At 38.1% G+C, this 117,145-nt stretch overlaps 5 protein-coding genes across 14 annotated transcripts; 3 read left to right on the top strand and 2 right to left on the bottom strand.

The window, feature by feature from the left end:
- Positions 1–4,327: 4,327 nt before the first annotated feature.
- LOC126368011 (cell surface glycoprotein 1-like) lies at positions 4,328–25,819 on the top strand. 4 transcript variants are annotated; one of them, XM_050011853.1, is made up of 7 exons: positions 4,331–4,489; positions 10,805–10,988; positions 12,909–13,106; positions 13,402–13,524; positions 21,181–22,677; positions 23,485–23,562; positions 23,644–25,819. In XM_050011853.1, the coding sequence occupies exons 2-7, from the start codon at positions 10,818–10,820 to the stop codon at positions 23,674–23,676; spliced, it is 2,100 nt and encodes a 699-aa protein (XP_049867810.1). In that variant the 5' UTR covers positions 4,331–4,489; positions 10,805–10,817; the 3' UTR covers positions 23,677–25,819. The 4 variants fall into 4 exon arrangements, with proteins under 4 accessions (XP_049867813.1, XP_049867810.1, XP_049867812.1 ...); XM_050011855.1 differs by lacking the exon at positions 4,331–4,489 and adding an exon at positions 4,567–4,740; XM_050011854.1 differs by lacking the exon at positions 4,331–4,489 and adding an exon at positions 9,255–9,418.
- A 27-nt stretch (positions 25,820–25,846) lies between these two features.
- Positions 25,847–30,987, top strand: LOC126368068 (uncharacterized). 2 transcript variants are annotated; one of them, XM_050011947.1, is made up of 3 exons: positions 25,847–25,909; positions 29,351–29,430; positions 29,943–30,987. In XM_050011947.1, exons 2-3 carry the CDS (start codon positions 29,382–29,384, stop codon positions 30,863–30,865), a joined length of 972 nt encoding a protein of 323 aa, XP_049867904.1. In that variant the 5' UTR covers positions 25,847–25,909; positions 29,351–29,381; the 3' UTR covers positions 30,866–30,987. The 2 variants fall into 2 exon arrangements, with proteins under 2 accessions (XP_049867904.1, XP_049867903.1); XM_050011946.1 differs by lacking the exon at positions 25,847–25,909 and adding an exon at positions 28,873–28,933.
- An 80-nt stretch (positions 30,988–31,067) lies between these two features.
- On the bottom strand, positions 31,068–70,841 carry LOC126367983 (multidrug resistance-associated protein 1). 4 transcript variants are annotated; one of them, XM_050011802.1, is made up of 26 exons: positions 70,465–70,841; positions 63,940–64,251; positions 60,821–61,087; positions 60,361–60,554; positions 58,592–58,777; positions 56,534–56,788; positions 55,249–55,489; positions 54,857–54,994; positions 52,272–52,418; positions 51,624–51,708; positions 50,665–50,862; positions 49,771–49,947; positions 48,241–48,374; positions 47,345–47,555; positions 46,932–47,048; positions 46,039–46,139; positions 45,597–45,740; positions 44,875–44,950; positions 40,854–41,074; positions 40,066–40,283; positions 39,433–39,631; positions 38,913–39,011; positions 37,998–38,200; positions 37,374–37,588; positions 36,795–36,961; positions 31,068–35,712 (listed from the first exon to the last, which is right to left on the bottom strand). In XM_050011802.1, exons 1-26 carry the CDS (start codon positions 70,510–70,512, stop codon positions 35,518–35,520), a joined length of 4,548 nt encoding a protein of 1,515 aa, XP_049867759.1. In that variant the 5' UTR covers positions 70,513–70,841; the 3' UTR covers positions 31,068–35,517. The 4 variants fall into 4 exon arrangements, with proteins under 4 accessions (XP_049867759.1, XP_049867758.1, XP_049867757.1 ...); XM_050011801.1 differs by lacking the exon at positions 52,272–52,418 and adding an exon at positions 52,881–53,030; XM_050011800.1 differs by lacking the exon at positions 40,854–41,074 and adding an exon at positions 42,208–42,431 and having other exon boundaries at positions 70,465–70,840.
- A 308-nt stretch (positions 70,842–71,149) lies between these two features.
- On the top strand, positions 71,150–75,174 carry LOC126368091 (splicing factor U2af 38 kDa subunit). The gene is made up of 5 exons (XM_050011976.1): positions 71,150–71,447; positions 71,584–71,738; positions 72,189–72,346; positions 73,216–73,415; positions 74,133–75,174. The coding sequence occupies exons 1-5, from the start codon at positions 71,404–71,406 to the stop codon at positions 74,257–74,259; spliced, it is 684 nt and encodes a 227-aa protein (XP_049867933.1). The 5' UTR covers positions 71,150–71,403; the 3' UTR covers positions 74,260–75,174.
- On the bottom strand, positions 74,928–82,295 carry LOC126368029 (juvenile hormone esterase-like). Of its 3 annotated transcripts, none has more exons than XM_050011879.1 (4): positions 82,160–82,295; positions 77,750–77,882; positions 76,045–77,339; positions 74,928–75,453 (listed from the first exon to the last, which is right to left on the bottom strand). In XM_050011879.1, the coding sequence occupies exons 2-4, from the start codon at positions 77,873–77,875 to the stop codon at positions 75,279–75,281; spliced, it is 1,596 nt and encodes a 531-aa protein (XP_049867836.1). In that variant the 5' UTR covers positions 77,876–77,882; positions 82,160–82,295; the 3' UTR covers positions 74,928–75,278. The 3 variants fall into 3 exon arrangements, with proteins under 3 accessions (XP_049867836.1, XP_049867837.1, XP_049867838.1); XM_050011880.1 differs by lacking the exon at positions 82,160–82,295 and adding an exon at positions 79,528–79,577; XM_050011881.1 differs by lacking the exon at positions 82,160–82,295 and adding an exon at positions 77,997–78,297.
- Positions 82,296–117,145: the final 34,850 nt, after the last annotated feature.

The following is a 117,145-nucleotide window of genomic DNA, read 5'->3' on the forward strand; positions in this document are numbered from 1 at the left end:
TCAAATTTACCTCGACTACTATCGGGAAATATAAGGGCTATTCTAAATGTTCCCGAAGAAGTTCCAGCAAGCGAACCCCCCGCCAAATTGCCAAAGCAAGCTCGATGTGCATTGTGTCCTCGAAAAAATGACGAAAAAGTAAAGATTTTTTGTTCCAAATGTAAAAGACCTGCGTGCCCCGAACATCGCTTGGAAATTTGTCTTAATTGTGTTTAAGTTAGCAAAAAATTTTTTTTTCTAATATAATTTCGTCTAGTTACTGATAGATCTCAAGAAAAGTGTTCCTTTAGTTTGTTTTAATAATAAAAAGTTTTATTTTTCATTATTTACTCATTTAATAACACGCGTAGTAGCAGGGGTGACGTGGCACCCCTGTTACTATGCGTGGTCATTTAAATTATGTTACCATCCTAGGGTTAAAATCTAATGAGGGACTTACCAGGATACGTTTCCCAAAAACAAAATAGATGGCGTTGTACAGATGTAACGTGATAATTAATTCTTTTGTCATAGCTCGGATACATAATTATAATTAGAGATGGGACGAGTACCCGGTTTGGATCCGGTACCCGGTGGATCCGGCACTTTTTTAAGGATCCGGCCGGGTACCGGATAGTGCCGGGTAATTTTTATAAAGCTAAAACTTAATAATAAGTTACTTCAAAACTAACTTTTATTGCACTTACAGATATTCTAAAGACTCATAAAACTATTATTATTAAGAAAATGTAGATTAGGGGGACAAAAAGCCGGTGTTTTTGCCGTTGAAAAACTTTTGTGTCCATACATCGTAACAGGTTGGGATTAGTTTACCAACTGCAAATAAGCTTGTAATCGGCAAAATAGTTTTTTTTGTGATGGTACAACAAGTTACGATTTTCGAATTTTTTCGAAGTCCTTCCTTTTTATCAGTTGGGCGAAAACCTCAACGCGGCGCGGCGTTCGAAAGGATTATATTTGACAATTTTAATCGACGCTAGTGGGTCGTTAGCGATAAACGCTGAAGGAGTGAAATCATCAACAACGCCGGCGGGGTCGGTATCCCCCGATACCGAAATATTTGATGTCATGAGCTGCTTGGCCGCCTCTATGGCTAAAGTAATCAGGTCATCGGGATCGTATAATACGTCCTTCGGGCGCCAATACTTTTCAGTATTGTCCCTAAGGGGACGCATTCGGAAGCCGTAACTACCAGGGGATTTGGGTGGTGAGGAGCAAAATCGAAAAAAACGTGTTGAAGCTAATTTGAGCCATTGGACAATGATCGGTAGACCTAGATCGATGTGCAGATTTTCATTGCAAAGGAACGATTTTGTATCACGTAAGGGGTGGTGCTCATTGCGAGACCCTTTACGATAGTCATAATACATATTTCACATCTACCTAACCTGAAGTTTCAGGTTTTAACAGAAACAACTGCTTGAATTTTGAACTCAAACCAGCCCAATTAAGTCACATTGGTACTTCCGAAAACACAATTTTTCTTTCTCGGGTATTTCTTTATAATATGGAAGTGGCTGTATTATCAACCTGCCCGCACACTGTGTCGCGACGACTCTTTTACACTTGTGTATATCTATAATTATGTATATAGATAATCAAAGAATTATGAATCTATTGTAGGGATGTGAATGCACACATACTAGACTGACGTCGCGAATACCAGTCAGTATGTGTAGATAGGATGTAACTCTTACTCACTCATAGGTTCCTATGTCAGTGATCAGATCCTCAATATGGCTTTCCTTACACCTTTCCTTTCACCTCATGGATACGGATTACTTCTCCATCTGTAAGTTTAAGAAACATAAATGAACTACTGATTGGTGATACAACTACCACCTACTTGGTGACACATCACCCTGCAGAATGTAAGCTTATCTCTCTTAATGACTCTGGCTGAACACCAGCGTATGTGATCTTATTAGTTACTCTTAGGTATTACTTTATGTCAGTTAATTGCCCTTTTATACATGACCCTTTCAATGGTGTGCTTATCAGCACTTAGGTAGCTAAGTAAGACTTATTCATTAGTGTGCATGCCAGCACTTGGGTGGCCAAGAAGGCCCTATTCATCAGTGTGCCCGCCAGCACTTGGGTGGCCAAGAAAGCCTCTTATAACAGTGTGCACGCCAGCACTTAGGTGGTCAAGGAAGACCTCTTCAACGGTGTGCACGCCAGCACTTAGGTGGCCAAGAAAGCCTCTTATAACAGTGTGCACGCCAGCACTTAGGTGGTCAAGGAAGACCTCTTCAACGGTGTGCACGCCAGCACTTACATGGCCAAGAAAGCCTCTCATAACAGTGTGCACGTCAGCACTTACATGGCCAAGAAAGCCTCTCATAACAGTGTGCACGCCAGCACTTACATGGCCAAGAAAGCCTCTCATAACAGTGTGCACGCCAGCACTAACGTGGCCAAGAAAGCCTCTCATAACAGTGTGCACGCCAGCACTTACGTGGCCAAGAAAGCCTCTCATAACAGTGTGCACGCCAGCACTTACATGGCCAAGAAAGCCTCTCATAAAAGTGTGCACGCCAGCACTAACGTGGCCAAGAAAGCCTCTCATAACAGTGTGCACGCCAGCACTAACATGGCCAAGAAAGCCTCTCATAACAGTGTGCACGCCAGCACTTACGTGGCCAAGAAAGCCTCTCATAACAGTGTGCACGCCAGCACTTACATGGCCAAGAAAGCCTCTCATAACAGTGTGCACGCCAGCACTTACATGGCCAAGAAAGCCTCTCATTTGGTGCACCATACTCTTAGATGCAACCTGGCCAGGAAATACTTCTTCGATTGCGGGCTACTCATTTGGACAACGGTAGCCAAGGAAGGCCTCTACAATTGCAAGCTATGCATACAGACAACGTCTTTAATTGTGGGCATTACTTATTGATACCTCTAAAGTGTACTCATCTATCTTTACAAGTCGCATTGCCGGCCGGCCATTTTAAACACAAGTTATCAAACAGAATTAGGCATCATCGTTAGTAAAATTATAGTCAAATTAATAAAAGGGAGTTATATCACCACTACGTAGCTTTGGTAACAGTATCAGCGGGACTTTCTGCACTTTTTCACTCATATAAAAGTTAAACTCACTTTAACTACTTTCTTAGAAAACTAGCTTGTCAAGACAAGATTTAAGACATAGACAAGATTCACTTACTGATAGAAAAATTAGCGGGCTTCCGTTTCGGTGTTGCTACTTGTGACATTCCATATTTAGAATCGTGACTCATCGTCACGACACTCCCGACGAACGAAGAATTTGAGGGACATCGTGACGGCGACAACCAGCCTTCGTCACGACACACTGCACTTAAAGATTCATAATTATATCCTTCCGAGCACTTTCTGAGTAGAGATAGTGGTCTAGTTCTTTCAAGGGACGGTTCTTCAGAAGGTTCCGCTCCGTAGTACTGACTTAATGCATGCCGGGTAATTTTGCCGGCATGGAGTAGCGCCGGGTATCCGGCTACCGGGTACCCGGCAAAAGTAGGATCCGGTGCATCACTAATTATAATGTAAAATGCAGAGGCATATATAAAAATAACAGTTGTGTGAAATTTGGATCAGTTTATGTATTTAAATATTTATATAAAGTACTGACACGTGGTTTACATTAAGTATTTACTTATTAAATTATGTATTGAATTTATTGTCACCTATATTGTTTCTCGGTATTTTGATCAGAATAATAATGGATGGAAGATATATTGGCCTAGGTGTAATAACAACGGTCATCATTTACACAAAAAACAAAGATGAATTATGCATATGTCGGCAAATCTGTACAACGCCATCTATATTTTTGGCGGACGTAGCCTAGACAGTCCTTTATTCAAATATCAAGCCGCATTTATAAATTATATATATGAGTCTGCCATTATATTGTGTTTTTGAATAATTGTGTACCCGAGAAATGAGAAAATAGGTAATTATCACGTACGAGTTGGACAGTGCCATCTAATTTTTTTTAGGGAATGTGACCTGGAAAGCCTCATTGGTATATTCATTCCTAAGGTAACAATTGTTGCCTCATTTTTCGTGTCGCGTCACACGCAGGCAGCAGGTAATATGAGTAACAAAAATAATAAAAAATACGGAAAATCTAAAATATTTTTAAGAGTATGTGTATATAGGGCTTTATGTGGGTTGCCCTGGGCATAGAGTTAAAGAATCTTGTTGTCATAATGTTGGTATAAGGTACTTTCCTTTTGCATCTAGCACTAGTTTTGCATACGTACTTTTTTGTTGTCTATGTTAACTTGTCTATAGTAGCTTTCGGTTCACAATGTTGGCTGTATTGAAGCGTCTTGAGCAAGTGGACCAATCAAAAACAAGTTTCAATTTTGAATTTGTTCGAGGTGGGGATTTTGTCCTGCCGCCATATTGTGTTGAGCTGTGAGTGCTGGAAGTGAATATTTTACTGGTTGAAGTGTAAATTCTTTGTCAATATAAATTTGGATTTAAAAACCTGAAGGTAAGTGTGAAATTAGTACAAGTTTTTGTCATAATTATCTTTACAGTTATTTAATTACACCGCCTTACACGCGAGTACCGGCTGCCTCAATCCATTTAGCGTCAAAAGTAGATACGGTTGAAATAGGACTTTCTTCAGAAAGCTCGTTAACGCCTAATACAAGAATATTTGTTAATTTATTATATTTAATTTGCTAGTGACGATCATCATGGCTTAGAGTGTTTCGATAACTTCGGGTTAATTTTATGCAGGTAGTAAATGATCTTATTTTAAAGTTTATCTATTCAAAATGTGCGTAGTTTAATCGTTTACTGTCTTATCGTTTTTGTTAGGACTGTTTGTTTTAAATGACAACGAGTAAATGTATATAATTCCGGGAAATCCATTCTTTGTGAATTACCTCGGAGCGATGAATCATCGCCAGTGACTGGGGGAGACAATAAGTAGGTCCTGCTAAACAAGGGTGTATGTACACGGCTTTCATTATTTCATTTGAGCTCTAATGGCGTAAATATATTCATATCTTGTTATTTGAAAACGTCCACACCCAAAACGACTTTTCTGATGTCTCGCTCGTGTGCACCAATGGAAGCTATTACTTATCCGCTTTCAAACCAGCACCTGCCTAATAATTACGACTCAAGTGTTATCATATAATTATAATTACGACTCATTGTTATCTCAGAATTTCTTATTTATAGTGTCAAGTTAGTACAATGCACACTATTGTGTATTTATTGTAGGCAGATTGTAGACCTAGGGTGGATTGAACGTCAAGTCAAACCCATGCTGGTGCATTATTCTTCAATTACATGTCTTGATCTGCCCATTGTGATCTTATCAACTGCCTGTTTGGGTAGAAGAACATGTGTTCTATTAGTATTATTCTGACCTTTTGGTAGGTAGGTACCTGCATTGCACCATGTTTAAAGATGATTCTAAAGTTACTTAATTGTAACTTCCTTAACATATACCTACTTTATTCTTAAGTTTAGAAATATTTAATCAATTGAATTACTAATCAAGTGACGCTAGTAGTCTTTGACCTAACTTGATGAGCACTGATATTTTAGGTGAGTATATTCAGTCTTTGTTCTTTCTTTGGATCTATAATATAACTACACATGAATATAAATTTGTTCCAACAATGGTCTTGTTTTCACTGCCTATTGTGTTGCATACCTACCTTTAATACTTATATTATGTTTTTAACATACCTACCTTTTTCGCTTCTGGCATCTTTATCATATCTGTACCACTAACTTATTTATGTGATGTGGCAAACCATTTAATACCTACCTATACAATCATTATTTGTAATGCTCATACCTACCTATTTGGAATATTTTTTTAACAAATTATTTTTCTGTGAAAAGTTCAATAAGGACTCCCTAGGTTAATGTCTATCATGAATGATTAGCACACCAATTCTTAGGGATGGTCACTCTAAGATATCTCTTAGAAATTGGTGTCACTTAAGTAACATGATAGTAGGTAGTTGTTCCATGCATGATAAGAGACACATGGTAGACCTAACATTAAAATAAACCATCCTGCTTATAAGACTACAACAAGTTGGACATGTTATCATGTTGAGCGATCATAGTCTGATTAACATTATGGGATTGGGTAATGGGCTGGTTACTATATAGACACATGTCATATTCAACTTACTAACATAGCAATATCAAAAGTTATTTTGACAACTTTTGGCTCTGCCCCTACCCCAACAGGGATTATGTACGTGATTTTATATACAAATATACATAATTGTGTAATTTCCTGTACCCATAGATAGATAGATAAAATACTTTATTGAACACAATGGAGACAAAATACAGAGTTTGCATGGAATAAATTGTAGCGTAGCAATAAAGCCACCTGTACAATTGTATACTTAGATTATGACATGTGATGTCTTTCTTCTGTACATTTTGTCTTTTGTGATCATTAAAATAATTGTATTGAAAGCTACTTCGGTATTTTTTGAGTGAAGTTTTCTTCAGTCCAGGTAACTTATGCTTATGCCTACCCCTGTAGGGGTTAAAGGCGTGGAGTTGTGCAGATCTGTTTGTTCTTGAGTAGTCTGTTGAATAGTGAGAATAACTGTTCCAAAGCTGTCCAAGATACTCAACTTAATTTCAAGTAAGGTAGCCACATACCTATGCAGTGACTAGTAGCTCCTACCATACAGAATAATTTACCCATAAAACATACGTCAGTTTCTAAGTACAAATTTATATTCGTCATGCGGTTGTTTATTTGTGTCATACTTAACTGTTCTAGTAAAGGAACTGACATAACCATTCATAGTCAAAACTTCCTGCTATTTTATTTAATACAAATCAATCTGGGAAATGACAGAAAGACAATTCATTACGTTGTACAGGAAACAATTAGGTTTATTTCATATTATCACATTGTGTGACAAGTATCCTGGTTCGGGTGGCTCGTATGACTGGTGCCGAGTTACTTGCGGTCGGGATCCGCAACAGTACGATATCGATTTTCCACTTACCGTGTTATAGCATGCCGTTTGATTGTCCATTGCATTGCACTGGCAACTAGCATCGTGTTGATGTTACCCTGACTTCATGTTTACGGTTTCCTTCCGATTCCAATGTTTCTACAATCTAAAACGCGTAATTGTAGTTGCGTTATATTACGCACAATGTGCCTAACATTGTTTCGCAAAGACGTCGGAGCTTGACTCATTTCACTGGGTTTAGTACAGTTTATATTATGCAGAACTTTATTACGTACATACATAAACTGGGCTGGATGGGCTGGGGTAAATAACTTGCAGCAACTTTGATTATTTGTTTATGATTGAATATCTTACTCTTATTTTGAATTTGTCAGAAAATAAACTTATAGCTCATGTGAATCTTACTTTATGTAAAAAAGCTTATTATAAGATTAATAATTACCTTAACGATAAAAATGCCTGGTACTAAATGTGTTCCTCTAGTTATTAAGTAACTTGTAATGTATAGGTACCTATATTGATTTAAAAGATGTGTTGCTGTTGCAGTTTCTTGTAGTTTCTTTTCCTAGCCATAACATCTTGCGAAATGACGTAGATTCAAAAATGTTAAATTGACCTTCAACAAGTTTATCTATGATAATTACGTTGAATAAATGATTCTTATTCTCGTTCCTATATAGGCTGCCTTTGTATTAGCTCAATAACTTAGCGCCCATTATATCAAAAGTAAATATACTAATTATAAAATAAACAAACTGTTTGTTAAGGACATTAAGGAAATTAGTAACGTTTTATAAACAATCATTCATAATGTCATAACACAACATCATTTCATAATTAGTAGACACGATTTAGTTAAATAAAATTATAGGTATAGATTTCTTTTCATAATTGAGTTTGCGTAAACATTAGGCGTTAATCATCTAGATCAGATAGACAGAATTATTTAAAAACATGTAGTTTCTTATTTTCATTAAAATCTCTGCTGAGTTGTTTATCATCCCAGGCATGTCGTAAAAACAGGAACTTGTAGGTTTATGTTCTATCCAATACTACTGTTGAACTATCTTCTTATATGGGCTGGTAACCTGTCATAAAACGGTTGTTCATTCATTAACTCTCTTAAGACTGTTACGATTTCAATACAAAGTGTTGCTACAAAAATCCTTAGGACTCGCGATCAGACCACCCCGGTAGATATTACGGATGTGAGATATGTCCATCGGTCAGTCTTTTTTAATTTTACGCTTTCTGGTTTATATAGCAACGACTTCCGAAAATAGATAATTAAAAACTATGCAACTTATGAAGACAATTTGCTATTGCGATCAATCAGGGGGGTTAAAAAGGCCACATCGAAGGAATTAATTTAAAGAGCAATATTGCTATTTGATATTTGTTAGCATTACGCATTTACTTTTTATATGTGTAAATGTCAAATTGCAATATTTCTCTTTTAGATGAATTGGCCTTTTTAATACCCTAGATCTTCTACGAGACACGGAGATCACGTATTGTGTTAATCGTACGACTCCACTTCTAGGCGTAGTGGTAGAATTCGGCCGTCGACCTTGAATAGTGAATACACCCAAGTCAAGGTCACTGATACTTCGGAACATATTTAAATCGGGCCCTCTCGAAGTGCCTCCCATTGTAGCACGACGACAATAAGTTCGGGTTGACTGCCTCAGCCAAAAAAACGTAGTGGGGGCTTAAAACAGGTCAATCACCCCGATGCGTGAACCAATTTGAAATAACTCCGCATGATGACTGACGCTCTCCGCACAACGCGTGTTCGTTACGATCGAACACAAAAGATATTATGATAATTTCCCACTAGATAACGGTACTGTGAAACAATAGCACCCCACTCAGGACCCCTTTATTTCACGCTCGGATGTTTGTAATTGTAACCAGTCAACATTTCCGAAATGTTAACTTGTAATTGTAACAAAGCACTTATCTGCTGATACTCATAAAACGTTTCGATCGATTTGGGCCAGTTTACTACTGGCAAAGCTTTCAAGTAGGTACAAGTTAAACGTTAACCTTCCGAGGCCTTGTACCTTTTTGCTTATTTGCAATGGCCTCGGGGTGCTGCGATGATATTTTTGTCTGGAGCGAATGTTTGCGTCCAGCGATAAGGCCGGCCCTGCGTGACTAATGTCACTGTTATTTGTGTTGTTGAGAGTAACGAGTGGGATAATGAACGATAAAATGCGCCGATGCGCTAGGAATTTGGTCTCTGCTAATGACCAATGTGTACGATAACCAGTCGCAGCCCCACACTCTCAGTTTCGCTTCCAGCGCCGTGGCAGTTACGTGCATAGTGTGTCCTTAACCACAATTGCCTCAAGTTATTCACCCAATATTTTAGTATCTCGTGTGAGTCGATAAAACAAAACAAAGAGTCATTTAGATCTCGAGGATTTTATACATAAGTAAGTTTATTTTATTACTGTTATTTATATTTAACGTGTATTGTTTTTACAATTTGTTTTATTTCAACTGAGTATTTTTGTTTACTTAGACATAACTTGAAGGGTTTTTCTGTTTCTTGGGTATTGATTTGAAATTGTGTTATTGCCTGTGCGACACGCATCGGCAATTTGACATTCTCGTGTGGCGTGTGTCGACGTGACACAGTGGCGATGCATCCCATGCATCTTGCACTTTCACTGAGAGAAGACTATTTTAGACGTAGACATTATTTCGAGCCGCTCGCAGCCCGTGACCCACTGACGCGCTTTGTATTCCAAATCGGTTCCTCCTCGTACCTGAATCTCTTATTTATATCTCACGCAACCAACTAATTAGCATTTTTGTATGAGACGAGATCAAACTAAACCAGTTTTTTAGTTCCTTTGGTTTATTTATCCATTCAGACGGAGAATACAAATGGGCGCATCGTTTATCCTTGCATACCTACGTACCTACAAGTTGTCAAGTTGTTAACGCAAATATTCCACAACATAAACTGGCTCTTTGACTGGTTAAAAAGTTAATATTTTGATGTAATTTTCTGCGCTGCTATTAGGTGTATGCCATATTTCACAGTTATAGTTCAATGATTTATTGTCATCCGGCGGTGGGTTTGCTATTTATACAATTTCTCTGGTTAGTTTACACAATAGACACTACGGTCGTTGATACTACATGAATAATTCAGTAACAAGTATTATAGTCACGTTTGAAGCTTAAACTGGAAAGTTAAGACCGGAAGTAGATAAATTTTAAAGTCGAGAATACTAAACAAAATACGGTTTACTATTTCAGTCAACGTTCTTGCAAAATTTTTGTTATTTTAGTTGTACTTTTTTAAAATACAAATACCTGTAATCATAACGTAAACAGGTAGAAAAATACGTTCTTAATTTGTTGTTCCGATATATTCATACATAAATTGTGGCCATCAATTCGCATGTATCGTAACGCTGGCTGTCCATTAGGTGTCAGTGGAACTAGGCCTGAGTGAAATGGCTACCATTGGTCATGGTTCGTCGGGCTGCATCAATGAGTCACTCGATGCATGTCAGATCAGGGTCATTGGCGATTTGCACTATGGCGTTGTGGCCTTGTAGGGGGATGTAGATGTACCTGCGTTAGATTTTGTATAAACGTACAGTACTAGTTTTACTATAATTTTTGCACTCTAGCATACCCACACAACAGGACAGAAAGATAGAGTGCCTATAGTCTAATGCGAAAGAAACAGACAAGATAATATACTATTCTAACTTCATACTATAACGCAAAAGGTACAGTCAAAAGAACAACGCAACATTAGAAATGAGAAGAGACTGTTGAATGAAGTGTGTTGTTACCAGGAGAGCAGCGAGCATGGGTGCGAAACAGAGCAAGCGGTCGGTGGACATAAGCGGCAAGGAGGCGGAGGGCGCCGGCGAGGTGGCGGCGGCGGGCGCGGGCGGCGAAGGCCGCGTGGAGGCGCTGGCCGACGCTGATGCACTCAAGCCCCAGATCAACGGCGACGCGCATATACACGAACAGACGGTAAGTACCTCCTTTTGTAGATGTACCTCCTCGATTAGGCCGGACCGGACGAATGGGGAGCGCTGAGGGTTGTCAAACGGTGCAAGACCACCAGACGCTACCACACACCACTGTTCACTAGGTGACCGGAAGACATTAGGTTATAATACATAAATATTGTTGTACTATAAATCGATGACGATTCTTTGACATTCTCATTATTATGAATCACACCTATCAGTCATCCTACCTTACCGATCAATTTCGTATGTGTCATAGAAGTATACATGTACGGTTTATTCGTACTAGAGAAAAATAATATTACTCAATAATATCGATAGCGTAGGCTGGATAGAGACTCCCAATGAATAGCAGTGATATTACAACCTACCAATAAGCAAAAATACAAAGCACCATATACACTTAAGCTACACGATAATATACTTGAAACATGCTTCACAAACAAAGAAATGAGTCAAAGAGAAACCATTTTAAATCTTGTGTGTAACACGTCATTAAAAGGGCATTGAGATGTCTTCATCTTCTTTTGTCTTTAAGTCATAAAGTAAATGTGTTGATATTAATGGCATCATTTATAAATATAATATCCAGAATATCGCTGTATTTAAGGAATCTTAACATTTTCTCTGCCTGTTTAAAGACCCAGGTTTAATACAAACTGAGTGTATGTATGTACTTATAGTTCCTAAGCACTCCTTTGGTCACTAATCCGGTTCTATATCTGCAAGCAGGTTGTAACTGAACTATATATAGTGTACGATAAGAATGTGATGAAGTAAGGAGAAATATGGATGTTTAGCTGACAAAAAAACACTACACAGGCGATAAACAAATAAAAAGCGTGAATCAGCGTATGAACACGTGGTTCGTTATGTTCCGTTATTCCGTTCCACTACTAGTAGATAACACGAATACTTTACGTTTAAATATTCGCAAATAATTTACATTTCTTCTAGCATTAGCGGAGTACGCGACGACAGTTTTTATCTTGAGACCGAAATAATAATTTACCTAATACTTCGTATGCATCTTTGTCAGGGAAAATCATACAAGTGGAGAACAAGGCTTTTGTACAAATGTTAGTCATTAGTTCCGTAGACAATGACGAAAAGTTGTGCTTTGTTTTTATTATTCCCTCTTACAAGCGTATCTGTCAGAGATAATGTTACGAATGTTTCAGTATTAGTACGCTTGATATTTGAGCTGGAATTTCTATTGAGTATTTAGTACGCAGACATGCGTCCCACGGCTTCCTGTCTAGATAATGAAACGGCTTAAGTACAAATAGAACCTTATGATAGCTATTGTTAAGAGCTAGGCTGGAATGATATCAGATTTTATATCTATCCTTTAGTCACTTTTAGAGTTAAGCTTGACTCACGTAATTGATAAAGTACAGAGCCTAGAACAATGTGATATTAGTAGCTCGGAAACACTAAGTTACTGAGTTATTATTATTATTATTTTTTAGTCGGTGAACTTTTCAACTAATTTAGTCAGTAGAATAATTTACTAAACTAGGACGAAAACGAAAAGAAAAATTAACAAGATGTAAAGTTTTATTAGTGCCGAGCGCTAATCGTGTTGAAATATTAATGAATGTCGGTCGAGAACGGATAACGGAATATTTATTGTTTTCTAATAGGTACATATAGCTCCTAATTGGAATCAGGTTAACGTACGGCTGGGTATAAAGCAAAAGTTATTAAGACTTTTTCTTCGTGAGGTCAATAATTGTCGACCTCAGTAACCCTGGTATCAGAGTTATTATAGAACCGTCAGAGGCCTAAGGACGTGGCTCATATGACGAATGCCTAAGTAGAAGTCAAGCTTAACGTGGTTTAAGAAGCGTGGAATCCTTTTACTTTTTGGGACAATCAGGTGGTTCAGCTTACAAAGTGGTTATTCTCATTGCTTTAGGAAAAAGAGAAACAGTTGGACAGCGGCACGCCGGAGAACGAGAAGGACGCCACGACAGAGAAGGAGGGTAAGGAGGCCGAGGAAGAGGGCGACAAGGATAAGGAGGTAGCCCCCGTGACCAACGGCGACACCGAGCCCAAGCCCGAGAATGGAGACTCGCCCGCGCCCGAAGACGGGAAGAAACCCAAGAAAGAAAAGGTAACCTACCCACTTATAAACACATCAGCACATTTCGTAACATAAAAATTGGCGAAACTAGCGCATCTGTTTTATTTAATCAACATCTTCTATTTATCAACTTGATATTTTATGTTTCATCAATTACTTCGAAAGGAATTTCTGTTAATTCAGCCTTCTACCATCTACATCTTATGAAAACAATTAATAAAGGCATCCAATGAATACGTAATATTTCAGAGTGTATAATTTTCCATACATTGCATGTGAGTGTGTGTGTAGGATTGATGTTAACCAAAAGCATGTGTGTGGACAGGTGAAGAAGAAATGGTCGCTAAGATCGATCAGTTTCAGCAGAAAAGATAAACCCAAGCAGGAGAAAAAGCAAAAAGATGAAGAGCCCAAGACGAACGGCGAGCCAGAGAAAGTACCCGAGGAGGTGAGTACTTATAAATGTGTTTCACTTCCACGGTAAAAAAACTACGAGCTTCCATTTTTTCCATACAAAAAATACCGCCGTCATCTTATAATTTTCGAGCGACCTGCAATACCATTCAGCTTTTAAGCAATAACTTTCTATCTTCTATTGCTTGAGTACTCGTAACCACTATCAATACGTTTGTCATCGGTATTCGTATTCACTCAACGCGCTTAATATGTACCTGAACGTACAATGGCTGGATTCCTCGCCGTAGTGGTCGGAACCATCCATCATCGTATTAACATGGCCCACTTTCGCAGCATTCGCATCATTGTCTGTTCACACGTCGACAGACGTTAGGAACACATGCGGGCATAACATTTTAAAGTATTAATTACTTTGTTCGGACTCGTAATCTGAAGTCATTGGCCTTCGTCGTGCGAAAATCGGAGGCGATGTGAAATCGCGTGCACGTGTGATCGAAACTGGTACGAGGGCGCTCGTTGGAGCCGCGGTGGGGTCGAGTACCGTTGTTCTAACGCCGAGCTGTCCCTTGCCGGCGCCGCGCTAGCAAATGTACACAGGTACAACATAAGTACTACACTTTTGTCCCATTCTTTGAGAAGGTTTTGCCATAAAAGTAGGTATTTTATCCAGAGAGACGTTATTTATCTAGATAGCTATTTAAATTAGCCGTGATATCATTTCAATTAACTGTAATTATTTATTATCAATTAACTTTTTAATTACGAGCGCAATAAGCGGTGATGCGACCTTGCGGCCTGGCTGGCTCGAAACAGAAACCGACGATTTCTATGACAAGAAACTGTTGCGACGTAGTGCATTGCACCCGAACCGACGCGGCGGCGCGAGGAACAATGCGCATTATAATTCAAAGTGGTGCTATATCCGCGCTCACCAAACGTGAGCCGCTGCCGAAGACGCTATCACGCCATTACCGGCACTCGGTTCACTGACGACGTCGCGGTGACGTCCACCGTCCGCCTCGCAGCTCGCAAAGCACACACTACGTGCTAAACGACGTCGTGTGTTTAATGCATCGTTAAATTTTAGTAATATTTATGATCGCGAACAGCGATACTTATGTTTAAACAAATAACGATTAAAAATTCATAAAAACTGTAATCGTATTGCACTAGTGAAGAACTTAATAACATTATAAACATCTCGTATATCACACAAAGCCGTTTCTCAGTTGCTTACTTTCTGCGGTTCACGTAGAGCCATGGCAGAAGCAACAAGTGATAGCGAGAAATAGTCCGCTCTCTCCAAGGAATTTGACAATGGGGTTTCGAATGGGGCAGCTATGTAAGTAACATCCTGTTTTTCTTGGTCTCAGTTTACGTGTTCGCGTAAAACCTCTATTACGGAGATCATATTTATCATTAAGGAGAGTCATAGAAGTTTGAGCACTAAGGTAGTAATAGTTTTCAATATAATTCTTTATATAAGTAATCATCAGTCAATACTGAAGAAAGATATGGGTGTTATTTGCAAGAAATGTGCCGCATTACCGCGTCGAATGGGCCATCAAAAATCAAAACAGAGGGGAGTGAATTCGCAGCCGGCCCAGTGCTTATCCCGATGTTTATCCCGATCGTCCTGACTCGCGGTCATTAGCACTTGACAGTCTTAGTGTTTTGCCTCCCACGTTGAAACTTTGCGTGTTTAAACAATAACGCAGTTAGCTTAGCGACCTTAAACCGTGACAATCAAACATGGCATACGTCGCCAAACGTTCCATCAATAGCCTGCGAGACCAGATGCGGCGTAGAAGCTAAATCGGTACATAATACATAATATCTATTGTACGCGGTAAATATATTACATAGGTATTATTATTCACTAGCGGTTGGTTCGGCCTCAAATCTACAGATCATGTTGTCGGTTATAAACGTGTAATAATAAGATTAACGTTTTGTGTTTCCGTTTATAATTGAATGATAACTATTCCATGATGGTGAATCCGTGGTTGTATCGCGTCGGGTGGCCTATCGCGCTCGGTGACGCAAAGACTGGGAGCATTAGGAAACGAGTTCGCGGTGCAAAATAAAATTAGTAGTCGTTGGCAGGTTTCGCGACGCTCCTCGTGGGCGGGTGGGTCCGCTCGGGACGGGTTGCGGTACGTAGGAGGTCGCTCGAGCGCCCCCCGCCGGCCTGGCGCGCCCGCCGCCCGCCGCATACACCCATAACATTGTTTGCGACACATAACAAACATGCCCAGTATAAAACTGTTAGCGTCTATCCACGACAACTTTCAAAGAATTGTCTCTTTCGAAAAGTCGCCCCTGTCTTCAGTCAAAACTTTCTTAAATATACTGCAGAACTTATCATTTCCGTTGATGTTGATCTTTCTAATTTCCGGAGAGTTCAAGATACCGTACTAACATATTAAAAATTATAGTTGAGACAGAAAAAAACAAGTTTTAAATTGAAATGAAACCTATTAAGGACAATTTTTCTAAATCTATTTTTAGTTTCTAAAAACTTGTGACTAAGAGGCGTTTACGTGTCAATTTGTCCCGAAACAGACAAAGGCGTTATAGTAGCATATGCCATTGAATAAGCTACATTATTTGTACTTTTCATAAAGCTTAATCTCGATTAGACAGTCATAGAGCGCGCTTTATATGACAATCTTCCTAACGATTTTAAGAATGCTTTCTTGAATTGAGCTCATCAAACTCGTATTACAAGCCGTAACAATTTCCGTGGGACATGTTGTGCGTCCGTTAATGTCGCATCGTATGAACAATGCCTGGTACTTGTATAGCACTGTATCAAAACTCGCTACCGGCTGGGTTACACGAAGAACGCACAGTTCGGGTTGCATGTTTAATAACTGATTGCAAGACGGCAACAGCCCACGACGCACCGGCTCAACTGTCGTATTTTCATAATACGCCCGTCCAATGTTGCATTGCCATAACAAGGACTATTGCTACTCTTTTGGCACCGTAATAGTTGTCTTTATTTTAAGAGTTGGTACATTTCAATCGAAAACACTTTCGTTTAAACAAAAAATATCTTCAAACACATGTCAAGCTACATTTAACGAGTGATTAAATCAATTAAAGCTAGCTTAATATCAATTAAAACAACTTTAACAGCAAAATTGCCGACTATACTTGCGAGTTCTTCTAAATGGGTTTAAGACTTTTAACAGACCCTTCATACAGTAGCATCTAACACCGGGTGTCTTTGTCCTAGTAACAGAAGTCTTTATCAAGCTAATTAGACAGGTAGCCGAGGTAAGTGCTGACGAAATGCTAGTACATTCAGTGCCCTGTTCATACCTCGGAACCTTTAAGCAAACATTTACACTAAGTTACTATGAATGATACATATTCATGATGTTAATATTGCTAATTAAACTCCTGTTTGCACCTCTTGTACTTACATGCACGGCTCTAAATTTGTTGGCATGTTCGAGAGTAGAGTTTATGCATCATCTTGTGCATTCGCTATCCGATATGGGATGGTTTTGGTTCGTGTAATCAGTGTCAAGTTGCAAGACAGTTCGTTCAACTGTTGATAGGGAGTAGTGCTAGGTATGAGTTATACGACAGCAGTGCGTCTGGCCGAGCGATGCTATCTCCTCCGTTATTTATTGCCCATGCAAATTACACTCGTCCGCCGGTCACTTCTCGTGGCTTATTTATGTCGTTGGAACAAACTCTGTATCCGTTCACAATATCCTGTTAAGATTTCCAAAAAGTAAACCTTACTAGTAAATTTTGTATTACGCATACGGATTATTAATATTGGAAGTGTCACATGTACCGTGCAACTTTTTAAGCAAAATAGGAGAGATATAAAAAATAATTGGCACATGAAACTTAAAAATTGATATCTAACTTTAAAACGCAATATTGTTTCTATTTGATGCGGTATTTTCGAGGGCACCAAACGTGGAACAAATTGGGGAAAGGTTCCGCTTCACAGTAGTTAGTGAGCGTAATTGTAGAGTCAAACATTGACACGTGCAACACTTTCAGAGCGGAAAATCATTTCCATAGAGTGACGGCTATGGTATTGTATGGCGTACGGTGAGTCACCGCACCGCGGCAGCCGCCGCCCGCCGCCGTCTGGTTACCGTTACCGATAGATTAACTGCTGCTCAGTTCGAGGGCTTTGCTGGTAAAATAAACCTATTCGAAGGTACTTTACTGTAAGTACTGCTTAGGCGTGCCCGGTTCGGCGTAATCAAAAGAAGAAAAAATACTCGCAATTAACTTGAAGCGATTTTTCAATATTGTTGATAACTTTAATATTCCTATACAATATGTAATGTAACGCTAATTTGCTTTATGGAATGGAAAAAACTTCTATAAATACAATTTCTATAGCAGCAGTTTTATGATCTGAACTACATTGCTACGATCGAAACTTTCGAGCGCCCGGTGCTAGACGGATAATGCAGTCGATATTCCTTTAGACTTTCTATTCTTGATCTTAGTTAAGCCTTATCTTACTTTCACTGCAGCTCAACTTAAAGCTCTTCACATATAGCGAGATCCAAGTAGGTTTTTATACTGTTATGCTCAAGTGAAGTGTTTGTTACCACAAGTAACTGTGTATACAACATCATCTGCGATACAAGAAACATATATGCAGAAAGTAGCTCGCTTGGTACAAAAATTTCAATATAACGATCCTTCTTGATCTATGAAATGATTAAGACGTATATATAGTGAGTATATATAAACGGTAGCTCGTATAAAAAGATTTGTACTTACACCATACCGGGATATTTTAATGGCCTAGTTTGTATACTGAGTGGACTTTAAATTAACAGTTGAACTTTGACTATCCAAACTAGCCTCAATCCTGTATCATGGAAATTCTTAGACCACACGATTCGTACATTATTATTATAAGCCTTATGAGTATAAATTACCAGTTTCTGTTGTTCATTGAGGCCGATCAACTTCGGTGTGTCTGTGGAACGTGCGACTGTTTAGAATCTAAGCTCTTTCGTGATCTGCGTCGGGGGCACTTGGGGCCACATAAAGTCAGTGCCGGCTATGATGACTAAACATTTTTATGCCAAGTACATCGAGCAATTCCAATTAACTGGGTTGGCAACGTGAGTCATGCATGTCACAAGTATTTTATATTAAATTAAAAAAATAATAATATTCCGTCGATCGAAACACAAGGACTGACATAGGGGGACGGACTACTCTAATAGCTCTGTTAGTGTCAAATATGTCAACTTATGGATGTTGTTCCGTTTTTCTTTAGTCCATTTAATACGTATCGGTTTAAAACGCGTTCTATAAAACGGTAACAAACAGCACCCGCATAACTTAGCTATAGTATAGGTATACCTTGTCCGACATAGACGCAAAGATAGAGACAGATAGCATTAGACCCAGAGCATTATATTATTTGTTAGAACAGTAATCTATGCCATTGTATGAGCTATGAGCCTATGACAGCTCGCACGACTGGGTCATTGCACTTCGTTTCTGACAATCACTTTACAATTAAATTATAATAATAATAAGGACTTGAATGTGTAATAACATAAACCTTTATAAATAATGATATACGTAAGCTTCGTATTCATCATCATCAGTCCATTAACGTCCCCGCTGCTGGGGCACGGGCCTTCCTTATGGATGGATAGGGAGATCGAACCTTAAACCATCACGCGGGCCAGTGCGGATTGATGGTTATTAACGACTGCTAATGCAGCCGGGACCAACGGCTTAACGTGCCTTCCGAAGCACGGAGGAGCTCGAGATGAAAACTTTTTTTTGTGGTCACCCATCCTATGACCGGCCTTTGCGAAAGTTGCTTAACTTCAACAATCGCAGACCGAGTGCGTTTACCGCTGCGCCACCGAGCTCCTCAGAGCTTCGTATTCAGATCTTGTTATTTAGTGAATCGAAAAGATGGATAAATATTGTAGATTATTTAAAATTCTACTTTATTTTCTCTTATTCCTGAAATCACGAGCTGAGTAGTTAAATCATAACAATAACATTTTTGAAGCTAGCACTTATCTAACGTTGCACTTCTCTCGCATGGGTTTTGAGATCAATGACCGATCTTCTCTTATTCCTGAAATCACGAGCTGAGTAGTTAAATCATAACAATAACATTTTTGAAGCTAGCACTTATTTAACGTTGCACTTCTCTCGCATGGGTTTTGAGATCAATGACCGATCTCATCAACCCTGGTGTCATCAATCCTGATGTTATTATTCAACTGTTAAAGGGACCGACTGCTCAACGTGACCTCCGGTCATCAGCGTGCAATCAGAAAGTGATTTTTTGTTATATATATTCGAATCTCGGTACGGACATACCAGGATTTGAACCTGGGACCTACGGATCTGTGAGCTCACGTCTCAACTATTGAACCGTCCCCATGCGGCATCTGTGGTTCAATAGTTGGTTGGTACGGAGGGCCGAATGTCTAACTAGCAGCACACTTCAATGGATTTGACTGCTGATCGTTCTATCTTTTCTAATATCTGATATCATAAACCAAAGATGCGGCTCCAAAATAGACAGCACATACATTTTGGCTTGTAATTAAATCAACGGGAAATATTCATGATTAAGGTGTCGAATAGCAATAAATTAGTATTTAATTCGTTTGTCACATTAATGCAGGTTATTTACGGTCCCCGTATCGACTGCCAAACGTTTTACGACGCATTGATCTGTGCGTATATTTATTAGTAGGAGCACTCGAGGCGTATCTTTCTACTTCAGTAAACAAAGACGGCCTTGTGAACCAGTATCATTTTATTGTTCGCCACAGCCCTGCGGTTGTGTGTCTCCACGAGAAAATATATTTTATTTTATACATTTTGCACGCAAAAGTTCTATTGTCTGATTAGGTATGCTTTCTCACACAAAGCAGATAAGATTTTTATGTTATGTATATTTTGAGCTCTAGAAGTTAACGTAGACCAATGTAGGCACGAACGAATGTATTTAACTATAAGAACTTCGGATTTTTAGTATAATTTATGTACTTTCATAAAGTCATATAGTCAGTAGAGATGACTCATGCTAATCGTAAGACTGTAATTTATGACCAATAACTGCCGGCAATCTTGCACCAAAAACTTAATTGTTTCTAAGAAATGCGTTGTTCATAGATTGACTAACGCGAAATATCCAGTCAATTTATTAGTACCTTTATGTAGTAATTGTGTAATATTTTAAATCATGTATAAATTATAACATTTCACTTATCAATCGGTTTTGTTGAACAGATTTGCTATTTTCTGTAAAAGTTGATAACCCTGTGGTGTACTGCAATATAATATGTCTTCGATCATGAGCATTGAAGGGTAACTACTTATCTAAAAATGAGAGCCAATCTTCCGTAACAAAAAATAGCACTATAAATGATATTGCGCATGTCGGTCTCCCTTCAGTCTTAGCCGCAGTTTCCTAGGATTAACAGTGATTCGTGAAATTTGCTAACATGGCCGATGACATGGTATATAAATTTGACTTCTTGACGTGTGATAGTGGAAATTAAATACTGATTTGCGTTGTCTTAATGTTCTACACGTTTTGCGTTAAAAGTAAATACGACTATTAGTGTTCTTCGCTAAGGTAAACACATTTGTAAACCAATGATCATTTTAAAATTGAATCACAAATTCTTTTTTTCTGTAGGCGGCCGAAGTTACCCCTGAAAATGCGGCAAGTGAAGTGGCTGAAGAAGCAAAGCCGGAGGCGGCCAAAGAAGAGAAGACCCCGGAGACTCCAGTAACTGAACCTCTGACTAACGGCAGCAGCACACCCGAGTCGGCTAAAGCAGAAAGTCCAGCAATTGAGGAACCTGCTGCGCCTGTGGAGCCTGTTGTGGCTCCCACGCCCGAGGCTCCCGTCGACGCTGACAAGCCCGAACCCAAGGCTGTAGTTCAGCCCGACCAGCTACCCGTCAACGGACTCTCCTTAGAAGAACCAAAAACCGAAGTACCCGAAGCTAAACTTGAGGAAAGCAAACCTGAAGAACCCATCGCAGAAAAGACAGAAACTGCTCCAGTTCCCGAAATCCCTGTTATAAAAGAGGTTTGTGTTGAACAAATGCCTTTAGAACCCTCGCCTCCACCTCTTCCTGCAAATCCTCCTCCTTCTTCGGTGGTATCCTTTGCCGCCACCACTATGGCACCAGAATTGACAGACGCTTCGCTAGCTAACACTGCTGAACTTGCAATCTCAGCACCAACCACTGTCCCTGACACTGATGCAATCAATCATAACGAACCCCTAGCAGACCTCACCGAATTGAAATGTGATAATAATACTGAATCCGTTGCCACTGAACTTCCCCCTCCTCCGAAGGAAGAAAAATCTGATGAAATCAAAACTGAAGTTACGCTCGAGGTGCAGCCGGCCTTGGAGAAGAGTCAGCCCGTAGCGGAGACGGTACATACAGAGAAAGCTGAACCAGAACCAGAAGCTGAGAAAATTCCAGAAGTAGAAGTACAGAAGGCGGAAAGCCTACAGGAAGAATTGAATACACCCGAACTAGAAAAGACAGAAGAGAAGATCGACAATGTGACGTTACATGTCGAAGACCAACCGGAAGTCGAGACTGTAGGCCATAAAATCGAAACAGTAGCAGCATGTGAAACCGCCGTTACGAAAGTGAGCGAGGTTGTGATTCCTGAAGTACACACTATTGAAACCATCGAGCTATCGACAGAAAATATTACACCACCCCAAGAATTAAATAACATTCAAGACGAACCCGAAGAAATCGATATGCCTCCCGCGCCCGAATCGGATAAAATCGACGACATTTCTGAGCCGTCAGACGACACTCTAGATTCCACTAGCGATCTACCCCCGCCGCCGCCGATGGACGTAGACGTCACAGATACGGAAACCACCAATCACACGGAGCCCATTGTGCTCAACGGCGTAAATAACGAGCAACTCAATGGCAACGATGACACACAGCAAGAAAATTTAAAAAATAAAACCAAGGATTTGCTCGAAAACGCCGCGGAGACGGTCGAGTGCAACGGAAACATAGAGGAGAAACCTCGGAAGGAGAGGGCAGCGTCGCCGGCGGGGGACGCCGGCGTGCCTGTGCCGCCCGCCGCCGCCAGCCCGGCGCCGCCCGCGGCCTCGCCGCCACCGCCCGCCGCTGCCGCCACGCAGGTGAATACCGACCGCGCACTCTTGCTCTTGTAGTGGATTAGTTTATTTAAGAAGCGTTTGTTCACCCCGTTAACAGTATTTAGTATCATGTGCATCTGTCGGCATGCGTCGATCGTCAATAACGGAAGACTTGAAGTGAGCTCGTATGATACGTCCGGTTTGTCACCTGATGCGGTCGCTGTAGCCGCTATCCCGTCCCGATCCTCTCCCTTGGCTTTTTCCCGAATGTAGATAGATATCCAGGTTTAATATTCCGGCATGTTTGATTATAACTTGCTTCAGTGCTAACATTATGGTTTAAACTTTGTAAAAATATAAAATGATTGAGCACATTATTTAATCGCACACATGCAAGTAATTAATTGTTTTAATATTCAATAACATTGCCCATTACTTCTAAGAATATTCTATTGACTGTTTTTGAGGAGCCGTTCACATTCCAATTGAGAACATGAATGTTTTGTGACTTACATCAGATGTTCTAATTTTTTCGATACCTACTTATATATTTCTAGCTTATCAACGAGTTGGTCAGGTAATAATAATCAATAAGTAAAATAAGTTACGAAAAAATTACATCATACAGGGTTATATTGTGAGACCTTAATATTTGATTTGTGAAAGGCTAATTAAATAAATCAATAATAGTTCAAAATGTAATTGATGCTGACTCACCTTTCCGAAATTATTTCAAAATAATCCTGTGGTTCGTACGACTCTTCATCAACGTCTTGGCTGATTTAATACGATGTTTTAGGAATGTCAATTGTCTTTGTCAAATGTTTCATTTTGTATTTGAATTTGCAGGAACCTATGCCGGTTGCAGACAAGCTAGCGGATTTGATCCCCGAGGTCCCTGTGGTACCAGAGCTTAATACCGAATCGGTAACTACAATTACTAATATATCATAAATATATTTTTTATCTATTGTGTCGCAGACCTTTAAACTGACCTTTCGGTTGCAGGAGACGACGACCGACGTGGCTGTGACCAACTAAGCTTCGCTTCCACAAGAGACATGTCGGAAAATAAGCCTTTAATTTATTTCCAATTTAGTACTGTGGAGTGATGTCGAACTAAGTTCGAGCATTAATTTACATTGTCAAAGATGTGGATTTCAGTTTCAAACGTGACCTTTCATATAGAACGATTATAGTATAAGTTTAGCGTGCTTTGCTTCTGTAAAATTAAGATTTTATACATTTATTCGCTAGGATGGAGTTTTTTTTATAATTATATACAATAACAAAGTTATGTAGACAGTATACGGTGCGATAAGTTGGTGCCATTATTACAGGGGTATTAGTTTGACGTCGCGTATGACTCGCTCCTAAATTACTTCTTGATGAAAACTTAATTTACATTCACATTGGTTGTTGTAAGTTAGTGCGTAAAATTCTCCCTCCGAATGTCCATAATTTTCGAATACTTTTCAATTACTTTCACAAGTGATTGTGATAACATCACGATCTCAACACTTGCTCGGTCTTGTAAAAGTAATCATAATGGATATAAAAAAGTTATTTTCTGTAGCAACGCGCGCTTATGGGAGAACATGTTAGCAAAATTGAGTAGATGAATGATTATGTACTTTTAATGAGAAAGACACAGAGGTAGGTCTCGAAGAGGTAACACAAGATATGTTGCGTTTGCAACTATAAGAAGGTTTAATAATGTATATACCGGCTTGGGTATGCGACCGCGTGCACCTGCAGCCCACCCGGCATGTGTTATGGCTTTTTAAATTGAAAAGCTGTAAACATAAATTTGAAGAATTTGGTCTTATGTTCTATTAATGTACCACTTAAACATGGTAAAAATATCATCAGTGTTAGAGGACATTACTATTATGTATATATGAATAATTGAGTTTCATACTTATTTCATACAATATTATGTTCATGTAATAATTCTGTTAATTGTGTCAAATCGAAGTTAAGAAATTACGTTGTAAGTAAATTGTTGAGGGTGAGTTTTAAACGATGAATTTCCATTTATCTCATTAGTATATTATGAATTTTCACTATAATCTTTTGTATTCAACTCCTAATTTATATTAAGTTGTATAAATTTAGTTGGTCAGCTCTCTGTAATGCAAATTCATGAAATTTTTATAAGCTATTGGTAAGCCACTTTTATTCCTAGTGAGATACATAATTATTCAGTAGTATGTAAACAATTCAGGCACTCGTTGCGAAAAAGGGAATTGTATGGTTGTCGAATATTAACTCAATTATGAAATGAGTTATTAAATTAAAAAAAACATTTTTGGACTTATATTCAATGGCCAAGTTTTTTGATTATACTATACAATTTATATGCATATACAGACATACATAATTATATTGTATTTAGACAGTAGTAGAATGTAACATGTTAGTGAAGACAGCGCGACAATAGGGGCTGTCGTTAGTGTATCGATTTCCACCTCATACATAAAATTAGACGATTCATAAGATTTGATATTATTATACAATATGTGTCATTTTCTGTAGTATTCCGAGTCCAGTAATTGTATGGTTTCATAATCATTTTTGTAATTTTATACATTTTTTATGAAATTGGAAGTGACACATCTGCATGATTGGGGGACCTGCTCCAAATATATTAGCAGTAAACACGAGTGAGACATTCCATATCAATCTTCTAACCGCTTCCCCTTACAATCAATCTCTAATAACAACTCTTATCAGCTAGCAACTTATTGCTGGTAATATGATTATCACATACTCTTGATGGTGTACGATGCCATGTTGTATGTAAAGTTAGCTGTAATAGCATTCATAGTTCTTAGAAACCTTTCAAAGTTGTAAAATAACAACATGCAGACTGGCTCTTCTTTCAAACATTGTATACTACTAGGTTTATGGTCAACATTTTGTTAAGGATTGTGTCGATATCCTGCAACAATCATTTTTTCAACTTAGTAGTCTGGAATATTGTGGGATCTTAACACAGTCTGAACTTGTTGCATACTTGAACATTGTCACTAATTGAATTTTTACATAATTTGAAATATACATAGCTATTTTGCTCACTTGCTATTCGGAATTGTACGATATTTTAATATGTATGTTATTCCAATTATTGAACTTAATGTTGATGTGTGAATGTCTCTAATCAATAAAAATTTTAAAACTATAGATACTTTTTTTTTAAAGGAACATACACAATCAACGTAGATAGTGGTGATGCAGTAACCAGTGGAACTTAGCTGTTGGTCTGCAACTGGTATATTTCTTCACTATAGATCATCCCTCAAGAAACAAAACCATTACCTAACATTACCAAAGCTGCTAACTTAAAACTAGAGGGATTAGGCCACCTGCTTTTATTTTATGACTTAGGTCAAATCAAATATACTTTATTGCACAGAACTACATCACATACACATTTATTTATTTATAAAGTACAACCACATCACATACATTAAAACATTTTACATTTATAAGGTTATGGTATTGTGACTAATACACTCACACATGCTCTTAATCGGCATCAATATCACTCTCACACAGGTGTGTGTGAGAGACAGATATATACAACCAGACAAACTTCTAGTACAGGCAGATATAATGCTAGATGAAATGCAAGCTAATTATTTACTTTTTAGTTTCTCATTGTTCTATACAGTATAAAATTATTAGGCATTAAAATCCCTTTGTATTTTATTATGATCAGTACCTATTTTTGTGGCTTTCCCTCTAGAGAGTCTTGCGGAACTCACTGATTACAGCTGCTTAATACATATTTATACAGTATAAGTCAACTGAAGACTTGGTTAAAAATAAAACAGCACATACTGTAGACCATCTATATTTTCCAAAAGACTAATAACTCTAGATAACATATCCTTATTAAAATCATACACTCTAGTCTTTTCTTGTCCATCAGAATCAACTGAAGACAGTATAAGTTGCACTAGTGGGTAGCTCAATGTTTTCAAGTCGTTAGTGCCCATTACTATTTTCAGAAGCCAATCAAAATCTGATATTGTTTCGCCATATTTACTATTATAATTCAAGAACATTTCATATAATATTTTCGACTTTTTTTTCTCCAAAAGTGAAATAAAGCAAGATACTTTTTCTTCACACCAACTCTTATTTTTCAACAGCTTGGCAACGGCATCAATATCATAATTAGTATTCAATATTAGCTTTTTAAAATCCTCTTTGGCTGCTTGTATTACTTGCTGATCAACTTCAGTGTGTGATATTTGGTTCAAGTTGTGCAAATTGTGCAATATTTCTTCAGACACCTGTAAAATAGGTATTGCAGATAAAACTAACAAAGGACGACAAAATATGACAGAAGATAGAAAGATGTAGAACTAGTAAGGGAAATACACAAATAGTTTAGGTTGATATGAGTCAATCTTAATAACTCCAGCTGTAATGTATTGGGATTGCAAAAGTTCGATCGGGGGCCTCCTTTGTCATTAAGCTGTGAATTGGCATAACATCCATTTGTAAAATTCTGGGGAAAGTCCTTACAGAGGAATACTGAGCTCAGTAGTTTCGTCAATAAAAGGCCGATGTAGGCATTTAATTGGTATGTTTCGAGCTTTCCCTTATATGACAAGAGTTGAAAAAAAAGAGACAAGTAGACTAATTCGTACTTACATTAGAGAATGTTTCAAAAGATTGTAAGTTAAAAATTCTTTCCATATTGTTATATATTTTGGTTCGGTTTACAACCGCAGACTAAGAAGAACTGACGTTACGTTGACTGGTTAAAATTAATTAATCAACATTTTGTGTTAACGATCATTTTATTAGTGTAAAACTCTAAATAAGCTATTTAAAATAAATATAAATTTTATCTACCTACTAAAGTGAGTGACAGAAACTGTCGCATTTTTTTTTTTATAAAGATTATGGCCTGGATGCAAAAGCAAAGCAAACAAAATAATGTTGCCAGTTGCCATAATTAAAAAAAAATAGTTCGGTCGGAACAACTCTCAACAACCATACAAGAACAACACAATTTTTGCCTTTTTGCAATTGCCACTCAAAAACTGACACCCACAGACCAAGTAGACTGACACCCATACATAGGTTTTAAAAACAGCCAGGCCATAAAATTACAAAAAAAAAATGACACGTCATATCCGGGCGGTCAATTCGACTGGTATTGAAAAAATAGTTTAGTTAGTTCAAATTAAAAAATAACGAACGCAGATATTTACTATTAGCAAAACTAAGCCTCCGGATCGTGAACCAACGCTCAACCATTCCTTAAAACAGTATAAACAAAATAATATAAACTCTATAAAGAATAATACCTTGTAGTAACTATTATCTAATCTGTTATAATACTACCTATGTATTATTATTTTAGTAAAAGGGAGCGCACGTGGTCTTGCTTAGACTTACGCTTGAGGCGGCACACGGTTAGAATGAGATTTTTGTATGGAGTGTCCTAAACCCGATCCGTTTTAAGACCTTTAATCACACCCACAGGCAATACCATATATACACGCACACACACAGGCCACAGGCAAAGCGAGGTAAACCTAGCTCAGCTGCTGGTGTGGACCGGAGAGTTGCCGTTCTATACGGAGTATTATTCCTTATTCTACGGCACAATTATGGGCGAAACATACTAATTAGACTTACGGCTATTTTAAGACTAAAGTATGACCCAGGGGAGTGAGATCGGCGCTCGATAATTATTGGTGCGGGCGGAGAGTTACCATTCTATACGTAGTATTGTTTTATATTATTATGCTTTAGTCTATTTAAGGAATAAGTGATCGTATGGACTCAGATGTCACATACCTACACAGATGCGCGATTACGTCAATGTGTAGTGTCTGTGTAAAACGAGGTTTTTAGTATGAAGTGTCCGGAGTGTGACTTAAGGGTAGACGTGTCCCTTAGCCCCCAGCAGGGGGGTGAGGTAAATGGAAGTCGCTCCAAGCCTGTACTGGTTCGCTACAATACAGCGCTCCGCGGTGATAATTATCCTTGTTTTAACAAAGAATTAAACAAAATAATGTATTTTTATTGCCACATAGTACCTATGCGCTATTTTCGTTGCGTAAATCGTGAATAATTTTATCAATAATAGGAAAATCGTTAATCATTTTAAATTGTTACATCGGTACCTATTATTTTTTATGATATTTTCAATCACATTATAACCATCAAGTACCCAGACATCTATCGCATTTACCTACTTATAATCAACAGGAAAATATACTCAGATGTAAATGTACTTACTTAAATTTTATGACGAATACTGAAACTTGTAAGTTTTTCTTTCTTCTAGTAACTAGGTAATTCTTGTCTTGAGGTGCTTTTATTGATACAAATAAACTGGTGCATATATTTCGTAGCTTTAGTGACAATATACATAAATTCAATTTTTGACGGATTGGCAAGAAATTTTGAGAACATTGAGTAAACAGCGAATAATAGCCCAACTTCATCTACGTAGATAGCATTCGTCGTGTCTGTTGATCAACACAACACCCTCGATATAATTCGCGTCACACGCGGAACCTGTGTCTCGGGTTTGTTTGTTTACCTCTTCAGAAAATTAGTCTGAAATGGTTTATAGGACCATCAGCCAGCTAGACCTCGTTAGGACGGAACGCGACCAGGCGTCTAGTTATTTAAAACGCAGTCCATTTGTTATTTAAAACTAACGACAGGTTTTCCGCAGGTGTCAATATGTAGATGGTGGAAGCAATACGATGATGACTCCGATATTTACTTTATTGTACAGCATTATAACACTTGCTTGTAAGTATAAATTATTATCGATAAACTAGATATAGGTTAGGTAAGATTAGACAGCGTCGTATTCTGAACGTGTGTACTGTTATGTAGCTTATTGGTGTAGTGAATCAACAACAGTAGAAAAAGACTTCATAGGCGCGATTTTTTTTCAGAAGCAACTGCCATTTATACTACTGACGCAAGCCAAAAGGAAAATCAATTGCCTCCGAAAATACCTTTAAACATACCTACCCAACAAAGGTTTTTTTATACCTTTTATTGTGTCTCCATTTCCATTTCTATGGTGTACCAATATGTACCTGAATTTAAATTATAAAAGTTCAGTACTTTTATATTTTATTTTACTTAAGTAAAAGGTTTGAAAGCAACAACAAACAACAACAAGCGGTATCCGCTTCTACCTACCTTAACTGCTTTCAAGCCCTGAAGTATAGGGCTCAAAAAGGGATTCGACCCGTCAGGAGTTAAAAGCACTCCTGACCAGATTTTTTACTTAAAATATAATAATTTTGCAGTATTTTCGAGTGTCCAGTCACAATCGCCTCTCAACCTCACGGAAATCGATGAAGACGTAGATAGCATATTCAAATCGGAATTAGGGAACGTACCTGTTGTTAGACCTGACTTTCCACCACCGCCACCTTTTATCTCAGAAAAACATGAGGAAATTATAGAAAAAAAAATACAAAGAAGGGCTTTCTCACAAGCAAAGATGATGGCTACTCCACACCCAACCATCCCCCCACCGCCTCTACCGCCAAACATTTCACAAATTATAAGAGAAAGAGTTCGAGCGCGTGAGATTGATTATATAGTAAGAAGAAGCACTAATTACTTAATAAACCTACAGAATGATGTCGATGAAATCGATGAAATTTCGGGACCTATCATAACAAGGCGACAGCAGCAGCCAACTCGAGACATTATATATAATTATAACAGATTCTGGTATTGGATCGACACATTTAAGCAGACAAGAGAAAAAGTTAGACACGCGTTTAAATTTAAAAATCCCGATAACTTGGACTACCCTTTCTTTCCTGACCTTTTTAACGCAACCGGATGGACTTTAGAGAAGAACAGAACGATATCTATTATGCATAATTGGGTGTATCGAACACGCTTTAACCTCTTGTATTCGCAGAGAATGAGAAAAAAATACATACTCAGTATAAGGTATAAATTAGGCTATTGTTTCGCTTTGTTGCGGCAGTTGAAAAGAGAACAGAGGCTGCTTTTTAACGGATACTTGTATTCAGGGCCGGTTCAAGGGCACCTGTACTATCACTTGAAGATTTACGAAAAGGTAGTCAGGTTAGACGTGGACATGAAAGATTTGATAAAGTTTATCAAGGGTTTAGAGCTTAGTAGGAAAAAAACTGAGCAACCCGATTTCTACACAGATTTTCCATCGTCCTCTGGTACAAAGTGGGGATAAAATGGTACTTATTTATGATTGTGAGTTCTTTGCTTTCCAAGTGTTCATAGACTGTTAGTGTATTAATTAAGTACGACAAATTATATATATTAAAATACATGTTTTCTGAATAAATACATGAAAACATGTATTCATTTTGTAATTTTCCATTAAAACATTAGGTAATGAAAATGTGAAAAGGATACAAAATCAAAACAAAACCTTCCTGATTGGTACAAATATTTATATTACGAAGATAATCTGAAATCTTGTATATGAATTACATAACAAATGAACTTATTAAATTATCTTAATGTCAGCATCTGTTAAAATATTCGAAGATAAAATTATATCGTATAATAAACTTAGGGACCTTTCTCACGGCACAATCAGATATCGCATGGCTGCGCGTTTTTTGGGTAAAGTTGGCAATATTACAAAAAGTTCTATGTGTAACCATTTTTTGACGATATCACAACTCATTAATTCATAGTCGTTTTGACAATTGGTAAAAAGTATATCTAATGTCATTTACCCTGTACTCAAATCGTCACTAGTTTTGACAAATTGCATCGCGTCGTGAGGAAGCTCGCTAAGAACAACGTAACATCAATTGTGCTAACGTTAACGTAATTATTTAAAGGATACGTTATTACCGATTCTGGCAAACAGTTCTAAGTTAACATAATTTTAATTGTTATCTGTTTTTTTAATCCACCAAAAAGGAAAAGGACGGGGAATTATGAGTCTACAAATTAGACAGAATTGTTAAACAAATATTCTTTACATTTATGAACGTATCCGTATAACTCGTGCGTTTGGCCCTCGAGCCAAAAAGGTCATACGTCAGTGTGGTCTATAGTTGATTCGATGGGACCCTGGGTGTCCGTTCTAATATTGTCGGATTTTAATCTCGTCCCTTTTTGGCGGATCAGTAAATAGCAGTATAACTTAAAAGAAGTGTTTGCTATAATGGGCATCATTTATAAAAACTTAACTCAGGCAAGTCAAACACCTGTATTGCAGTAATTAATATAGTATTGCGTAACAATAAGCTGCCTGCCGTAATTTCTCAATTATATTAGAACAGACAGGGCAGGATTGCATTGTATTATATAAATCTACACAATCTATTCACATTAATTAAAATTATTTTAAGTGTATATTTACATTTCAAATTGCATTTTGTATTTTCAACAACAATTCAAACTGTATGTATATTACAAAAATATACTTTATGAAGATGTGATTAAATAAAAACACATTAATTACTTTTAACAACACATCATTTACACAAGAAGCAAAATATCAACTTCTACTCATACCATTATCTACAAATATTTTGTGACTATAAAAGTAGTTCAAATGACAAACGTATTACGGATATAAACGGCTTATTAAAAAATACGAAATACTGTAATACAAAAATTAAAAACTATCTTTTAAATGCTTTTATTCTGCATAGGCAAGTTTGTATCGATAAAGTTGATAGTTTAATCTTCATATCAAGAGAAAGTTGCTTCATAACGATCACAATATTGTTAAGGCAAAAATTAACTATTTATAACTCTTAACGAAAATGTCTTACGTCACAATGGTAAAACATATCAATCCGATGCTTACTTGTAAGTAACGCGCATTGTTTACATCGAGATTAACCTACTAATAGGCACAGGGAGCGTAGTCTTATGTCTAAGTACTAATACACCACACCCGGACACTTCATACAAACAACCTCGTTTTACACAGACCCTACACATTGACATTATCAACACGCCTGTGTGTGTGACGTCTGAGGACTACCAATTACAATACCTAATTTAATCGTCATTATTTACTTAGGTAGGTAGTACTACTTGCGAAAGTTTGTTTTATAATAATCAGTTAATATTTATTTATTTATTTACCACACAAATCACAAACAAACATTGAACAATGAAGGTTTAATTACTAAGAGATTAATATTCGAATCAAACGAAAGAACGTCGGGGTCCTATTTCAAAATTTGAACTTATAAACTAATTTGTTAAAAAATAAAACGGTCCGCGCCCTGCTCACGATTCAAGGCTAAACTATGTTCGAAGGGGGGTGAGGTAAACCTAGCTCAGACGCTGGTGGGGAGAGAGTTGCCATTCTATACGTAGTATTATTCCTTATTCTATGAATACACGACTAGCGGACCACCGAGAACCTCCGAAGTTACCTTATCTACATGAATAATAAACGATTAAATAATTATTAAACAACGATCATACTTGTTCTTGATGATTTAAACCGATGATGATCGCAGGAGGCTGAGCACGGTGACCCAATAGTCGTCATTTACGTATGCTACTATTTGCATTATGATACTGGGCATTTGTACAATTATATTGTTTACTGTACAGGTTATGTACATTAACTGTTATGTACGAACAGCGAGATATTATTGAAAGCGTCGATAATTGACTTGATTTTAAATTTTGCACTGCTGCACTGTGGGTGCAAAACCGGTTTACGTGATGATGCTCAAATACAAGAAAACTGAAGAGTATTTATTTATTTATAACTTATTGACGTACATGATATAAAGGGAACAAAAGGGTCCACTTCAAAATGCAAATCTCTCTAGGTCAAAATAAATTATTTTACACAAAAAGCACTTAAAAACTTGACCGTCATTCTGGTGCAGTCGGGTAATTAATAAAATCTCTTTCCTGCTAAGTAGTGAATGCCGTAATTCTACCCCACAGTACGACGTCTGACACTGTACATAGTGCAGTTTTTCAAACACCGATGAACCTTAGAAATTAAGTACAGTTCGGTCCGAAACTGGTAGTGTATACGACGTAGCTTTATTTATTCAGTAAACAACAAAGTAAATATAAAGTATTACATTTATCCTAGAATACCTGGGCTAACTAACTGGGGTAAATTAAGTCACGTACCTACATATTATCAATTTTATGGTTCTAAAATCGAGAGTGAATAATATAAAATTGTAAAACGTTCCTAACTAAGTTTGTAGGAATAAGTACACTGAGTTTTTCGAATGTCGTAGTGGCAGGGGAACGGAGGATTGTTATCTCATTGGTCTTGGACCCTAAGCCAGAAGGACATCGCGAGCGCTGCCGCTAGATTCGAGAAAGAGTTTTTGTAAGAATTAAAAACGTTTTATAAACGATCTTCTAAAGTAGATAAATCTTAGAAGTTTTATAATGATAATTCGAAACTAAGTAAGTACATTACGTATTAAAGAAAAAAATTGTATCGTGTGTGGTAGTAGGGAACATATGTCGTAAACAAGTTTATTAAGTGTGATTCAAGCAGTGTCTACGAGATTGTTTCTATCGTTGTTGTAAGCATAGATAAGTAATTATAGTATATTTTATTACAAAAAAAGTATTTAAAAATGTACCTAAGAAAATATACAAGTGCATCCTATTGCCTCGGACGCTCGCATATTGTAATGAACACAGTTTGCGACTGCAGTCAAGATGTTACACTAGCCGATAATTAAGTAAAAAGATCTCTTACAATCATAGATATATTTTGTTACAAATCGCAAGTACCGTACTATGGTTATTTCAGTGCGACATGAATACGAGTGTACTTAGAAAAGCCTAATATTTTGAGCTATAGAACAGCTTTAGTAACTAAATTTGTAAAGTCGTACTGAAAAAACACAATGAAGTTATAACGTAAAAAAAAAACTAAATATTTCTTGAAACAAAACTAGCACTAGGAGCTTAACTGGACATGGAAAGTGTTACTTAATATTTTTAAATGGACGATAAGATTGAATTTGTGATTTCATCCCAAATTATTTTATAATACGATGTGTATAATACGATCAAAAGGACAAAAGGATAAAAAAGTTGTTTGATCCTGCTAAGCCCCAAGGTATTAGTTTGAAAGTGCGTCGGTATTCAGCTGAGCATCGACAGTTCTGTAACTAATAATTGTGTTTAAAGATAATTTATAGATTCGAATATGAGTAATTCGGTACCAGTGATATGTAACATTCTTCTGTAGTCACATTTAAAGATTCACGCACTTTATACATAGTGAACTATTTTCACCGGGTCGGGTTTTTGGGTTGACGTTGCAAAATTAATAAGGTATTTTTGTTACCTTATTTAATCACGTATCAACCCCATCAAAATAGTTCACTACATTCTTCTGTAGTTATGAACGTAGATACATTTCAAACTAAACTATCGATACTATTTAAATTCGACTGTCTATGGCGCCTATTTCAACGGGCACAAACTTAACCTGATTTTAGTTTAACAACACATAAACTAGTTTCATCCTTCACTTACAATAAGTACAAAAAAAGATAGAACTAGTTTTAGTCCTGTCAAATTAAGTTGGTTGTTGCCACTGACATACTATAAACAAATGGACTCAACAATCGCTAAGGATTTTTTCTAAAAGTGTCCCAAAGTATTAAATTATGTAGTGTATAGTATAAGATGTTACGGTTGTAAAAATAAAGAGCAATGTCGGCCGTATAGTGTCGTCATTACGCCCATTGCGACTAAATTCGATCTTGACACGCCGTCGCTTAGTGACAAGATGCACCGCGGACACTTTTTTACAGAGATTGGTAGTCTATTTGTTTATATGCGAGGTCAATGGTGGTTGCCCAAATCGGAGCCTATATTCGAGTATATCAAAGATGTCAAACCTTAGTTGACAAGGCCGGCGTCTTTAGCCATGCTGTAGAAGATCGAGTTCTTGTCCTGTAGTAGTTGTTCTGGAGGCGCGTACTCGACGAGCTGGCCTTTGTCCAGCACCATCACCTTGGTCGAGTCCATAATAGTGTTTAATCGGTGGGCGATCGTCAGCACAGTGCACGACGCGAACTCCGAGCGAATTGTTTTCTGTAAATAAATATAGCAGTGTATACATTAGACTTAATTCGTGACAGCAGTCGTAATAAACGAGTTTTTAGCAGGAATTTATAGTGGATGGATTGTCCTGTTTCGTTGGACTACCTGTTTCGATAGCCTCTGTTACAAAAATACAGTAAATAGCTCAATAATCTCCACCAACCGCTGTGGATTAGCGTGGTGGAGTATGCTCTATAGCAGCTGGTTGATTGAGGAGAGGCGAGTGCTCCACGTCCAACGGGTGCGCGTCATTCTAGTACAATAGGCTAGCTTCCAACTAGTCAAATTATTTACCTTTTTCTAAACGTCAAAACACGAAATGACTATGGAATTTGTATGAAAAACCAACCTCATAAAAAAACGTGACAAAATGTCGCACTTATTATTACAGTTTTCTTTATTAAAATTCATAAGTAAGTCATATAGAACAAATATAACGTTTTCTGTCACCTTTTAGACCTGTCTTTATTTAGTAAACAGAATTTCATAATTTATCTTTGACCTAGGAAACTACCCAATTCTCAATAGATGTATATCGTCGCCTTATAGTGAACACCACGTAAGCGCGCCTTTTTGAAAAATCACATTCTGATGTGATTTTTTCAACAAAATTTCGATTTAATATCATTCCGGGTGACAATACAAACCACAATAAAAAAAAAAAATTGGCTCGTGTATTATGAGGTATTGTTAACATAATTTATAGATAATAAAATGAAATGACATCCAAAAGGGATATTACCATAATTAAAACACAAAATACCGGGTTCTTACCGCGTCATTACCAGGGATATGAGACTTCCGATATTTCAACACTGTTGCAAGTGCTATGATTACGGGACGACTGATGAAATTGGAGTGGAGCAGGTAGATCCACCATTTTCTAAGGGCAAACATATCTGTCTATCCTCATACTTTGCCGTTTGTTTCTACATTTGATGCCGGAATGTTCGGAACCATCTCAACTCTGATAATAACGCGGTAAGAACCCGGTATGTGTTTTAATTATCCGAAAGGGATTTTTCAAATATGCGGTTACGTGGTGTTTAGTATATGACGACGACATGCGGTACCTGTATGAGCTCGTCGGTCTCCAGGTCGACGGCGGCGGTGGCCTCGTCCAGCACCAGCAGCGGCGTCTTGCGCAGCAGCGCGCGCGCCAGGCACACCAGCTGCCGCTGCCCCACCGACAGGTTCTCGCCGCCCTCCGCCACCTCGTGCCGCAGGCCCGCTTGCAGACCTGACAAGATAACAACAATACATCGTTTATTTTTAACCGCCTTCAAATTAAGTACCTCCCAAAAATGGGCTGAATCCTAAGATGAAAATGCTGAATGGTACGGGCCGTTCCCTCAACGCTCCCCATTTGTCCGGCCAAGTAGTTAATGACATTTGCGGCAAATCTACATTAAGTCACGAAAAAAATCTACCAAAACGGAGAAGACAGGAAACGTGCGGCATCGACCAATCACATTGTGGGACAGAAGTTACTCTCTCTCGCGGTGATTAGGATTCCTACGTTCACATATCCTACAGAACATATCCACAAGACACATATATCATTAAGACACATATCCCCTCGTCTCTGCTTTCGTGGACACCATCTATATACACTATACAGCCTAGCTACGAAAAACAAGTACTATACTGACCTTTAACGAAGGCCTTCAAATGCGCGTGTTCCAAGGACCGCCAGATATCATCATCAGTGTAGACGCCGAAGGGGTCGAGATTGGTGCGCAGCGTGCCGGAGAACAGCACGGGGTCCTGCGGGATGATTGTGATGCGCGACCGCAGCTGGTGGAGCCCTAGCGTCGATATGTCGATGCCGTCGATCAGGATCTTACCGCTCATCGCTTCTACTATCCTATAGGTTGGAATTAACAATAATGAGAGTTAGTAGGTCTTTGTAAAACATATTACTCGTAGTTAGGGAATGCACTACCGGGATACCAGGATCCCGCATGCTTTTTGCGGGATGAGTCCCGCGCGTAAATCGAGCGGGATCCCGCGGAATTAGCGGGATGCGCATCGGCAAACGCTACGTGTTGTTCGGCGCGCGGAAGCTCAAGCGCGGAAACAATTGTATCTACAAGCGTGGAAGCAGAGCGAGCGTTTTCTGCAGCTGGCTATCTGGCATGTAAAGTCAGGAGTCTTTTAGCAGACTACGATTCGTAGTACTAAAGATTGGTAGACTATTTGTTTATGTACTAGGTCAAAGTGTTAAACGATTAAAATGGCGGTACTAAAAAGCAGGTTTATTAGTAAATGGTGACCTGAAAAGTCCGAGTGTGAGCGTGGACTTGCCGGCGCCGGTGCGGCCCACGATGCCGATCTTGTCGCGCGGCGCCACGGCGCACGTCACGGAGCGCAGCGCGGGCTCGCCGGCGCGGTAGCCCAGCGTCAGCGCCTGAAGCTGCAGCGCGCCCGTCTCCGGCCACGTGGACCCGGGGCCGTTCGCCACCGTCCATGCTGCCTCCTGGTAACCGGGAAGCAAGACCGGTTTACTTCGCGTAACTTGTATCTTCCAAAGCGAACTTTGCACCATTTCGGGGAATTCGCGCACACTTGGTACCGTCAGAGGAGATTGCTGGAGGCATAGACAAGGAGAGGAAAAAGACCGGCGACGAAGCTGTGGCGCGGTGTCCCGCACCAGAAAGGGGAGAAGGGAAGTCCAGGGGACGGAACAAGAATTTGTAGGGTGTCAAGAAGTGCCAAAGCACAAAAATCAGATTGTGATCTCTAGTTTGGTTAGGACATTACAGGCTGATCACCTGATTGTCCGAAAGTAAGACGATCCGTGCTTCGGAAGGCACGTTAAGCCGTTGGTCCCGGTTACTACTTTCTGATGTAACATGAGTCATGTCAGGGGCTTTTGGCGGCTCAATAGTAACCCTGACACCAGGCTTGATGAGGTTGGTAATCCACCTCACAACCCACACGACAGAAGAAGACTGTAGGTAGGTGTCGAGCCGCCTCGAACAAGGTCCCTGACGATGTGATAGGCACGCACAGTACACACACGAAGTTCCTTTCTTCAAAAAGGTGAACGCCGGACACCGTGTCTAAAAAGCGGTCGCATTCTAGAAGCGTCTAGTTGAATGTGTGCTAGAGCTAGCTTATATTCCAGAATAAATACTAATGCGATTGTGCAGGGAAACACTGGCTGCTAACAGCGGTACAAAACTTACTTGTTCAGTTTCGGCATATTCCTTTATCCTCTCTACAGCCACGATGTTAGTCTCCACTTCGGATGTCATACGCACCAGCCAGTTTAGGGTTTGTGTAATCTGAAGTGAAGCAAATATAATGATATTTTTAATAGAGATCTTTCGGTGTCCCTCATAACTGGTAATATGAAGTAAAGTCGACTATGATATTGTAATAACTGTAGCTTTTTCCTGTCACGAAATTCGGCCGATGTCATTTTTTCAATGCTAGAAGTCTTGGAAAACAATAACAAATGTATGCCAAAACTCCAAGAATAAACCGATTAATACGAGATGAAGCCAGTTTTATTCGAGAACCCCAATAAATTTAGGTTTGAATAAACAGTTTTCCTTGTTTAGGGGAGCTTCTATGAGGCCGGACCATATTGAAACAATTCATGTAAAAAAGCAATATTGCAATTTGACATTTGCGCATATAAAAGCAATCGCGCAATGTAAACATGTCAAATTGCAATATTGCTTTTTTTAACCCCCCACTGACCTGTAGCGCATAGCTGACAGATAAGCCGACAAGACCGGGGTTGATGCTGTCCCGTTTGAGCACGGCGAACAGGGCAGCGAAGAAGATGATCAGGTTGCCAATCATTTCGAGCCGCACCGCCAGCCACCTGTTAGCTATGCACGACGGATAGTAGCACGACTGGTTGTGATCCACGCCACGCTCAGACTCTTCGATGAACCTTTACAAATGAATTGAGAATTAAACATTTTTCTTTAATTCATAATATGATCGCATCACAATCTCAGTCGATGGCAATTGAGTCTGTGGCATACTGAATATATAAGTAATTTTCAAAAGGAAAAATTAAAGAAATGAAGAGAAAGAAAGGCAAAGGAGGATATGTAAAAAAATCTCCGTTTCTTGAAACTTAAGTTTATGTGAAATATGAAATGTTGCTGTGAGGGCGCTATAACCATTGTTTTACTGCACTGTTCCTGAAGGAGGGTAATCTGTGTAATGGGCGCGGGCGTCACTACAGAAAAAGGTAAGTAGTTTGTATTTTAGCCACAAAATATCGAAGGTTTTTATATGTTAGAACTCTTGGATTTATAATAAGAAGTTATCGTTTGTTCCCCCTTTCTAATTTTGTGAAAGTAACAATATGGTACTAACCGGTTGGCAACATTATAGGCGCGTATAGTAGAAGCTCCAGTGATGCTCTCTCCGAAGTGCGAATATATGGGCGACCGCGAGACGGACTCCAGTCGTTTGAGTTGTCGCGACGTGGCCACGTAGAACCGCTGGATGATGTAGTACACCACCCCGATAGGCAGTATCACGGCCATGAAGATAGGCGTCGACAGACTTATTACGAATAGTGTACCCAGTACCTACATCAGTAATGAAAGCTGTAGTAATCATAGGGTACAAAAGAAAATGTGATAATGAATCAGTTTTAAATAGGATTGTCTTTTCAGATTTAAAAGTTATAATTCACGTTTCTCGTATTTATTAAAAAACTGTTTCAATTTCACATAATTATTCTTATATTCTTTCAATGAGTTAGTTACACGTGTATTGGGATCAGTTTACAATACTCCAACAATAATATATAGTGCGTGTTATTTGCATAATTCAAGTACAGTTAGCGACCATCTTTTGCGCACCTATGTCAAAATGTCTAAAAGATGCTCAGATCTCCTTTTGTGCCGGCGATAGAAAAAGAGAGATTAGATATCCTGAAGACATTTTTTCATAGGTAATCGCAATTAAAGTACCAATAAAACACAAAGCTTAGATCCAACAAAAAAAAATACAAACAAAGCTAAAAGCAACATATACAAATAAAATGATTCGAACTGAAATACGATTTTAATCAAAACATTTCGACGTAACAGAATTCGGTCCCGAATGACCGTGTGTCACCACCTACAGAAATAAATTTCAATAGTCTAGTTTACCTCGAATACACAATAAATGACGTCAGCACTCTCCTGCGGGAGCAGCTCGTCCAGGACATCCACGTCTTTGGAAAATCTAGAGAGTATCCTGCCAAGGGGCGTCACTTCGAAGAATTGCAACGGAGTCTTTAGTACATTGTCCAATAACTGCGCGTGGATCACCTTCGCCGCGCGCCAGCATGCCAGGTATGGCATCAAATCCGAGAAAAATGAGGATATTGCTGCAACAACCAGCGCGCCGTCTTAGTGCAGCTCGCCTCACTGGCCTCGTCCGCACTCCGCCATGAAGTTTTCTTTCGTCTCGCTCTTTCTTTTTGAACAACAAAACTACTTGAGTCGCATGGCTGGGTGCGTACTAGGCACAGAGTAAAACGTCGAACATTGAAACGCTGATGTCAGTATTGTTAGCATTGTTCCCCGTATGTTTCCCACTGAACTACTTGCACTGTTTTATCGACACTCTAGCTTAGAATTATGAATACATTATTTACGACGCAGCTAGAAGAACTACGGGTACTGTGACGAGGTGATGTAAGATGGCGATGGTCTGTGCAGGGGACTACGCTACAACTAGCACTAAACTAATCTGGAATCATGCACGTCCTATCATTATAATTGTTCTAAAGCGCAAATTAGAAAGCCCGCGTTTCTACTTTCAGGTGGCAAAAGCAAAGCGAAACCCAACGAACTATTCATGTGACTAACTCTATGTCGAGCAGTGTTCATAAACTGATCCCAAATCAGCTGTATTTTCTGCATGTTTCTGTATTGATACAGGTACTCATATCGATTTTAATTCATAAGTTTTAGTTTTATTATTGGAGGTACTTTTTACATGACTCGTTTGTTAAACAGTCCAGAAAATATAGACAATACATGTAGTAGTCAAAAGAATATTAGGTTATACATATTTTGTAGTTATTGTATGTGTAGACCATTAAGCGCTGACCATGCGAGGCGACCGACCGTACTGACTAACATCTGTTTCGAAGCCATCTCGCGGAACAGAATGCGGTAGACTGTGTGCCAGATATTTATCTTCACGTTATAATTTAAAAGCGTTTGATGCCCGAAGCTTTTGAAACAGATCTTGGTCCGATTTCAAAATATCCGTTACGTCGTTATCGGGGTCCGATCAGATATCAGGGATAATTAATATAAGAGTATCTATTCCTAGTCAAGATGCATTCGCTTTAAATCTAGCGCTTGCTAACGTATAACCTGTGCGAATCGAAATGCGCATCGTCCTTGACGGAAGTCATTAAATTCGGACGGGCCATGCGTCAGCGAGCGCCCCCGGAAGTCGTTACGGTCGGTCGTACGCAGTTTCCGGCGTCGCGGCGGCGGGTCATACCGCGAAGAAGCAGGAGGTCCAGCCACGGAGTGTCATGGGCAGCACGTTGTCCAGCACGTCCACATCCTTGGCGAACCGGTTGAGCACGCGGCCGACGGGCGTGCAGTCGAAGAACCCGATGGAGGGCGCGCGCAGCACGCCGGCCAGCAGCGCCGCGTGCAGGGCCCGCGCCGCGCCCAGCGCGCCCAGGTACAGCGCCAGCGACGACACCGACACCGACACCACTACGCACACCACACTGTACCGCGACCGCCCCGCCCCGCCCCGCCAGCCCCACACCGCTGCACCGCCTCTCTTATAACTTGGCTGCGAACCGTGTAACGCTTTTATGGCAATTCTTTGACGAGACTTAGTAAGTGTCCGAGGTCAAAGTTAAATTATGAAATACTAAATACTGATAAGTATAAAACAAATGCAAAACACGAATTAAGACATACGGAACAATAAATTGAATATTTCATCACGTTTTCAATTACGTCAAAGCGCGCGTTGTCATAGTCATTTTGACGTTCAGTCAGTTGATTTGACTAGTTGGACACTATTTTCTCTTTCTGTGAATTCTATGTTTTACATTTTCCGCTGCAGCCAACTTATATAAGACACGGTGCATTTTTTATACAGAACTTCAAACGGTAAAAGTGTCGAACTAAATTTGACAACTGTCATTCAGGTTGGTCACTCATGTTGCTATGTACAATCTTTACAGCAAATATGATGCGCTGTATTATGACTACCTTTATTTGAAGAGGTAGTCCACTATATGGAGGACGGGTATCACCGAAACCAACAGAGTCGTCAATAATTTTATGGCTACATAAAGACGAATTCAATTAACTGAGACTAATACGATGAAGTTTTTGGATTTTTGGGTAGGCCGACGTTGCCGGTCATTGCGTTTCAATATTGTTAGCGTACATTTTGTCAAACATGCTTGGATATTCGAACAATATTTTACTTGTTTGAATATTCGCGTTTTGTTTGAGAAAAGCACTAGGTTTACAAGCGTTGTAGGAAACCAGGCATTGCTGGGCTTCTATCACGTTTTTCCAACAATGCCTAATTAGCCAGCAGCAGCAGTAGTAATATATTACTTATTTACAACACAGTGTTACGGATATTATTTTTTCAGTTATTTACTTGACGATAAGTACATAAATACAATGTTATAAGAACTACAGTTATACTAAGACGTGGTGTCACGTTAATATTAATACGTTTTATCATAAGTAAAATAAATGAATTTAGTTGATAAGCATGCTAGAAGTATGTGTCATGTAGAGTACTTAAGAAATGATGCTTCGTTATAATATAAACAATAAATCGAAAGTCATGCTAAAGAATAAATCGAAATATTTATTACTCTAGAAGACCATGCAAGTATAAACATAATTTGAAAAATACATCCCAATAAATAGATAAAAATATAGAACAAAATAGAAAAGAACATGCCATCGAAAAGAAAAAGAAACCTGACTGCCAATAAGTATTAGGTAAATAATGTATTCATTAATTTTGACCACCAATAAATGTTTTATATTCGTACATATATATACATACACTTCCGTTCATTATTAAAGTTCCATTTAACACATTTGGGGTTACTGTATGGTAGGTAATAACTACCAGCGGTAAAGTCTATCAAGATAGACATGGCAGAAATAAGTAGCATTAGTTTTATTCAATGTTTTTTCAGACCTTTTACCCTTCGAGATAAAAAACATATTATACAATTTTGAACATGATTTCGCATTGTTGAACTTTGCTTTGTGCTTATGTAAACACATTACGAATATCATAAGGTTACATCTACCCTACAGGGTTGGGTACACGAGCTGTACGTTCGTTTCGTAAAATTGGTAAAAAAATATGTACTTGATTAGTGAGAAATTGTAGGAGAAATACCTTGATAAAGGTCATTTCATAGGTTTAAAACTCTATAAAACATATTTTTTTATGTATTCAGTTAAACACTCATTAACAAGGGGTGAAAACAGCGTTAAATTTTAACTTTTTTGTATCGAATTCTTACACATAGCAAATTTCATCAGCGAGTATGTACATTTACATGTAGACCCGTAGCCAATGCTTGAACGGTAGTAACCTGTGCGAATTAACTAGAGACTTCCACCTGATGATGTATAGTCATGTTCAATGTGCATGTCAGTACGAAACTCACAACGAATCACTGGTGAATTTTTGCAGGTGCCTTTATACGTAATTTCGTTGACTAATAAATAAGGGCTTTATAAACCATCGATTCTGTTATGTATCTGAATGGGTACATGCTTAACGAAAATTACATCTAAATTAAGTATAGGGCACTATTAAAGAAAATCCCTTATAAGACGATCGCGGGGCTTCGCGAAGTCTATGAGAAGGCTGCCGCCAAAGTCGGTCGCCAATATAAGAATTATAGGAACATCAAAATAAAATAGGTTTGTTTTATCCAACAAATCAGTACACAGAAGAATGTTTTTTTTTATTACGACAATTAAAAGTCTAAGAGTCAGTGGCGCCACAAGTCAGTTGCATTCAGACGAGGTCTATAGTAGTTATGCACTAGTTAATTCACACGGGTTATACGTAATGAACCGATGGCGAAGTGTTAGTGTGAAACGGATTATAGATTTGTATGAGTGTGAGCGTGACCGATGTATAGACACTCACCCTGCCCGATGCCCAGACCGCCGTACACGCCGAGGTACATGTCTCTGCGCTTCGTATCTACGGTTCCATTCATCATCTACAATCATAGTAACAAGAGCACGTAAAGCATCATGCAAACAGTTTGTTGTAACGAATTAATATCGCAATTTGACATTTGCGCATATAAAAGTAACTGCGCAATGTCAACAAACTTCAAATAGCAATATTGATTTTAAGGTGAATCGCTTCAATGTGGCCTTTTTAATCCCACAGGCCTTATTCACACAGGGAGGCTTATTCTGCTAGCGAAAAGCGTTCGAGCCTTACATTTATTAGAACAAACGAAGCGTTTCGGTAGTTGAGTCTACCTTCCTGAAGAAAAGCCAGACATGTCAATTGCTACTCTTCGAACGCTCAAGTACTTATGAGATATAATGTTGTGAGCTCTTTCATTTCAACCATTCGAAAAAGAATGGAGATACTATGTAAAAAAACGACAAATGGACGGACAGACAGGCAGCGAAGTCATAGTAACAGGGTCCCGTTTTTACCGTTTAGTTATAGAACCCTCAATTATGAGTGTCAAATATTTATATCTTCTTCTTATCGTGTGGGTTGTGAGGTGAATTATCAACCTCATCCTTGGTGTCAAGGTTATTATTGAGGCGCCAAAGGCCCCTGACATGGCTCATGTGACGACTACTTACGTACATTAGTAATATTAAATAAAAGCAATTAAATACCATGTGAGGGTCGTTGGACCACTCCGCCAGCCAGTAGTTGGAGCCGACCTGGAACACCTGCAGCACCAGGTTCATCAGCACCGTCACCAGCGACGCCACGATGCCCACCGACATCAGGTAGTGCTTGTACACGCTCCATTTTACCTGGGGACAATAATATAGTATAAAGAATAATACTACGTACAGACACAGGACCGCGAAAAATGGAAAGGGGAGGCCTTTGCCCAGCAGTGGGATCTTGTAGGCTAGATTAGATTTAGATTAGACTACATGTAGAACGGTACAAGCTTCGTACCGACTCCGCACTGTCACTTGATTATCGTACGAATTTTGAATTGATTGATAAATTAAAGAAATATATTACCGGGTGAGAGCCCTCAGTCAGGGCTGACCCTGAGTTTAAGTATGTAGAATATTTTCATAAAAGAAAAAATGAACTTACACTGCCAGTTTCAGTCCTTTCTGCTTCAATGAGTTTGTTCTTCTCTTTGAGTTCGTTCGGCGTGCTCTCCGAACGTCTCTTCACACTGCCTGAGCGGTCACCTGCGTCATATCAATCACATTGAGTGTAACTATGTAATCTATATTTACGGTCACGCACGAGTACTAATATGTATACACTTTGGTGACACGGTACAAACATATTTTATGACATATGAGGATAAACACTAGAAGCTCAAACGTAGGTGACAGCACTGTTGAGTGTTCCAGAATTTTGACAGTTCTCCATACTGTCCAGCGAAAACCCGTCATAAACTGCTATAAAATGTGGAGTCACAGTGTGGAGCAATGTGGCGTGTATCCCGTCTGAAGATGAGTTACGAAAAAGAAAAGCAGTCAGTTGCAAAAAGGTTGATTGAACGTAAGTTTTCTTCTTTCCGATCTTTGGGAAATAAATATAACACTATGATAGGTTATTATAGTGTAAAAATATAAGCAACACGATATGTTTCTTTACTCAAATAGTATGGGGAATTGTCAAAATTTAAGAACACGCAACAGTAGCGACACCTGATGGGAGAAGTAGGCAGTTTTTATTCTTATTAAACTGTGTGTCAGTAAATGTTAAATATTTCAGTGCGAGGTTTTAACGAGGGCACATGAATTGCCCATGGTTGTACAATAGGATTGTATATTTAGGAAACAGGGATGCCCAAATCAGACTTCATTTTAGTTGTTCATTATAACCGAGTACAACATTATTTTCAAATAATAAAATGTAGGTCTATATTACTCAGAAATAGTGTTCTATAAGTGAAATAGTTCGGTAATTCTAGAGCTTTTACTCAAACATATACCTCTTTATAATATTAGCATACATGATAGTTAACTTACCAGCAGCGGGTTGGTCCGATTCTGAATTACTCTCCGATAGAGATCGCGCTCTTTGTAATTTGTTCTGGAATTCTGATCCTAATTTGCTTTCCAAGTCTTGTTTGATATCGTTCAATTCTATAAACAATAATAAAATATTATTACTAATTATTGTTTGTACCATCTAAATGCAATGAATTCTGAATAAATATATTATGTTCATCATAATAAATCCACCACATTGTGTGGTATATATTTTCCTAAGTCTATCTCTTTGGCAACGGCATGACCGGGAAGATATTTAAATCAAGTAAAACCACTTTTCTAAAATGATTTAATAACGTAGTTCCTCATAAACTGGTTTGGCGATCCAGGACTAGCCATTGCCAGCCAGAGAGGTAGAACATAACCACACGTAAAAACTAGAAACCCACCTTCAGGCGAGCTTCTTTCAGCGTCGCTAAGATGATGTACTAAGAACTCTGCGAAGGCTCCCTTCTTCTCGAGCAGTTGTTGGTACGTGCCCGCTTCGGATATCTCGCCCTCCTTCAATACTACCACCAGGTCCGTCTGGGATAGATACGATACGTTGTGTGTCACCCACACTCGCGTTTTGCTCTTCAGCAAGCCGTTTGGTCCGATCACCTGAAAGAGTAAATAATATCTTACTTATAATATTTCATCTTTCCTCTTTCTTGCCTTTCTGGGCATGTCGCTAAGACTATCAGAGACACTGACCTTTTTTTACATAATGAATGATTTAATTTAAATGCTGATAATCTTCTGATTATATCACTTGTGGTTTTATCAACACGCATTATGAGCGTGTTAATATATATAAATATGTAACATAGCATGGTATCACACCTTTATTTGAAGGGGTAGGCAGAGGTGTATAGTATATATACCCATCCCTCGCCAGATATGTAAGTAACTATATTCTGTAATTACTATCTGAAGAATACTACAGGCTAATAATTATAAGTAGGATTGTCTATCTGCTTCCTTACATTCTCTATGGTTTAAAAAACAATTCGTATTATTGTCTATGAATAAAAGTCAGTTTGTTCGAAAAACTAAACGCTGTTTTATTAGTACCTATGTAATGCCATCATACTTGACATGCCCGGGAGAAAACCTGCGTCCATTCTAAGTTTTTTATTAGCTCTCAGTCCAGCATAGAAGCAATTTTTAAACCTATTAAAAACACAAAAAAATTGGACTGGTTTTTCCTTTGCGAGTTGGAGAGTCAGACAGGCAGTCGCTTCTCTGTAATAAACGGGATAACGCTGTGGGAGATGACGATGATTACAAATACAGAAAAGCTTACCTTGTCAAAGATGTGTTTGCCGACGTGCGAATCGACGGCACTGAGCGGGTCGTCTAGGAAATAACTGTCCGCGTCGAAGTACACCGCGCGCGCTAATGACACTCGCTGCTTCTGACCGCCCGACAAGTTGATACCTGATGAACGAACAATGAGCCACATAATTAAAACAATAATACCGGGTTCTTACCGCGTTAATCATGGATATGAGACTCCCGATATTTCAACACTGTTCCAAGTACCACGGGATCACGGGACTACTTCTTCTCTCGTGTGGGTTGAGAGGTGGATTACCAACCTCATCAACCCTGGTGTCAGGATTATTAGTGAGCCTCCAAAGGCCCCTGACATGACTCATGTAACGACTACTTACTTACATCAGTAAGTAGTAACCGGGATCAACGGCTTAACGGGACTACTCATGAAATTGGAGTGGAGTCGGTAGATCCATATTTTTTCTAAGGTCTACCTACTCCACTCCAATTTCGTCAGTCGTCGCATGATCATATCGTGAGTATCATATCCCTGATTAACGCGGTAAGAACCCGGTATTGTGCGTTGTAATTATGATAATAGCCGCGTAAACCTCAAACAATGTATAATGGGCCACATGACAATCGTGCCAAATGCCAAAACGAACCTATGGAATTTGTATGAAATACCAAACTAACACGTCATCAAAAAACATGTTTTTTTTTTGTTTTGGTTTTTGTCCGAAGGGTAAGGCAAAGGGAACTATGCCCATACAGCCATGTCTGACGTATTTTTTTTCTTGATGATTAATGAAATGATGAAAAGTGATGATGATGAAACCTAAGCCCCCACCCTCGGAGTAGACTCCTACTCCGAACCCCAAACGAATTAACTCAAAAGTCCGCATAAACTTTTGAGTTATGAAGCGGCTTCCTGGCACGAAGCGAAAATAGGCAGATACACTTTGTTTATTGAATACTCCAATATAATAACACTCGCGAATGTCTTCCGACTAACTTAATGCGATCATTAACCATAAAACACCACTTCGTATTAATTATTTAGATTATTCAATGAAGAAAGCAACTGTCCCGTTCCCGTTTCCCACCAAAAAGCCCAAAAAAAAACATGGTTAAACAAGTAAAAAATATAATGAGACATCTATTACAAAGGTCCTAAACCTAATTTAAAAGTTTCATCTTCAAGTCATTTTTATTATCCGACTTTAAAGAAAGGATGGTGTTTTATAATAAATTTATTTTAAAATACCTGCAAATTTATTTTAACAAAGAATTTTACTAAGATGATTCCGTGCTTCGGAGGGCACGTTAAACCGTTGGTCGTGGCTTTTAGACGTAAAAAACACCTTTCGCAACCAACCCGCAGTGGTGTATGCTCTATACCCCTTCCGGTTGATTGAGGGGAGGCCTTTGCGTAGCAGTGGGACGTATATAGGGGACTGCGGACTGAATTTCGACAGTGCATTACAGGCTGTTTATGTGTTTTTATGTAAAGAGTTTTACTTACGTTTTTATTTTAGCAAATAAATATAAATCTCACCCTTCTCTCCGATCTCAGTCTGGTCGCCGCCGGGCAGCATGTCGAAGTCCGGTTTGAGTGCGCATACGCCGATCACGTTGCTGTACTTGTGCTTGTCGAGCGGGTGGCCGAACAGTATGTTGTCTTGCAACGTCGCGTTCTGAATCCAAGCTTGTTGCGGCACATATGCTATGCTGCCTGCACACGGGAATATGTTTAGAAAGCATCCTGAGATAAAGCTTTAGTAGGCTAATGGTCAGGCGGAAGACGTAAATTAACAGCCGAACGACGTCAATGATTCAAAGAGAATATACCAAAGGATTAACTTCAACCTCAAACTGCCGAGAGATGTCCTTAGAAAAGGTCAAAGGACTGTCTACTCTGTACGGTTGACGAATGTGGAGGAAGCAAGAGAAGTGTGTCAGGATGGAAGCAAAAGGAATTCCATAGTCTCTGCTTACCCCGGTAGGAAATAGGCATGAGTTTAAGTATGTCTCCAAGTGTCAAACTGCCGAATGACCTGACAAGTTAACACTGAATATCAAAGGTTTTATCGATATTTTAGTAACCTTTTGTAATAAAACTCCATAATTTGATTATTTATTTTAAAGAATGACACAGAGACATACATAAGCTCACGACTATATCTCAATAGGGGTAGTCAGCGGTACATTCATAGTAAGATGAACTAAGTCCCTTCACTCCATCGAGCTTTCTGTTAGATAGGTGTTCAGCCGTATCGCCGTCTATTATGGTCGAGCCAACTGTGTTAGTGAAAACTGCCCTTGAAGATAAATGAATAACTCTTTGGTGCAAGTACGGTACCAGGGTATCAACCCGCGCTCCCCGTTTGAGAAACTGGTGTAGTACAGACCCACAGTGACTATACATAGAATCTGACAAAATTATACAAACCATGAGTATTGACTCGCCCGGAGACCTTGTTCATCTCGCCAAGTAGGGCGGACAGTAGCGAACTCTTGCCGGAGCCGACGGCGCCGACCACTGCGACCAGAGACCCGCGGGGCACTTGCAGGTTGATGTTTTTCAACGTCAGCTCTGACTCCTTGTCACTCCACGTGAAATGACCGTTCTCTATTATCAGAGGATTAGCTGGAACGAAAATGTGATATGTAAATATACCGGCGTCTGTGGTTTAGTGGTTAGAGCGTTCGGACTTCATCTGTTAATAATCAATTTGTAAGACTTGTACATTTGAACATTGCAGGCTTAATTAACTGATTGCCCAAAAAGTAATAAGATTTCGTGTTTCAGTTTTCGAAAGCACGTTCAACCGTTAGTTCTGGATACTATTTATTTAATATGAAGAGGGACGGGATAAGCAATTTGATACGATATGATACTAAAGTTATTACAAGGAATTATAATAAAACACTATTATCATTTATGGATAAGTAGGTAAGAACATTGTTTTGTAGAAAATCAAGTAATTCTCATCAATAAAGTGTGAATGAAACTGTTTCCTTTTCGCATGCTGAATTGTAATGTATTTGTACTTTGCATCACTTATTGTTTTGATTCAATTTGGTCAATGAATGGTCAGGGATGCAACGAAAAACAAAAGGTTCGACGCCGCGAGACAAGCAGTTGGGTTGCATTCCAGCGACGTATTAACTGGTCTCGGAACACCCAATTGTGTCCAAGGAGAAATAAACTCTTAAATCAACCCCGTACAACGACGTGCGCAATTGACGTAGGCGCGTTAAATATTGCGGGTAAAAAACAATAGCTGTAGCGTATACGTATAAAATACGGCCGGGAATTGGATGACTTGTTATTTATTGTGCAAGAAACTTGGACTGTAATGAACAAAAGCATATTATGGTTTAAAATAATATATTATGAACACTTACGTTCTTTCGGGTCGTGTTCTATGGAGTCCACGTTTAGTTCGTCACAGTTCATGAATTTGTTCAACCTCTTTATACCGACTGATGTCTATAAAACATTTGAAAATATGTATTAGAACATGAAACAATTTTTATTAAAACTTTGAAATACATTTTGCACATTGTTAGTTACAGAAACATTTACATGAACTAAAGCAAAACAAACTATTCTTATATTTTTTATATTTATATTTAAACTGTAAGATTTTATGACTTGTTTTCTTTTACCATTTGTCATTAGTCATAAATTAAACGACATTTCCATCACCAAAGGGTTTATTATATATTTAAGCGCAGTCACTTCAACCAAAAGCAGTTACAATATAAGCTGTGTTAGATTTTTGCTTCAGAAATATTAAATGAAAACATGTTTACGTGAAGGCATTCAAATAAATTTATCGAATTTTTATGTCAGGCTATCTAGTGTTATATTTACATCTGTTTAAAATATTTACGCCTTACGCGAAAACATTACATATAACAGACGAGATCATCGATAAACTCACCCATTCGAACTCCCGGATATACTCTATTAGTTATTTCCCATTAAATTCTACTCTCCGCAACAAAGCTACAATAACAACACACATAAAAATACTTGAAATAACTTACTTGTACAACATTCGATATAACATTAGGCAGCATGGATAGTGGAAAACGCAGAATGTTGAAAAGAGACAACGCTACGAAAGCCCGCTTAGAGTCCAGCACTTCTGTATCGTTTACCAATACGAAACAGCCAAACGACATCAGCGACACCTAGAGACCATACCACTGGATTAGCTTCAAACTCATGCATTTGAAACGCTGGACTGTCGAGTAACCTGACAAGTTAACACTGAATGCCAATGTTATCATCGATATTTTAATCACATTTTGCAATAAAACTCCACAATTCGATTATATTGGAGATATTATTACGTACACACGACTAAAATATCGAAGAAACCGCAACATTATCTCGCGCATTCTATGAAAACTTGTCAAACTACAGATTTACATTGTAGCGATAGCTACTCGAATTTCCATTTGTATGAAGAACCATCAACTTGGTTTGATATCTCGATAATGCTAAGTTTATCTAAGTGTGTCGAGAGTAGCTATAGATACAACCTAAAGTTTGGGGCTCGTTTGTCTCTCGTAATGAATGAGTGTTAGTATGTTGGCGTATAGAGAAAGAACCATAGCCTCTGAGTGTTGAGGTGGGAATGTCGGTTCTACCTCAACGACCGACACCACGATCAGTGGCAGCAGTCCTAACGGCAAATTCATTGTGAAAAACAGGGACATTGACACGAAAATCTTTTCAGCCGTCAGGATATTGTTGTCGGGGTCGGATATCACGTATGTGAAGAACGTGAGGAAGGTCACCTTGAACAGAAACATTTACATGGACATTTCAATATCAATTTATCTCCTCTTTAGCCCTTTCTTGCTTTGTAACTCTTTGCATACGTAGTATTACATACATGTAACTATTGTCACCTAAACTGAAATAAATAAAATAAAATAATAATAATAAAAGCACACTCTTTAAGCATCGCGCTATGCCATACTTGTGATTTTTCATCATTCAATAATATTAGTACAATAATGACGAATCTGTATAATGTCGTATGAACTCGTTTGTATTATAAATCTAGAAGTATTATTACGAGTAGTAACAAAAGTTTTCCCACGGCGTTGAAAATTTTAACAATCCATAATATTATGCACGCCATTGTTCTATTAAATTTGCGAACATTTGGATTCTTCACATGTTAGTGCTTTTTGTATGATAAGTATTGATAAGTACAATAAATGTAAATTGTATAACACAATTGTTTGTTTGTAACAATCTAAGAAATCCAAAAAGTACTTGCACTCGTATCGTTCAAAAGAACGTTTTGTTGTCAGTTACTCATAGGAAGCAGATACGGTATTAGCAACAAAGTCGTCATGGCCTGCGCATCCAACACAATGGGCAAATGAGGAATTGTAGGCGCATCGGAGGCTAATATTGAACATAAACCACGTATGCGTACACACAAGATATGTCCAATCTGGACGCTTTTTATGATTCTAAAGATAACCAATTTAATGCACAGCTGAGAACAATAATCCATTCATTTTACTAAGCATTAAAGTATTTAAGAATCTAATCAGCTGCTTTTATCTATAAAGAAGGTTGTAAAAATCAGTTTACACAATGGATAATCAATATGAACATTATTATGTCAATAAGTCGGTAACAGATAAATTTATTTAAACATGAACGATTACTGTTATCGCAGGCAATATATAAGTAATTCATTATTCGATTGCATCTACGACAGCGATAATTATTATGGCAATACTCAAATAAGATAACATAAATCTTACTCTTTCTTATAAAGACATCAATAATAGTGCTGCGAATATCTGCGACTTATACACTATTAACGCATATTTATGGAATATGACGTTCGTGGCTCACCCAACAGGGTCCATACTCGGATTCGCGCCGCGACTTGTACTGAGTGACGTCCTTTTATTTCAGGACGTCCACCACCACTTTATTTTCATTTCCACGACCATCCTTTTTGCTTTTTTGTAATTGTTTTGTGAAAATTTTAAATGATGTTAATGTGTTGTTTTTGTGTGTTCTTTTATAATGAACAATTTCTATTCTATTCATATACTTGTGCAAGCCTGGATTTAGTCAATACAGTGGAGAATTGATTTTGTCAATGAGATCTCTTTATTAGTAATTACGATTAATCTTGAAGCTGATTTTTGTATCGTAACCGGATTTCTTCTTTATTTACTTCTACAGGTAAAAAGAACACCAACCCGCAGTCTTCTTCTATCCTATGGGTTGTGAGGTAGATTACCAATCCTACAACCCTGGTGTCAGGGTTATTATTGAACCGCCAAAGGCCGCTGACATGGCTCAACCAACCCGCAGTGAGCAGCGTGGTGGAGTATGCTCTATACCCCCTCCGCTTGATTGAGGGGAGGCTTGTGCCCAGCAGTGGGATATTTATATTTTATGTTATGTACAGATTATGTTACGCCAATGGACACTGTTATCACTTATCATCAGTGCACTGAGAGTGAAGATAATAAATTAATTTTCTCGGCTACGTAATCATCATATAAACATTATCTATCGTATATAAACATTAACACGTGAACATAAAATAATATTCAGTTTGTTTTTGAATGCTAACACTTACCAAGAATGGTGCGCATGACCATATAAATGACGTGGCAGAGTTGAGATAAGCGGCTTGCTTCAAAACATTCATTTCTTTGTTTCTGATTTTAAGTATTTGGTCCTCGAAGCTTGGCTCCCAAGCATACATTTTAAGTACCTGGAAACGAAATTAATTCAATTTTCAGTAGTGTTTGTTATGAGTTATCTTATGTTTGCTAAACTATCTAGAGCGGGAAATGTTTAATTATGATCTCCATGTAGTATTTGAACAGGGTAAACATCGCGATAGGTGTGTTTTAAAGATAAAAATCTTCTATTTACTTTAGCTACATTACGATTACAATAGCGCAAGTTATTTGTGCACAATGACGTCACGATAACACCTATCTTGTCCTGAAAATCGATACGCACCTTAATGCCATTGAGCACCTCGTTCATGAGTTTGACTCTTTCGTCTTTGTACTTCATCTGGTTGATTTGAAGAGTTTTTACCCTGTTGGCGATGAGGCCGTTTACCGGGATAAGCACTATCATGACAGCCAGCCCGGCTAGTACTGAGGGCCCGAGGATGCCCCACAAGAAGAACAAGGCAAGAGCTATTTGTAACGGAGCCGACCATATCATATTCAAATACGCGGTCAACTCAAGGAATCTGGAATAAATATGAATGTTTTTCGTTACATTCAAATGTATAAAATATAATGTTATAAATAGGCACATAAAAGTCTTGCTAGAAGATCCGTGGTAGCCCAGTCGGTAGAACGCTTGCCTCTCACTTTGGGGTCGCAGTTTCGAATCCAGCACAGGCCTAAACCAATGATTGTCGAATTTGATTTCTAATTCATGTTTGGATCATAAATGATTATCACGTGCTCAGCTGTGAAGGAAAACATCGTGAGGAAACCCACATTCTCGAGAAATGCATTTTCGGAGATATGTGACCTTAACCTGTATTGAGTTAGTTTTCCCTTCGCGGGTTGGAAGGTCAGACAGGCAGTCGTTTCTGTAAAAAACCAGAGCTGTCAAATCTTCAGGTAAGGTAAGCAGACCCTGTGAAAAACGGGATAATGCTAGGGAGATGATAAGTCTTCCTAGAGGGAGCTGTGTCGCGCTCACTTTTGGTAACCCAAAAGCTTTGATTACACGCTTCAGAAATAAATCTCGTGCTATTATAACTGTATAAATACATTGATGAATAGTATACTGTTGTCGTTAGTAGAATTTTTATTATACATACATACTTAAATGAATTTGTATTTTGGGTATTCAATAATTTCTCCGTCCGACAGTAAATTGACACATCAGGGCCATCTTATCTATATCAGTTATAACTATTATCATCTGCTACGCCTTAGTGACTAAATATGGTTTATCTATTTATTTAAAAGTACGAAGATGTTTCGGCCTGCGGTCCGCTCGACTATTATTTGGGCAAAATTACTGCAGACTGATGACCGCCACCATATAGAAAAATGCACCTTAGGGGATAGTTGGGGATCGTCAGTCATTGGGGTGGCTCAAAATGAACATAGCATCGTGGAAGACCCCGAAAGAGATAGCATGACCTTGACGCCTATCCGAGGGACTGGAAAGACGAACGAAAAATGGAAGGTAGCAGCAAGGTAAGCCTTCATGCAGTAGCAGTTTCTCACAGGCTAGATTAGATTAGATAAAAATATATTTCAAGGTATCTCACCTCTGTGCGTCGACTGACATTAAATTAACAATTTCTCCGACAGTAGATTCCTTTCTGGCTGCATTGGACATTCTAAGTGATTTCCTGTAAATGGCGCTAGTGAGGGCAGTCCTTATTCTCATGCCCACAAGGTACATTCTTGTGAAGTAGTGCGCAAGTAGCATAGTTTGTACTGAGGCACAGGCTAACAAACATACGGCGTAGAAGTAGCCTTTCCATAGCGGTTGCTTGCTTTCTACGAAACCTATAAGGAGCCTGGAACAACATAATACACCTATTAAACAAAAAACATTAGTAATATACGTTTCATTCCTTCATTTATTTATGACAAGAGGATGAGCTTGAACAAACATATTTTTTTACCTTAATCAGACATATAGGAACTATGTAATATAATGTGTAGGATAAATTATGTGTAAAGTTCCTTTGTATTTTAAAGCAATAAATAATATACATAGAACATGTATGTTCTTATTAAATAACAATAATTGGCTCGTGTACTAGGTTAAAGATAAATTATAAAATTCTGATTACTAAATAAAGACAGGTCTAAAACTAACGAAAAGCATTTTCTTTTTTCTATTTAACTGATTTACGAATTTTAGTCAAGAAAAACGTAATAAGAAAACCGACATTTTATCACGTTTTTCTATGACGTCACAGTGTGCTTTTTCATACAAATTCCATAGTAATATCGTGTTTTGACGTTTAGTAAAAAGTAACTGATTTGACTAGTTGGAAACTACAATATTGCCAACAAATTTCATAATCGATTTATGTATAGATTCCGTATCTGTGGTTTTCTTCAGAATTAACAATTTTCCTCTAATTGATAATATCCTATATTTTGTGGACTCTCGTGTGGAGCGACCCATGTGGGTAACCATATATAGGGCGACGAATTGACGTAATGAATGTGACACAGATCACTTTACGAACGCCGTGTGATCAATGGATTCCGTATTTCAAGTTTAATACTCAATACTTACTGAATTATTTATTGCATTCCAAGTAGTACAACATATGCACATGTAGTGTGCGTGTGTTAATGGAGTGTTTTTCTTACAAATAATGATTTTCCTCCAATCAGTTATATCCTCAGAAGCTTATACGCTATATTTAGTTATATAATAGTGCTGATGCCGGTACACAACATCTAACTTTATTTTAAGTCATAGCTGTCATTTTCTTATCCACCGAAAACGAAAGGGACGGGTAATCGACATGCATAAATTATTGGAACACTTCAATTTTAGGCAGAACTTTAAAAAGCCCTTCCAAAATGTTATATTGGCCAATAACCCGACATAATTAAGTTGACAGCACATGTCATACGGATTGCATATGAGCGAGATGGCCATTTTATTCGCCCGGGTTATTCTTTCATTCTAAAATTATTTTCTTTTCGGTCGATAAGAAAAAAACAGGTATAACATTTTCAAGAAAATGACAGGAATCGGGGCCATTATACGTATTATAATGCGCTTAAATATGCCCCACTTACCAAAGCAATCCGAATACTGAATGGTTTATCAAAGGAGATTGACTTATATCATTGCTCGTTCGCGAAATTCATAGAAGTCACTATTAGATATCCAAGTTATTCTTAATAGTTACAGGCTGTTATTTATATAGAAAATAGATTGTTTTTATTACATTATATAGATGGTGTCAGTGACATCGTAACGAATATTGAGGGGGATGATTCAGACCATGATTCTGAGTTAATTCCAAGTAGAATTTTCACGATATTGTTTGTCTTTATTTTGATCAGAAGAATAATGGGTGGAAGATGTAATAATTGTGCCTGGGTGTAATAAAAAGGGTGATCATTTATACCTAAAAACAAAGATAAAAGATGCATATCTCTGTTATCTATGTAATTAGTAGGTTAAACGAAGGAAAATCTGTACAGCGCCATCTATATTGTTTTTGAGGAACGTAGCCTGGGAAGGTCCCTGATTGGCTGCAAGTTGTCATTTGATTGCTTGTAGTTCCACTCCATTAGGGTTTATGTGCGTGAGTTTACGTATGTGTGGAAATAAAAGTATGTCTCACTTGAGCAGTTGCGGCGAGAGGAACATGAGGACATCGTTGATGAGTTTGAGAAGGGCTCCGAAGAAGAACTGTCCTCCGAAGGCGAGGCACAGCGCCGGCAGGATGGACGCGGGCTTCCGCTCGCTCTCCGGCTTGAAGTTTACGCTCGCCGAGGTCTTGCTGTACGTCGCTTTGGCGCCGCTGCCACTGACACATCATAAAAAAAAACATACATAACATACATAAATTGCCTATATGCGTCCCACTGTTGGGCACAGGCCTCCCCTCCAACAACCGGAGGGGGTATGGAGCATACTCCACCACGCTGCTCCAATGCGGGTTGGTGGAGGTGTTTTTACGGCTAATAGTCGGGACCAACGGCTTAACGCGCCCTCCGAAGCACGGAATCGTCTTACTTTTTCGGACAATCAGGTGATTCAAGCCTGAAAAGTCCTTACCAAACAAAGGACAATCTCACAAAGTGATTTCGACAATGTCCCCGTCGGGAATCGAACCCGGACCTTCAGATCGTGAGCCTAACGCTCTAACCACTAGACCACGGAGGCTGTTAAAAAAACCCCATCACTAATTTAAGAGCCACGCTCTTGTCGGCGTACATTCTCCATACTACTTTTCTAGGAAAAAATAGGGCAGTGGATGGGAATCTTGCCTTCCGCAGTACTCTATCTGACGCGAATGGGATGGCGCCTAGAGAAGTTTATTTCAAAGTCGTACCAGGACTCCTGTCCTCCGCCACTGAATAAGTAGTACTGACCCGCTACCATTAAAAATACATACATGGATTAGCTTGTATATGACCCACTGCTGGGCAGAGACCTGTCCAGTCTTTCATAACATAACACAAGTTCTCGACTATATCCCAATGGGGTAGTCAGAGGTAGACCAACGCGATAGGTGGTCAGCCGTATCGCCGTCTATAATGGTCGATACAACTGTGTTAGTGAAAACTGCAATTTAGGTAAATGAATAACTAGTCGGTGTAACTCTGGTACCGGAGTTCGAATCGGCGTTCTCGGTTTGAGAAGCAAACCAGTGTACCAAATTGACATTTATTTAAATAAATAGCAAGAGATAACTAGAGCTAGTGTTAGAACAATCAAATTAAGTTGTTCTCTGCAAGAATCGGCGCTAATGTACTTTCAACTTTTAATACTGCCTGGAAGAAATTAGCATTAAGGCCGTCTATTGCATTCTTTAAGTATTTTCTGTGTGTGCAATGGTTATGTTTATCTCGTCGCATTGAAAATAAACATAGAAGGTACAAAAAATATACCTACATAAGGTAGGTAAGCTTTCCGATACCCTACTGACTATGTATAGTTTGTTGATGTCGTAAAAAATACGGATAATCTGAACCCTGCACTACGAGTTCCTGCATGTAAATGAGTGTGTTCTTGAGCCGGTCATCAAAGGTCGACGTTGATTATCGTAACCTCCATAGAATAAATAAAAAGTTGCAGGCTTCTTGCTGCTATTGCGTCATATAACAAAGCTACTACTACGTTACTTACTATGATAATTAATAATTATATAGATAGACTAGCCTTCCACCCGTGACCATGTTCACGTGGAATTCAGTTATCGCGCGCCACGATTTTTATAGCCCCTTTTCATACCCTTTATGACTCCCCGATTAGTTGGAAACTAGCCTATTCTTTGATAAAAGGAAGCCTGCATGTAAGTAAAACATTTTGACTAAACTGACCTTAATAAATGAAACTGCTAAGCATAAAATGCATAAATATTAAGAAACTCAAGAGTTTACTTACGCTTCTCGTTTCTTGAGAGTTCTGTGCCAGAATTTGTCGAATCTGGGCACTACTTCTTTTGAGGAGTCCGGAGGGTTGAGAGCCCATAGGTCACTTTCCGTGAGACTCCGTCGGAAGCCGGTCAACGCCAGCGGGTCAAACCAGCTGAACATCAACCGACTAGGGAACCCTGATGAGCTCTCTGGACATTGATTCTAGAGGAAGACGTCTCATGGTTTACTTGGTTAGCTTGGTGACACATTCACAAATATAATGCAATTCAAAGGTGACATTAGTCACAACTTCTTCCAAGATATCGTGTAGTGCCTTTTAGACAGAACACACTAACAAATAATAATTCTGGATTCTAGTGTTTATTTAAATGTGTATTTATACAACTGTTAAAAGTTCAAGGTCATCAATAATAGCGGACGAGGTAAGTCGAACGTGTGAGTGCTGCGAGTACAATTATAAGAATTACCTTTTCATACTGGTAAGGCGAGTCTCTCGGCGGCAGATCGGCGAAACAATTGAGTACAAACATCAACACGATAAGGGGATAGTATATCATGTAGCTGACGAAGTTGTATTGTACGTTCTCATTGTACGCCAGCTGGTTGTGTTCCACGATCTCCGATCGCATTTGCGGCAACCCCGCCAGCACTAGCAGCAACCAGAAGAAGAATAACACCCCCGACGCTCTCATACCATACTTCCTGTTGTAGTATAATAGTGTTGCTGATAACGCCTACAACAAAGTACATCGGTTTAAACATTGTTTGCTAATATTGATTAATTAAATATCTAATAGATAGAGCTATCAGATTATGGAACATAGGTATCTGTTGTAAAAAAGATCGTAAAATATGAGGGCAAGGTAAAATATCAGTATCGTAACAACGCGAGCGGTGTAATTTATGTTTACACGTAAATACTGTGTACATTTTCATTGTGCTGCCAGACTCCGCGCTGATTGCACTCGACCAGGTTTTCTATTGAGGGTTTTTTATTAAAATTGCCGTAATCACGGCAACTGAAGGCCGGGAACTCAAAAGATCCGTTTAGAATACCGTAGTTGTCAGCGCTGATTTGAGCCGCTCGTGATGTAATCCTTTTTTTGTGATTACCACAAATTTACCGGGTATGAGATAAATAAGTGTATTTGTTGTTAGGAGTTATAATAACACGCAAGTCATCAATATCCTAGTATAAACGTACTTTAGTACCTACATTGAGTTGTTTATGAAGACCAACCCATAATTATCGCAACATCTGAGTTAGGTAGCTATACTTAATATGTACAGTACATTGTACAAGGTATGGAGTTTAATAAACGCAGCGCCTCCGTTGGTCTTCAATTAAAACGGATTCTGATAAAGACCATTAAATAGATAATGAGAGTCGACTTCATACAAGTGCATCCAGTTTACTACATTTTCTCAACATAAATATTTAAATAGATTTAAACAGTAAAGAACATTACCTTGTGAATTCGTGTCTCACCTAAAGCAGCTACTTAGACCTTTTTATAAAGTTTTATAACGATTCTAGCGTTCCCTAGTAATCATGATAATAGAGATGAATCAAAAAATAATGGTCTTGTGTTACGTAATGATTATACGCTTCGACGGATAAAGGTCACAGTCAAAACTCGTTTGATGACAGTGAATAGGTAGATGCTAGGAATATATGGACACATGAATTTGGCTAAGGTACTCACACACATGGATGGCGTATAGGTATAATATATCGTAAGTCCAGTTGAGTAACAATGCAGGCCTCGAATCTTAGTAAGATTATTATCGTTCGGCGCTGCATCATTATTGGAGTTATTGGTCAAGCTATGTTACATACTTACCTACCTATTTATAATAGCAAAAGACAGAGACTGAACAGAATATTGATGTTCAGTAACAGTTTTGACTAACTTGTCATCATTTTTCGGTATTATATATTAATACTACCTACTTAATGTGTATTTCGTAAGCGACACGTGAATTTTAGGACCCCTACACTCTCGATATTGCTTGTAGGTGCATATTTGTAAATCACATTCCTAACCTCAATTTCCTTCAATTAATTTCAATGCGGGTAGAAAAGAGACCACATTTTTTTAGATTGAAACTAGCTTATTGTGAACTTTTGTTAAAAAAAATCACTTCCAAATTGGATTTTTAAAAAGCCGCTGTATGGGTCTCACTTTAAGGGTTAGTGTACCGAAACTAGTCGTAAGATAGTTGCAAAGGCAAGTTCGGCGGCGGTATCATAATCCTCGGAAGACTGTAAAGACATTATAATGTCCGATTGACAATCATCAATTACATTTATCAGTTTCATCCTGCAATGATTACTGAATGACTTACAATCGTATCTGTGCTTTCATTCTCCATAGGATTACGATAAGAATCCGGCATACTTGTAATTAAGCTATAACGCATAAGTATATTATAGAAATTATACTTATGCGCTTATAAACTCATAAATGTCATTTTTGCAATCTATTAATTATTTTCAATCGAAGACTAATAAGCACATTTCGCATGATTGAGATTGGTTAGTGATAACTCCGGCTATAAGTTCTGTACAATATGCAATTTTAATATTTGAAATCAATACGATTGAAAATCTGTTGAGTTTTCAGATTTACAGTTTGGCAAGTGACGTAGATTGAGGGCGCTGTTATGCCTAATTGACAATACTGAGTAGTATTGAATAGATAATTTCATAGCTACCCACCATTAAACTTTTGTAGCACGAAATGGGTAACTAATCAACAATATTTTCATTTATACATTCCATTGAAAAACAGCTCCTTTCATAACAATTTTCTACTTTATTTAGCGAGTTTACAACGACGGGTCAGCGTACGAATGCAGTCGCACCGTTATGTGGAAATGTTTGATAATGTTACCCACGTAAAAATAAGCGCCGGGGTCAACGAATGATGAAAATCTTTGTCCAAAAAAAAATTAGGACAGCTCGTCGACTGTATTAAGCAAGCACGTGGGTGATAGCTTGTTTTAATACTCTCCAAAGCGAGCATCATCTCCCTAGCATTATCCCGTTTTTCACAGGGTCCGCTTACCTAACCTGAAGATATGACAGGTCCGGTTTTTTACAAAAGCGACTGTTGTCTGATCTTCCAACCCGCGAAGGGAAAACCAGCCCAATACAGGTTTTTTATTTAAGTCACATAATTTCCGAAAATGATTTTTTTTGGAATGGGTTTCCTCACAATGTTTTCTTTCACCGCTGAGCACGTGATAAATATTTATGATCCAAACATGAATTCGAAAACAAATTAGACAATCATTGGTTTAGGCCTGTGCTGGATTCGAATCTGCGACCGCAAAGTGAAAGGCGTGCGTAATACTTTCCAAAGTAATGAAGACATTTTCCAAAACTAATGAATAAGAGTTTGTAATGCGACCCCAAACGATTCATTACGTAAAAAGCTTTAGCTTGCATTCAATTTGTACGACTTGTTGAGACCTACGTCGTCCTACTGACATGATTACGTCAAGAACGACTAATGGTTTCAACGAAGTAATGAAGTTTATGGTACTGGTCAAATAAGAATACATTGATGCGCATACTCACAAACGTCAGCAGTTTGATGATAGGGCAGTAATAATCGGCATTGAAAACTTCTTCTTCCTCATCCTCTTTGGAGGATCTGTGGACCGTCACGCCGAGGTCCACGAATTTAAGTACTATGAGGAGAAACGTGATGATGAGTTTGCTGATGTTCAGCATATTCCAGGGTATGTTCCGCTCTTTGCTGTTGAGGATGTAGTAGGCCTCGAGACAGGCGAACACCCACAGGTAGATGCATGGCACCCACACTAACACTGTCTTCTCGAAGCATGGCGTGAGTTCTGGGCTGTCCGTGTACCAGGTGAGATTGCTGTCCTGCAAAACACAAAAAGGTTAAAATATTAAAAAACAACTTCGCGGTCCCTCGTTTCAACAACCGCAGGAGATAGGTCATACTGCAACATGATGCTCTACTGTGAGGTGGTGAACATAATTTCATAAATCGGTAACAACCTCAATTGTAATATTAATTTTTAATCGAAAGCATTAAAAATGGGTTGTTTAATGAAGCGTTAAATGTTACAAGTAACAATAAATTCAATCGTGGTCGATCTCTTAAGAACAAATATAAGTTACCTACATCATCCATAATACCTACCTATCATCCGTTTTTTTACTGATAAGATGCGATAAGAAATATTGTGCAATAGGCGTTTAATGTTACGTTTACTATGTACAATATTTGTACGGTACAGAAAACCGCAAGCTAAATGTATGAATAGAATATTAAGGCAAATAATACTTGTTGCCTGTAAAATTAAACAGAAAATTATAAACAAATAAACCATATACAAATGACTACTTAATACCTACTAAGTATTCCTAAAATAATGGTGAAATATGTACGGAGTCGTCATGGGTAGGTACTAAAATGTGCAAGTCATTCTTTCGTTGATTATCTTCTTTGTAACTGAGTGATATTTTGTATCAACAAACTCAAGTGCAGATAGATATATGTGCGAGTCTTGTAGGCCGATGACAGCGCACTTTACACCAAAACTAATAATAACTGATCTCGGTGAAATGGAAAAAGTCACATCGCCTAAGCCTAAATGCTATGCATAGTATGCATTTGTAACATAAAATATGTATCCTGCCGCTAAATAGCGAATACTGCCCTAGACAACCCTAATAAGACATTTAATGGATACCTAATAATAACACATCGGGAGGGTGTGGCCACGATTTCGCCTTACATTGTATACCTACACCCGATGGATCGGTACTGTAATAAGGGTCTTTAGGTAAATCAACCTCTACGACACGCCCGGAATGATAAGCAACATGGTACGTAAGTAATAGGTATTATATACCTTCTAAGTCTATCCTTATTTCAACTGGCGTTATTAGTACCTACATTCATTGTAATTTCAATGAGACATAGCAATATTGTCATTTGTTTTATTGGATATATTAAAAGTATGATTCATCGTTGTTGGGTTGTTCCCCATTACGCTTCGTCGTTTGTAAAGAATAATACAGAAACTGATCGTGATTTTAACCGGGGTAGCTCAGTTTGTAGAACGCTTGCCTCTCACTTTGAGGTCCCAGGTTCGAATCCAGCACAGGCCTAAACCAATGACTGTCGAATATGTTTTCGAATTCATGTTTGGATCATAAATGATTATCACGTGCTCAGCGATGAAGGAAAACATCGAGAGGAAACGCACATTCACTAGAAATTATCGGAGGTATGTGACTGGTTTTCCCTTCGCGGGTCGGAAGGTCAGACAGGCAGTCGCATCTGTAAAAACCGGACCTGTCAAATCTTCTGGTGAGGTAAGCGGACCCTGTGAAAAACGGGATAATGTAAGGGGGATGACGATCGTGATTTTAGTGGCTGAGATAGTAGACCTACACTATTCTACCTACCTTCTTATTTTTTAACTTAGGTACCTACAATGTCCCGAATATAATGGATTAGATTCAGTTACTGTTAAGCATTGTTTTTTTATAATGCATAGCGTGTAATCATCGGTAAGCATAGGTACAATGAAACTATTCTTTAACATTTTAAGAATCTTGCGCTATAGCCTTGTTGGAAGAACGCTTGATTCTCAATGTGAAGTCACAGGTTCAAATCCAGCACGGGTCACGAACGAAAGATTTTCGAATTTGTTTCTAATTCATGTTTGGATGTTAAATGATCATCCTGTGCTCAGCGGTGAAGGAAAACATCGTGAGGAAACCCATATAGTCGAGAAATGTATTTTCAGAGGTATGTGACCTATCCTGTAACTGGGCTGGTGCGTGAGTCGGGTTGTAAGGTCACATAGGCAGTCGCTTTTGTACAAAACCGGACCTGTCAAATCTTCAGGTTAAGTAAGCGGACCTTGTGAAAAATGGGATAACGCTTGGAAGAAAATCATCTTGCGCTAGTATTAAATAAAAATTAACAAATTGTTTCGGGTTTTCGATGCACAAAATACCTGCACAAAGTTGTAAGAAAGATAAGACGGTAAACTATAAATATATTTTGCTCGCCCACATATCGCGTAAGTTAAACAGACTACCCAACAACTGTGTCGTGTAGAAGAAAACGAATAGGAGTAGGGCTTAGCGAAGGTGGAGTTTTTATTGTAGAAAGGCAGGTAGGTACCTAGTTACTTAGTTGGCGCCTGGTTTTATGCTTTGTAATGACTCTAATGAATGACACAAGCAAAGGTCAATCGAAAAGCTTCAGTTAAAAGCCCATTACGCGGTACTTTACGCGATCCATCAGGATCGGGCAGTGCCTTGGAATAATAAAACATAGGGACCCACCCGGGGCCACGATTTCGCTATACACTTTATACCTACACCCGACGCGTCGTGCCCGACGAATCGGGTAATATAATAAGCCCTTTAGTATACAATTAAATTGTGCTTTTTATTATTTTAGTCTTTAGCTTAAGTATGTAATTCATGACAATTTCATTATGCCTTTAATAAGGAAAAGCAAAATTGGAATTTTATTAAAAAACTTTTGTGAGCACCATTAAAGTAAAGATGCTTGTGCTGTGGTGTTACAGAACAGAACAGGTTTTGACTAACATTTTACATCTATTATGGAAATGTCTTGGGGTCATGGTCATGTCCATGAGTTCTCAGAATGTGGATCTTGATGGTACTATATTGTATAATCAGCTTGAAAAAAACTAAATGACAATGATAATTAACTAACTTACACCCTTAAGTTGCCTTTCACTCAAGGTACTTGGACATAATTCATCAATATTATTGATTAATCAAATTCTAAAATACCTAGTAGGTAACTCATGTTACACACAGTTCAGTTTTGTATATTATGATGGGCAAGGCTAACAGCATTCTGAATTCTAAAATACCTATCTGTCATTGAGACATAATGAAAACCATTGTAATGTTCATATTTACTTAATTCAAACACAAATAGGTTGTTAGTGATAAGATATTAAATTAAATAACAAACAATATTTGTTTGCTGACTGTCCCAAACAACCTCTCGTTCCGCATTTGCCCCGCTTTTTCGACCCACATTCTAAAAACTTCCACATTTGCCCCTTTTTAAATTTGTTTCCTGTTTCGTCCCACATTCCTACATCACTTAATGTACAGTTAGCAAAACTAAATTGGATGTGATTCTTTTTATGTATTGCGTTGAGTATTATTTACAAGTATACAATTGTTTTCTTGAATTAGAGAAAAATATTTTTAGTAATTATAGACAAATAAAACTATTTCAATATTTAGAAAAGTGTTTATTATTAAATAACAATCAGAATCACAGATCGATTACTACAATAGTACTACTAAGTTTCTTTTTTTCAAATATTCGTGATAAATTTTTTTTTGGTTGTCTGTACTAATGTCGAAGTAAAATGCTTAAACAAAAAAGCGAGACGAAACAGGTACATAAAATGAGGCAAAACAGGAAAAAAATAATAATTTACTTACAAAAATGACTTTCGAGGCGAAAGAGGAATAAAATGTGGGGCATAAGCGGAATTTTCAATCGAGGCGAAACTAGGCGAGGCAAATGCGGAACAATTGCAAACAACTAGTATAACATTTTATGTTAATGCTGATTCACCTTTTGTGTTTTATTACACTTGGGAACCTAAAAAAATTCTAGAACTACAAATATTCTGGTGATTAAATGGGGAATGATTGCATAATTATACCATAATAGCTATTTTTATACATCAATTTATTTCTTTCATATAAAGTGTAGCGGACCCAACTAGTTGGCCACCTAGTTCCGCTCACATGCAACAGATGGCGCCACATTCAATAATGCAGTCTTCAAGCAGTCCTGAAACGCGGTATCGAAGTTTTCACGGCAAGACGTATATATACAACTTCCAACACAATACTGTTGGATCGTCGATCCCTAGTCACACTACCAACTTGTGGCTAGCGGGGTACTATGCTCAGTTCGGTACCCCGAAAACATCCTTTGGCGGCAGCACACCCTCGCCGCCAAACTGGTGACCCTCGACAGAACACTTCCTGCCTACACCTTCTGGGAGTCGGAGTCAACTGCATCGCACCTGCATCATCCGCCACCAGCATCAATCACCCCGCATCAACCCTCAACAGGCGTTCATCATCAGCCTTCAGTCGGAGCATCATCAGCACGTCCACCTGCCAGCCGCCTACAGACGCTGCCTGGACATCTGACACTCCACACCAGGACTTCGGAGCATCTACAGTTCCATGACCAGCTGCCCAAGCTGCCTGGACCTGGCACTCCGCACGCAGCAGCGACACAGCACACGAGGTCCACTGCCACACCACGCTGTCGAGCACGCGCTCCACGTGGCAGGCCGCCTTCTCGCCTCACGCCAGTCGCCGGCTCCACAATCCCGACTTACCGCGGATAGGAGCAGCTCCCCATCCCGACTCACCGTGGACAGGAGCACAACCCACGCCGTACACACCTCTTCCCGACTCACTGGGAGTACAGGCAACACGGCATTCCTGAAGAGCACTGAAGCACTTAAATCGACCTCCGGTCTGAGGGGGGGAGTGATGTAGCGGACCCAACTAGTTGGCCACCTAGTTCCGCTCACATGCAACAGATGGCGCCACATTCAATAATGCAGTCTTCAAGCAGTCCTGAAACGCGGTATCGAAGTTTTCACGGCAAGACGTATATATACAACTTCCAACACAATACTGTTGGATCGTCGATCCCTAGTCACACTACCAACTTGTGGCTAGCGAGCACACCCTCGCCGCCAAAAAAGCATAGAGAAATCTATTATACAGTACTGGATAATCTTAGCACACCATTCTCTGTGATTTAAGCAAAAACACAAGTTGTCAGAAGTAGAACACACAGCTTTTGGTAGATTATTTATCTGAAGGTAAGATAAAGTTTACAAGTGATGGTGATCAACCCCTTGTGTAAATATTATAATTATTACACATGAATCATCCTTCAAAAGCTTATACAGATATGACAAACCACTCCATTTTTTCATTTCATTTTTAGCAATAATGGATTGTGTATTTTATGTCCAGGATATATTTGTAATGTAACAATGACAAAAGAAAATCTGCAGTGTACCTAATTAAAAAAGAATGTTATGCAAATGCTGTCAATGCCATAGGCCTTTTCATTGCTTTTATTTGATGCTTAGTTAGTAAGATTATGTTATCACAAGCATAATTATAAGTATGTATTCACATTCAAAATGGATACACAAAATACTTAAATATATTTATGAGTAAAACATTATTTACAATTAACAAAAGCTAGCTTTGTATGATTTTTGACATCATTGATATGAATTATCCAATGAGAGATTTTCCAAGCTACCTTCACCAAAAAAAAATTTAGATGATGTTTACAGCTTTAACGTGATATTTACCTATTTTCTCATTACTCTGCTATATAATTACATTATATAGAAGATTACAATGATCAGAATAATAATGGGTGATTGGATTGGAGGTGAAGGTGTATTTGTGCCTGGGTGTAATAGAAAGGGTCATCATTTATACCCAAAAACAGTTATAACATATGTCAGTTATCCATGAAATTATAAGGGTATTGTTTTTGTTGAAGAATGTAGCCTAGAAAGTCCTTCATTAAAACTGACTTTCCATAAAAAAAAAACAGTGTTATTTTAGCTAGAAAGTAGGGTAGATCAGTTCAGACATACTAGGGGCACCCTTTATTCTTTGACATTGCAAATCTCACAGAGAAACATGCACAAAAAACCAATTGATGTAATAAACCAGTTTAAAAATATTTGCAAAAACCCTCATTACCTACCTTTAAGAATAAAAAAGGTTAGTCGTAAAAAAATGTATCAGTACCTATGACCTTAATACATGCTGAATGATTAACCTATCTGGTATTTTTCAAATAAATTAAATAACTACTTTGTCGTTATCCAGTTATTGCATACATCTTATGTAAGAAGTCACAAAAAAATAAAAACAAATGTTCGAAATGACACACACCCTGAATGAAAGTGTCCACGACAGAAAACTTTTTTATTAGTAACATAAGGTAGATTTCAATAAGAATACTGACAGGGTCAAAGACCTACTTACCCAAAATTTAGATCCACAGAACTCGTCAAGCGTGGAATTGAACGACATTGTCGCAGCAAGTGAACGAGGACTTTATACCAGTTATGTTGTGGTTGCCATGGGATTCAAACACCAATTAAAATCGGCTTATTGGACTAAAGTCTAATATAACGTTCTCATCCAACTATTTAAAAGTTTACCAGCATCCTTTCGCTGGACAGTATTTTACACGCCTATTTAAAGTCTTATAGAAGAAATACTGCTCACAGCATTTATCTTGACGCGGAAAATGATCACATGGGTAAATTACAACGATATCACAGTTACTTTAATGAAAAACTACAGCGCGAAAACACGTTCACCTACCAATCACACTCGAAAGACATTTGAGAGAGAACAGAACCACAGATTAGCTAAAATGTAAAAGTGTGTCTATGGTTTTAATGGTGATCAATACAAATTACGATATCTAGATGGCGCTAGTTTCGTAATTTACGAAAGCGAGCAAGCGGGCTGTTTTTAGGGCGAAATAATCGTGGCCCCGCCCAGCCGGCCACCGATAACTATACTGCCCGATCCTAACGCCCGAGCCGCGATCTTGATCGAGCGTCGAGCACGATGGATAGGGTAAGGGTAGTGTAATAAGCGCTTTAGTTTGTCAGTCAGTAAACGATTGAACGAACAGTGCCACACAAAACTGCCAAAAAAAAAAGTCTTAATTTATGGTTGAACTTGCTGATGGCGGTGAAATGGCGTACAATGTTTCTTTGCTACGCTCTGTGATGTAAAGGAACTAAATTAAAACGTGAATGTGAAGACGCATACTTTATGCAATTACAAGTGGTGGTTTTAGCTTAACTATTAGGCAGACTTATTTAGTCGTACTTTAACTGCTGCGACGCTTGGGTATCTTGTTGTTACATTTTGTATACATTGTAGATAATTCTCGACTTTTTAATTATGGCCGAGTATTTAGCTGCTATATTCGGTACAGAAAAAGACAAGTAAGTACATATTTTAATAAATATTTGATTATTTTGTTCTTCTAACGGCTTATTCGTCTAACTTGAAATGGAGGTTAGGTTTGGCTTCGGCGTTTTTGTACGTGTAAATTTATTGACATAATTTATATTATTTCAGAGTAAACTGTTCTTTTTACTTCAAAATCGGAGCATGTCGACATGGAGACCGGTGTTCACGTATTCACAACAAGCCCACCTTCTCACAGACAGTGCTATTGCAGAATCTATATGTGAACCCTCAAAATTCTGCCAAATCCGCTGACGGAAGTCATCGTAAGTTGAAAAATAACACAGGAACATGATGTTTTGTTTTCATGGTTATTTAGTCATCACAATAACAGTAAAATACTGTAATCAGCATGTTTATTTCACTCTATGCTACTTCAGACATAGGTTTCAGCCACAATATTTTTTGCATAATCATGAATTGTCTGGACCTACCTAATGATAATAAGCCTAATTGTCTCATAATGACTGTCAAAATGAACACCTATGTGTTGTTTTCATATTAGTTCACATGTCAATGCAATGCAATGATGAGTTACCTATAAGTTACTTTGTTTTTAGCAGAAGAAGAAAGGCCACTGTTGGGCAAAGACCTCACCAGTATGTCTCAATCATTCTCTGTCATGAGTGATTCTGTACTTCATCTTATTAGCATCAACGTCATCCCTCTAACCATCCAGTCTAATGGTTTTCATATGTTTATGTGTATTTTTCCAGTGGTGGTAGCCAATGTGTCTGATGAGGAAATGCAAGAGCACTATGACAACTTCTTTGAAGATGTATTTGTTGAATGTGAAGACAAGTATGGAGAGATCGAAGAAATGAATGTCTGTGACAACTTAGGCGATCACTTAGTGGGGAATGTGTACATCAAGGTAAGTGAACATGTATGTAATGCAAATTAATAAATAATGATATTAATACTCATTAGTAGTTTGTTGATGGTGAAAGACAAGGAAATTGGAAGAGTGGTAGACTGCAGAAAAGATAGGACTGAGAAATAGATAAAAACTTATAGAATAATAGAAAAATATGAAAACATGTTTGTAAATGATTACTAAATAAAATAGGTATCTGTATGTATTTCATTAATTATTTGAGGGATAATTTGTTGCAATATCTCATGGTTACAAAATATGCTAAATATTATAATAATATTGTGTATATATCCGGATGGTCTTTTTATACAGTAAATTACTTCCTTCTAGGTACTGTTTGTGTGTGTGTTTTATATCATGTTATACTTTTGAAAGTGTTGAGTTACTTTTTTAAAGTTTATTTCATATGTGTTTAGTAGGCTGTGGCTGTGGATAATGTTTAATTTTTCCACAAGATCTTACTCCACTCAAAAGTGTGTAGTGATAATGTGGCCAAAGGCTTAAGGCTTGCCTAGGTAAATGCTTGTGCTAATGGGACTTATGTTGGACTGGTATATCTAGTTGGCACCTGTTATCAATACTCGGACTTATCTACCACAAAAAAGTGGTTTTGATACACACAGGACAAGCTTCATGTTTTAAGCACGTAAAGTTGCCTTAATTTCTGAGTGCACTGCAACTTCCGTAAGACTACTAATTTTATCTAGACTCATCACCACCATCACTAATTTAAGCTCAACACTCTTGTCGGTGTAGTATACCTCTCCACAGTACTTTTTAGGGAAAAATAGGACAGTGGTTTCCTCTTGCCTTCTGCCCTCTATATTCGAGAATAAATGACCATTAATCATCTCGTTTATTTTCAGTTCCGACGTGAAGAAGATGCTGAAAAAGCTGTGAATGACCTTAACAACCGATGGTTTGGTGGAAGGCCCGTGTATGCAGAATTGTCCCCGGTGACAGACTTCCGTGAGGCTTGCTGCCGTCAGTACGAGATGGGAGAATGCACCCGCAGTGGCTTCTGCAACTTCATGCATCTCAAACCTATTTCTAGGGAGCTTAGAAGGTTAGTTCCCTGTATATACGTGTATTTGTAAACTACATGTTTGGGTGGTTCTCTGTAAATCAGAAGTTAATACTGTTACCATAAACGCAAAAATATCCTAGTATCTTTCGTCTTTTTGCAAATCCATTTAGAACTTATTATGTATATATACATATTTACGTAAGTAACTTTACGAAAGATTCTAGGATATTTTTGTATTCACAGTAATGATATTGACCACTGGTGGTCGAAATCCACCCCTTCGCTTTCCAAGTTGTGAATACCTACTGAGCCATTCTTCAAACCATTTAAATTAGTGTGAGTAAAAACCTTACATCCCTTTATGGAATCTACAAAAAATATCGACAATATGTCAAATATGTGATGAAATTGTAGGCGATGTACTGTCAATCCACATATAGTTCATCATAATGTATCTTGGGAAGCCAAGACTAAAAATGGCTGCAAGTTGCTGCCCATCGACATACCCTGGATGCGCATATTTGGGCGTGGATACGATTGAAGACTAAAGTAAGACCGAAGCGGGTGAGGTAAACCTAGCTCAGCCGCTGGATGGGAGCGAAATTGCAGTTCGTCATAACTCATTTTCACTATGAGGCTGGCATGATCACTCAGGGTGTTCAAAGCCTCGTTAAAAATTAGAATAAAAAAACTCATTTTCATAATGCCCGTATCATCATCATAATGTACCTAACCAATTTCTTAATTTCCTTCCAGGTATTTGTACTCTCGTCGCAAGGGCGGGCGTAAATCCCGTAGCCGCTCCCGTGAGCGTCGCCGGCGCTCCCGCTCGCGCGACCGCGGCCGCCGCGACCAGCGCAACTCGCGTTCAGGCCGGTACTGACCCCGCCCGCAGTCACTCGTTGCCAATGAGGTAGCCCCGTAGACATGACCATAAACAATATACACTAATAAAATCAACTAAACTAGGGGGTTAAAAAGGCTACATCAAAGCAATTCAGCTAAAAAAGTAATATTACTATTTGACATTTGTTTGCATTACGCACTTACTTTTACATGTGCAAATGTCAAATCGCAATATTCCTTTTTTAGATGAATTGCTTCGATGTGGCCTTTTTAACTATCCTGCATGCCACAGAATATGCCTTAGGAAAAGAATGAGGTAAAAAGAACAAACTTATTGAATGTTATTTCCAGGCTGTATGACATAACATTTGGATTGTTCTAGCCTGTCGATTTTATCTTTTTATGATTGTATTCTGATTTTTTCATTCCAATTGGTTTATATTTAAATAAGGATATGTATTAAGTTTTGATATTATTAGTCCACATCTATTGACCTCTGCTATTTACATTATACTGAACTATGGAGAATATATTATATTTCTGTTCCTACTGTTTGCTCAGTGAAACTGAAAGGAATATAAGAACAAGAATTTAATTTTATATTTGTGGTATATTATCATTGTCGTGTCTACGGTAAATATTAAGTCGTACAACAGTGGACTCTGAAGTATTCTCTTTTAAAGTGGTGTGAATGTAAAGTGTAAATCAATTTGACGTGTCTTTACTTTGTTCCAACCAATGTCTTCGCTGCAATGTCGCCCGTAGCATTATTATGATTTAGGTAGTTAATCATTACATAATTTCAATGCAGTTCTTATGCATGTATTCTATATTATTCATGTACATTATTTAAAACATATTAGAAGTGACATGCGACGTTGCAGTACCTACACATTTTATGTAGAATATTTTGTAAGGAATAAGAGAATAATTATAATTATTAAATGAATAAGTTCTTTTTTTGTTGAATTCCCAATAAAAAAATATTATAACGTGCTCCACCAATATTATTTATCTAAAATAATTATTTAACATTGAAAATATCTTTGGTCTATTTTACGTGCTTGAACAGTCCGTCGTACATACACACTCTATTTCTTCATATATGTCGTCCCAGAATTTCATGTTTTCTTGGTTTTCGTTCAACACACACGTTTGTGTTTTTCCTATAACATAGTAATTTTGTTCGGTTTCCGTGAATGGCTTCCATTGTCCGTCTGTGGTCGGTCGCCTGAAAAAATAAAAAGTATACTAAATTAAACTACCACCTATACTATTATATAAAATAATGTTTAATTCGCAAAATACCAACGTTACGAACTTCAATCATAAGTGCCGTGTATTTTTTTTATTGTATTATTTGATTTGCAGTAAATATGTATTGTTTATGGTAATTTGTAAAATTGGATTTTACATAATACCTATTGGCCCCGATTCCTGCAGACACCGCCTAATTTTATTTTAAGTTATATCCGTCATTTTCATATCCGTCGAAAAGGAAAGTGACGGATGATTCACAGCTCTTGATTTTAGGAAGAATGAGTAAATGAATGAATAACCCGGGCGAATCAAAAAGGTATGTCGCTGGTATGCAATCCGTTTGACTTACCTGTGTCGGTTTATTGACTGATGTAAAATTTTTAGACGGTTGTTTTAGATTTGTCCTTAAAATTGACGTGTGTTCCATAAATTTTATGCTTGTCGATTACCCGTCCTTTTCCTTTTCGGCGGATAAGAAAATGACATACATAACTTAAAAATAAAATTAGATGGTATTTACAGGAATTAGTACCATTGAAACAAATTGCATATAGGTACTTACCCTGTGCTAGCGAAATTTGTCCACAACTGTACGAATGTTTGGACAATGCCTCTGGACTCGTCTGTCAATGGTATTTCGATATTTGTTACATTGAAGAGGTACGGGAGTTCATCAGCATGGCAGACCCCTTCTAACGAATCCAGTTTATAATATTTTTTAAGGTAGTTTCTTTCAGTTTCTGCCGTAAACTTGTACAGATAAGCAGGACTGGAAGTGTGTTTCACATGATATCGCGCGAACCTTCGTATATTATACATGAACAACTTATCTGATTCTAAGTTAGAAACCTTTTGTATTAACTTCATTGTAACTTCTTCACCATTAAAATATCGTTGTCGAATCAGCTCGTCGACAGCCTTTAGTTTTTCTGGTGTCATCTTCAGTTTTATTTCTCTAGGCACTACTGCTCCAACCATTGACATGAAACCTAAAATGCCGGACAGCTTTCGTGCTATTTCTATTCCTTCGCCGGAGGTATATCCTAGAATTACAGGTACGTTTGCTATCTGCCCCCTCTTGACTATGTCTTGAGGTGGTTCTGTAAGGAACTTCTCTACTTTCAGATCAGATTTTTCTATCACAGGTCCAAAAATAATACTATCTGCTATATCCAAGTATTTAAGCTCTAGAGGCGGTAATTGTATATTGACTAAAGATAATGCTGGAACGCTTCTTAAGAACTCCAGTAGTTCTGCGGGGTCATTGGTGTCTTTCCCCAGGTGTTTACCAAGTTGGAATGCTCGTTGTTTGCCATAGAAATTGTACGCCCATTCGTTAAGACAGACACCGCTTTGGCAGATCGCTTTGTGGAACAACCCTTCGCTCATTTTGGATACTAAATGGTAAGAAGTTGATGCGGCACCGGCACTGCACCCGAATATAGTAATATTGTTGGAGTCTCCTCCAAAGGCGGATATGTTTCTTTTGACCCACTTTAAAGCGGCCGCTTGGTCTTTCAGTCCCGCGTTTCCGGGCACCTCCTCGTTGTCTAGGCAGAGGAAGCCTAGTATTTCCAGCCTATAATTGAATGTGACTAGTATGACGTCGTGAGCCATGAAGAACTCTGGTCCGTAGAAGTCGGAGTTGCCAGAGCCGGTGTAGAAGGCGCCGCCGTGGATCCACACCATGACGGGGAGGGGTCGCGGGGGGGAGACGGCCCTGGTGAACACGTTGAGGTAGAGGCAGTCCTCGTTGCCGGGGTCGATGCGCTCCATGCGCTCGTTGTACTGCGGACACACCGGGCCATGCTCCGTTGCGTCGCGGACACCCTCCCATGGGTCAGGAGGCTCCGGTGCCTGCACACAAATAACACGTTTCATGCATGTTTTGCTCTATTATACCCGTTTATTACCAAGACTACCTTGAAAGAGATCTAATGTTCAATCGTAAAAGTTAAGGTTATAAACTATTAGCAAAGTATTCAAATATTCGCGGTCTACTCGATTAACAGAGTAAGGTTGATTATCGATGAGTAACTTAAAATACGTCACACGACACGTCATACCTTATTACAATATTCCTACGTTCTTAGGCGTTCCGTTTACGATTTATACAATGTAATTATACTTTAGTGAACAGAAACGTGATTTCACTTCACTAATGCTTCACTAGGTCAAGGTGGCGTCACGTAAATAAAATAAAAACAAACAGGAAAACTTAGCGTTTACAGCATTTAAAAAGTAAAGTAGGTAAATAATTGACTCACCTTGAAACGTAAATTCCCAACTGGAGGCTTCGCGTAAGGGATCCCCTTGAACGCAATATATTTCGCCCCATTTTTCTCACATACAACGCCTTTTAACTGGCCTTGAGCAGTTTCCACGACCGACATGCTGACACTGTAAATTAAAAATGAATAAGTATCTAATTATCACTATGGAGATTTGATGTGTTAAAATAATCGTGGAGTTTGTATTGTTGGTTATGTGCCAGAGATCATGTGGTCTTCTAACCTTGCTGTTGGAACATGCGCGGTCGAGGTGGCGAATCGATTTCCTGCTTTTACAACGAACGGATCGTCGGGGTCGTAATTATGTCGTCACACGTAAGGTGTAAAGCTAAACAATAACGTAGGTGTTTATGTTACTGCCAACAATTATATTTTAGTTGCACTGTGGACTTATTGCGTGCAGCTGAGCATGGACAGTGAACGGAATTTTACATAAGTGCCGAATAGTTATCCGATTTGTAATATTTTGGAATCTTAAGAGCTTGGCAACACAACCTATTCCAACACACTGTTCATTTTAAGTGGACTAAGTTTCTCGACCTAAACAAATATAATACTATGAGTCATCGAAATCTTATCGGTGTGGATAGGATGATTAAGCTTAGACTTTGTTTTGGCTGTTTCATCATTACGTTTCAAATTTATTTATAATCATAAATGCGGAAGTACTGTCTGTCTGTCTATTATCTTTTCACGCCTAAACTGTTGGCCCGTTTTGGATGAAAGTTGGAATATATATACCTACTTATATATAAATCTTGGACTAAAGATAAGTTGTTAACCACAGATTCTTTCCAGGGTAAGACTTAGGGTACTTTCAAGAGACTGACTTAGATCGTGGGCGTGATAGGTAGGTATTTGAAGTCCACGCGGGCAACAACAGGTAGTAGATAGTCACTGTAGTCCTGTGGTACACCGGCTTGCTTCTCAATTAGGGAGCGTCGGTTCGAACCCCGGTACCGCACTTGCAGCAATGAGTTATTACTTTGTCTTAACTAATACGGCGATACGGCTCACCACCTATCATCACCTGTTAGCCCAACGGCTAACAGAAAGCTCGACAAGGTGCGGGTACTTCTTTTTAGTTCGTGTTGCGATGGATGTACCTCTGATTAGCTTATGTTATGTTCAAATTACGTGTGTGTTTCGTTTACGTAGTCGCATAGGTATTTGCTGATACTTATTCAAGACTGAGTCACAGTAACATGAAATCTAACGATTATTGCATCATTTACATAGGTAGGTGATACTTGTCGTCTTATACCTACCCATTAATGATTAAAATCTTTAATCGACTTCGACTAGTGAGCTAACAGCTTTGGTACAACCACAACACATATTGTTTATCATGATTATTGACTAATATTGCACTATTTATTTGGACGGTGGGATAGGAAGTCAAATTACTAAATTGTATACTTAAGTAATAATATTTCATGTTTATTTTTAAGACAAGAATTTTAGAAGTTGCAAAAGGTGTAGGCGGATGAGACGTTGGTTATGTAAAAATGACGATTCAAAGAGTAACTGTGTTACCTACTGAATAAATATATTTTTGAATTTGAATAATAATATGGGTGGGGGGATAAGTGATCTATCATCCTTCTTCATATCATGTCTATCTTGGACCGAAAATCAGGAGAATGACTGCGGGTTGTTTTGTAGGTCTGCCCACCCCATGAAGGATGACGGGCGTGAGTTCATGCATGTGAGTATTAGTATAAATAAAAGTAAGTAATGCTTATGTTACTCACATAATTTTCTCTCCTCTTGTGCCGTTAGGACTGAATGTCGTCTGACTGGATACTGCCTATGTAACCGGCTTTATAGTTACACTTCTTTGAGTCAACGTTAATGAGTGTACTTTGTATTGTACTAACATACCTACTCACTATAAAACTTTTGTTACCTTTCATAGTTTTAATTGGGCGTATGAAGTCATAATTCTTTATCAATTTTAGTTATGGACACAACTCACCTTATCTGTACTTATAAGTATAATTTGTTAAGTTATGAAGATCACTATGTTATTGTACCTATAATGCATAAGTCGATGAAATTGATTTATTTACGGATAGTAAACGAATTTTTTTACGTAATATTAAATGTACTATATTTAATTGAAGTACTTAATTGAATTACTTTTCTATTAACTATCATATTATGACATTTTTAAATTATAAAGTGATACGGACTGTTGTGTGGTATTGGCATACATGAACACACACACACTGTCTCTTCTTTTTTTTCCTTTGGCATCCTCTTTATTTTTTAATCGGTATGTAATTATGTGGATAGCTGTAATTGGTCTTACATATTGTAAATGAAATCATACATTGGACAATTAGATATAAGACTGTTGTTGTCCCAAATAAAATAAATAAGTAAATAAGTTGTTTGTGGAAATAAGGAAGTAGTGTACCCACTACTTCATATACTTTGGTAGTGACATAAAAACGTCGTCGTAATATGAAATTATGTATTGAATCCTATAAATAGGCAATAGGGTAGCAAAATAAATGAAATAAATAATCTGGGCAAATGCGATTCAGATATTCAGACAAATAGGGGCCCGCAGCTTTCGTAATCTTATTCTTCTGGTGTGTGGGTTATGAGGTCGGTGACCGACTTTACCAAATCTGGTGGCAGGAACGATTACGCACTTATTCAGTAAATAGTACCTATTATGCGGGGCATCTTTCTTACTTTTGGACAATAAGGTGATTCAGTCAGCAATATCTTAACTAAAGTAGAGATGGTTTCATAATTATTTTTTAGCAAGCAAGTTTCATCGAACCCGTGCAAATAAATCTGGTAACGACTTTAACTATCCCGTATGTTGACACGTAGCCGTATGCCGTAGTGCCAACTAAATCGCGCTTTACCGGGAACCGAATTAGAAGAGAACTTGCAGTTACTTTTTGATACAAAGTCCTAGCAGGATGAGGTACACGATGAACCTCACGGTAACGATGATTAGATGAGTTGTACATCATTCCACCATCCGCATACCTAACATAAATCAATAGAGTGTTAGTGACATCGTGACGAAAACTTTGAGGGGTGATTCGGACCATGTCTCTAAGTTGAGTTGAGTTGAATTTTCCGTCGCAAAAGTATAGAACTGAAAATTATTAAAAACAACATTTTCATGAGTTTTTCGACAGGAACTTCAACTTGAATATCAACTCAGAGAACTTGAGGTTCTAGAATGGTGACCACGTGTCGGACGACGCTCAGTGGGTAGGCCCGCTACAAGGTGGACCGACGATCTGGTGAAGGTCGCGGGAAGCCGCTGGATGCGGGCAGCGCAGGACCGATCGTCGTGGAGATCCTTGGGGGAGGCCTATGAATGAATGAATGAATGAATGAATGAATGAAATATTTATTTCCTATGCCCAGCGGTGGGCGTCGTACGGCTGATGATGATGATCAATTCAGAATGATGGTCTGAATCATCCCCCTTAGTATTCGTTACGATGACACTGACACCCTGTATAGTATTTATTTTGCTGAACCCCGATTTGGGAGAACCTTTGACCCGTAACAAGTCGTCGAGTTGTGGGAGTGTCTGTTTACGTAAAACTTGTGTATTATAGTGTATTCAGAACACTCCGTTCAGGCAAAGCAGAGCCTCGTCCATTAATCATACTTATACCGCTTTTAGCGATGAAAGCTTTCCTTAACTTGACCGTGACAGATGAAGGCACCAATGGAAGTGTCAAAGTTAAAAACAATTGTCAATAAATGTTGTGCTTTGCTTATTAACTACATACGAAATGAATCAATATTGTCAAATAAAGACATTGAATACGCAAATCTCTCTATATTTAGACAGATATAGCTTGTATATCCAAATTAAGTAACAAATTCGATATTAATCACAGGCTTCCGAGAATTATCTACAAATATTTTTTTAATCGCCCTCATCGAAACAATTAATGTTTTTTTTTAATGTGAAAGGAAATACTTTGATAATAAATAATGAATATCAAGTTGCTCACGTACTTATTAGAACCTAAATAATTTGGCTCTTTATACAATAAGTAAATAGGCAACGCGAGACGCTGACGGAGGGCGATTTCACTTTCCTTGTAAAATTGAGAGAAGCAAAATTACAGTGTTATAAGTTATAAGATAACAAACATTATAGAAGGAAAAATTGAAGGGAAGAGAGGAAGGGGTAGACCTAGGATAACATTTATGAAACAAATAAAAGAGAAGGTGCAGGTCGTGTCGTATCGGGAGGTGAAGGTTTTGGCGGGAAGAAGAGAGGAGTGGCGGTTACTCCACCGACAAGAGCGCAGCTCTTAAATAGAGAGAGAGATAAGTTATAAGTAATGTTATAATTATGTGAGTAGAGGGTACATACGTATATTTACTTACCTTTAAAGATAAAATAGATAATTATTTCACTTCCATGATCTTCCAACTCCGCGTATGTAACAATTCCACTTATGTAAAGTCTGTGCTCATTCGAACCATCTTTTATACGATTTATTGTTTACACAATGGAATAATAAATTATTCAGTCATTCAGCATGAACACGTATCGAAATACAGACAATATACATTTATGAGAATGATTGCTCTGTTACATTATAGACTCTTATCTTTATCATTATTACTTAAGCTGATAACGTTTGATGATAATAAAAACATATGTAGATATAATAAATAGTTATACTCGTATAACATTAAAGTAAATTGGATTGGGGTTCTATTTGGACAATTAATATACATTATTATGTATAGCCATATCCACATCGTGGAGCAGAACGTGGTGGAATGTGCTCCATAGGTACCCCCCCTCAGATTGATTGACGGCAGGTCTGTGCCCAGGATTGGGACATATCATCATCATCATCATATGGGACATATATAGACTATTTATTATGTAGAGCAATACGGCCTCTGTGGTCCAGTGGTTGAGCGTTGAGCTCACGATCCGGAGGCCCCGGGTTCGAATCCCGGTGGGGACGTATCACAAAAACTCACTTTGTAATCCATAGTTTGGTTAGGATATTACAGGTTGATCACCTGATAGTCCGAAAGTAAGATGATCTGTGCTTCGAAAGGCAAGTGAAAGAAATGTTAAGCCGTTGGTCCTGGTTACTTCTTACTGACATAAGTATGTAGTCGTTACATGAGCCATGTCAATTGGCGGCTCAATAATAATCCTGACGCCAGTGTTGATGAGCTTGATTCCACCTCACAACCTACACGATAAGAAGAAGATGTAGAGAAATTCTGTAGGTAGACTGACGATGAGATCTGTCGTTCGGCGCTCATCACTGCCGGGACTCTTTCTCTTCGACATAATGATCTCAAGCAATTCTTTGAGCCGTGGTGTGGGCGCACGCGTATTGTGTTACAGGACACCTTCAGCACTTCAGACTGGACCACCCGAGGCCAGTGCTCCTTCAGAGCATAAGCATAAGCTCAAGACTATATCCCAATTGGGGTAGTCAGAGGTACATTTCTCGCAAGATGAACTAAGTACCTATCCACAGCCCACCGAGCTTTCTGTTTGATTGACGTGAATAAGTGGCGAGCCGTCTCTTATGCGTCAGACAGATCTAAGTAAATTAAGGGTTCTATTTACGTGGCCTTGGTATATAATTTTTTTTTTTTTTGTAGTAATATACTTTACAGACAAGAGGGAAACCACTGCCTTATTTTTCCCTAAAAAGTAGCATGGAAAATGCAGCACCGACAAGAGCGTGGCTCTTGAATTGATGATGATGATACTTTACAGTGAGCGCTTGTCTTTAGTTTTGAGGTCGCATCATAAATCAATGATTAACGAATTTGTTTTAGAATTCATGTTTCGATCATAAATGATTATCACGTAACAGGGAAGGGAAGAAAACATCGTAAGGAAACCCACATTCCCGAGACAGGCATTTTCGGTGGTATGTGACTTAACCTGTATTAGGCTGGTTTCACTTCGCCGGTTGGTAGGTCAGACAGGCCGTCGCTCATGTAAAAAAACCGGTACTGATATCGGACCCAGTGAAAAACGGGATGATGATGATGTAATCGAGTGAAGCTAAGGCGGGGTTTTTTCTCAGTCGCCTATGTACCCACAGACAAAGTACAAAAACAAACTCTTTCAAAAATATTTAATTATTGTACAAAGAAAATGCTTTAAATCTTCGTTAGTCCTTAGTATTCGGGATGAATGCTCACTTTATGTAATTAGGCGTGGTAATTGTAATTTATTTCATTGTTGTAGTTGGTAGCTCATAAATGTTCTTGATTTTCCCGTACATAAAGGTTGTGTGTCTGATATCCGATTGTAGGTACATTGATGTTATTTAGAAATGCGAGATAAGAGTGACTTATTCAAAACCAAAAAATGAACATAAAAGATCGTATACGACCGAGTATTGCGCATAATCGTTCTTTAGTCGATTACACGGCATACATTACTCCATAACAACAATAGGGTAGTTTACTAAAAGTCAAAACAGGAAATTACTATGGAATATGTATCAAAAAGCAACCTGGGAGGTCAAAGAGAAACGTGACAAAATGTCTTAAGTTTCTTAATTTTACATTGTTCTTTATTAAAATTTATAAATAAGTAAAATAGAAAAAAGATAACGTTTATTGTCACCTTTAGATCTGTCTTTATTTAGTAATCAGAATTTCATAATTTATCTTTGACCAAGGAAACTACCCAATTGGGTCATGTACCTACTAGGTTCAAGATAAATTATGAAATTCTGATTAAGTACTAAATAAAGACATATCTAAAACTAATGAAATACATTTTCTTTTTCCATTTAACTTATTATATGATTTTTAATTAAGAACAACGTAATAATAAGTCCGACATTTTAGTAAGTTTTTCTATGACGACATTTTAGTGTGCTTTTTCATACCTACATGTTTCATAGTAATTTCGTGTTTTGGACGTTTAGTAAAAAGTAATTGATTTGACTAGTTGGAAACTAGCCTATTGGTAGATAAACCCCTAAGTCAATTTTGAAAAGTTAGTTTACAAAACTGACTCGACTGAAAATAGAAACCGGGACTTTATTGAGGCACTGGCTATCAAAGAGTGGAGTTTTTTGTGTCAACTGTGATCCAGTGCGCCAGCTCAGGAGTGTTGGTTTGTTTCCTTTTCGATAAAAAAGCAATTTAAAAAAATAAAAATGTATGGTCGTAGAACGCTTTTATTCATCCTGTAGTTTTTGTTCTGCTAGGTATCGGTTTTTTTACGGGTAATTGAAATCGAATGAACTAGTTTCATATAATTTGAGCCAGCCAGTATGTTTTGCCTTTTATTATTTATTTTATTAAGTAGATATTTATTTGTCGAAACCAATACTAAAAGTTGCACCTAGTACGTGATTTGTTTACGACTTGTATAGGCACTGCCTACCCCGACAGACATTACGATTGTCAATTCCTGTAAGTATGTAGGTACATACGTATATGTCGCTGGGCCAAAAAATATTACGACAAGGGATTTGCAATGGAGCTTTACAGTAATAAATTAATAAAACATCGTCCTAGACATTTATTCATTTATCATAGAATTTGCATAAGCCTCTCCTACTTATGCTATTAAAGTTATTTCCGTCATCCGACCTTTCACTGTATCGTGTAAGTCAGATTTAATGTCGGGATTAACGAAACAGTTTTCCGGATTAGAAACTAAAGTCGGAATTTGCACAGGTCCGGATTTACAATAAGTACTCAAATTATTTAAATGCTATCTTTGTCATGTTAAATATGTTTTGATAAGCAGGTATATTTACTAAGGTACGTACCTACTTAGTTTTCATGATGCTACTGCACGCAATATGTGACACATTTTTTGGCGTGATTATGAAATTGTGGATTTGCCTCGGATTGTAGGTATTCACTATATGGAAGGAACTGCAATACATAAACAACCTAATACATCACGTGGTTTCCAGGATTTGTGCCCGATTAATGGCGAAGAAGAATGTGCGCGAGAAGTGGTTGTATAATATGTAATAAAGTAATAAATTGGGCATTATATGTATGTATATAATTCCCGGGAAATTAAAGCACATAATAACGGGTTCTTACCGCGTTTAAATGGGGATATGAGACTCCCGATATTAAATTCCCATTTAAACGCGGTAAGAACCCGTTATTATGTGCTTTAATTATGATAATAACCGCGTAAACTTAAAACAATGTATAATTCCCGGGTATTAATAATAATTCCCAATATGAGTGGGCAAATTGATATTAATTATTCAATTAATCAAATTGACAGGACGTTATACATATTGCCAATCACCTTTTGGGCAGAGTAATAAAAACAATCATAATAACTTATTTTATTAAGTATTACGAACACGTTCAGCTGCTTCTCTTCCCGGGCATGTCGTAAAAACCGACAGAGGGATTGTGTCCTCTAACATGATGGACTAATGTTATGGGCGATAGGCTGATCCCTTATCACCATAAGATTCATCATATCCATCTTTGGACTTCGTATCAACAGTGGCTGCAAGTTGTCTTTGATTACTTGTGGCTCTGCCCACCCCATTAGGGATTACGGGCGTGAGTTTATGTATGTATGTATGTATTAAGTATTGTCATTTCGTGTAAAATTTACTAAATGTTAAACAATTTAAATAATGTATTTAGATTAATTGTTAACTAGGGAGCGCCGGTTCGAAGCCCTGTACCGAACTTTTTTTTTTTTTTTTATTTGATAAACTTTGAGTAGGTATACAGTTTTGACGCATAGCATCGCTAAACCAGGAATGGTTTGTCTCGATGCTACGTTTCCTGTCATCAATCAATTTATACAACGTTCAAAAACTTGCACCAATGACTTATTAATTTATCTCAAGTGCAGTTTTAACTAACACAGGTTGGCTCGACCATTATAGGCGGCGATACGGCTCACAACGTGATAACGTTGGTCTAACAGAAAGCTCAGTGAGGCGTGGGTACTTAATTCATCTTGTGATGGATGTACGTCTGACTACCCCAATTGGGATATAGTCGTGAGCTTATGTTATTATTTGGACTAATAACCAAGGACTTATACATTAACCATATAATAATCCATTCGTTTTTGCATTTAATAATCATTTTAGAACTAGATAACACAAAACATAAAATATAATGTTTTATAGAAGTTTAGACGTATTTTAATAAAACATAAAATATACTAAAATTACAGTAATCAGGCTCATTATTTTATTTTGTACACAATAAAACCATACCCCTAAACCTGCTCGCCCTATGCCCAGCAGTGGGCGTCGTACGGCTGATCATGATGACATAATAAAACAGACACAAGGAACACACAAAGCTTTATTATCTAATTGCCCAATTGTCAAATAGCAATATAATCTTCTTCTATCGTGTGGGTTGTGAGGTGGATTACCAACTAACAACCCTGGTGTCAGGGTTACTATAGAGCCTCCAAAGGCCCCTGACTTTACTCATGTAACCACTACGTACTTACATCAGTAAGTAGTAACCGGGACCAATTGCTTAACGTGCCTTCCGAAGCCCGGATCGTCTTACTTTCGGACAATCAGGTTATCAGCCTGTAATGTCCTAACCAAACTAGGGATCACAAAGTGATTTTTGTGATATGTCCCCACCGGGATTCGAACTCGGGACCTCCGGATCGTTAGCCCAACGCTTAACCACTGGACCACGGAGCAATATAGTAATGACCGGGCAATATGATAAATAATGAAGTTTAGCATTATGCATAATGCCTGCTTTAATCACTTGGTCCATAACATATACATATACAGTCTATACACTACTCTGTCTACCCGTCGCGGTTATAGGCGTGATGCTGTATTTATGTTTTATGTACTGTGTTGCCTGAATCTCTTTAAGGTCAGAATGAATAAGCAAGTAGCAGGTACCAAGTGAGCTTCATACTAACTCGCATCGTCATTTTTCTTCGGGTGAGAAAGCAAACTGTTTAAATGAAAGTAACTTTTTAATTTTATTTAGAGTTTTTATGTTACTTAATAAAAACTTTTTCGTACAGACCTGCCTAATCTACCCGTGGATATACGGGCTACCACGCTGTTCCACTGCGAGTTGGTGTAGCAAGCTTGTTGGCAAGCATCCAACCTGGTTAAGACCCTTACAAGCCGGTTGCAGGTTTCCTACTTGATGTACAGAAGTCAAGTGTCAGCATCACAGATAGATTTTTGTATTTTCTAACGCACGGAGAATCTTTAAAACTCACACAGTCGAAATGGTCATACGAGTATACTATAATAACATAATACAGGGTGTTAGTGACATCGTAACGAAAACTGAGGGATAGTTCAGGACATGATTTTGAGTTGATATCAAGTGGAATTTTCTGTCACAAAAGTATGGAACGGAAAATAATTAACAAAAACACTTACTCTTTCAGGAATTTTCCGAGAGGAAAATCCATTTGATATCAACTCAGAATCATGATCTCCCCCTCAGTATTTGTTACGATGTCACTTCACCCTGTACAAGTACATACAAGTAGATAGGGTGTTAGTGACATCGTAACAAATACTGAGGGGGATGATTTAGTTCATTATTCTGAGTTAATATCAAGTGGAATTTTCCATCCCAAAAGTATAGAAATGAAAATGTTTAAATGAAAAAACACAAAAAATACTAAATTTTGCGACGGAAAATTCCACTTGATATTAACTCAGAATTATGAGTTGAATCATCCCCTCAGTATTCGTTACGATGTCACTAACATCCTGTATACATCAATAGTAATTAGGACTAACGAACAAATTGCTATCTTAGCAATAAGGCCTTTTGTATCAATTGTTTGTCTGTCAAACATGATGGACTATTGTTATAGGCGATAGGCTGATCCTTTGTTACCATAAGATTCATCATATCCGTCTTTGGACTTTGTATCAACAGTGGCTGCAAGTTGTGTTTGATTACTTGTGGTTCTGCGTACGTACGTATTATTATTTTCGCCCCTTGCTTACGAGTCTCTCGAGAAAGAAATGTCAAACATTTTGAAATTCAGGAAATGCTGTAAGCTACAGACGCGAACGATTTATAGTAAAGTTGAAAAGAAAATACGGCTCCGTCGAATATCGTTTAATAAAATGTTCCTTTTTTATTCTCCGGCTACCCCAGTCGGTCGTTAATGGAATGGCGTGAGAATATAGGATATTACTACACATTTTATGTAGTGTCATTCGGTTAGGCCGCAATATGCTGGAAGAATGTTTATTATCTGTATTACATGCTAGATTCAACGCCTGACAGTGAGTGCAAAGACTGACCACGACGGTGCGGCAACGAGAAACTTTTCTTCTTCATAGCTTAAAGCTATCGTGTCTCATAATCTTCTTAGTGCCCTGAGACAAAGATGTTTCCTACAAACACGCATATGCGTGTTGCATCGAATGTGGTTTTTGTTATTGTAGATATCTACAATATTTGTAGATATGTAATTATGTGTAGATATCGACAATAACAAAAACCACATTCTCCATATTGTGCATTAAGTACCTATTTATTGCAGAATAATTTCAGTAACCTTAGTCCCCGAAATTAATGTAATTATCGCTGCCGATATTAATATAAATTTTGTTTTCTTATTAACTATTTATTTGATATGCTTGTTATGCATTGATTAATTGTTAGTTGTTGTAGTTCTGTTGTGCTTTTCTGTATATGTTGTCCTTATCGCTGTATTTTGTGTCCATTGTGCTCAATAAAGTATTTTATCTATCTATCAATGTTGTTATGCAATAAATATAAAAGTTTATAATTATGTTACATTTATATGTAATAAGTAGTGTTATAACTTTATGAAAGTCGTGTCGCCTCATGAGATAGATAATTTATTTCGCCGGCAAAAATAGTTTTTATGCGTCTGGTATGTGAACAAAGAAATGAAATATATTCGGCAATCGGGACACAAGGCTGTGTGAATACAGCTCATGCTAGTTCGAATAAGAATTTATTATTTATTCTATAGACACATTTTCTCGCTTTCATTAGGTCTTCTTGTGTGAGAAGTCGTTTGCTTTGTTTCTTTTACTGCGGACCTTGTTTCTGCGACGTGTTGATTGGTTCATTGTTGTTGTGTTTATTTCATTGTAATTCCCTGCTGATGCTTTTTTAGGGCTTCTCACCAAATAAAACAACGGAACTCTATTAATCAAGCCGGCGCGGCAGCGCGCGTCCTTTTGCTACCGACTTTTTTCTCAGAGACCGTTGTTGGATGTAGAGCCAAAATTTGGCTCGCTCCAACAGTCCAGTGCACCAAAAAGTGTAAAGAAATACTACCATAATAAGATTTTCTCATAAATCTCAAATATAATGTTGGAAGGAAACTAACCAAAAATGGGAAAGAATTTATTAATAGATTAGAAATCAAAGTTTTTAGAAAGGTCGTCAGGTCAGGTGGTCTAAAAACAACCTGTAAGCTGATGTAGGCTTAGGAACGATTAGCTAATGAACGTTTAAATGTCGAGGGCTTTATAGGGTTGATTTAAGAATAAAATTCGTAAAATTTACGGGAAATAGGAGTTTATAAACGTAAAGCCTTTGTTTGTTTGTATCATTTTAATAATACGTGGCCTTATCCTCAATAACATTACATAGCATTACGCCTGTATCCCCGAAGGGGTGGGCAGGCGTGTATAGTACCCATATACACCCAGTCCTCGTTAGCTATGTTTAAGTTTCATTAAATAGGGGGCGAGCCTATCGCCATTAAGCGGTCACAAACATGAAATCGAACTTTAGAAGACAATGATTCGAACCCGTGACACAATAATGTAAGGCACACGTTCTTGGTACAGGCACACCCAGGACACGTCATACAAACAACTTCGTTTTATACTTGACATTATTGTACACGCGCTTTTGTGTGTCTTGACACCATACGATTCAAATCTGAACTATGTTCGAGGGGCAGAGAGGGGGGAGGGGAGGTTTAAACCTAGCTCTATACGTAGTCTCTCTCTTTATTTAAGAGCTGCGCTCTTGTCGGTGGAGTAATCGCCATTCCTTTCTTCTACGTTCTCTTCTTCATTCCTTTCTTCTTATCCGCAGTATTATACCTTATTCTATCTTACAGGGCTATCACAGATTCAATACAAATATACTTTATTGCACCAAAATAAAACGAAATATTTACAAAAGACTCTTAATTAAGTACATGCACATGGCGGCCTTATGGCTTAAAGCGATTTCATCCAGACAACCATAATACGAGGAAGTATGAAAAAAATCAAAAGATTGCGGGTGCAAAATATAATTACAACTTACCAATAAATACATGCACAATAATAAATAGATACATAACATACATCTATAAATTAATACATGATAAAATAAATAATATTAGTAAGTACTTAACTATAGTATAAATAGTACACATAAAAATACCTAATAAATACAATACAATACAATACAATTACACTTTATTGCACCAAAATAAAAAAAAATTCAAATTCAAATTCAAAAATATCTTTATTCAGTAGGTAACATAGTTACACTTTGAATCGTCAATTTTACATAACGAACGTCTCATCCGCCTAAAACTACTGCAGCTTCTCACAACCTGTATAGCCGGGGAAAAGAAGCTGCAAGAAAAACCTCGGCACAGGGCCCTAGACGTTCTTTAAAAAAATAAAAATAAACATAAAATATTGGTATACAATTGAGTAATTTAGCTGCCTAATATCAGTTTTCAGACAGTTAATCCCATGCATTCATATCTTCTAAATAATCACTAACTTTATAATAACCTTTTTTGTAAAGTTTTTGTTCAACTACTGTCTTAAAACAGTTGAAAGGCAAATTCTGAATGTCAATGGGAATCTTATTGTAAAAATGTACACATTGCCCCTTAAAAGATTTAGTAATCTTATGTAATCGACTGACTTGTAAAGCAAGTTTATTTTTATTCCGGGTATTAACAATGTGCCGATCGCTATTTTTTGCAAATAATCCTATATGTTTTTTTACATATATTAAGTTTTCAAAGATATATTGTGATGCAAAAGTTAAAATATTAATTTCTTTAAATTTATTTCTAAGTGATATCTTGGGTCCCAATTTGTAAATCGCCCGAATGGCTCGCTTTTGCAGAACAAAAATGCTGTTCATATCTGCAGCATGACCCCACAGCAAGATGCCGTACGACATTAGACTGTGGAAGTAGGCAAAATAAACTAGTCGCGCGGTTTCTACATCGGTTATTAAACGAATTTTTTTGACCGCGAATGCTGCTGAGCTGAGCCTTTTGGACAACTTATCAATATGAGGACTCCATTGCAGCTTAGCGTCCAAAGTAATTCCCAAAAATACAGCAGTATCCGTAAGGTCCAATTCCTTATTTTTTACAATAATAGAATCAAGCGGCCTACTAACATTCGATAACGTAAAATAAACATATTTTGTTTTATTTTCATTAAGTAGCAGGTTGTTTACAGTAAACCAATCCACTACCTCTGAAATGGCGTTGTTTACTTCGTCAAAGGAATCTTGTCGTCTCTTTACTTTAAAAAGTAAGGAGGTATCATCTGCAAACAGCACCACCTCATGTTTTACAAGACTAGGTAGGTCGTTTATGTAAACTAGTAATATAAGCAACTCTAGAGCCACACAATACAAACAACACCACAAAACACTTCATTACAGAAACAGATTCGATTCGTGCCTTAATTACCCTCAATCGTTTTTAAAACTGTCATTAATATCAATCGACTGTAATTAATACAGAATATTAGTCACGTCACGCTCTGTTTGCACTTCACATTTTATTTTTTTACCGGAACCATGGTATAAGAAGACCAGATATGGTCAATCCTATGACTAGCCGCCATTGCTAGCCCGATGACGTACGTGTTACCACTGTGTTACCATAAAATTGGTATCTCCAACATTCCAAGGACGTAAATTTTATTATTGAAAATTAAGTGAATTCCTGACTAATGTACCTATTTAATTACTATTACTTGTCACATCCTCCACCAACCCGCAGTGGAGCAGCGTGGTGGAGTATGCTCCATACCCCCTCCGGTTGATTGAGGGGAGGCTTGTGCCCAGCAGTGGGACGTATATAGGCAGTTATATTACTTGTCACATATAGGTATAAAAATCATTAAAACTGTAAGTAAATCTAAGTAAATCTAAGTAATTATAGAATAATATAATTTATCTAAGTAAATCTAAGTAATTTAGTTTTAACTTTACACTTATTTGTACTATATTTTATATTATTTTAACGATTTAAAATAATATGTATTTATTTCTCCAATGTGTGGGTCTGAGCCTTTTTACCTGAATAAAGAAATTATTATTATTATTATTTAATAAAGGTTCAAAATTTCCTTGCAAAGTAAATAGAAACATTGGTCGTGGGTAATTTATTTTTTACGAAATGGCAACGCAGGGTGGGATGACGTCAGCTGGGCTAACCTTGAAATGTTAGATGTCACTTTTGAGCATACCTGGTTTTCTTATACCATGACCGGAACCACATCCACATGTTACCTGCATGATGGCGTGGAGTGGGTACGTGGGTAGTCCATATTTCAAAAAACTCAATCCGGCTTCCATTATTGGTATTGATGGTGATTGCACAGACGGGAATAATCCAGGGGCGGTAGATACAAATTTTTCGTTATTGCCTGTTATTGCCAATTCAGACTGTAGCGGATCAATGCACACGTATGCACTATATCAGAGCTCTCGGATGTGAACACTTTATGCAATGGCGCGTATTGCATTCAAAATTGGTCTCACTTGGTCTCCTCTTAGTACCGTTGGTATTCAGTATTCCTCACTGTATTTGTATTTAATAGAACAGTTTGGTATATAGTCTCTTCTATCGTGTGGGTTGTGAGGTAGATTACCAATCTCAGCAACCCTGGTGTGGGTTATATACTTATACTATAATTTTATCAGTAGGATTACCCGTAATACAAATTTGAAGTTTTGTTACAGTCGTTTTTTAGCTTAGCTTGTTTTATATTATATAAACTAGGTTCACTATAAGTAGTAGACCAGTAGGCAATGCCATATTCGGTAATTCTAAAAAAAACGGTGTAAGTAAATAAATATATAAATTCTAAAATAAGTCACGTCAAGAAATATAGAATATATAAGGGAGTATGAAAGTATTTATACTTAAACAGTACTTTGTTTGGTAAGGACATTGCAGACTTGAATTACCTAATTGTCCGAAAAAGTAAAGCGATTCCGTGTTTCGGTCCCAGCTATTAAAAACATCTCCACCAACCCGCAGTGGAGCAGCGTGGTGGTGGAGTATGATTCATACCTCCTTCGCACTCCGGTTGATTGAGGGGAGGTCTGTACCCAGCAGTGGGACGTATATAGGCTGCAACGTATGAATGTTGAAGTATGTAAGTAAATTGTTAAGATTTTTATTTGTAGTAACAACGAAATTATGGCGAAACTACAAATTCTTAAATAATATTGTATATACTTATATACGTATAATTACTTACTAAGTTAAGGCAACCCAGATACCCGAGAAAAACTTTTCGGAGGCATATAACCTGACCTGTATTGCTGGGCTGGTTTTCCAGTCAGATAGGCAGTCGCTTCTGTAAAAAACCGGACCTGTCAAATCTTCAGGTTAGATGACCCTGAGAAAAAAACGGGATAACGCTAGGGAGATGATGAGTTACTAAGGTTACTTCAAATAATTAGGTAAGTACTATTTTTTATTTACTTAACTATAAATTTATCAATTTTGACCTTAAAACGTCTTTAATCTATCACTTATTTTCTTAAATAAAACAAAAGAAGGAAGAAAAACAGGAAGCTTGATTACACTGAAGTCGGTCGATAGTCGGCAAATATGTCCAAGAGATTCTAAGGAGAAACGTTAACCTACTTTTGAATTGTGTGCAACAAATAGGTAAGCCTCGCTTATTTTTGATATCTACGAAATAGACATCTTTTGATGAGATTTTCGAGATTCGATGGTTTATTGTTTAGCTTAAATGAGTATTTGCAGATTTTCCGTGAGTCTTATTATGTATTATGTGTTAGCTAGGTAGGTAACTAATTATCAAAATTATCTCGTAGTACATTTCAGTAGGTATGTCTTCCTCCGGCAGAGAAGGGCAGACTTGTGCAATTGTTCTTTTCAATTGCCAGTGCAATTGGAGTGTTAGATACTTATCTGCCAATAAGGCTGTTTGTGTTATTTATGTTCATTGCATCAATAAAAAATCCATTTCGTCACTTCGGTGTAATTTGCGTAGCTAGAATAATGTATGTATTATGTATAGGGCGGCCAGCTTACTGGCACCCTCCAATATGCTTGATTCCACCCTCGGGACAACGAAGGGTCGCGAATTCGGACCTAAAAAATTCAGAGGAGACACGTTTTTATTTTTCTTAAACAGCCATGAAGTGTTTGCGACTTCTACGGACGGCAGGGTCGATGCAATGGGTACGTGATCTTGTATTCTAGGGTTTACCGTCACGTATTACTTCACCTAGATATGTTACTCAAAACCTGGTTTAGCATAAGAGTCATAATATAAGCTCAAAACTATGTTCCAATTGGGGTAATCACAGGTACATCTATTGTAAGATGACTGAATATCGAGCTTTCTGCTAGATCTAAGTGGTGAGCCGTATCACCATACGTTCTCCATTATATACATAATATACATACATAATGGAGCACTTTATAATGGATTCATTGAGTCACTTTTGTTTTATTCAACCAAATATGAGGAACTTATATAGCGTCAAGTTATTTGTCCGTAAAAGTGTTAATCCCGTTACTTAGGACGTAATCCCTTAGTGGTTTGTAAAACATGCATGGATGGAACACTTAATAAATCAATTTTCCCTCCATATCCGTGTTATAGGCAATATGCACATTCGTCTTCATCATCTCCTAAGCATTCAGCGCGTTCTCATACATGGCACTTTGATTCACATAGTAAGTAATAATCATTATAAATTTACTAAGTACTTACCCTTTAAACTTACATTTTATTTTATCCACGGAAAACTATCTTGGGAAATTAAAACTAATGTTATATTATAGAGCTACGTGCTAGCACATGGGGCTCGCTAATTGTTTCTGCGCCGGTCACAGAGTAATCAAAATTCCAGAGAAGGCTAGTAAAACTGGGAGTATTAAATTGTTTCAGAAACGAATGGATTCGTAAATGGGATCATATGACATATTACGACAAGCTCTCGTCTGAAATGCAAACTGGTGTTTGTTTAACGGGAGCCGAACAAATGGGAAGCGCTGGTGAGAACCAGAGGAACTAGACAAAACCATTTTCCATCAAAGCGGAATGTACCTACCGCCTGGTCGCCTGGAAGAAATTGCTGTAGAACAATAAGGCCGTCAACTGTATGCAATAAGGCATTTTCGTGTACGTTTCAAATGTTACTAATAATAATGTAGTGTGTCAAACATTGTTTGCTCACACGGAACTCTATTGTATAAAACTACAGGTCGTTTCGCATATTCTTATGTTATGAGACTGAAAAATATTGCCATGAATATAAAATACATTAAAAGCGAATGCCTTCCAGCAAATTCCATATCTGCGCTGTTCTCTGAAGACGTCTACTTTAGCCTTATTAATTTTTCATATTTTTGCGCAACTCTACAAGGGACTCGACAAAGTGTTCAAGAAAATTCTCAAGCGCCAGTGTAAGTAAATATTTAACATTTTATTGAAAATTACAGAGGATTATGCTTATTTTAGCAAGCTTAACTTCTTATCATGAGTGTCTACTTAAACGTGGTTCCAAAGGTAAGCAAAATTTCTATCACTTACTTATATTGAATTTCGAATAAGTAGGCATACTCCTTGCCTACCTCTTTGGGAACACAGCGTGATGCTATGTTATGTTATGTTGTGTCGTTTTTATTTGTAGTACAATGAGATGAAAATAAACTATGTGGTTGTTGTCTAGACTGTAATTACAACAAATAGCGTTTTATTTACTACTAGTACCTACAGAATTCATAGCAACATATACTTATTATAGGCTCGAGATAACTTTCTTTGACGGGCCTGGGGCACCACGAAATTGTTTTAAAGGAGCATCAGGCGTTCTTTTTTATGACGATAAAGTTTTGTTATTGGATTTCGAAGCGCTTTGGTGAAAAAATATTTGGGCGAGGGTAAAATGCAGTGGGGTTGCAGAGCGAGCCGGAGGCATTATTAGGGCCTGGAGAATTGCAGATAGTATTTTGGAATTCCTAAGGGAGGGGTGTCGGTGAAATGAAAACTGGTCATGTGAAAGTGCTTTCGTTGCTTTTCACGCGTCGCTTGAGGCAATTTAGACGTTGCGGTGTTTGGGCCGGAGTACCCCGGGGTCTCCAGGGGGTGGAGATGATGCCAACTATTGCCCACGCTCTGCGGGAGGTATTATTGTGCTTCATTGATTTCTCTACAAATAACCACTTGATAGGGATCATTTCGTTGATATATCGGAGGGTCGCTCTCTATTTTCTTTGTTCTTTAATGTCTTCCAAACACATAGGTGGGTAAGTACGGTTTAAAGTAAATCTTATTTTGGGTAATTCATTTTCATTAAATACACTTCTTTAATTTAATTGGGTGCCGTTATTAAACTCCCGCGGTTTATTAATGTATATTTCGTCCGCATTAGGGAAATTACATTACGAGAACATTTATTAAAATTTCTATTGGCGTTAATATTTTCCTCAATTGCGTTGAAATGAAGATGCTAAGATAGCATGATATACTTAGTTGGATGGACCTACAAGAATAGTTTCCCTTTAGTTCTAGATACATAGAGAACCGATTGTGGTGATAAGAACTGTCAAGTCATGCGCTGACGGCACGCTGATGGATCGCAGCAGTCTCCGTCATCATGACTAGACATGATGGAAGATCCAGGATCAGCAAGCCTAAACGTATAATTATTAGGGCCAACCCTAACTCTATAGAAATGAGCCACGAAGAGAGTGCGAGATTATAATGTTTTGGCAAATCCACTTGTTAGAAGCATTACTTACTAAGAAATGTTTTTTATTTAACTAAATCCAGTGAATTCCAGTGTTCATAAAGATGATAGATCGAAAAAGTTGGTGTTCAGTGGAAAGTTGGTCTGTTTTATGAGCCGCAGTGGCGGCTTGGATCCAAGTTTTTGGGACAGAATTAAGGCGATTTTGGCCTCAATTAGCGCAGTAGAATTCGCCGTAAAGCATACAAAATATTTAATATCTGACATCTTTCCTACGGGATTTCATTTCGAGCATTGTTGGAATATCCTCGATTACGTCGAAATAAATTTACTTGCGGTTTTTCGTGTGGGAAACTTTGCAAAAGTTGTTTTGTTTGGATACCTTTGCCTATGAGTGATATTTGTTTTATAGTAAAGGCACAGATCATATAGGTAAAGGTTTCTCCCGGCTTTGTTTTTGTTATTCATCGCATAATCAGATTACGTTTGTACGAGTTCCGGTGACAAATAACATGGTCTGTAGACATTCGTTTATGCTTTAGAATGGAGTAATATAAATGGAAATACTCGTTTATAAGCTGATTATTTTATCGTTGGGCAAAATTACACAAAGTTATGAGTTCCTTTGATACGCGATGTGAAATATAAGACGTTTGAATAATCAATTGGTTTCACCCTTTAATAAATATTGATCAGAGCGTAGGTACCTAAAGATGTGTGCCTTCAAAGGTTAGGGAGGGAAAAGCTATTCGAGTCAGGTTCTGATACGTTGCGGCAAAAGTAAACAATGGGTAAAGACCCTCGAAGCACTTATTACAAAAAACCTTTAGGGGGAATCCGGCTATCCCAACAAGATGAGCATCCAAATTCTATCTCGTTCATAAACATTGCACCCCATGCAACAGCGGGTTAAATAAATGTTTCATTAAAATGTATCGATTTTGCTAGTGACGTCACATATGTTGTTGTGAAAAAAAATAGAGCTGGCATAATATAGGTATTATGGAAATTTCAAAGGACTACATTGGTTTGGTTCGAATCTCATTTCACTGGACACGTACATAATGGTTTCGTCTGGCATAAAGTTGCGTGATTTTTTAACAATCTATATTTAGGAATTAATAGTATTTTGTGTCAGTCCACATTGAAAATAAATTATATCACAAAACGTTCCCGTTACTTAACCGAAATTTAATCTAAGTTTGAAATTACATATTTAAATGAATTTATACCCTCTCTAAATGTTCTAAATATTATAAATTGTTGTTACTTTATGAGCCGGATTTTAATTTTTTTTTTTACAATTATTTAAATAATTCAAATACGATAACTCAATTTTAGTTTATTTGTTAGTTAAGGTGTGGTGTGGTAATGTACCTAGAATTGATAACCATATCCATATACCAATATGGCACTGGAGATCACTTCAGCGGTGGTAGACGCGATAAAATAGAAATACTAATGGTTTAGCAAATATTCCCCAGCATTGGAATATTACCCAACGTTGGAATAAATATGAAATGTCGAAAATATAGTCTGCGAGTCTAATGAATTCCTTAGTGGTAACAGCAGTGAAAATGACAGTATAAATAGAACTGTTTAATATTACATAGACGGCCCATATTGCGCTAACTGTACCTCGTCAAACATACGATATGAAACTACTTAAGTAAGTATAATACATAGACTTCAAAGGGTATTTACAGGGTGTTAGTGACATCGAAATGAAAACTTTGATGGGTGATTTAGACCATGATTATGAGTTGATATCAAGCGGAGTATGGAACTGAAAATAACAAAAAAAGACATTCAAAATTTCATGAATTTTCCGACAGGAAATTCCACTTGTTATCAACTCACAATCATGGTCGCTCAGTACGATGTCACTAACACCCTGTATACACTATTAAATTGACACATTACGGGATCAATAAATTAATGGTTATGAAATTAAGGAAAAATGAAAAAGAAAACACAAGTGCAACGAATAAATATAGGTATTAAAAGTGAAAAAAATTAAAGAAAACATTTATTATTATTATCACTATCATTTATGTATAATAAGGACACATTACATTGAAATATTTAATAAATGGAATGAGTGCGCAGTTTAATATTAACAAATATTAAATATTGCCTTATATACTTTTATATTTATAGAAAATTTATTATTTGAGACTTCGTTTTTTTTGACGTGAATTATTGTAGTTATACCACAAATGGTATTAACTACTTGGCCGCACAAATATTTGACTCTATTGGCCGATAAAACTTTATCTTGCAAATACACAAACTCACGCCTATTCCCTACCGGGGTAAGCAGAAATTGTGAATTCCATTTGCTTCGATCCTGATACACTTCTCTTGCTTCTTCCAGATTCCACACATTATCAACCACAATATTTTTTAGACATTGACAATCATTATTATATAAAAGTATTGGTACACACGAAATTTATGTTACAATACAGAAAAGCACTTAAAGAATTGAACTTTCCGCGACGCGAAATATCGAATGACAGAGGAGACATAAACAAACAAAACTGTATCATTCAATTCAATAAAAATAATGGCTTATGTCAAAATGTTATACTTAGGTATTTAATTGCGTAAGTACTCTCTCCCTCTCGGATTCTTTCTTCTCTCTTACTTCACTTATAATATCCAAAAATATATACTTGCTTAAGAGCAAGTTTACACCCAAACAAAACTAACATCATACAGAAAAAAACGGCACTAAATCATTTTCCTGCGCACTTTAATCTATTATTCAAATACAAACACCCCTCTCAAATTACGACATTTGATGTGGCGATGGGCTATGGGGACGCAGTTGCATAAATTTAGTCAATTTGCCTCGCTACGGAGACAACTTGAACTGGAGGGCTGCATCAGCTTTGTAGAAGGGTGATAGATAATCACCATTAAGGATACTGCCATATTTATGACATGTAGCAACTCAGTTTGAACCGACCTTCAAGTTCCCTACGCGAAATTAAAGTCACAGAGCTTTCATACATTTTTTAAAGAGCAAACGGAAGATGACGCCTGGGACGATCCCAACGACGCTCTTTCCTGTTGTCATATTTTATGCATCGTCTATGGTTTAAGTGTTCAGAGCATTAGGCTAGGCCGTAATGGGATCGAATCCAATATTTAAAACTAAAGTCATGCCAGAGACATTTAGCGGCTAAATATCGGTGATTGGTGAGGTCCATATCAACCTTACAACCCACACGAAAGGAAGATAATATTTTATGCCTACAACGTCGTCCCTCATGTTCTTAAATTGCCTTGAATATCTGAACAAAATGTCTGAAACTTGGGATATTTTTTTCGTGCCCATCGTAAAGATATGCCGACGCCGCGGACGATTGATTCCCAAAACGTGAAGCTCTTTAAGTCGGAATCGATTTGAATATTTCACGTAAAATTCAATCTGGAGTACCGTTTATCTATAGCACCAAACAAAGATAAAGTATAGGGAAAATATTTTATATGAAAATAGCCGCGTACTGTTCCAATTCCAGACACGCGGTTAGAAAGCCAGTCAGTCGGTACCTAACATTTTTTTTGACGTGACTTATTGTAGATTTGCCGCGGATGGTACCTAACAGGAGTTATTTCGTCACGTTTACGAATAGAATGTTAATAAAGAAGTATCTTGCTGCTTATCCCGCGAAATACGAACTTAAGTATTTAAAAGTTTAAGGGACTTTAGGATGGACTGGATGAAATTTGATGACGGCAACCGAATCCCGATTTATTTCCCGCTAGTGGTACAACCATGGTGTCCTAGATAGATGGGCCCTAACAGTGGAATATATTATTAATTTAAAGTTGTACTTAAGTTATTTTCTTACTTCTTACTTGCAAAACGTTTTGATTGTTTTTTTAACTGATCTTGCCACTTCTATATGATTAACGTAAGTATGTTAAGGGTTGACATACCTAGTCACTATTAACTGATTAAAACTTAATTTAATCTTAAGTATTTGTTTACGAATATAATTTAATTAAAAACAAAACAATTCTTAAATAGAAACAGTGAATCCCAGCAGCTTGTTCTGAACAGGGGTCATTCTTGCACACTTTGCACCGCACGCGCCCGCGGCAGCGCGCCGGCGCACGACATCAACCGTCCCCTCAATCAGCTTGTAATTGCAACCAAGCGCCACCCTCCAAAAGATAACTATTAGGTACGCTTTTATTAAGCTCACCAACCCGCCAAAAGGGATACTCATAATTTAATTACATCCCCCAAATAACTTATTGCGAACAGCAGAATTGCTGCGGTGGTTTAATCGAAATAAAAGGTTTGAACAATATCACAAGTCAGACGTTTCCCAACTTCGCGCACGTTTCAATATCATTATTAGTTCCAACTAGAACATTTCAGCCAATTATATTTGCTAAGTTATATGACTATAAGTTATATAAATTGAAGCCGTGATTGAGAATGGTTATTCTTCAAAGGAATCGATAAATAGGTGTATTTTTTTTTTCAGAATTCGTCTAGATTTCAATTGATAGCTGTAAGTCAGGGACCTTTAAATTACTAGAGCTGAATCAAACTTATAAGAGGCAGAACTTTTAGCAGTTTGTCTTAAGGATTTCTAACAATAGCTGCCGGTTCCCCGAATATAAAGTAAAATGTCTGTCTAGAGTTTAGATGGGATGAAAGCTTGCCAGATGGTAGCCCTTACTTTCATGAATTATAATAAGTTACGCGATTTTCCTTTGGTCGCCCTTTCATTGCGGTGACTCTGCCCAAGGAAAAATATTATTGCTTTTTTGTATTATTTAAAGATTATTGTAGATGGCTTCCTTGTTTGACTTACTTAGCGAAGTAATTAAAACTCTTCTATCAGATTTAAGATCCTTGCTTCCTACGGACTGTATCGTGTACTTACAAACTTATCTGAATGACATAAATGTCGATAACCGTTCCAAATTTATTTTCTATTTCATTTTATTTATTAAGTTACACGGGTATTGGCATCTGTCCCGAATTCAGAAAGAATTTGCCTCAATATTCTCACCGTCTGCTTTATTGACGTGGTATTTTAATAACATGAAGAGCTTCAACATTAATTTTGCTTCAAAACCAATAATTTTATTAGAAATTAACATGAATCTGCTTATTTATTAATTAGAAATTACGGGAGTAAAAGCTCTCCGGGAGATTTTAATCAGTCTAACATGCAAACAGAAATCAACACAAGTGATAATTGACAGGAAATTCCCCGCGTTTAACCTAAAATACCCCAATTCTTATTAGGTATATTCTTTTATCTTGTTCGTTCGCATTACGACTTATGGAGGAAGGTACATACTCGTAAAAGCAAATATTATTAAGGATAATAAGGGTCGGGGCCTTTTGACCCTTTAGACTGGGAAGACAATATCTGTTCTATTCAATATTATAGAATTCTCTAAGCGTACCTTATTCTCTAAGAGGTCCTCAACTTTCCCGTCTAGATATGACATCTACACGGGCAGGTGAAGACCTAAGAATTATTTGTATCTTCTTCAATAATAGGCATTATTAAGGAAATATCTCACACGTTATTATTTTAAGTAGGTTATGTGTCATACATAATGCTCGTACGCTTTGACAATGGCGAGACGCGAGACATTAATTTCGCTCCAATGATGGGCTCATAATATTTTTATTAAATACATTTATTAATCATCCATTCAACGACGCCCTTCGATAGTAGGTATTGGAATACAAAGCTACACAGAGGTATTATTTAAGTAATTTTATTTCGTTATTGAATTATGATGCACCCGCATCATACCCATGAGTGGTAGAATTGACTGAGGATGTTTTAAAAAAAGGTCAGGCAGGTTAAAAATGCCACATCGAAGCAAATCACCTAAAGAAGCAATATTTAAAAATGACATTTGTGCATATAAAAGTAAGTGAGCAATGCACACAAATGTTAAATAGCAATATTGCTTCTTTAGATGATTTGCTTGGATGTGGACTTTTTAACCCCCCCAGGTCAAGAATACTCTAAACCGGCGAGCATGCATGAAGTCTGTGATGAGAGTGGTGTCCGGATCGTAGTAATTCCGTGGTCTCTGCCTACCCCAATGGGAAATAGGCGTGACTTTATGATTAGAAGCGTCATACCTACTGTTTTTTTTATCACTAGTTTGACAAGGGTTGACGTAAAGGCCACTAAAGCTTTTAAATAATTTTGGATCCGTTATTCAATTAGGTCGTATATTTTATTGACGCTTTCAGAATATAAGACGACGGTTACGAAAGTCTCATCGTTTAATTTATGCGTTCTCTTTCAGTCATGTAGATGTAGACGTAGAATAACGCTGAACCAAAGTTTAGTTCGTGAATTAGATTACATCCGTGGTTTTATGCTCAGAATCCGGGACACAGTACATAAGGCCAGACTAACCAAGTGGAACAGAAACTACCCGACGAACAACAAATCTCGATCATTTGCATGCAAAGCACCTGATCGGCTATTCTTTTTTTAGTAAGTACACAATATAAAGAAAATATCGACATTCACATTTACATTGATACGTCATTCCGCGCACCGTCGGTTATCTTTTGAGGTTCAATGGTTCAGATTACTGAGGCGCACATTTAAAATATTTTTCAATATCATTATCATGAAAAACCAACTAGGCTATCCGACGAATTTAGGCCATTAAAATTTCTTACACAAGGGACCGCGGTGTCGAGACTCAGCTGCCTTGCCGAAGGCGCGTGGAAGTCTAAATATTATTGTAGGTCTGTACAGATTTTTTCTTTAATAACACAGTAAATTATTCTGCTCCCGTCCGCCTCGGAGCGATGCTTTATTTAATTTTCAGTAGAAAGTGTAAGGGGTAATGTCTGGAATGTATTCTCAAACAACGAGCATACGAGTACCTACTGATTTTTTAAGTCAAAAGATATTCAGTACGGTGTGGATCGTGAGAAAACATTCAACATGAAACAACTAAAGCAAGCAGTGCTGAATCATGTAATGAGTTTAGCAAACTCTTTTTATAATGTTCAACGTATTTATGGAAGAAGTTCTTACCGTTTCTGACCATCTTAGGTAGGTTTTGTACCGGACATAAGTAAGACGTGAAAGAAAACAAAATTTCAATAATATCAGGAGTCTATCTTCCATCAGGATCAGGATATATTTTTAATGAGTTGTGGCTCTACCAACCCCGATACGGATACGGCGTGACTTATCAAAAATATAAACAAAGAAACTATTTTTCAAACAACTTGGCATTATCTCCATCAGACTGGGTCAGTGAGCTAGTTAAAACATTCTTTGCTTAGTTTAATCTCGTTAATTCTAAACAAGAAAATTCTTGTGCTAAAGTACAAGTAAGTATATCGCCTGTAGCATGTGGCAGAATTAAGGCCCGGAACACATAAACTCACGTCCTTAATTCTTAAAAGGGTGGGCAGAGCCACAAGTAACACCCCCAACCTGCAGTTTTGATACGAAATCTGAAGTTCCGGATGATTGAAGGGACGCCCAGCAGTGGGATGTACGTATATAGGCTATTTATGTATATGCATGTTTATTTGTATGATGCGTCCTTTTAAAAAATGGAAGGCACTTTCCTAGTAGGTGTTAGTATAAAATACTTACTACCTAAGAAGGGGAAGCATATTCGCTGTCCCGTACGTGACACCTAATAATGTACGAATGCGCATGACAGCAGTGACAGCTCCTACACACTAACACAAAGAATTAGAACGTAGGGCGCAATTGTGGCACTTACATTTCTGACAACATTGAAAACTTATTATATCTACATATATTGTATAGGAGGACGAAGGTGGCGACGGTCGAAGAGCTATTCCGTATGACCAGGGACAAGCACATATTCTGTAAGCTGATCGTTAACCTGAAGATAGAGAGGCACGACAAAAAGAAAGTATTTATCATCGAATTTCACCTTTTGTCCGGCCAAATAGTTAATGTCATCTGGGCAATTCTACAACTAAGTCATTCTTTGGAATTTTAGTTGGAAAACATTTACTTATAGAGATACTATGATGATACATAGGCGAGGAAGGGAGCTCTTGATGGGCAAAGGAATTATGGCATTGACAGCGACTCCCCGAACGGCGACTCCCGCTACGGCGAGTTTCTTTACGGCAAGTGGCTTTATTTTCTTTCTACGTCGAGCGAGTTTTGATGTTATATAATACAGTTATGGTAACAACTGTTTTGCTATTTTCTCGCCGTAGCGGGAATCGCCGTTCGGGGAATCGCTGTCAACGCCATAATTCATTAAAAGGTGGTTCCAGATAAGGCAGAAAAACATCGAAAGTTACTCACACCCATGCACAACTGTTAGTTGGGAGGATCGTGCTCGTCTTAGACCGGAATGGCGCCGCACCGTTCACAAGATCTTGATGCAAAGCGCCAAATACGGAAGACTCGACCGAAACCCTCCTATGACTACACACTCAATTCGTCAGGTCAGCTTTATTGTGTGCCGTGTGACCGGATCTTCAAGTCGAAGTTCGGTTTCGCCAGCCACATTAGAGTCCACCACAACAACGACCCGGGATAGATATTAAGGAGTCGCCGTCGCCGGATACGGTTTGGACGACATGATGACAACAGTTGGTTGTACAGTTTGTTTACCTACTAATTTATTTTATAAACATTAATTTAGCTGTCACATTGTTGTAATAACTTGTGCGAATTCCTGTTTTTTATTCACTTTAGTGTCATGTCACATTAACTTTTTTGATAAATTGAACTGTACTTCTTATTGTGCAAAAGCAACGAGGTTCTAAAGTGAGTATACAATATTGCTCATGATGTACCTTTATAATGTCTCAGAGATGTTCAGGATCGTTTGTCCCGTCTTGCGTTTAGGTATTGATGTATATGTTGCTATGGCAACGTTTAGGTGTTTCCACATTTCGCACTAGTGCTCGGAAACGTTTGTAGTTGCATACAACACTGTGGAGCTCATTACGAGTGTACTAATTAAAAAAGAACTAAAAGTCTCCTTTGCTGAAATACTTAGTCGAGTAAAAGCTACGGAGCTTCAGTATGTACAGTTATGCATGAATAATGCACGTACTTGTGCTACGTCGTAGAGTCGGAGAATAAAAAATTTGCTTGCTGCATGCACACGGAGCAGAGAAAGCGGGACAAATGGTCCAGGATGGTTAGCCAAGTAGCAACGATTTCGGCCAAATGTGTGTGTGTGTGAGTGTAAAGTGATTGACATAAGGTGACATGTCAAATAACAGTCTTTGTATATTTTTATCATTGTCACTGTCGCTTTTCGTAATCGTTTGCAACTTGGCTCTAGAGGGCAGGACTTTGTTTGAGACTGCAAACAAAATCCCGCTTGTCTCGCTTTCCCGACTTTGTGCCCATCAAGCTTACCTAATACTACGTAATACAATGCAGGCGTGGGCGCAAGAGAATAAGTTGCAGTCCTAACCAATAATCCCCGATACCGACCCCGCCAGCGTGGTCGATAATTTCCCTCATTCAGCGCTTACCGATGTCGGCCTGAGTTGATTAATTCTTTCAAATATAATCCCCTCAGATGACGTCCTGAGCCGGGGTTCGCGCCGAACTGGGCACCCTGAGCTGCTGGGGCTGCTGACTTAAAATGTACCGGATTAGAGCCCTCATTTGCCCGGCCAAATAGTTAATGCCATTTGTGGCAAATCTACGATAAGTCATGTCAAAAAAACGTCCTAACAAAATAGGTAGGCCGAATACAGCATCGGCCGATACGTGTACATTTTCGCTTTACTTACATAGTTCGTATTTTATTTAGATCTGGGTCTGCGTTTGGCAGATTAAGGGTTTAAATTATCGCAACAATAAGTGTACTTACCGTTAATCACGTTGATGGAGCTGTTTTATTCAGGGTATTCACAGTTCACACCGAATTTGAAGCTCTCATGCTCGAGTTTATTCTGCATCGATTTACAATTTGGATGTGCCAAATAATTTAATTCGAAATTTCCGACAGCAAATCCATCTTGGGAGCAGGGTTATTTTTTTCCATGGCTTTTCCCGTGAGATATGAATGTCTGTAAAACCATCAATCACATCCTATTAGGGTTAAGTTTTCCGTTTCTGTTTGGGATGTTGAGTATGATAAGAGACATCATGATCAGGGGGTCTAAAATGGCCATATGAAAGCAAATAATACAATTTCAACAAATATCAAATGGCAATATTGCTATTTATGTGAATTCCTTCAATGCGCCTTCTTAACCCCCCTAATTCTAATTATGGAGGTATATCATAATATAAAAGCTAGCATAAAACGAATTGGTCGCATGCTTTGGATAAAATGATGAAATTGTATAATACCTGACAATTATTTCATTAATAATGCACGAGAAGGTTGTACTGTAGTACACTACAAACTTTGTATACAGTGGTCGGGTATCAGACTAGAGTAGCTTTCTGTACGAAGGGACTAATAGATAAAAACTATAAAGAAAATGAATTAAATGTCGTTAAAACCTTTTATATTTTGGCTTTTTTTAACGTGACTTATTGTAGGTTTGCCGCAAACGGCATTAATTACTTGGCCGGACAAATGGGGAGCGCTGAGGGCTTTCACCCGATACAAAATTTAAGACAACAAGCCTATATTGCAATGTTGCAATTTGACATTTGCGCATATAAAAGTAAGTGCGCAATGCAAACAAATGTCAAAAAGCAATAATGTTTTCTTAGATGAATTGCTTCGATGTGGCCATTTTAACCCCCCCCCCCAGTTGGGCACGAACCTCGGCCCAGGGCGTCTTCTGAGAAACTTAAAATTAACCAAATGACCCTAGACCACGGCCTCTCTACCACCACAATCTCTTTTTTTGACGTGACTTATTGTAGATTTGTCGCAGATGGCATTAACTACTTGGCCAGACAAATGGGAAGCGCTGACGGATCAACGTTTAAGACAGGCCTGAGGGTGCCCAGTTGGGCGCGAACCTCGGCTCAGGGCGTCGTCTGAGAGGAAAAATATTTGAAAGAATTAATCGACCCTCGAGGGTCGATAGCGATAAGCGCTGATTGAGGGAAATCGTCGACCACGCCGGCGGGGTCGATATCGGGGTCCTGAAGTGTTTGGTGTCGCAAGCTGATTTGCTGCGTCTATAGCTAGAGTAATCGGGTCGTCGGGATCGTATATTACGTCCTTCGGACGCCGATACTTTTCAGTACCGTCAACAACCACTAACGACGTTATTTTTTAAAATAAATGTAATTACTCATGAGTTATAACGTGGCATATTTCTTAACTGGTTAAATACAATGAATAAATACATTTTTTAAGAAAAATATATTTTAACTTAAGTACTTAAATAATTCTTAACCATATTCGTAAATAATATTACTACCTACTGCATTCTTGTTCCGTATTCCACTGGCGACGGTGTAGAGCATACTCCACCTCTCTCCTTCATTGCGGGTACAGACAAATTACAAAACCTTAATCTATGTTATTATAGGCGTTGGTGGCCTTACCCCTTAAAGCAATTTATTTTAGGCATACAAAGTACCGTGTCTGAAAGGTTTTTCCTGTTGTAAGGTGGAGTGTAGGCTGAGTTTTTCGTAATGGCAGCACGTGCAGGAAAATTCTCAAGCTTTGTGAGAGGGTTCTAATTAAGACAACGACAGCATTCTCAATCAATCTGAGATGCCATATTAATTAAGCTGACCTAGCAATGGTTACAATAACAATTTATTTGATACGCAGTAAGGATATTATTTCCAGAAGAGACATGAATGTCGACCTTTTTTATCCATCGATAGAGTCGTATTCTTTTACGGCATTACATGAAAAAGGCTGGAACAATAATGGAACATGTTATTGTTTGTTGGTCTTGTTAGCTTTTGTATGTATTGTTTTGTTATACTTTGTACATGTCGTTACTGATTTCAGTGGCGTAATGACTTGATATCAATCAAAGGTCGGTTCCTGGTCGGGGAAACGTAGAAAACAAAAAAGCTACATTGTAGCTATTCATATCTAAAAACCAATGCCATTGACATTTACGAATTTGAAGTACGTGCGCAATGTTGACAAATGTCGAATAGCATATTGCTTTTTTAGATGAATTGTTTCGATGTGACCTTTTGTGACCCCCAGTTCCAATGTTACACCAAAACACGAGTAGTTAGGTATTTCCCCACCAAACTGAAGTCTCTTTTTTCGTCTTAGAAGACTGAAATATAGCAGCGGTGGAGGAGGGTGTATGCTCCATGCCCCCTCCGGTTGATTGAGGGGAGGCCTATGCCCAGCAGTGGGACGTATATAGGCTGTTTATGTTATGTTTATGGAGGATCCCCGTTTCCCTTCCCATCATAGAGGGAGTGTGCTCAGAACTGGGACGTGAAAGTGTTTATGTACTTTGTAGATTATTTTCTTTAAGCTATTTTACGTGTAAAACTAGAACTGGCTTTGGTAAAGATATATATAAGTACGTAAAATATTCTACAATTTCCTTCAGCACTTGTTTATCCAAACAGGCATGAAACGGTTTACTTCGCAAAGAGGCAGCAATAAATTTACGTGCGGTATTATAACCGAGACCAAACTAACTCGAGTCTTCGGCCAAAATTTGTTAGGTATCACTATAAATTATGTAGGGTCGTCGTATTTTTTCGCCTGACACTCTTTGTTTGCGCCTTTCACGGCGATGGGAGTTACGGAAGTGACACAAAGAAAAATATACAAGTGGCTTCTCTATATACGAAGTGTGCGCGTGTAATGGACTATGGAAGAATTATTGTCATAATTTCTATAGAAAATCGTTCGACGACCCTTCTTATTGGGAAAACGCAAATAAATACAAATTGTAAGCATCCTCTTGACTTGGTGTAGGCTTTGAGTTTGTCGAACGTGTTACTTGGACACTTATTCGAATTTAATGTTTTGTGTTTAAGTATAAAGTAAGTAAATTACATTATATTAATAAGTACATAATAATATACGTATGCATAACATAACATAAGCTTACGAACATATCCCAATTATGGTAGTCAGAGGTACGCCCATCACAAGATGAACAAATACCCTTTTTTTTGACGTGACTTGTTGTAGATTTGCCGTAGATGGCATTAACTACTTGGCCGGACAAATGGGGAGCGCTGAAGGCTCTCAGCCGGTACAACGTTTAAGACAACGGGCCTGAGGGTGCCCAGTTGGGCGCGAACCTCGGCTCAGGGCGTCTGAGAGGAAGAATATTGAAAGGATTTAGCGATAATATAATAGATAATAATAGCGATAAGCGCTGAATGTGCCCGGGTGAGGGCCTTCAGCGATCCCCATTTGTCCGGCCAAGTAGTTAATGCCATCTGCGGCAAATCTACAATAAGTCACGTCAAAAAAAAAAGAAGCTGAATGTGAGAAATCGTCGACCACGCCGGCGGGGTCGGTATCGGGGTTCTGAAGTGTTTGGTGTCGCGAGCTGATTGGCCGCCTCTATGTCTAGAATAATCGGGTCGTCGGGATCGTATATTACGTCGTTCGGACGCCGATACTTGAACAAATACCCACACCTCACCGAACTTTCTGTTAGACCAACGTGATAGGTGGTGAGCCGTATCACCGTCTGTAATGGTCGAGCCAACTGTGTTAGTGAAAACTGCACTTAACATAAATTAATAACTCATTATTTTTATAGTATTTCTGTATCATACAGGGTTTAAGTGACATCGTAACGAATACCGAGGGGGATGATTCAGACCATGATTCTGAGTTTAATATCAAGTGGAATTTCCTGTCGGAAAATTCATAAATATTTTTAGTGTTTTTTTAATTATTTTCAGTTCCATACGTTTGTGTTGGAAAATCCCACTTGATGTCAACTGAGAATTAAGGTCTGAATCATCCCTCGAAGTTTTCGTCACGAGGTCACTAACACCCTGTATATTATAAATAACCAGTCCACCTCTTGTCAATTTGAAGGCTCATTGAGGTGCCTTTGTGGGTTAATGAAGAAATGCCAGCCAAATCAGAAAAGTTCTTTTCGTCGATCAGAAAGTAAGTATGGTTTTCGTGGAATTGGGCGAAAAGATATACTTAAATGTAGAGTGAGAGTTAAATGGATTTGAGGAAAGAATACCTACATTCACTCTATAACCTCATTTTAATTCGGAATTCATAATAACTTTATATTTCATTATCCCACAAGGGCTTCGCAGGCCCATTCTCTGACTTATACAAAACATTTATTTTATATAAAACTAGTTTTTGCCCCCGGCTTTGCTCGCGTTAAATTCGGGGTAGTATGGTTCCTCTTTCCTAATATATCAGTTTTTAGTTTCCTACTTAGAAAAGTGCGAAAAGTCCCATAAAAATTTCACCCGTCTTTGAAGGGGCAGAATTTAAATTTTTACGTTTTTTTTTTGTTAGAGCGTGATTAAAATTGTGTTTTGAACTGTACATGTAAATGACAGATGTGATGTCAAGCAGTCGCCGTACGGGGAGTCGCTGTCCACGCTACAATTCGTCACAACCCATACCAATTTTTGGCTCTCTACTTTGAAAATTGCGGAATGCTCCATACAAACTTCCACCTCCCATTCTAGGGAAGTGGGGGGTTAGAAAGAAACAAAATCCTTCATCCCTTCAACTACCTCCACTTAAAAAACACGTCAATTCGTCATTCCGTTTTGCCGTGACGGACAAACAAACTCACAGACACACACACACACATACACACACACACATACACACACACACACACACCTTCCCATTAATAATATGAGTATGTACAAATGTACTTTATCCTCTGCCGAAGGTTGTCTGGAAGAGATCGCTCTTAGCGATAAGGCCGCCTTTGCCTACCTTAGAATAAGTTTATCCTGTAAATGTTTTGTGAATTTAGTGTTTAATAAAGTGTTATTATTGTTATTATTATGTACTACAAACACTGTTTTACCTTATAAGATCTGTCGATTAGAATTTGTATCATTCGGGAGTGGGTCCGCTTTGAAAATTCTCCTGCCGAATAAAGTCAATAGAATACGGCTCCATCCGGGTTCAACTCCACTTTTGCTGCTAAGTTCCTCTTCCTCCACGGATCGGAAGCGTAAGTAGATCAACATTAGTATCGATTGGTTTCATACATAAAGATGAGAAAGATATAGCGGTTTGTCGGCAGGAAACTATTTGGTTAGCAACGTTGGGCTAAATTGGAAAATCGTCCAAGAAAGGAAATATCACTAATATACATATATGTATACTCAAGTCCGTAATTCCTACTAGGGAGGACAGGAAGAGATTGTAGTTGTAGGAAATCAACATACCGTCGCCTTTACATACATATAAGTTAATTAATATAATAAATGATGAACTATAGGTACGATTTTTAATACCTATTATCTTTTTTTATCTAAAATATTATTTTTTACCTTGATTTCAACTTGTTTGGATTCACTACTTGGCCAATAAACCCGTGAATGTAAACGTGCAGCAATAAGCAACTTAATCAACTTCATGTAGACTTCTTGGAGCGTTGAAACTTTACCATTCAAAACTTGTGGAGTGGAATGAAGAAGTGCGCTGCGATGAAAACGGCCCATTTCATTTGTGGTTTCATTTCCCTTGCCTTGGCTAACATAAGACTGTTAAGCTGTTGCTTCAGAACTTTATGAAACAGACCTTTATTTATTACTAGCTTTTGCTTTGTGAGTTCTCTCTTCTCGCGTTGTAAAAGGTTCACTCTTTGGCCTCCCAACTCATGGCGAAAAACGCGTCGGTCCGTCGGTGTCGCTATATTTTGACACGACATGTACACATGTTTATGTTTTTTGTTAAATAAACATGTTCGATTATAAGTAAACAAAAAATATAAGTAAGTAAGCAAAATTAATTAGGCATATAAATAGGCTATCGACCTTTCCTTTCAGTCAGTTTCGCCCAGATTTTTCTTCGACTTGAGTAAAATAAATTGTTGATATCTTAGTAATATCTAGAATTTTCGCTTTGTTGAGACCCAATAGTTAAAATACCAAAAGCTTTTTCGAGAATAATACCTACATTGCACTACCTAATATGTATGTACTTAGTCTTGGCTCAAAAAGTGCGCATTTTCCAAACTTAGTCACACAGATACTTCGCAGAATTTTCTTAGTAGGGATATTTTATGTTAACTAAAGATGGAACCCCGTTAGGTAAAGTTAAACTCAACAGAAAAATAGAATCACATTTATTTTCTGACTGTTACTACGGTAACAGTATTTTCCTTGACTGTTTCGAAGAGATGTAACTTAGTAGAGAGTGCGCTGGACTTTAAAGCATTAAGTTCTCGAATTCCGTTCGTCCGCTAAATATATATGTCGTAACAGTGTGGTGTGTCGGTGTCGTAACATCATCATCAGAATGGAGGGTGGGCGTTAGAAGACAATAATGGCCGTCATCAGTATCACAATCATTTTATTTACTTCCACATAGTTTTTGTATCACGATTAAATAAAGTCACAGCATAAGGTACACACTCACGGCAACGTCACGGTATTCGTAACGGTTACACAGTCTCTCGTTATCTAGCGCGCATAAGGACGTTAGCGCGAAGGGGCTACTCGCCCTCTACTTGCCCTCCACCACCCATGGTTCCTATATTCGGACCGAATCATCGGGACATGTGCTCTTTTCCGATCACACTTTCTTGATGTCCCTACAAGTTATAGGTGAGCGACTATAGCACTCCTCGTAATTCGACATTCGACACGTCCGCTCATGACGATGGTTCGCGGTAGACTGCCCGACTAGAACGGCAGTACACGTCCGCTCGACACGACGACTGTGTAGTGACTCCCTCGACTTCACGCAGCTCTGGCCGTACGCCACCTTTCGTCGGAGCGTTGCAACTTCATAACGGAAGTGATGTAACTTCATTTTATTTTCCGATTTGATCAATTTCTCTTCTTAATTCATAACTAACGCCGACACGGCCATCCTGCGTGACACACGTCCTCGTGTGTTAATCTGAAACAATATACCACAGCACAGTATCCAAGTTCGCTCGGTCATTCCTGACCTGACATGAGACTCTATAAAGGACTCGTCCGAGCTCTATTTGTGACTCTACATGAGCTCTACTTGTGACTCTACATGAGCTCTACTTGTGACTCTACATGAGCTCTACTTGTGACTCTACATGAGCTCTACTTGTGACTCTACATGAGCTCTACTTGTGACTCTACATGAGCTCTACTTGTGACTCTACATGAGCTCTACTTGTGACTCTACATGAGCTCTACTTGTGACTCTACATGAGCTCTACTTGTGACTCTACATGAGCTCTACTTGTGACTCTACATAAGACTTCAGTACGCATATCCATCAAGTGGATTTCCAGAGTGCATCACCACACAGAGTAAACAATTTGAAAGAATGCCTCAATCAACAACTAATGATAAAAAAAAACAAAAGTATCTTAGACTGTTCATTATACACACACATACAAGGGCACATAAATACTCGGTTATAAGTCAACATTGGCAACCATTTGCCACTTTCATAACAGACCATCATTGGTCAACTCAACAAGGTAATCATATACCACTAAAACCAGGTCCCCATGGACCTAAACAATCACCACACCTCCAGTCGCACACCGCGCCCTGAACAGCCTCTAACGGGACTGCAGTTACGACTACGCTGGAGCCACAGTGCACCTTAATACTCGGTGATAACATTGGCAACCATTTGCCACTTTCATAACAGACCATCATTGGTCATTTCCACAAGGTAATCATATACCACTAAAACCAGGTCCCCATGGACCTACACACTCACCACACCTCCAGTCGCACACCGCGCCCTGAACAGCCTCTAACGGGACTGCAGTTACGACTACGCTGGAAATGCAGCACAACAACAAAAGAGAAAATAACAATACCAAAGTATGTGTGCCGTGTAACATCTTATTCACTCTCTAAATCAGTAAGATTTAACTCAGAAGGCAATTCGCTTCGAGGCATTTTTTTCAAGTCTATTTCACTTAATCATAATCCAAATCATTTTACTTCGCAATGTTTACTTCACTTCATTACGATTTCTAATTTAACTAAAGTTAACAAAAGAGAACTTTCTGCACTATATTCGTTTGTATCCTATTAAAACTTCCCATCTTTCAAATCAGGTAAAACAGATACGACTCACCGGGACTTATAAGAATTTCCGATAAAAGATCAACCACTGGTCTTGTGACATGGTTTAGGTCTTCAACAGCACCAGCGCAGCAAGTCCGGCTGGTATACAACGCGCTGCCATGATGTCGTCACTTTACACGGCTACGGCTCATCCCGCGCCATTTTCTTCCCCGCTTGCAATCCACCAATTGCCGAACCAAGTTATGACATGAAACAAAAGAATTCACTGTATTATCGTATTCACATGACTTTCTTTCAATCAGTTTAAAAAGATTACAATAAAGAATGTTGAATATTCAAACATTTGATTAATGACGGTAGGTTACAAAACACGTTATTTAACGAGACTCAATTATCATGTCATGACTAACCTCCACCCGCTTGGAGTGAGAAAATACAACTTTAACCACGCAGGTCAAGCGTGTCTACACCAATTCGAAATATTTTTAGACCAAAATACAAAGATTTGACGATGATGAAAACAGATTGGAAAACGCGGTGTGATTGACATGGATTGTCACAATATGTCTCGTCAATTTTATTTTTAAACAAAGGGAAATAGTAATTTCCAAGTTAATTTTAAATTAATTTCCTCATTATTAGAAACGAAAATTCACATAGCAATGAAGTCAATAACAATAAGGTTCCAGTATGAAAACGACTCACCGTAATAACAGTTTCCAAGTTGAGGTACCATAATTTTCAAACACGACTGCACACAGTATGGAAATATTGTGATGTTCACGCCATCATATCTTACGGCATGTAGTGATGTAGTGATGTCGATCATTAACAAGGTCCAGGTCACTTCAAATTCAGGTCCATCTCCAAATTCAGGCATGACACTACATCTTCATCACGTGGTCACACGAATGTGATAATCATCATAATCTTCTTCTGATAGTGATAATCGAAACTTGCATTGTCTTGTTGTGGACGTCGCATCACGTTGTCTTCATCCAAGTCCACTAATCCCGCTTCTGATGTCGTAACAGTGGGGGGTCGGTCGGTGTCGTAACATCATCATCAGAATGGAGGGTGGGCGTTAGAAGACAATAATGGCCGTCATCAGTATCACAATCATTTTATTTACTTCCACATAGTTTTTGTATCACGATTAAATAAAGTCACAGCATAAGGTACACACTCACGGCAACGTCACGGTATTCGTAACGGTTACACAGTCTCTCGTTATCTAGCGCGCATAAGGACGTTAGCGCGAAGGGGCTACTCGCCCTCTACTTGCCCTCCACCACCCATGGTTCCT

The sequence above is a fragment of the Pectinophora gossypiella genome, chromosome 7, assembly GCF_024362695.1.
Source record: "Pectinophora gossypiella chromosome 7, ilPecGoss1.1, whole genome shotgun sequence".
Taxonomy (NCBI): domain Eukaryota; kingdom Metazoa; phylum Arthropoda; class Insecta; order Lepidoptera; family Gelechiidae; genus Pectinophora; species Pectinophora gossypiella.

Bases quoted from the DNA above. Each gene is read 5' to 3' on its own strand.
- LOC126368011 (XM_050011853.1), top strand. From the start codon at position 10,818: ATGGGTGCGAAACAGAGCAAGCGGTCGGTGGACATAAGCGGCAAGGAG. The intron at 10,989-12,908 runs GTAAGTACCTCC...TCATTGCTTTAG, and splicing joins CGCATATACACGAACAGACG to GAAAAAGAGAAACAGTTGGA. The intron at 22,678-23,484 runs GTGAATACCGAC...TTGAATTTGCAG, and splicing joins CCGCCGCTGCCGCCACGCAG to GAACCTATGCCGGTTGCAGA.
- LOC126368068 (XM_050011947.1), top strand. From the start codon at position 29,382: ATGATGACTCCGATATTTACTTTATTGTACAGCATTATAACACTTGCT. The intron at 29,431-29,942 runs GTAAGTATAAAT...ATAATTTTGCAG, and splicing joins CAGCATTATAACACTTGCTT to TATTTTCGAGTGTCCAGTCA.
- LOC126367983 (XM_050011799.1), bottom strand. From the start codon at position 70,512: ATGTCGTTCAATTCCACGCTTGACGAGTTCTGTGGATCTAAATTTTGG. The intron at 60,555-60,820 runs GTAATTCTTATA...GTCTTCCTCTAG, and splicing joins CGCCTTACCAGTATGAAAAG to AATCAATGTCCAGAGAGCTC. The intron at 45,741-46,038 runs GTAAGTTCATTT...TATTGTCCCCAG, and splicing joins AAAGGACTGAAACTGGCAGT to GTAAAATGGAGCGTGTACAA.
- LOC126368091 (XM_050011976.1), top strand. From the start codon at position 71,404: ATGGCCGAGTATTTAGCTGCTATATTCGGTACAGAAAAAGACAA. The intron at 71,448-71,583 runs GTAAGTACATAT...ATATTATTTCAG, and splicing joins TTCGGTACAGAAAAAGACAA to AGTAAACTGTTCTTTTTACT. The intron at 72,347-73,215 runs GTAAGTGAACAT...GTTTATTTTCAG, and splicing joins TGGGGAATGTGTACATCAAG to TTCCGACGTGAAGAAGATGC.
- LOC126368029 (XM_050011879.1), bottom strand. From the start codon at position 77,875: ATGTCGGTCGTGGAAACTGCTCAAGGCCAGTTAAAAGGCGTTGTATGT. The intron at 77,340-77,749 runs GTGAGTCAATTA...ATTTGTGTGCAG, and splicing joins TTGGGAATTTACGTTTCAAG to GCACCGGAGCCTCCTGACCC. The intron at 75,454-76,044 runs GTAAGTACCTAT...TTATTTTTTCAG, and splicing joins ACAAATTTCGCTAGCACAGG to GCGACCGACCACAGACGGAC.